At 38.8% G+C, this 144,179-nt stretch overlaps 2 protein-coding genes across 6 annotated transcripts; one reads left to right on the forward strand and one right to left on the reverse strand.

Annotated features, from left to right (window-relative positions):
- Positions 1 to 3,422: 3,422 nt before the first annotated feature.
- Positions 3,423 to 94,466, forward strand: LOC136754702 (probable E3 ubiquitin-protein ligase HERC1). 4 transcript variants are annotated; one of them, XM_066710769.1, is made up of 79 exons: positions 3,423 to 3,842; positions 11,642 to 12,583; positions 14,387 to 14,482; positions 15,334 to 15,516; positions 15,926 to 16,237; positions 19,264 to 19,360; positions 20,473 to 20,616; positions 21,725 to 21,852; positions 22,944 to 23,088; positions 23,684 to 23,855; positions 25,101 to 25,235; positions 25,582 to 25,747; positions 26,011 to 26,136; positions 27,208 to 27,417; positions 27,762 to 27,914; positions 32,595 to 32,727; positions 33,189 to 33,380; positions 33,718 to 33,924; positions 34,205 to 34,378; positions 35,215 to 35,329; positions 35,732 to 35,858; positions 36,271 to 36,460; positions 37,048 to 37,357; positions 39,777 to 39,867; positions 40,012 to 40,060; positions 40,438 to 40,673; positions 41,442 to 41,639; positions 42,080 to 42,200; positions 42,618 to 42,855; positions 43,243 to 43,409; positions 43,693 to 43,854; positions 44,132 to 44,229; positions 44,332 to 44,430; positions 44,850 to 45,017; positions 45,259 to 45,498; positions 45,771 to 45,854; positions 46,350 to 46,575; positions 46,861 to 47,158; positions 47,952 to 48,712; positions 49,183 to 49,399; positions 51,130 to 51,287; positions 54,688 to 54,771; positions 55,649 to 55,862; positions 57,094 to 57,221; positions 57,376 to 57,584; positions 58,028 to 58,296; positions 58,896 to 58,948; positions 59,084 to 59,281; positions 59,585 to 59,759; positions 61,303 to 61,540; positions 61,877 to 62,090; positions 62,537 to 62,799; positions 63,233 to 63,360; positions 63,555 to 63,679; positions 66,129 to 66,344; positions 66,767 to 66,894; positions 67,338 to 67,537; positions 69,619 to 69,727; positions 70,372 to 70,512; positions 70,990 to 71,091; positions 71,412 to 71,585; positions 72,554 to 72,838; positions 73,473 to 73,538; positions 73,817 to 73,942; positions 75,408 to 75,546; positions 76,576 to 76,757; positions 77,066 to 77,221; positions 77,605 to 77,727; positions 79,458 to 79,560; positions 80,526 to 80,695; positions 81,299 to 81,437; positions 81,886 to 82,055; positions 87,104 to 87,273; positions 88,335 to 88,500; positions 90,309 to 90,385; positions 90,869 to 91,121; positions 91,628 to 91,780; positions 93,080 to 93,385; positions 93,731 to 94,466. In XM_066710769.1, exons 2-79 carry the CDS (start codon positions 11,657 to 11,659, stop codon positions 93,914 to 93,916), a joined length of 14,391 nt encoding a protein of 4,796 aa, XP_066566866.1. In that variant the 5' UTR covers positions 3,423 to 3,842; positions 11,642 to 11,656; the 3' UTR covers positions 93,917 to 94,466. The 4 variants fall into 4 exon arrangements, with proteins under 4 accessions (XP_066566866.1, XP_066566869.1, XP_066566868.1 ...); XM_066710772.1 differs by having other exon boundaries at positions 36,271 to 36,445; XM_066710771.1 differs by having other exon boundaries at positions 3,423 to 3,639.
- A 29,925-nt stretch (positions 94,467 to 124,391) lies between these two features.
- LOC136754703 (long-chain-fatty-acid--CoA ligase ACSBG2) lies at positions 124,392 to 142,534 on the reverse strand. 2 transcript variants are annotated; one of them, XM_066710775.1, is made up of 16 exons: positions 142,426 to 142,534; positions 138,598 to 138,698; positions 137,811 to 137,862; positions 137,318 to 137,720; positions 136,155 to 136,435; positions 134,611 to 134,699; positions 134,152 to 134,272; positions 133,878 to 133,958; positions 130,038 to 130,187; positions 128,831 to 128,998; positions 128,292 to 128,473; positions 127,753 to 127,986; positions 127,033 to 127,250; positions 126,358 to 126,497; positions 125,657 to 125,900; positions 124,392 to 125,187 (listed from the first exon to the last, which is right to left on the reverse strand). In XM_066710775.1, the coding sequence occupies exons 2-16, from the start codon at positions 138,684 to 138,686 to the stop codon at positions 125,111 to 125,113; spliced, it is 2,529 nt and encodes an 842-aa protein (XP_066566872.1). In that variant the 5' UTR covers positions 138,687 to 138,698; positions 142,426 to 142,534; the 3' UTR covers positions 124,392 to 125,110. The 2 variants fall into 2 exon arrangements, with proteins under 2 accessions (XP_066566872.1, XP_066566871.1); XM_066710774.1 differs by having other exon boundaries at positions 137,318 to 137,862.
- Between the last annotated feature and the right edge of the window lie 1,645 nt (positions 142,535 to 144,179).

The raw sequence follows: 144,179 nt of genomic DNA on the forward strand, positions 1-144,179 counted from the left end.
GCGCCCCGTGTGTATATAGTTAGTTTGTACGACATTTTAAGTCAGCACAGTGGAGCTCTCCACTATCTACTGTTCAGTTGAGTTGGATGCTCCTGTGTTGCGCGGAGGCAGCATGAATGTTACTGCTGCCACGTGATATATATTGTTGTTAATTTGTACAACATTGTAGAGGTGGTGTGGCCTCGCTCCTAGCTGGGCTAGTGGAGCAAGCTGAAAATGCTCCCGTGTTATGTGGTGGTGCATGATCCGCTTCCTGCACCCTGCGATGTGTATAGATGTTATGACAGCACAGTGGAGCTGGCTGCTCTGTACCGTTCAGTGAACGTGATTTCTCCTGTGCCGTGTGGAGGCAGCATGAAGTTCCAGCTGCCACACTGTGTATACTGTTCGAGCTGTGGCTACTCAGTTGACTAGCCAGCTGTGTGTTATTCAGTGGATTTGTGGCCCTGCTCCTGCAGGATCAGGGGTTCACTGCCATGTTAATGTGTGGAGGGCGCACAAGTTGCTTGATTGACCTCACCATATTGTGCCAGTAGATATTTGGCCTCGCTCCTAGATGCACTAGTAGAGCAGCCAGCCTTGCTATTGTTAGCGGAGGGAGTAAGAGTGGACCTCTGTAGTTCCCGGTAGAGCGTGACTGTGGTCCTCGCTCCTGGACAGCCCAGGTTGGCCTCAAGGTGCCTCTGTGGCTCCTGTCTGGAGTTGTGTTGCTGAGGCACCCTAGCGGTCGCCTCTGGGCAGGCTCCCTATCAGCTCACTGCCTCCTCCCTTGTGACGGTTTTGTTATACAGTAACCCCTCCTCCTTGGGCAGTGCTTCCGACTTGAAAGATAACTAGGGTTTGCGAATGCAACCCCAGTTATGTGAAAAAGGAAGTACTGCCGAAGGGTTGCAAGGTTGCACGGCAGTCCTAACTCCTGGCAAAAGAGGACGAACCTGTGCTGATGTCACATTTTATGGAACAGGAAGTGGGAAGGGACCTGTTCTGAGTGACATGTGCAAGGGCCAATGGCAGTTTTGATAGAGTGACATTTTCGATTGGGTTCCTACGGAACTGCGCAGAAACCCCTCCCCCTTGGGCAGTGCTTCCTTTTTCAGATAACCGGGGTTGCATTCACAACCTATCGTTCTGTGCATTTATTTAATGACAGAAACTTAACGACAGGGCTCTGTGCTTAAATCCTCTGCTGCCTGGAGGATCACTCAGGTGCCACCTTCACATGGCGCTGTTTGGAGAGAGTGGTCGAGGTCTGTTAGAAGAAGCAGCAGATGCGTTTCCTCTTAGAGGGTTTGGCCTCTACAGCCCCTGAAACACCAAGCGAAACATGTGTCACTGTTTCTGTCCCCCTTCATTGCCTCCCCCAAGACTGTCTTGTTACCCTAGATTCAGGGTTGTTTAAAGCACCAGTGTTGCAGAAAACTACGGGAACAAGAATTTCTACACCTTTGAAATACGTTTTTCAAATGGCCCTGATGAAAAAAATATAACACACTGGACAGAAACAGCATGCTTCCCACTTCCCACTCAGCTCATCAGAATGTACCTGTCTTTAATTTGTCTGATAAATCCTGAAATAATGTGTTCTTGATGTTTTCAATGACAGCTAAATGCATAAATTATAAGCCACAATGGGAAAGAGTTCAGTTATGTTTGTGATAATGAATCATAGCTTTTTAAGTTCTTGTTGCATTATCCCATTGAGTGGCTGCCTTTTACCTGGAGACACTGAGGTAATGCCAGAACAATATTATTTTTTATTAACACTAGATCAATCGTTTCTGGGTTATTTATGTGGCCGTTTTGAAATCCACAATAGAGAGTTATTTCTCATAGTGGGTAAATGACAGTAGGCATGGGGGGGTGCTGTGCTTAAAAAACACATTAGGATATGTTAAATGTTACTACATTGTAACATTTTGATATTTTGTTTTGCACAGATATATACAATTTCAACTTAGTGTATGCTGCAGAGGAAGTCAACAACTCATGACATGACATGACATGATATTTTTAGCACTATTCTAATTATTATTTACTGGAAACGGCTACATGTTATTTAATGTACTTTTAACAAACAATTTAATGTGACCTAATTCATTTAATTAATTAATTACATACATTGTTGAATACATGTGTGCTGTATATACAATATTAGTTATATTTATTTATTCATGCTTTATTGTGTCAGATACAGTGCTCCAAAAGAGTCAAAGAGTCTGTAGCTATTATTAGATCCTAAACCACCTTGCCAAGAACTGTCTCTTTACATTGATTGAAGTAAATTTGACAGCAGTAAATTAAACTAAACAGTGGGAATAGGGTCCAAGGAACATGCTGTGTGTAAAGTGTTTGTAATGTGGGTCCCTTTGCTGATTTTGGTTAAGGGCAGTTAGTAAAGTGGGTTCTAAACTACACAGAACCAATCAACTAAACAAAAACTTTTCAAGTTTAACGCTGTCAAAATTTAATATTATATCACACAGACCTTACTTTGTAGTTTTAAGTGTTTGCCCTTCAAGTGTATTATTTCCCTGCATACCGATCAGCCATAACATTATGACCACTGATAGGTGAAGTGAATAACACTGATAATCTCGTTATCATGGCACCTGTAAGTGGGTGGGATATATTAGGCAGCAAGTGAACATTTTGTCCTCAAAGTTGATGTGTTAGAAGCAGGAAAAATGGGCAAGCGTAAGGATCTGAGCGACTTTGACAAGGGCCAAATTGTGATGGCTAGAAAATCTGTGGAGGGAGCTGAAGGTTCGAGTTGCCAAACATCAGCCTCGAAACCTTAATGACTTGGAGAGGATCTGCAAACAGGAGTGGGACAAAATCCTTCCTGAGATGTGTGCAAACCTGGTGGCCAACTACAAGAAATGTCTGACCTCTGTGATTGCCAACAAGGGTTTTGCCACCAAGTACTAAGTCGAAGGGGTCAAATACTTATTTCCCTCATTAACATGCAAATCAATGTATAACTTTTTTGAAATGTGTTTTTCTGGATTTTTTTGTTGTTATTCTGTCTCTCACTGTTAAAATACACCTACCATTAAAATTATAGACTGATCATTTCTTTGTCAGTGGGCAAACGTACAAAATCAGCAGGGGATCAAATACTTTTTCCCCTCACTGTACATATATATATATATATATATATATATATATATATATTAACCACTCTGCAGCAGGCATATGACAGCTTTGCACTATGTTCCCTCTTGAATGTGAGCAGGCTATGATGCATTGAGCACATAAACAGTAATAATCGTAATAATGATAATGATAATAATAATTGAGGAATAGTAAGAACTGGGATATTTATCCTATGACACCTAAAAAGGTTTAGGCTGAGGGGAAACAGCAGTCTAACTTTGCCACGTCTTCATTTATTGAGCTGATCATGGGTATTTGAAACAGTCGCTTCCTCCTGACACACACAGAGAACTGCACCTCCAGCACACCAGCAGTGCGCCTGTGCGTCTCCCGCTGTCAGTCGACTGCGCGGTGACGTCGTGTTGCAGTTCTGACGACACGCGTTTTGACGCACAGTGCGTGGTGGGTTGTGCTGTTTTTCATGGCAACAGTCGGCCGGCCAAGAGTTGTTCAGCTGTAACATCCTGGAAGTACAGATAGCAGGTTGTTTACCGGCGTGTCATTAACAATTACACAGCATTACTGGTTATTATCCGTAAGATATTATTAAATGGCTCCTTCCAGTACCTTCCGATAACATACATAGTAGAATTGCTTGATCTTGCGAAATCTGTTGTCCAGTTAAGAATCTGGCAGAGGGCACTTGAAGTACCAGGTTGGGGTGTGAATGACACAGATAAAGAGAGGTAGGATTATGATTCTTTCATATTTATGCATTACATAGTAGGCATTTTAATACCGATCACTGATGTAATTAATGGCAAAAGTGACACCACTATATAGATAGCCAAACGGTACCAAAAATATACAGTTTGATGAAGTGCTCGGTTCTAATTCAGTGCCGTACAGCAACTGACACCTAGCTACCATTAAACCATTTCATACACAACAGTTTACCATTACTTTTACTACTAGTCTTATTTTTTTGACGTTTGTATTTTTCTATTATAACGGGAATAAGGATTGTTCATAATCGTCTTAATTTCTTATTAATTAAAATCCGCAATGTATCAGATTAACCAGAGGTATAGTCAGAGCAGGGTGTATGATACAATCACAATATCAACCAATAAATATACTGTAACAAGTAGATTGTATGTCAAACATAGCCTGTTGAATCTATACAAATAGCAATACTGCTGATGTTAACTACTCTACTCCCCTTTTCAATTGTCCAAATAATTGTATATCTCTGTTGATAAACGGTCTAAAGTAAATGTATCTAATGAAGACGAAGAAGCTGATGATGACGATTAGAAATAAACAGATACTGGTCTGGTAATTAATTATTACAGAAGTGTTACTATTATTGTAAAAAGCAATAGAGTTTGCCATTTTTAATATCTAACGTTACCACCCTGTCCTACAACTGATTACTGTGCTGCTGTGTATGTCTGCTAGTGATATAAACCAAACCTGTTTGCAGTGGAAGAGTAGTCTTAGGAGGTAACTATCCGTGGCAGCAGCCTGCAACAATTTAGTGTCAAAACTTATGCTTCAGGTAGGGTTGCCACATCTGAAGAAATATAAAATAAATAACTACAGGGCATCCAAAGTTTAAACAACCTTGTTGCTATAATATGCTCTATGCCTTGTTTATCTTACCTATTATTGTGGATGTACTTTGTGATGCTGGTATATGGCCCTCTCTCAAAAACATTATTTACAATTCCACAATAAACAGTAAGACATATAATATAATGCTTTGCTTTCATTATTATACTTCAATGTAATAAACATATTTGAAAATGATTAGGATACACAATTATAATTATACATTATGTGGGAAGTTGTTACACAAAGTGATCCATGATGTTGAAACAGTGATTTTATATGTTTTACATTCAAAGATGTAAATTAGAAATGTGCGCTTTGTTTAATTTCTGTGAATGTTTCAACTCTAGACATTGTCAGCGTTTAAGCATGTAAACTCTGAATACATATGAACAATTGGTTTGTGTATTATCAAAATGTAATTTGTATTTTTTTTTCACAAGTTTACTTAAAAATAAATATGGCAAAAAAAAAAAAAATACACCAAGAAAAAATGCATTTAACTTTAAGCAAATTAAAAACTGACAGAATTATTATTATTGATAATATACCTGTCAGCTGGTAGCCTATTTTACAACCCAGGAGCTTCATTTTGTCAGAAGCTTAGCAGTACTTGGATGGGAGACCTTTAGGCAAAGACATTTTGCTGTTGGAAGAGGTATTGTTGGACCACACTGCCCAAAAAACAATGGCCCAATAAAATTAATGGGGACACTGTGCTCTTGGAGAATCATACCAGAACCTGATCATTGATGGTTTAAGGAGATGTATGAATAATTATTACAAAAAATGCATGTAGACTACAGTGGTCCTCCTTGTACTTTAAAAACACAAGGCTTGATGCATGGCACTAATAGACGAGCATTTTCACTTGATCAGTGATATTTTTGTTATCCCCTTTTTTCAATGTGGATTTCTGCAGCTTGCTACTGACATGTTAAGAAGTTGTTGTGGCGAGTCTAGACCCCAAGGTTCACTGCCAAACGCCTATAAAACTGCCTCACTTCCAATTGCGCAATTTAACAGCTTGTGGAATTCAAGGTTCTTTAAAGTTAACTGGCTGAATGGGATTTCCATTCACAAACAGCACTTTGTTCACCAGTTGCAACTCAGCAAATAGACAAAATATATAGGCTCTGTCAGTGACTAATTAAGTCAGTTCTCTCATTTCTTTTACTAGGCTACATCTCTGACCGTTTTTTTTATTATTAAACATACTCTTTTTATCTACTAATATTGAATAGAAACTGATTTGCAACTCCACCTTTCCAGCATAACTGATGCAAAATCACATCAGATATCCACACAAAATCCATGTAACAAAATCCAGGTCTGTACATCAACAATTTAATCAATCTGTAATTCACTCAAGGTCAGGCAAGTCTAGGGTTTACCTTACCTCCTGCTCCTGATAATATATCGGTAAAATACAAAAAGCTATGCCACTTAAGATGGTAGATTTATCAATCAATTACTTTGGTGAATATATTACACCACTTCCTTATTTGCTTGTTTTGTAAGTAGTGCTCAGTATCTTGTACTAAAGCTCTATTATGCATAGGATTGTCAATGAACACCATCTTAACCTTTTTTTAATGAAATAGCAACTAATATGTAATTGAGCACTTTTCCCCCTTTAGCCGAGATCCTCAGATACACATGTATTCCCAGTGATTTTAGAGACTGACATTCTGAACACCCTACATTTTTGTTCTCTTTTAAGAAGCCTTTTATTTGCAGAAATTTGGTAGAAGAAAATAACACAGTTTTCATGTCCTGACAATATAAATATTACTTAATTAATTTTTGTAAATTATTATTATATATTCATAAAGGTTCTTACTGTGGACTAACATATAGCCTATATTTTTGTAAAGAATAATTACTTATTTTTCAGATTTTTACCAGATTAAACATTTAAAATATCCTATCCTGTGGTGTGACTGTCCCCGAGTGTATGTAGTCTGGTGCATCTGTTGGTGCTTGAATTGGCATTACTGAAATAGGTATTTTAGAAAATTATTATAAAACCTATTTCAATATCAGAAGCAGCAATATTGGAATGAGATTTGGTAATAGATATTTTCAGGAATTATTATTTTTGTACCACCACCCTATTCATCTTAGCAAATGTGACTCAAGACAATTGTTTGAAGTTGTTCATTTTAACACGGACAAGCAGGATTCTATGCAGTCTTGCAGTGTAGTTTGAGAGTAGTCTAGCTTCACCCTGACTTTGGACCAAGTAACCTTTACCTCCATGTAATTGCAGCTGACAGTTTGGACAGAAAAGAGGCTGGTACTGAAGCTTTTGTTTGTGATAAGTTGAAGTAATCACACCTAGAACCAGCACATTCATTGTACTGTAATTGGAATTTGAATTGAGAAGTGTCCATACCCAACTGTTTGAAATGTAGAAATGGTATTGGTGTATTTCAGACATTTTACTCTTAGTCAATCTGAGGTTTGGACTGTGTGGTCCTGATTGTTTTTTTGGTTTCAAAGCCCTTACTGTAAAACTGTAGCCTTTGAGAAGATTAGTTATTTTTTATACAAAGGACACTGTATATAGCTCGAGTAATACATTCTGTGAGCCTGTGATTAGGTCTTGTTGGTTGTAGTGCTTTGGACTGCTTCATATATCCCTGGTGAAGACCATCTAACACTGGGTCATGTTTCACTAAAGAGAAATCCCACCCGTAAAACATGTTTTCTCAATGACTAATGTAAACTGTTATAAGGTACAATATGCAGAACTTACATTGAGATTCTATTTCAGGTTTGGATTTTGCCAGCTAAGAAAAAACCTTTAACTTATTGTCATTATAAGTTGAAATGTAGGCATTAATACAAGGACTTTTTAATGTTTTACATTGTCACATTCATAGTAAATAAACTGATATTGTCTGTCCAATTTTTATGTTGAAAATATTTAGGCTGTTATTTGTGGGAAATCTTATTTTCATGTATTATGGAGACTTCAGGGTGCTTTTTTTCTTTAAATCAAATCTAATTTATGGCAAAACAGAGGCATAATTGTAGTGTTTTTAGAACTGATAGAGTATCAGTAATGGTGGTCAAGTGTGTAATTACAGCTTTGAGCACTACGGGTTTGAAGCTTTAATATACACCCACCTCCCTTGCAATATTTGTTGGGGAAATATGAAGTGTCCATGGCAGGTGTTACAGTACAGCAGGAATAGGGCAACAGCTAGGAGACCATCTGGCTTACTCTATTCTGTCGATTTTCTCTCTGTGTTTTAACCTAATTCCAATTGTTTAGCTTCACATTCTACTATCTGTTAGATCGGGAATGAAATACAGTTTTACTGAAGATGTCCTAACTTTGACTTTTTGAATAAAATGGAAGTTGGAGTGTGTATGTTTGAGAAATGTAAATATGTACCTGATAATAGACTGTTATGTGCTCCCTGCAACACTGGACTCCATGTGAAAAAAGCTTATAGATGGATATATCTGGATCTCTCGCATATCAGCTAACTAGAGAGCTTGTAGTAGGGAACCAGCCGTAGGCATTAAAAATACAACAGATTTATTTTTGCCTTTAATTTACAGTAATTAAGCCTGTATTTTAATGCAAAGAACAAAGACACACCTATTTCAATATAGGCTATGTATAGGTTCTCCAAGTCTTGGATATGCACAGTGTCATGGTAAATTTGACTAAGTACCACAAATGTACACTGCACAGGAATCCAGGATGACTCATTACGCAACGATTTGTTATTTTTATTTCTTGGCAGATGCCCTTATCCAGGGCAACTTACAACAGAAGTGCAAAAATACAGAGAAGTACAAGGCAAATCAATCATTACAAATTCAACTTAGCCAAAACATAGCAATTCAAAATACATTTTACAAATTCCAATTTACACAAGTACAGTAAGAGACTTCCTACATCCTGGACGGTGAAAGCTAAGTGCTGTCAAGATGTAGGGTTACAGATGAGGGCTATGGGAAAGGGAGCAAGGAGGAAAACAACCAAGAACGCGAGGAGCATAATAATCTGAAGTGCTATATTGTTTGTTTATACATGAAATGTAAAGTACCCTTCAAGAAAGGTATGGACGCTGTACAAAGGGACATCAAAACAATACAAAATAAAAATGGATCATGGGATTACATGGTTTACTCCCACAACAAGTATACTCAAGCCTTTCACAGCACTTTAACTATATGAAAGGGATCTATATCCAACAGATTCAACGCATCTATCCTCAGATAGTAAGAATGTCTAACATTTTGTTGAATTATTAGTGCTTCCCAAAAGGATTTTTGAGATGGTGGCAAGTGATTTACCTGATGAGAAAGTCAGAATCCTGAAAATCATCCTTTGAAAAAGAATCCCTCCTGTTTCTCACCAGGGGAATCACTTTTAAGTGTCAGTCACCTTAGTATCATCCTATAACCTACTCCTCCCAGAAAACCCCTTCCATTGTTTTTGGCAGCACTAATCATTACGCTTTTATCAATTTATTTTTAACATTTTCTTTGTTCATTTTCATAAACATTCTGTAAAATAAGGCTAATTGAATGTAAACATAGTTTAAATGTACCATTTGCCATTGATACTGTTATTTACAATCTAAAACGATATTACAAACCAACAAAATATATGGACAATGCTGAGCTTTCAGTGTATTCTCAAAAAGATGGCCACAGTGAAAATGTTTATGAAACTCAGAGCTAGACAAAATCAACATATTGACCTATATGAATTGCAAAATACAGATCTACCACAGTTTAACTTTAGGAATCACATTCTACGGTTAATGAATCAAAACACAATTTGCGATTTGCCGATGGGTCAAATTTTGATTTGGTCAAGCCCTTAGTTGATCTTCCTTGAAAATTCATATGGAGTTTACTTGCCGTCATGCATGCTCCGAGATTAGCTGTACAGAGTTAATGCGGCCGATTATCACGTCACAGTTAAATCTGCTTGGCCAAACGACCTTATTTACCATGAACAATAGGTGTGCCGATTCCTGTGGGATTAGATACGATGACTTTTTTTTATTATTTAGTTCTTAGCAGACACCCTTATCCAGTGCAACTTACAAAATAAGTGCAATATAAAGTGCAAAAATACAGTGCAGTTCAAGGCATAAAACTTTTCACAAATTACAATTTACACAAGTGTATACAATAAAATTCTTGCCTGGTCCGTGAGTTTTGGTGGGCTGCCCTCTCTTGGCAGGTTTGTTGTGGTGCCATAGTCTTTCAGTTTTTTTAATAACGGCGTTATTGGTGCTCCATGGGATGTTCAAAGTTTCAGATATTTTTTTATAAACCAACCCTGATCTGTACTTCTCCCCAACTTTGTCCCTGACCTGTCTGGAGCGCTCCTTGGTCTTCATGGTGCCACTTGCTCAGTGGTGTTGCAGACTCTGGGGCCTTTCAGAACAGGTGTATATATACTGAGATCATGTGACAGATCATGTGACACTTAGATTGCACACAGATGGACTTTATTTAACTAATTATTTGACTTCTGAAGGTAATTTGTTGCACCAGATCTTTTTTAGGGGCTTCATAGCAAAGGGGAATACCTCCACTTTTCTGCACGCACCACTTTTCTGTTTTTTATTTTTTAGAATTTTTTAAAACTAAGTTTTTTTCATTTCACTTCACCAATTTGGACTATTTTGTGTATGTCCATAATGTTACTCTTTACATTTGCCGTGTTCACTGTGTTTCTGTGTGACCCCAACCAGATTTTCAACACATGCACTTGCATCATTTGAAGTGGTTGCAGTTTGAAACTCACATTTAAGGGAAAACACTAAAGTAATGCTTTACCTGTGATGAAATTAGTAGATTGGGAAACACAGAGATTAATCCTACAGTCTTGAAGATGTTGGATGATGCAATCTTGATGTCCTTTTGTAGTTGGTTCCAACACTAAAGGGGAAGAGAGTAGAATGAATGGATGTGGATAGAAGGAGAGTGAAAGGAAGCCAAGATAACAAGAATATAGCGAAGGAGGTAGGACAGTGATGGAAAGGGTGGTAGGAAGGGACAGGAATTGGTCGTGGCTGAAAAACAAACAAAAGACATATTTGAATTAATGGATGAACTGTTGAGGGCAGGTGTGCTGACACAAAGAGGCCAGTCTGACAAGATGTACTTGTACTTTAAGCAACTTTTTACTGAATTTTTTTACAGTTGTTCCTGTGAGCAATGACACAATTATTTAGTCAATGTTTGGTTATTAATGCTACATTTGATAAAACCTGCACTCTTTTTTTCCCCAAAAGGAACAATGCACTCGAAATAAGAAAATATTTTTAGTTTTATTTTAGCAGCTTTTTACAAAACTAAAATGTTTGCTTAAAATCTATAAACATATGGAAATTTCCTCTACACCAGTGGTTCTCAAACCTGTACTTAATTGAATGCTTAATTTAAGTAATTTGATTACATTTGAATTGTGTAACTGATAAAATGTTGGCTCCTTAATAATTTATTTAAACAAATGTATACTTAACTTAAAACCCCTACTGTTACAAATAATAAAAAGGCTCTGATTTAGGAAATGATTAGTTCAATTAAAGGTTCAATTAAGTAATTGAGAGCTGGTTGGAACAAAAACCAGCAGGGTAGGTGGTACTCCAGGACAGGTTTGAGAACCACTGCTGTATTACAATCTACAGGTTAACATTGCATAACATCTTCACTGCACAAAATTATGTAGAACCATGAAATTATCAACACTACAATAAACCTCATCATTATCATGCCTTGTTTACAGTACATATGAGCAGATGCTGTCTCCTGGTATAGTAACAAAGATGTGATACTGTGTTCATTAGTATTTCTAGGTTTTCAGCATTTTAATTATAACTTGTAATTAACGTTAGTATAAGTTAACCAACCCCATTACCCATGCTGTGTTGTTTTGTTTCAGGATTATGATTAGAAAATGGTTCCTTGTCAGACCCATGTGATGTGGAAGTGGCAGGAGCACCTGAACGGCTCCTGGGCAGCGGAGGACAGTGTACAGACGGCAACCCGCCAAGGTGCAGCAACCCTCTACAGTAAACTGCTCAACAATAAGGAGGTGGTGGGGCTGGCCCAGCCTGTCCAAGACCTGATCGGGCCCCGGCTCCCTGACTTCCAATATGATGTGAGCGCTGTGGAGGAGCGGGAGGAGTACTTGGCAGCTCTCCTCCACAGTCAGCACTGCCTGGCTCGACGCACCCTGGCCAGCACCCCCTATGCAGTGGCCCTACACCACAGGCTTGTGGTCCTGCAGCGCATCTACTATGCTCTTCACAGCAAGTACCATGACCGCTTCCGGACAGGCCCTCAGCTCCAGTCCACACCCAGCACGGACAGTGGGGTGTTGGAGCAGGCCTCGGATCCCCGGCTCCAGGGCTCACGGGTGAAGTCAGGCACTGATGTGCTGATTGAGATGGGCGTGAGGACAGGCCTGAGCTTACTGTTTGCCCTTCTGCAGCAAAACTGGCACCAAGCCCGACTGGATCCCAGTTTGGCGCTCTGCAACGACGTTCTGGCCACGGCCTCTTCGGTGCTATCATCGCTGCCCCCTCTCTCCCTGGCTAATGAGAATAAGATCCCGTTGGTGGGGCTTGACTGCCTCACACAGGTGACAGTGTTCCTGAAGAAGACGTCTGTCCCCAGCTCTGGGGCAGATGTTGCCGGAAGGAGGCTGGCCTTGGAGCTCCTGTTGGGGCTGGCTGTGCAGAGGGGCTCCCTCAGGTTCTTGCTGGAGTGGATTGAAGTGGCGCTGGCTGCTTCCACTGCAGCATGTACAGAATCCTCCAAGCAGCCTGAGATTGGAATGGACTTCATCCTCCAAACCCTGGTCCAAATGAGGCAGTATTCGGTACATTTTCTTATTATTTTTCAAGTTGTATTTGTAGTGCTAAGAATGTGGCCATTACTTGCATTTAAACCACTTGTAACCATATACAATTTATCTTGCACCTGCTGAGAGCAGCACCATGATGTGTTAAGACTTATGTAAATTACAGAGGCCTATACACATTTAGAAAATACAAAGTAAAATAAAGTCATTCTTTTCTCTTTGTACTAATCTATCACAGTATGTACACACACAGAAAACACAGTAGTGCACAGTGCACAGTAGAAGAAAGTTGCATCTCCCAATTCCACTTACAAAAATGGAGGCTCATACAAATCTACTACTGATACCATTTAGTTCAGTAAAAAAACATAAACATAGGTGTTGTTTCAATAAAATAATTAAATTTAAAATGTTTTGTTGCAGTAATTTCAGCCTTTCTATAAAATATAGAAATGGTACTAAACACAAGTGTAAACAAATAACTTTTCTGTGTTGAAAATGTAATAAACTAATTTGATAACAGCTAAGTGACGATAACAATCCAACTGAATTTAGATAGGGAAAAAGAGCAATCTGCAACATACACAAATTAACTGTAAAATAGATATCTGTTTTAAGCCGCAATTATCTGCTGCCTTGCTACAAAGAATTCTAGTGCCAATCCCTATAATTTACTAATTGACACTATTATTGTATTTCCCCTCCTAGATTATGCACTTGATTATGAAAATTAAAGCATTTAAAAGGTTTTCCAAGAGCATACCTATTTATCTATGGGTCCTATGGCCCTTTAAATGCACAAATCCATTAAATACAATATCTTCTGAGATATTGCAACATTTATTTTTTGTTCTTGGAAGATTCATACACAGTATGTATTTTCACACTCACCATCAATTGGTATTTCTGACATGGAGCCCCTCCACACTAACAAAGAGATTTAAGAACCTAATATGGAAAAGCACTATTCACTTTTACCCTTATTGCTTTATGATGCACTCTTAATCTTAAAATGGCAGGATGTTCTTCCTGTTATGAAAATGTAATTACATTTTTCTTCTTCAAAATTACATTATAAACAAATCACAAGAAAGGAATACTGGAACAACAAGGCTGTTTTCATTTGTTTATAATAAATCCTTCACATACCAGGGAATTATGTAGTTTTCACAAGTCTAATTAATAATAAGACTGTGGCTTGCTTTTCTGACAAAAAGGTTGAAACTCTAATTTAAAGTGTTGGTGGTCAAGTTTAGTATTTTGTTGCACCATAATAAGCTGAATGTGTGTGTTTTCCAATTAAGTTTAAGTAGCTTTTGATCTATTTATAAGCAGGCACTGTTAGGGATGACATTTCATAAATGTACAATTTACTGCATAGTCAGAAATATATGAATATATGTCCTCGGCCCATGTCTCCCACACTAAAGACCCGGGTGTAAGTGTCTTTGCTATTTAAATTAAATTGTACAGTAGACATCACGGGGAGATTAATCCAAACACAGTGCTTGTTGTATTGAAATGTAGATGTATTTTAATACATACATATATTATGGGCATTAGTGTGGAGTAGTGGTTAGGGCTCTGGACCCTAGAGCACAGAATTGTGGCTTCAATCCCTGGTGGGGGTACTGTTGTACTGTTGCATGTTTATACAATAGCAAAATAAATTGTGTTCACAAATATTTCTAGTTACAAAGTTGAGAAAATCATTAACAGTTTCTTATGTTGCAAGTTGCCCTGTATAAGGGCATCTGCCAAGAAATAAAAATAATAATAATAGCTATGACAGTGATGTTTTTTTGTTTGTTTGTCTGCCAGGGTTTTCGAGGTGATGCCATCAATGGTCAGGAGCTGAAGAGGAATGCTGATGGACTCTGCAGCCTGGCTCCTGTGGCTCTCTGTCTCTTTGAAGAGGTTTGTGCAGTCCTATTATGGTCTAGCACCATTCTGAGAGATTGACAACTGCCTTTGGAGCCTCTAAGGACCATGCAATGAAGTCCCAAGAAAAAACATAAAATTGAATGTATTTACATTCAAGAGAAACAATTAACAAAAAACAAGGATAATTAATAGAAAAAGAGAGATTTTTTAAGGAACAAAATATATAGCATATATGCCTGAAAAATAATGGAATAATAATATTTGCCTTTCACAATGAACAGTTGATTTATTTTATTAGAAATATTTTTGTATTTTATTTTGTAATGTTTTGACAACATCCCCTGCAGTTTACAACTTTGTGTTGCCACAAGGTCATATTGCTCTAGGTTCACTTTACTGTAATGTTACCACAATGCTGTTTGGGTAGCAGAGTTCACGCTGGAAATATAAGCCTGTTAGTGAGGCCCCTGCCATCTCAGTTGAAAGAAAATCATTCTGTGTCATCCATTGTTTACTTTCCTGTGAGACATTTAGCTTTATAATTCATTTGTAAGATTCCTGGAATTTTTTTATTTTTTATGGTGATGTCTTTAATTGATAACCTGATGTTATTTCAGTTTTTAAACTTAGTTATAACCTGATATAGAATAATATTTGTGAATAATTAACTATTTAATTGTACTATAAGATAAACATCTACTACATATATTTTTTTGTTAAAATTAATGGGAAGAGGATTCTTTATGAACAATGTGTAGCAGACCAAAGATTAAGAAAATTATCTTACATTAAATTATTTTTTGTTATAGGTGCACTTAACACAATGAATACAAAAATATGATTGATTTATGTAATTATTTGATAAGTATTTTTTTTTCTTTCAGATCTGTAACCTGGCCTCAAACTGCTTGTGTTCCTGCAGCACTAGCTCCGGCTCCACAGGGCTAGAGAGTGAAACGGTGATGGTCTATGTCTGGGGCAGTAATAGTAGTCACCAGCTAGCAGAAGGCACTCTAGAGAAGATCCTACAGCCTAAGCTGGCCCAGGGATTTTGCGATGCACAAATGGTACGAATGTTAAAAAAACTTCACACCTTTATCAGAGTTTTTCTACAGCAGGGCAGGCTAATCCTACTCTTCTTTTCTTTGTTTCTTAGGTCTTCATAACTAACTTTAACATTTACTTGACTTGCCCAGTCAATGACTAGGAGGCAAGTAACTGTGGTTAAAGACAGACTAAAATATATTTCAAATATATCCCATATATTGTAATTATACAAACATATATTTAAAATATTGGTTTATGTGTGTACTGTATTGGTTTTCATACATACTATATTGGTTTATGTGTGTACTATATAGGTTTGTGTATGTACTCTATTGGTTTGTCTATGCTTAGTCTACTAAAAATATATATTTTTAAATCTGGATCTTATTGAATAGTTCTATAAGGTGGCTGTCCTTTTTGTCTCTTCAGATTGAAGCAGGACAGTACTGTACCTTTTCAGTGTCTGCTGATGGCTCAGTCAAGGCTTGTGGGAAAGGCAGCTATGGGAGACTGGGGCTCGGGGATTCAAACAACCAGTCCATGCCAAAGAAACTGGTGCTGGAACCCCCCCGAAACATCAGGAAAGTTTCCTCTTCCAAGGGCTCGGACGGTCACACATTAGCAGTAACAGCAGAAGGAGAAGTTTACAGCTGGGGAGATGGGGACTATGGAAAGCTTGGCCATGGAAACAGTGCCACTCAGAAATATCCCAAAATTATCCAGGGACCATTACTTGGCAAGGTAAGAAAAAGCTTTGGAAAGTTGTAAATAATAAAAGGGAAACATCAACTTAAAGTGAGTGGCCTATGTGTAAAGAAACACTTTATTTACAGTCATTAGACTCAATTAAAGTCAGTCTCACTGGAATCGAATATGTTTTGTGGGCACAAAAGAGGTCAGAAGGCAATTTCTTTATGTAGGAATTCAAGTTGAATGATGGCAGCCTGTGTAATTACATTTGTTTTCTTTCCCCCAGCCATTGATTTCCCTTTAGTTTTAAAATAGTAATAGAACAAAGAACAGATAACCATACACTCAGAGTAGCCCATTATTATTTGTAATGAAAACACTCAAAATACTGTTGTATCTAATTGTCATTTAACAATCTCATAATCCTTATTAGTTACCTCATATGTATCACAATCATTATAATAAGAACTGTCAACTAAAGTGAACCTAAATAACAAACCCAATACATTAACACTTTATAATGAAGTATAATCTCTAATAATGGATTTATTTGTGGAAGTAAAGTACAAAATAAAGATTAGTACAAATAAGGACTTAAATAAATATAGACTGTATTTCTAGAACACCATGATGTTTTCCTTTTTCCCCCCTCATTCATGAAACTGTTGTGTGAATAATGTGCCAGTTTGGCAATGGCTTGTAAAATAAAAAAAAAAGACAAAAAAAAATAAAATAAAAAAATTCTTATGTTCTTACAGTGCATCCGGAAAGTATTCACAGCTCTTCACTTTTTCCACATTTTGTTATGTTACAGCCTTATTCCAAAATGGATTAAATTAATTATTTTCCTCTAAATTCTACAAACAATACCCCATAATGACAACGTGAAAGAAATTTGTTTGAAATCTTTGCAAATTAAAAATAAAAAACAAAAAAAAAGCACATGTACAGACGTATTCACAGCCTTTGCTCAATGCTTTGTTGAAGCACCTTTGGCACCAATTACAGCCTCAAGTCTTTTTGAGTATGATGCTACAAGCTTGGCACACCTATTTTTGGGCAGTTTCTCCCATTCTTCTTGCAGGACCTCTCAAGCTCCATCAGGTTGGATGGGGAGCGTCAGTGCACAGCCATTTTCAGATCTCTCCAGAGATGTTCAAATCGGGTTCAAGTGTGGTCTCTGGCTGGGCCACTCAAGGACATTCACAGAGTTGTCCTGTAGCCACTCCTTTGTTATCTTGGCTGTGTGCTTAGGGTCGTTGTCCTGTTGGAAGATGAACCGTCGCCCCAGTCTGAGGTCTAGAGCACTCTGGAGCAGGTTTTCATCAAGGATGTCTCTGTACATTGCTGCATTCATCTTTCCCTCGATCCTGACTAGTCTCCCAGTTCCTGCCGCTGAAAAACATCCCCACAGCATGATGCTGCCACCACCATGCTTCACTGTAGGGATGGTATTGTCCAGGTGATGAGTGGTGCCTGGTTTCCTCCAGACATGACGCTTGCCATTCAGGCCAAAGAGTTCAGTCTTTGTTTCATCAGACCAGAGAATTTTGTTTCTCATGGTCTGATAGTCCTTCAGGTTCCTTTTGAGAAACTCCAGGCAGGCGGTCATGTGCCTTTTACTGAGGAGTGGCTTCCGTCTGGCCACTCTACAATACAGGCCTGATTGGTGGAGTGCTGCAGAGATGGTTGTTCTTCTGGAAGGTTCTCCTCTCTCCACAGAGACACGCTGGGGCTCTGTCAGAGTGACCATCGGGTTCTTGGTCAGCTCCCTGATTAAGGCCCTTCTCCCCCAGTCGCTCAGTTTGGCTGGGCGGCCAGCTCTAGGAAGAGTCCTGGTGGTTCCAAACTTCTTCCATTTACGGATGATGGAGGCCACTGTGCTCATTGGGACCTTCAATGCTGCAGAATTTTTTCTGTACCCTTCCCCAGATCTGTGCCTGGATACAATCCTGTCTCGGCGGTCTACAGACAATTCCTTGGACTTCATGGCTTGGTTTGTGTTCTGACATGCACTGTTAACTGTGGGACCTTATATAGACAGGTGTGTGTCTTTCCAAATCATGTCCAATCAACTGAATTTACCACAGGTGGACACCAATCAAGTTGTAGAAACATCTCAAGGATGATCAGTGCAAACAGGATGCACCTGAGCTCAATTTTGAGTGTCATGGCAAAGGCTGTGAATACTTATGTGCTTTTTTTGTTTTTTATTTTTAATACATTTGCAAAGATTTCAAACAAACTTGTTTCACGTTGTCATTATGGTTTATTGTTTGTAGAATTCTGAGGAAAATAATTAATTTATTCCATTTTGGAATAAGACTGTAACATAACAAAATGTGGAAAAAGTGAAGAGCTGTGAATACTTTCCGGATGCACTGTATATCTCTATAACTATCTCCTTGTGTTCTAACAAATACATTTTCCACTGAGAAACCTATTGTTCTAACAGAGGAAGTTGTGAAAAAGTCTTGAAAATTCCATGAGAAACCTCTATTATTAGATCAGTCAAGACATATCAGACATATCAGACATATTAGATCAGCAGACATAATTGCTATACATTTTTTGACAGTTCTTTTGAAACAGTCTATTCAAATTAGAAAAGTGCATTGGATTCTACTAGTGTACCTTAATCAGTTGATGTGTTATCAGAAGGGGTAAATCTGCTATGTAATTTAAAATACTTGTTTTCTCTAGTAACATATTTTAAATTATTTAAGAACAGTATAATTAAATAGGTCTACTTTATTTTCATGTTCACATCGACATTATTAATGGGTACAAATGATAAACGGTTCATAACAATGAAACCCGAGGATCAGCCATAGACATAACAGACAGATTATTGCTTTTTCCAGTGATTTTTTTTTTTTCACCCATCTTCTCCACTGGGGTTTTCTCTTATGAAGTTGATCAATGGATTTTCCCACCTTACAAAAACAGAAACAGATTCAGATGGGAGATCTGACAGTGTTTTTTTCCTCCATTCAAATTCCTGTGTACAGATTGCTTCATGAGGTGTTTGTGGTACAGATTAAACAAATCAAAAAATGAATGTTTGAACTCTACAGGTAGTGGTGTGTGTGTCTGCTGGCTACAGACACAGTGCAGCAGTGACTAATGATGGAGAACTGTACACATGGGGAGAAGGGGATTTTGGAAGACTGGGTAAGAGTTCTAATTTATTATTTTCAATCATGTTTTTTTACATTCTATGTATATTATTTGCCATGTATATTTTTTTAGCAAATTCTTCTTCATTCATAATCAATAACCAGCTCATCCAATACATGGTCAAATAAAAATATATGTTGAGTGTTTGCTGAGAGAGAACTATAGAACCAAAATTCCAATTGACTGGACTCAGGTATATGTGTGTGTGTGTGTGTGTGTAAACTGTTGGGCTGCCACATAATATAAATCTATGTTCAATAGTTTATCCCCTATCTTACCTCCGTTAAATCAACTGAAATTGCTAGGCTGAATCCTATGGAATTACATTAGTCTGATATAAATAAGTATATGTTTGATCATCTTTTCTGTGTACCAGTTTAGGTAAGTTCATACAAATAGTATAATTTAGGGCAGGTAGGCCAATGGTGAGGAAGGTATCTATAGAAAATGCCCAAATCTGTACAGTTAAGTACATTACATTCTAGACCAAATCAACATTTTACAAATGGCAAATTACAAACATGTAGGCCTACCCTATTGTGGTTTATTTTATTTTAACATTCTACTTTCTGCTACTAGGCTAATAACAAAAAGTGTGATGGGTGTAAGTTTGTAATGTGCAATTTCCAAGTAAGATAAAGATTGACGAACCATTGGTCAAAGGTTAAAGGAAAGTTAGGATTTTAAATATTCTTACTGTAACTATTTTAAATATTAATTGAGTTGTATTCTTCATCAACAACAAAATACTAGCTATTCTCTACCTTCAGAATTACATTGCAGAAGAACATATCTGTGTGTATATAAACAACACCAAATGTTTTGTTAACTGTGTACTTTTCAATTTTATACCTTTGTTAACGCATTTATAAAGACTGCATGTGTCTAACAGTGTGTTCAGATGAGAAGTGTAAGTGAATGTGACTCTGTAACAGCAATATTGGGCAGCATGTTTTGTCTCTCTGCTCAATGACTTAATCATCTCTTACTTTTTAGTTCCCTGTATTACAGTATGATTCCATGGAGCTGTCTGAAATTGACAGAAGCAAAAGTATTGTTTATTTTTGTAATATGAAAATGTATCTTTTTTATTGTTTCTATAATAGGTCACAGTGATAGCCATAGTCGAAATGTACCAACTCTCGTGAAGGATATCAGTGGAGTTGGGCAGGCGGCCTGTGGCAGTTCTCATACAATTGCTGTGGCTCAAGATGGACGAGTAGTGTGGTCCTTTGGAGGGGGAGATAATGGTACATGCTTTTTGCAATTTAAAACATAAATGCAAGGTCTAAACAGTAGCTCTAAATGTCTACCAGGTTTGCACCTATTCTTCCTGGCAATTTTTCAAGTTATGTCAAGTTGGTTGGGGATAGCTGGTGGAAATCTTCAAATCTTGCCACAGCTCCTCCAGGCTTTGACTGGGCCACTCTAGGACTTTCACTTTTTTAAGCCATTCTAGTTTCACTTTGGCTGTGTGCTTGGGACATTGTACTACTCAAAGGTGAATCTCTGTCCCAGTTTTGCAGACTGAAGCAGGTTTTCTTCAAGGATTTGCCTGTATTTAGCTCCATCCTTGCTTCACAGTAGGGATGGTGTTCACTGGGTGATCTGCAGTGTTGGGTTTGCACCAGACATAACACTTTACACTTAGGCCAAATAGTACAATTTATGTTTAATCGGAACACAGAATCTTCTTGCAAATTCCAAGCAGGATTTTACATGGATTTATTTTTAGAAATGGCTTCCTGCTTGCCATTCTTCCATACAGACCTGATTTGTGGAGTACAAGACCTATTGTTGACACATGGGAAGTTTCTCCCATCTCAGCCATGTAATGCTATAGGTCGTAGGTCTTCCAGAGTCTCTGACCAATGCCCTTTTTAACCGGTTTCTCTGTTGGAGAGGATGGCCTACTCTAAACAGATTCTGAGTTTTATTGTATACCTTCCACTTTTTTATGATATGATTTTAAACAGTTCTCAACAGATATTCAGTGCCTTTATCCCAGAGTTGTTTTGAAAACTCCTTAGTCTTCATGGCAGTATCTTTGCTTTAAATTCACTATCCATTGTGGGACCCTGATTAAATACGTTTGTATTTAATCTGAAATCATGTGAATTACTTTAATAGCACACAGATAGACTTCATTGTGGCAATTAGCGGCATCTGAGCTTATTTAGCAGTATCATAACAAAGAGGATGAATACTTATCTTATGAAGACTTTTCAGGCTTTTATTTTTTATTTGTTTGATTATTTAATGTAGTTATTACTATGTTTTTCCTGTGTTAATTCTCAAAGTATATAGATATTGTATCTATATTTCAATGTTTGACAATACTTGTCTCTTCTTTTGCAGGTAAACTAGGTCATGGAGACACAAACCGTGTCTATAGGCCCAAAGTGATCGAAGCTCTACATGGTCTCATCATCAGAAAAGTGTGTGCTGGCAGTCAGTCTTCATTGGCTCTGACATCTGCTGGACAGGTATGCAAAAAGACTGAGTCTATGATGACTAAATTACAGGGGACTTTTATACACTGGAGTCATACCAAAGACTACAAAAATGGGATTTAACATGTGGGATTACACACAATATTGAAGTGCAGATTGTCAGAATTATAAGCAATTTACTTTTGGTTAAGATTTTTGGTTAAGTAAAAAAAAAAAAAAAGCTAGATACAAGTTGCAAATGGGTCATTTTATTATTTGTGATTCATGTGTAGGTCAAAGTTTTGATTTCATCTAGGCCAAAGAGTAACTGAAACTATATGGGAACTGCTAGAATCATACAGTTCTGTAAGCAGGTCTAAATTAAAGAAAAGTCTAAATATATACTGCAGCTGCTCACACAAATTAACCAGGCACATTATCCAAATATCTAATGCAAAGCACAATTCATAGTCCAAAAAAGTAGTATAACTAACATTTCCACCTTTCAGTCAGACCAATAATTCATACAGACACATCTTTATAAACATAATTGTATCATAAAACAGATTCTAATCAGCTGCAATAAATTCCCGATAAAGAAAATCATTGATATCAAACTCTTCTAGAATACCCTGTTGGATGTCAAATGATTTTGTAAATAATACTTATTTTTTCAGTGGGTATAATATTTATTTTTGAAATTAAGGATGAAGATTTATTTAACTTTTCATAGATGTAATGTAATTGATTATGGTTATAGATTTCAATAATAGAAATACAATTATGTAAATATATATTGTGAAGGTATTTGAAATTATTCAAATCTGTCACTTTCTCTGAATTTAATTGTATGAATTGAATGAGAGGCCAAAATTGTCCTAAATTTCCGTAATGGAGCGATACATATATATATTTTTTACATTAATAGTCAACATTTTGTTTTCTGCTTTTTGTTGAAATAAAATAAATCAATAAATAAAGAAGGTTAATAAAGAAAATATGAAGAATGTAATGGATATGCAATTAAATGAGTTTGTTATTTATTTTCTTCTAAAGTGTAACAGTTCTCTTTCATACTTTTGATCTAGCTGTACACCACAGTACATTAAATTTTGGTGGAAATTATGCCATTTCTTTATGTTCAGGTCTTTGCATGGGGTTGCGGCTCATGTCTTGGATGTGGTTCTTCAGAGACAACCTCCCTCAGGCCCCGGTTCATTGAGGACCTCAGTGTTACGAAGATTATTGATATTTCCTGTGGGGACAGTCACTGCCTTGCCTTGTCACATGGTAAGATGTCTTTCCATTTTATCATAATTTATTTTGATTAATATGTGAATGTGGTCATCAATACAGTAACATAAAATAGTTTTACAAAGGCTAGCATATTCCACTTTAAATGACTAAATTTAAATGCATTTAAAAATGGAAACAAAGCATATTCCAATTAATCGTTTTTCATTAATTTTAAAGTTTCCCTTGAAACTGAAGGTGCATTTTGTAAATTATAATTCAGATATAGCATCGCTGTCCTCCACTGATAAGAATGATTATTTTTCCATCTCAAATATTTAACTAACTTTAATGCATGTTTTTTTAATTATTATTATTATTCTCTGATAATATTGATTTCCATTTTGATATGGTATACAAGGATATGTGATTGATCTAATTATTGTGTTTGTTATTTACTTAATTAACAGTCATGTTATTTTAGGTTGCATTGTCCTAGACTTGTGCTAATCAAGGTTTGTGAAACCAGACATACAAGAACAGTTGAAGTTATAATTTAAAAGTATTTAGCTTTAATAGTGCACTTGTTTTGTGACAATACAGCAACTGTGATATTATATTAAGTAATGTAACACTTCCTTGTTTGTTCCAGAGAATGAAGTATATGCCTGGGGTAACAATGCTATGGGGCAGTGTGGGCAGGGGCACACCTCCACTCCAGTCACCAAACCTAAGAAAGTTGTCGGACTGGAAGGAGTATCCATTCAGCAGGTTACTGCAGGGACCTCCCATAGCCTGGCCTGGACTGCAGTACCTACAGACAGGTTGGACTTACATAAGAAAAGCTTTACATTTCTCATAATGACAGTGAACAACATAAAATATATTTTTAGTTTCTTTTCGAGGGCTAAAAGCAAAAATTTTACATTATTATTACTTTTTACAGTCTTGATTGTATTGGCCATTTATTCTTCATAATCATGTGCTTTTAATCATGAATTCTAAATAAGAATATAATCTATTCTAAAAGCTGAATACAGCTAAAAAAACACTTTAATGCACCGACTGCCTCAACACAAGGCGTATGTACACAGAAAGATCCATCTGTTTTAGTTATTTTTGTCATATATTTAATTTCGTTTTGTATTTCGGAGAAAATTACCATGGGCTTATCTTTATTTGCCAGATGCCCATCACTTGTTGAGAATACATTTTGATGTATGTCTTCGATAACATTCCCTGACATCCGATTGTTGTGGGATTAAATAGATTCTAAATCTATTTAAAATCTATCTAACCATTTATCACAAATTATAAAACCACTATGGTCGCCAGTGTACAGACTGACAGTTTTTCTTAAAACCCTATTTTGTTGCTACTAATAACAGACCCTAGCACCAAAATCTAGTGGGGATCACAAAGCAATAAAAGGGATTATTGTAACCTATGCTTCTGAAATTGCTCAGTAATCATGACTCCCAAGTTAATTTGTTAAAACTAACTTGTTTTGCACTATGTGTAGCCCATGTTGTTACTTAGTGTAAGGGCTATCTATCTTTTCTTGTCCACACTGTTAAAGACTTTTGTTTAATATTAAAATATTAGTCACAGTGGGTAAGGGCATCTGCTAATAAATAAATAATAATGTTAAAGTGATCACATTACACAGATAAGCTCCCTGCACCCCACCCAGAAGATAATCCAGTTAAGAGGTGGAGCAAGTATCGTGATTCTTTATAGGAAAAAGGCTCCCAATTATGCATTTCATTTTTAAATAGCTTTTAAGTGATGTTAAACCAGCACTTCCTAAATAAATATGTTTTCTTTATGTTTGATGTTTCAGACTATTTTCCTTTAACAACACTTAGCAATTAGTGTTTCCGGTGCATGCCATTATAGTTTGTTGTTCATCAATTTAAATTTAAACCAAGACATTAGGCTCGTTGCTTGTGGTTTTAGAAAGTGAAACTGAATTAAGTTGTCAGACATAATTTATTTTTATATCTATATATTTAAACATTGTTGCTAAATCGTTTGCCTGTATGTCTATGATTCATATTTTCTTTTAGGCAACTGGTAGCATGGCATAGACCTTTTTGTGTGGATCTTGAAGAAAGCACCTTCACTTATCTCCGCAATTTCTTAGAGCGCTACTGCGATGGTATCAGTTGTGATGTCCCACCCCCACCCTTCCAGACGAAGAGGTACCACAGTGGTTGTTTATATGGAAGTAATTTTGCACATGTCCCAGTCCCATATGTCTCATGTGTCACAGTGATGTATGGTGGAGTGAATATGTACAGTTGTAGGCAGAAGTATGAATACCTTTAATTTGAAACAGTTTTACTCTGTGATTTGTTTTGTCTGTTTTAGTTTAAAAAAAAAAAGTATTTTAAGCTTTTAAGTAATAGGCTTTGTATAGTTATTTTCTGTTATTGTAATCAAATTTCTGTTATTCTAATAAATGTAAGTAAAATACAATAATACATCAATAAAACAAATGAAAATGTTACTAAAAGTTGGTGCTGTGATGTCTGCTCCTGCTTTCAGGGAGCACCACCAGTTTGTGCTGTTATGTATGAAGCTTCTGTCCACTCACTTGTCCCTGGCCCATGCTGGAGGAACAGGGGCCACAGTGCTGGGTGCTCAGGGAAGGCCCCTGCGCAACCTGCTCTTCAGGCTTATTGACTCCAACGTACCCGATTCCATTCAGCAGGTATTGTGTGGTCACCAGATAGAAACATACATGGATATAATTAAAAACACATTTTTATTTTCTTGAAGAAATCAATTAATTCTTCATCATCTCTTCTAATTATTATTATTGTTGTTGTTTTGTAGAAAAGAGAAGATTAATGGAAGTTCTGTATGCAATGTAATAGTGTATGCTGTGTTTCTGTTTTTAGTCCTGATTCTAGCCAGTATGCATGGTTTTGTGTGTCCCTGAAATATACCTGTTTTCTGCTGTTTGCTTGACAGGCGGTGATGAGTACACTCTCCATTGGTGCATCACTGCTGCTGCCTCCACTCAGAGAGCGTACAGAGCTTTTACACTCACTTCTACCTCAGGGTCCAGAGAGCTGGGAAAGCCTTTCTAAGGGCCAGGTGAGAGTGTGTCTTAAACACATGTTATTTATCTGTTATATACAAAACTGTTAATGAGAATGTAAAAAGGGCTCGGTTATAACTGGTGGATTAAACTGTCAGACAGACTCTTACTTCAAAACAATCTTCTCAGAATGATATATGAATAGAACTGAGGTGTAATTCTGGGAAGAAAATGTATGTGGACTGTGTAACGGGTTGGGGGGCCCATCCCAAGAAAGGGCTGTATATAGGCGGGGTCTGGTCTTGAAACACACAGTAGGAAGGCAGGCAAAGGGTACAAAACAGGATTGCTGTTGTTTTATTGCTTCCCTAAATGGCAGGCACAGTGTCAAAAAGCAAAACAAAACCTAGCTCTGTCCGAGCACTACCTAAACGTAAACAATCCCTAACTATAAAACAAACTAACAATAACAGTAAATGCCCGGGTCGGTAGAGCCGAACACCGGCCAAACAGAAGCACGACAGGGGCAAGGCAGGTTCGTAGTCACAGTCTGTAATCAAAGTTTTTTACCAATGGGAGGTTGTCAGACAGTCTGGGGTTTAAGAGGGAGAATGGTCCAGGTCTAGAAAAAGGGTCATAAGCCAGTGAATCAGTCAACTGTGAACTTATCCCTTCTTTCTCCTGCTCGCCCTCGCCCTCGCCCTCGCCCTCGCCCTCGCCCTCGCCCTCGCCCTCGCCCTCGCCCTCGCCCTCGCCCTCGCCCTCGCCCTCCTGTGCACCTTGCTACCCCAGCCAAGCATGCACACACAGGTTCGCTTCCTGCTTCCTTTTATAGGGGAAGTGGTGGGTGGGACTATGGCCATCAGGAGCCCTGCTGGCTTCTGGGGTTTGGAGTCCTGGAGGAGATGTTTTGTAGTCTCCTCCATTGAAAGACCCGCCCTGACCACAGCCTTGCCTCTCACACTGCCACAACTGATGTATTAACTGCAAATGTGTGCTATATATGTTAAGTGATTAAACTTCATTATAGTATAGTAGACTGAGCACATGCATGCAGGTTTTGCTAATCTACACAGATGTTCAGATGTTTTTGGTTTGTTGTAAAAGCAAGGCTACGTGTCTTGCAGAGACTGCAGCTGGATATGGTGCTGAACAGCCTCCAGGAACAGTCCCATGTGGCTTCCTTGCTCGGGTACAGCTCCCCCAGGGAGCTGTCTGCAGGGTTGTCCCTCACATCTTCACCAGACCCCCCTTCAGGCAACTTGGAGACGCATGATCATTTCCATTTAGCTGAAGTCTTGCTGAAGACTCTGCTGCTGAATATTGGCTTCTACACTGTGAGATTGTTATTTGCTGTTACATTTGTTTGATGCTTAAATTGTATCATTTCAAACAAAAAGAAGATAAATAAGCATGCCTGGTTTCCTGTACAATTGTGTTTGTTTAATATTTTAATATTACTTTTGTGATTTATTTTCTTGATAGCTTCACTTATATTATTTTTGTGTCATTGTAATTTTTTATATTATCCAGTGTGCATTTAAATTATTTTAACTTAACTAGGGTTTTCTGAGTGGCTGTGCATGTGTTTATATAAAATCCAGAGATTTCCATGTAGTTTATTATTAAACTAAAGTGTAATAAAAAGAGGGATCAATGTATCTTGTGTGTCCTCTTGCAGGAGCGTGCTTTTGGTGAATTAGAGAAGAACAGTGACAAACAGCAGTGCAGCGACGCACAGAAGCAGACTGACCCACCATCGCACTTTCACCGCCTGCTGTCAGCCATGCATCGGCACCTCCTGACGCACTGCTGCATCAGTACCAATACCAAGGTAGGCTGTGCCCTGTGTTGTGGTTTTGTTTGATTCTTTTTCAAATTTAATTTTTCAAATTAAAATGTCAAATCAAAGTTTTTATTTGAAATAGATTTTAATAGTGTAACTGGATTTTTATCAGGTAATATGAAACAAACTAATCTCAAGTGTAGAAAACCTTTTAATTTAATTATATTCCCAAAAAGAGAACTGGAACATTTAATTGAATAGCATTATATGCACAAACTTCTGTTTCCATACCCTCTGAAAGCATATAGGGCTAGATATTCATAGGGTTTACGCACTGCGCACAGGGGTATAAATGCGCATTATTTGCCATTTTCAAAATGGCAGAAATTATGCGTCATACCTGCTATATTCGTAGCTGTGCACCATGTAAAAAACAGGTTTGAGACACGCAAAATAACGTTGAAACGGGTGCCGTTAACTCCGTGCACAGCACTATTTCAGGGGACAGCCACTGGACAGTGACATTCCAGTGCACAATCAACTATGGGGCTGTCTGGTTTCATATATGGTTATATATATATATATATATATATATATATATATATATATATATATGGTTGATTTTGTTTTTCAACATAATATTGTAAATAATAAAACAAATGAAAATGGCATGGACAAAAATGATTGGACCCTCAACCTAATATTTTGTTGCACAATCTTTAGAGGCAATCACTGCAATCGAACATTTTCTGTAGCTCTCAATGAGACTTCTGCACCTGTTAACAGGTAGTTTGGCACACTCTTCCTGAGCAAACTGCTCCAGCTGTCTCAGGTTTGATGGGTGCCTTTTCCAGACTGCAAGTTTCAGCTCTTTCCATAGATGTTCGATAGGATTCAGATCAGGACTCAAAGAAGGCCACTTCAGTCCAATGTTTTGTTCTTATCCATTCTTGGGTGTTTATAGCTGTGTGTTTTGGGTCATAATCCTGTTGAATAATGCCCTGCACAGATTCAAAGCACCCTGTGCCAGGCGCAAATTCCAATCTGGCTTTTTTGTGTTTTTCTTTCAAAAGTGGAGTCCTCCTGGGTCTTCTTCCATGGAGGCCACTTTCGCTCAAAAAGCGATGGATGGTGCGATCAGAAACTGATGTACCTTCACCTTGGAGTTCAGCTTGTATCTCTTTGGCAGTTATCCTTGGTTCTTTTTCTGCCATTCGCACTGTCCTTCTGTTCAATCTGGAGTCGATTTTCCTCTTGCAGCCGCCCAGGGAGGTTGGCTGCAGTTCCATGGACCTTGAACTTCTTAATAATATTTGCAACTGTTGTCACAGGAACATCAAGCTGCTTGCAGATGGTCTTGTAGCCTTTACCTTTACCATGCTTGTCTATTATTTTCTTTCTGATCTCCTCAGACAACAACTGCTTTCTCTGGTCCATGTTCAGTGTGGTGCACACAATGATGCCAAACAGCACAGTGACTACTTTCCTCCATTTAAATAGGCTGAATGACTGATTACATGATTGGAGATGTGTGATACTAATTAAAAAAACTAGTTTGGAATATCACTATAATCCAATTGTTTATTATCTTTTCTAAGGGGTAGCAACAAATGTGGCCAGGCCATTTTAGAATATATTGGTAGAATGAACAATAATTAATCTCTTTTCACAGCTTCTTTGCTTTATTCTATGACATACCAAAGGCATGCAAGTATACATGATGCAATAGTTTTTAATTTCATCAATTTTCACGAGGAATGGAGCATTATTTCAATGAGATTTAAGGGTTCCAACAAATTTGAGGATGTCTGTACATACATAGGAAACGTAGTTAGTAGCATGTCCATGGTCATTGCTAGTACTTGTGTAGTTTATATTGATTGCAGCTATGTCCCCTTCCCCTGAGCTATTAACTATGACTTCACATCTTGTCTACAATTATTAGCTCACAAATCTAGGATGTAGGACTTGTAATAACTGTATATTTTCTTATGCACTTACAGTGAGGGGAAAAAAGTATTTGATCCCCTCCTGATTTTGTAAATTTGCCCACTGACAAAGAAATGATCAGTCTATAATTTTAATGGTAGGTGTATTTTAACAGTGAGAGACAGAATAACAACAAAAAAATCCAGAAAAATGCATTTCAAAAAAGTTATGAATTGATTTGCATGTTAATGAGGGAAATAAGTATTTGATCCCCTATCAATCAGCAAGATTTCCGGCTCCCATGTGCCTTTTATACAGGTAACGAGCTGAGATTAGGAGCACTCTCTTAAAGGGAGTGCTCCTAATCTCAGCTCGTTACCTGTATAAAAGACACCTGTCCACAGAAGCAATCAATCAATCAGATTCCAAACTCTCCACCATGGCCAAGACCAAAGAGCTGTCCAAGGATGTCAGGGACAAGATTGTAGACCTACACAAGGCTGGAATGGGCTACAAGACCATCGCCAAGCAGCTTGGTGAGAAGGTGACAACAGTTGGTTCGACCAGCTGGGACCATGGTCACCAAGAAAACAATTGGTAACACACTACGCCGTGAAGGACTGAAATCCTGCAGCGCCCGCAAGGTCCCCCTGCTCAAGAAAGCACATGTACAGGCCTGTCTGAAGTTTGCCAATGAACATCTGAATGATACAGAGGAGAACTGGGTGAAAGTGTTGTGGTCAGATGAGACCAAAATCGAGCTCTTTGGCATCAACTCAACTCGCCGTGTTTGGAGGAGGAGGAATGACCCCAAGAACACCATCCCCACCGTCAAACATGGAGGTGGAAACATTATGCTTTGGGGGTGTTTTTCTGCTAAGGGGACAGGACAACTGCACCGCATCAAAGGGATGATGGACGGGGCCATGTACCGTCAAATCTTGGGTGAGAACCTCCTTCCCTCAGCCAGGGCATTGAAAATGGGTTGTAGATGGGTATTCCAGCATGACAATGACCCAAAACACACAGCCAAGGCAACAAAGGAGTGGCTCAAGAAGAAGCACATTAAGGTCCTGGACTGGCCTAGCCAGTCTCCAGACCTTAATCCCATAGAAAATCTGTGGAGGGAGCTGAAGGTTCGAGTTGCCAAACGTCAGCCTCGAAACCTTAATGACTTGGAGAGGATGTGCAAAGAGGAGTGGGACAAAATCCCTCCTGAGATGTGTGCAAACCTGGTGGCCAACTACAAGAAACGTCTGACCTCTGTGATTGCCAACAAGGGTTTTGCCACCAAGTACTAAGTCGAAGGTGTCAAATACTTATTCCCTCATTAACATGCAAATCAATTGATAACTTTTTTGAAATGCGTTTTTCTGGATTTGTTTGTTGTTATTCTGTGTCTCACTGTTAAAATACACCTACCATTAAAATTATAGACTGATCATTTCTTTGTCAGTGGCAAACGTACAAAATCAGCAGGGGATCAAATACTTTTTTCCCTCACTGTACATATGGAACTCAAAAAGTAAATGGTGGTTACACAGCACTAGGTGCTACACAGCTGTTTTGGACACACAGCAGCAGTAATGTACATACTATTATGTTTGATTCTGTGACAACCTACATACATACAGACAATTATGGATATTGAGTATTATTTATTACTACTACATCCCCAATATTGTGTTTGTACTGCAATACTACGTGTATGATCCTCGTTGTTTGCCCTGTCAGGACAATGGCATAGAGGTGTGCACTACTATATTACCGAGTAGGTCTGCATTCAGGATGTGTCCAGTCTCGAGTGCACTGCACAGTGTGGACTGATGTCAGACGTGATTTCAAATGATATATATGTGTGTGTGTGTGCACGTGCATGTGCGTGTGTGTGTGTTTACAAATAACAGATCGTGAAACATGGCACTTGCCTCTGTCCAGCACACTGCCTTCATTCATTTATCCAACTGCAGAGTCCTGTTCCTCTAATGCCGTGGCTAATTAACATATGGTAATGACTCGTTAATGGAAAACATGATATGCAAATATATTCTGGACATTAAACATGTGCATAGCGCAATCGAATTTGAATTGAGTGAAAACCTTAATTAGACTGAATATAAATTTTTTTGTGTGGTATTAGTGCAGCGCATTAATCCGATAACTGCACAAAACTGTGTTCAGACAGTGGGGATAATAGCGCACTGTGGTGTGGTGCAAGCAGGTTTATTAGGAAAACAATGCTATATTACATGGTCGTGCAAAGATTTGCGCCATGTTTGAATCTCTCTCCTTTTTTGGCCAAGTCGCATTTTTATTGAGCGGGACTCATTTTGCGCAGAAATTGCGTGAAGTTTGAATATATCGGGCCCATTGTTTTTCTTGTGGAGACTTCTCATAGATTCTGCTCCCTTTTTCAAACTGGATATAAATCCCTGTGATTAGATCAAATTGCTTTTATTACTGCCTTCCCATTTTATAAACCATACAGCGAGATATGTTTGATTCAGTACAGCGAGAAGAGACACCATGACATTCAGACCTGCAAAATTCCCACTACTTCTGCCTTTAACTGAATTAGATTTTTTTATAGTTTTATCCAGTCAACAGTAGTTGACAGTAGTGAAATAATAATTTTCTTAGTGCATAGTCAGGTGTAATTTTTTCTGTTGAACGGTAACAATTTACCAGCTGGTTCCCCCGCTTGCTTGAAAAGGCCTGAGGAGAACCCTGTATTTATCTCATTTTCTTTGTAAATCTTTCATAACAATACATTGACATTTTGTTACTCTTTTCTTTAAGGAGGATGGCAGTGTGAAGTTGCTCCATAAGCACCTTTGCCTACTGTTGCCTTATGCAGCAGACACGTTCAGGCGTTCCACCATTTTACTAGAAGAGACATCTCTTGACAAGAATGTTTTCAAGAAATTGCACAGTAAGATAAATTTGAATCTTCGATCTGAATAATATCCTGTATTTCCACCCTGAAACAACTGTAAATATATCCATCATTCTTCCTCACCTAGAGGAAATGTCATTTGTCAGGCAGATTATATCTCAAACAATGTGCTTTCATTAATTAAAGGAGGATATTTACCTTTGCTACTCTGCTTGAATAAAAATATTGCATAATAGCAGTGTTGAATTACTAGGGTACATGGCTATAGGCCATGATTTTACATTGCAGCTTTGTTAAAAAAGGATCAGTAAAAAGAGAAGCACAATGTTTTCTGTTATTTAGAGCAGTTATAATATAATTACAAATACTTACATTCTAGTCAGATATGGTACAATGATTTGTTCTAAAGACAGCTTGTATAAAGCCGGACTCTTCTAGTTGTATACCAATTGAGAATTAATATAGAAGTGTTGATGCATCCCTGTGTTTTTTTTCAGCTGTTCTGTACAACTCTGCAGCAGGCAGTCTTTTGTGCCAGGTGATCTACTCCCTCTTGCTGCTGCCTCTCCCTGTCGTGCGACCTTTGCTTTCCCATATGCTCTCTCTGCTGGAGCATGTCAATGAGCTCAATTGTTTCTTACCGGACACTGGGCTTCTAGAGGAACAGGAGCTGGAGGGAAATCCTCTCGGTAAGAGCACTACAGAGTCACTAGATTAGCCATGGAGCACCTACTGAAATGTAAAGCTTGCTCATCATAGTTATGTTTCTTTTGGGGTTGTCAGATTGATGTGAATTGCAAATCCACCCTCTAAAAGGAAACAATATATGTTTAAGGTAATAAGACACAAATGCTTGAGTATCGAAACTCGACACTAGCAGGGCCGAATTTGAAATGTATGATATGCACTGAGGTTGCAAATGCGGACTGACCAGTGTGCTGAATTTATTAGAGGCAGGAGGGGAAGGCATACCCTACATCTGCATCCAAAGTTTATAATTAGTGATGGAGAACTTGATAATTTCAGACCCATCAGCAAGTTCCAGTCCATCAGCTGAGGATGAGAACTGGGTATGGCTTCTGGACTTGGAAAGATCAGTGGCTCTAGCTATTGGCAGGTGTCTTGGAGGAATGTTACAGGGGCCGGCTCCATCCACCCAGGAGATGGCTGCTGAGTTCTGGTTGCAGAACCCTCTGCTCAGAAATGGCCTTGAGATGGACTTTGAAAGGCTAGGTATGGACCCTTTATTATTATTATTATTGTTGTTGTTGTTAATTGTGTTTCTAGCTTTATTTTTTAATTAAAACATTACAGATTTAAAACAAAATATTTGTCTTTACCCAATCATTCTGTACTACTGTTGTTGATGTGTGCCTGTGCTGGTAATAATTTTGAAATTTAAAACAGTTATTCTAAGCGAATGCCTGTTCAAAATGTGGAATCAATTATTGTGTAGTTATATTTTGATCAAATTGGTATTGCTTTGTGTGTTTTTTTCCTTTTTATTCTGTAGATTCAGTGATGGATTTGCTGACAGAGGCAGCAATGTCTGGCTGCAGTGATGCCAAACTTGGTGATCTGAAAGTGAGTGAGGAGAGTGCCCTGCTGATAGAGCTGGCCCTGGGCACACCAAGAGATCCAGCACATAATCTCTGGAGAAGAATGAAGGATTATGCCATCAGCAAAGGTACCTCAGACTGCAGAGAATTAATAGAAAGGTGTAAATAAGGTTCATATTCCATAGCTCTTTTAGATCTTAAGAGATCTACAGTACTACAGTAGAATACAATACACAATTCAGAGAGTTATGAAGAGAAACAAAATATTGTTTAAGTTACAGCAATTTAGCATTGAGGCGCAGAAGTTATTTGCTTGAAGAGCAAGGATGCAAATCTAAATATTTAACATTGATCTTATCTTCTGTATGTGGCAGTGCCAAGTAGAACTGCACAGTTGCATATAGGTTGCAAAGCAGAATAATGAATAGTTATCGCTCATAGACAGTTTTAAATCCACATAATTCATGACAAAATATCCTAAAACACACAAATGCATCCATTTTAAGAATGTGTATTTAATGTGATATTTTACAGAACACATTTAGGAATGTATACCATATTGATATGCCTTATTGGTATTGTTGCCTATTCAATGAAATTTAACAAGTTGGTACAATTTACCCTTAATAAATAAATCCACCTTACTGCCTAGAACCATCTTACCATATACGTAATCTTCAAGTTTTACAATAATTGAAAGTGTATCCATAACTTAATATTTAATAGAAGTTAGAAGCATTTGTCTGTAGTTACTTGGTTCATTCATGCTTTTTCCTGGATGGATGTTACATTAGCAATTTTCCAGTTAGTGGGTGAGTGAAGTGAGTTAATTGATGAAACTAAGAGCTATTTATTTCCAATATTTGCCAAATTATTTATGGACATTGTATCACTTAGAGAACATATGTGTGGCTTTAAAGAAAAATGCTTGTATTAATTGTCATTCATCTTGTTGTAATTTAAGACTGGGACAGCTACAGTTCAGAAGGAGACTCCCTGCTGGAAACAGCGTGTCGCTGCAGTTTTGCTGCTTTATTGAAACACACTGGCCTGCATGGGGAAGTATACTGGCACGACAGGTCAGTTTCTATAGAAGCCATTGCCTTACTATAAAATCATCACTATTCTCTGGTTATTATGTTGAGTCTCTTCCATTTAACAAGAACAGAATTTCAATTACATCTATTTTTCTGAAAATGTTGGAAATCTTAATTTTTGATAATAATTTGCAGATAAGTTAAACAGTTCATACATACTTAAACATTAATCACATGAGTTATTAATTAAAGTATGGTCAGTAGTACCAATCAGTATGTCTGATGTTTTTAAAAAAATGTATTTCTTTTGCACAGTAATATATATAAAACAAATTTTAATGTAAAAGGACTTTTTTTTTTTTAATCTTTTTGATTCCCTGAAATCAATACATTGCAATAAAAGTGCAGTGGAGATATTCAGGCTAATTATTTGTTTACCTGCAGATATGAACCTTGTGAAATGCTCATAGAAATCTATCAGATTGTGTACAAGGTTCGCAGCACTCTACTGTCATATAAAGACTCTGCAGGGAACACTGCAAATATTCAAACACCAACTCACACCAAACAGGTAAAATAGTGTTTTTAATTTGTCTTTAATATTAAAATCACAAATTGGATGATATGTACTAGATCTACGTTCTTTGTAGCATATCTGCAAATGCTCTTGATCACTGTCAGTTTTAAGGAACCAATAGATTTGACTACATTAAATAAAAACTTTTATTCAATGAAGCATTTTGCATTTTTAACTATTTTTATATGTTGCTTTTAATTGCTTTTTACATTTTGTTATATATAGTACAACTTTTTCTAATAATTGGTGTCCTTTTTTATAAGGAGTTTTAAAACTTGAATACCTTTCTTGTTTTTCTGACAACTAATATAACACATATTGAACTTTTTATGAATATATTTGACACATCGTATGCACCTTAAGCCCTTGTGTTTTATGGCTCTAACCATGTCTCATGTGTGTGCAGAGTTCTGTGGTATCTCAGCATCCCTGCGAGGCAGTGCTGGAGGCGAGCACTGGTGGCACCATGGAGAGGGCAGACAGGGCAGTGAAGTCCACTGATGTGCAACAGGGTAGTCAGGCAGCCACATCTGAACACAACCAGGAAGAAGGAACAGAAGAAGACATCTCAAGTATCAGCAGTATGTACTTGCCTGGTAAAAAAACACATCTTCTTTATAACTCTTGTTGGGCCCCTGGGACACAAATTTAAAAAGTTAGGCCTTTAAACTTTTCCACTTAAAAAAAACTACTTGTGAGAAGGACGTTTCTTCCCGAATAAGTACAACTCTTGTGTGAGTACCTGATTTTGTCAACTTGGTTTATAGTCCATAATGTTACAGTATTTTCAGTACAGTTTTCCACTGTTAATGTAATTGAGCTAATATTATTCTACCCTGATTAAGATACTTAATCTTGTCAAGTTGTACTAGATCTCTATGTTTATTTTTTCATAGGTTATTTACTTTCAGCTGTAATACTTCCAATGAGGAGAAAGTACAAGTTAGCATTTGTCATATATGGGGAAACATTACAAATTCTGTTTGCATACCAGACCCAACTAGTCTTTTGAACTTATTAATTCCCCTTTTAGAAGGATACTTTATTTGCAGATTGATATTTTTCCATCATGGGATATGCTTACATTGAATGAAGATGCTTTATAAATAAAATGTGTTTGTTCAAAAGTATTTTTTGGGGTATACTTGACCTGGTCACAGGCAATCTGGATTTTGTATTTCAGAGGTGCTGCAGTGCTTCTTGGCCACCCGTGAAGCCATGCATCTCCATGAAAATGAAACTGTGTACGAGTCATCAGGGACCAGCACTCGGCCTAGCAGCACTGAGAGCCCCAACACCCCTGAGAGAGAGGCCGCTTTTCCGCGCCATGACTGGGAGAAGAGGAAGAGGAGGAGCTCTGAGGAAGGCATGTCCTTTCATGCTGCCTGTCAAGCCATCATCTCCCGCTGTGCCTTTCTCATCTTGGGAGTCCGGGCTTCCTGGCAGGAGAGGGAGGAGCTGCTGGATTCACAGACGGGGCGCCTGGGTCACAGGTGCAGTATTTGTTGTTGCCAAGAGCCCGTGGTGGAGGCTGGGGAACACTTGGTTTTGTGGCTCCTTTGGCTTCTCAGGCACTTGCAAGTTCTGTTCTAAAATCCTCTGATTGATATGATACATGGATTGGCATTATTCTGGCCTTATAGTGGGAAAAATAGCAAATAGATGGCTTTGCTGTGGATTTGTGTTTAGCCTAATCTGTCCTGCAGCAGCATAACTTTCTTGGCAATGAGCTGAGTTCACTAACAGGTGATTCTAAATTGAGGAGAAAAGAAGAAAGAAGAAAAGTTTGTATTTCACAGTGCAGAAGTACAGTTTTCTTCAACATAGCTGATAGCTGTGCCCTAAAGATACTTTTCAACCTTGTACTTCTCCTGTTAAGATGCTTCTGTTGTTATATGGTGTAGTCTGTTCCTTAACCATTCAGTAAGCTATACTACACTGGACTATGGGTATGTGATAAATATGTACATGAGGGAAAAAAGTATTTGATCCCCTGCTGATTTTGTACGTTTGCCCACTAACAAAGAAATGATCAGTCTATAATTTTAATGGTAGGTGTATTTTAACAGTGAGAGACAGAATAACAACAAAAAAATCCAGAAAAACGCATTTCAAAAAAGTTATAAATTGATTTGCATGTTAATGAGGGAAATAAGTATTTGATCCCCTATCAATCAGCAAGATTTCTGGCTCCCAGGTGTCTTTTATACAGGTAACGAGCTGAGATTAGGAGCACTCTCTTAAAGGGAGTGCTCCTAATCTCATCTGGTTACCTGTATAAAAGACACCTGTCCACAGAAGCAATCAATCAATCAGATTCCAAACTCTCCACCATGGCCAAGACCAAAGAGCTGTCCAAGGATGTCTGGGACAAGATTGTAGACCTACACAAGGCTGGAATGGGCTACAAGACCATCGCCAAGCAGCTTGGTAAGAAGGTGACAACAGTTGGTGCGATTATTCGCAAATGGAAGAAACACAAAATAACTGTCAGTCTCCCTCAGTCTGGGGCTCCATGCAAGATCTCACCTCGTGGAGTTTCAATGATCATGAGAACGGTGAGGAATCAGCCCAGAACTACACGGGAGGATCTTGTTATTGATTTCAAGGCAGCTGGGACCATAGTCACCAAGAAAACAATTGGTAACACACTACGCCGTGGAGGACTGAAACCCTACAGCGCCAGCAAGGTCCCCCTGCTCAAGAAAGCACATGTACAGGCCCGTCTGAAGTTTGCCAATGAACATCTGAATGATTCAGAGGAGTGTTGTGGTCAGATGAGACCAAAATCGAGCTCTTTGGCATCAACTCAACTTGCCGTGTTTGGAGGAGGAGGAATGACCCCAAGAACACCATCCCCACCGTCAAACATGGAGGTGGAAACATTATGCTTTGGGAGTGTTTTTCTGCTAAGGGGAAAGGACAACTGCACCGCATCAAAGGGACGATGGACGGGGCCATGTACCGTCAACTCTTGGGTGAGAACCTCCTTCCCTCAGCCAGGGCATTGAAAATGGGTCGTGGATGGGTATTCCAGCATGACAATGACCCAAAACACACAGCGAAGGCAACAAAGGAGTGGCTCAAGAAGAAGCACATTAAGGTCCTGGAGTGGCCTAGCCAGTCTCCAGACCTTAATCCCATAGAAAATCTGTGGAGGGAGCTGAAGGTCCGAGTTGCCAAACGTCAGCCTCGAAACCTTAATGACTTGGAGAGGATCTGCAAAGAGGAGTGGTACACAATCCCTCCTGAGATGTGTGCAAACCTGGTGGCCAACTACAAGAAACGTCTGACCTCTGTGATTGCCAACAAGGGTTTTGCCACCAAGTACTAAGTCAAAGGGGTCAAATACTTATTTCCCTCATTAACATGCAAATCAATTTATAACTTTTTTGAAATGCGTTTTTCTGGATTGTTTTGTTGTTATTCTGTCTCTCACTGTTAAAATACACCTACCATTAAAATTATAGACTGATCATTTCTTTGTCAGTGGGCAAACGTACAAAATCAGCAGGGGATCAAATACTTTTTTCCCTCACTGTATAAGGCATGTTTATTATAGTAGACCATGGCAGAATATGGTTAAGTCTATTTAAACACAGTGAAGGCAAGTTTAAACCATAGGAAAACACTGTAAAAGTATGGTACAATCATAGTAAAAGTGTGTTAAAACTGCAAACATGTTATGGTATTCTTGCTTAAGGGAGTCCACCCTGACAGAACATGAACACCATTTCCTGTCATTTAATAATCAAGCTTTGTGGACAGGGCTTACATTTTGTCTGTCATAGAATCTTGAGCTAACGGGTGTAATCTAAACGTGTACACAAAGATGACCACCTAGATCTTGCAAAACTAAAAATTATTCGGTTCAGTCTGATTGTTTTTTCTTTTTTCTTTTGCTGTTTATAGGAAATCAGATTCTTCAGAAGGTCAGCCTTTACTTAATCCAAAAACAGCATTCAGCCTGTGTCTGGAGCCTGACACACTAGGGGAGAAAGATGTAAGTACATCAGTCTGAAGTGGAGTAATGTTAGAGAAAGGATTGTTGAAGTTGAGATGAGGACTGGAAACGTGAAGCTTGTCACATTCCTCTCTCATTTGGTTTCTGTATAGAGTTGTCATTCTTTTGACTTCTTATATTAAGGTTTCAGACCCATCAAGAGTGCAATCTGGATCTTCAAAAAACAAAAGGGGTAAGTTCTATGCAATATAAATACTTTTACATTATCTCAACAGTTTGCACTCTTGTTAATGCATGTTTATAGCTGGACTTAGACTAACTAAACTATTCACCTCAGGTTTACAACAAAATTGGTGATGTAGTTAGGCTGATCTTTTTATACATATGTCCCAAGCCAACAACAACAAAAAAACAGTACAATACTGTACCACAATACAATAGTGCAATATTATTTGTACAAAATAGAGATCAGCTTGTTTCTACCTGCATTTCCTAAAATCTCATGAAGTTTATGCAGTGATTAAACTGTATGCCTTAAACAAACATTGCAGTGCAATTTTTGGTAATTTCATATTTCATGCTATTCATATTTCATCTCCTCACATACAGGCCTTCCCCTCTGCTCCCTGGGCATAATGAAGGATGCCTGGGAGCGACTGCGGCAGTGCATCAGCCCCACTACAAACCTGTGTGGGGGGCCCAGCTCCTCAGTGCTCAACCAAGTGTTTCATTTCTTGTGTGGGAACTTGCTGAAGACATCCTCCCTGGTGGAGAAGGAAGCGGGTAGCCAGGCGGACCCCACAGCAATAACCCTGGCCATGGCTCAACAACAGCAGAGAGCAGAGGTACACAGTTATTCATTACCATGCACAGTGGTTACGTGCAGAGGAGCTCTTCAGTGTCTGAATGGTTTATTTTCTATATCTATGGGCTCGAATTGTAAAATTTCAGAAAGTCTTCTGACCCATGCATTGTTGCTACTTTTGTATCCAGACTATAATGTCAATTCCAATGCTTATTCAAAGCCCCTTTGTTATGACCCATGCAAGATTGGGGAGTTTGTGATTCTGGCAGTGCAACGATATACTGTAGCATACTTAATGATAAGGCAAATATGCTTCCTAATCCCTGTCTGATCCCTGTCTGGTCAACCTCCCACAGTGCCACAATATATATATATATATATATATATATATATATATATATATATATATATATATATATATATATATATATTTCGATTTGGATTGATGATGTGATATATATATCATCAGCCCACATTGATCCAAGGGGATGAAGGCCTTCCCAAGGTGTTTTCACTTGCTTCGATCTATAGCTTATTTTCTGTGACACATACAAAGTTTATTATTTCATCTTCCAATTTTTGTGGTCATCTTCTAGGTCTTTTTCGTCTCATTCAATAGCTTCCTTTGTCCATCTTTGATCTTTTCTTTTTGCAGTGTGTCCCCCAACATTTAATCATTGTCACTCAATTTCAGATGTCACATTTTGGTTTCTTCTCGTATCCATTCATTTATTTTTCTGTTTCTTGTTATTCCAAGCATTCATCTTTTCATGTCTTTGTGTCATCCAAGGTTTTCTTGTTCTTTCAGGTGCGCCTGGAAGCGCTGTGCCAGATCTCTTCATTCCTCTCTGAGATCGAGGATAAGAGATGCAGTTCCTCTGTACCCCCCCGGTTTCCTGGCATGCTGGAATCAGTACAGCTCCAGTTTCTATCAGGCTGCCTTGGCCTGGGAATCTCTGTGTCATCCAATGTGTCTGGCAGCAATAGCAAAATGCAACATTACACTGTAAGTTATGGCTTATGTACTGTTTAGGCCACAGCATATATGTGTTTATATATATATGTTTCAACCGAGCTCTCAATTACTTAATTACAAAAAGGTTTTTGTTGTTGGTTATGGAGGGCATATACATATACCACACACACATATATATATATATATATATATATATATATATATATATATATATATATATATATATATATATAGATACAAACGCACATACATATATATTATATATATATATATATATATGTGTGTGGTATATGTATATGCCCTCCATAACCAACAACAAAAACCTTTTTGTAATTAAGTAATTGAGAGCTCGGTTGAAACATAAACCAGCAGGGTAGGGTGTCCTCCTGGACCAGGGTTGGTAACCACTGGTGTAATCAGAGCATTTTAAATGATTGAGACTCATCATTCCTAATCCTATCCTTTTTCAGTCTGGAACACAGTCTGCCCAAATGAAAACCCAACAGGAGCTCCAGGCTGCAGCTCACACCCTCTACCAGCAGGTGGTGCGAGTGCTCAGACAGAGGGTTGTGGTAGAGAAAGAGCTCACAGGTTCGTATTCAGAGATCTAAATAGAGAAGAAATGTAACATCCAGTTAAGTCTTTCTGAATGTGTAAGAATCTTTACATTTACTGTAATGTAAGTATTTTAGTGATTTCAACAAATACAATGTTATTCAAATTCACTAGCTGTTGTTACAGATATGTTTCCCTTTAGGGAATTTACAGAAATGTATGCTATTAAATCAGACTTTTATATATATAGTAGTGGAATAGTTGTGAAAAATCAATTGTTTTAAAACACATTATGAAGTTGGTGCAGAGTTAAATTCATATTGCCTCTTGTCTCTTTCCAACTGTTTTGTTGAAGAATGTCAACAGTTTCTATTACTTTTATTATTTTTCTTGACAGTTATTTGAAGGAACATTATCAATGTATCCTTCCATTTTTTGTTCCTTATCCTTTAGGGTCTTATCACCTCCTGCTTGCCACACTCTTCATCTTGAATTTCCACTACCAGCCTGTTGATTTAGTTGTCATAATTAAAAGTGGCATTTTGGAAATCCTGGCAAAACTGACGGACAACTCCTGCGTCCTTCTCAGCCAGCGCTGGCTTGCTGCGTCCGTGTCTGGGCATATGTTGCTGAGTGGAGCGGTTAAACTGGCGAGTGCCAGGCTGCTCCAGATACTGGCCATTGCCACCAGGTACAAGTCCAGAGAAATGACTCTTCCAGATTCAAATGTGAACATCATACACACCAGCTCAATGTACTGAGTCATTTTTAAACCCACTGTACGTAAACATCTGAACCTGATGGGAAAAACAGCACATATAAGATGCATTATTAATTATATTCTGTTATGTCCCTGATATACATCGAAATTATGTATATATACAGGAGTAGTTGAAAGTATGCACACCCTTCATTAGAATCAGAGTTATTTTGTAATTTTTTAAGTTTAATAAATATTGTTAATTAAACCATACTTATATTACAATTAAATATTTGCAGTGTTTGTGTGGTGTGAAGTCAGTGGTGCCCATTTGAGGGAAATACGATTAATGTAAAGATCAACTTTGTGTATTGACAGTTCCTGTGAGGATGCCCTGCCCATGGAGGTGCTGCAGGCCCTGATGGATGTCATGTGTGACCATCTTCAAAGCCTACTGCACATGGTTCACCAGCAGGAGCTGCCTGAGAAGAATACAGGGGACAAGACCGACCTCAGCACTTCCGGGAAAAAAAATAAACAAGAAAGTGAGAAGTGTTATTAAAACCATGAGAAAACTAATAGGAAATATACCACTGCTTTCAACTCTTATCGTGTACATCTGCTCAAATATGTCTTGCCAGAAGCACACAAAACAAAAACTTTGGGCTTTCTAACAGTTTTTAAAGACCAAAATCCTGATCTCAAAGGAACTTATTTTTCTTTAAGGATGGCCTAAGACATAAACCACCAATCTCCTGATTATTTTACTTGTATGTTTACCTTCTTTCAATGAGTGTTTTGACCACTGTGTAATGTGATTTGGTTTAGAATCAGACATGGTAAAGAACAGTCGAATTGTGGAGTCACAGCTTGCTGATTTCTTGGTCTTCCTCCGTCGGATCGTGTCACTGAGAAGCACCAAAAGGATGCCAGCATTCAGCAGATGGATAAATCCGCTCATGGATATTGTGACTCAGAAATGCACCTCTGGTAAATTGTGTTCTTCATGCATATCCACACTTGCACTGAACTTTCAATGTCAAACTGTTACCTAAATATGTGTCTACTAACTTTCAGTGTAGGTTTGACGTGATGTTTTTTTTTTTTTTTATGACAGTACTCAACGGTTAAATGGTTACACATAATACATAGTTTATTTAGTTTATGTGCTATCATTTTTAGATTTGCCTATTACCATTACATTTCAAAATATTGTAACCACACTACTCTTGCATCAAGGTTTTATTGTCCCTTTTTACTTTTCTAGGTTCTCTTCTGATTAAGAACTTGCGAACTAAACTTCTTGCCTTTCACATTTTGGAAGCTTTACTACCTGCATATTCAGATCCAGTACACGTTAAACAGGTGAGACAATATTAGGGCACAATGTGTATGTTATATGTTTTTATATCTCTTTTCTGTATCTCTTTCTTTCCCTTTTTAAAAAATACTAATGTGTTCCTGCAGATTGTTGAAAAACTCTTTGGACTGTTATCTGCATGTATGTGGGAGGAGCAACTAGCTGCAAATAAAAACCAGGAGAAAACAGCTGAAAACCCCAAGCAGGTAAATCAGATTTCTGAGTTCAGATAACTCCACAACAAATGTAGATGGGCATTCCATTCATAAATTATTATTATTATTATTATTATTATTATTATTATTATTATTATTACACCTGGGTTCTTACTTTCAAGATTTGAAAAATATAGTCTTGGAATGCTGCAGTCTTCTGCTTATAATTCTAACCAAACTCTAAAATAATTGATTGAATCAATTATTTACTTTTCAGTCAGATAAGCTTAAACGAATCTTTATCCACAGATTCAGAGACAGATATAACACCTGATAGATTGGGACTGTACATGACAATGGTTGCTATTAAGTTCTATGCAATTACTTTTTTTCGGGCATGTGTAAGGAGAGAGGTTAATGGTGTATTAAATTATTTAAATTAAACATTTTGGATTTATTTATCTTTTTAGAATTCTGGATGTGAAGATGAATGCATTCCTATTGGAGATTTCTCCTTTGACCCAGACAAGCTGATTTGTTGTTCATTGGAAAGTGGGAATGTTCTCTCACACGGAGCTGGTGGTAAAGGTTATGGTTTAGCAACTACAGGGATAACATCAGGCTGCTTTATTTGGAAGGTATGGAGAAATGTATGAACTCTGAACATATGAGACTTGTTTATTAGGCGCTTTCACTGTTCATTTATCGCCTTAAATTGATTAAATAGACTCTTGCAGAGTCATTTTTAAACGTTTTGATCCAGAGCAATATTTGAACCCCTTTAACCTTATTAACCCACACTGAGAGCTTAGCTGACAATTTAAATAAAAAACTAAACAAATCTTGTCGTTCTTTCCTGTGTTGTGCTATGTCGATCAGTTTTATATCACCAAGGAGAACAAGGGAAATGAGGGCACATGTGTGGGAGTGTCACGTTGGCCCATCCGAGACTTCAACCACCGCACCACCACAGACATGTGGCTGTACCGTGCATACAGTGGCAGCCTCTACCACAGCGGTGAGCTGGGCAGAGCTCTGCCATCCTTCACCCAGGGGGATACCATCACCTGCATTCTGGACATGGAGGCCAGGACCATTTCCTTTGCCAAAAACAATAAGGTAGTACATTTTGCAGTGTTAAAAATGTTTTAAAAAGACGTTTTGTGTGAGTAGTTAAGCTGTACATATGTTAAAGTAACTATAATAAATATATCTCATTAAATGTTGTTTAGGTTGCTTCATATTGTATGTAACAAATAACTACAACTCTGAAAAAGCTATATAGTATTTAAAAAAATAAGGTCTAGATGTTAAAGTTTGAGCGTAACTCTTAATGCCAAATTGTTGTCAACATGAAATTACTGTTGATGTATTTATTATGTGTTTTACAGGAACCAAAGCTGGCATTTGAAGGTGTTGATGCCACAGAGTTATACCCTTGTGTGATGTTCTACAGTAGTAACCCCGGAGAGAAAGTATGTGATCAAGAGGAATATATTGCCTTTTTAAATCCCCGGCCTAAACAAGTCTCACTAGCCATGAACGTTCTTATTAGCCTTAGTGAACTATTCTGACACACCAACAATATAGATTCCTACTTTGAACCTTAAGTAATTTTTTTAAGATCCTGCATTGGTTCTTTTCTTGGATTTCTCAATTTTAGTGAAATGTAATGGTTCAATTTTTGTCAAGCTAATTTGAGTTATATGTATATAGAAACATACTTTTTATTTACATTTCTTCACATAACAAATTCTGAAGCCCCGTAAACTAATTGGTCATATTGAAGAGACATCTGCAGTTTACACCAATCAGTTTTGTTTGTTTTTAGGAGAAAAAAGCTGTGTTACAGAATTGCATCATTCAGGATGCAAATTACAGAGGTATAAAATTACTGGTAAACTGAACTGGGCAGATACAAAGGAAATACGTATGAATGCGGCCCATTGTCTCTGTCTGTGTGGTTGTAGGTGGCACTATGTGATCTGCAGATGCGAGGAATGCCTAATGACCTTCAACCAGGAGAGCCCCTCTGCAGCCCTCGCTCCACTGTGCTGCTGGAAGCGACTATTCAGCTCCTTCGCAAGCTCCACCGGCATGACTGCTGGATGTCCCACATCAATAAACACATGCAGACCAGACTAGAGCTCATCGGACCACTGATGAAAGAGGCCGGGAAGGCCGGCAGAGTACAGAGTGAGTCTGCCGACACAAGGAAGGTCAAGCACAGTTTTTCAGATGTCAATCCTCCATTCCCATTCCCATCATGTGTTTATCTTATTATTTTATTTTATATTCTTATCTTCTTATTGCAAGAAATTCAATGAAGCTAAAAGTGACCATTCTGGTCTGAATTTAGAAGCTCTTCTCTTTAGTTCCCATGGAGTGACTGAGAGTGATGCTAGTTCCAACAAAGAGGAACTAATGTTAGTAATGTGCTATGTGGTGGCAGTACAAAGTTTCCTTGCTGTCGTTCTGCAGCAGGACCATGCCTAAATAAGAAGGTTCTTGCAGATGAAAAGGTCCCAGAGGAGAGGACTGGAGTGAAGGATGGGGAGACAGTCCCTGGGCCCTCAACTCTGTCTGACCCCCAGCTAAGCGCTCTGTGCTGTGAAGTTTGGCCAGTCCTAGCAGTGATTGGTGGAGTGGATAGTGGACTAAGGGCTGGAGGACTGTGCCTGCATAAACCCAGTGGCCGGAGAGCTACTCTGCTGGGAGTGTTAAAAGAAGGGAGCACTTCTGCCAAGCTACAGTGGGAGGAGGCTGACCTGACTGTCAGGTAGTTAAAAGGAAGTGCAAACCCTAAGGGGTCTTTGTTTGTTTTGAGAATGTGCTGCAGCTTCAAGGTTCACCTAAAGGGGACTGTATATTCTGTATGTAAAATATAAGATACATTTAGCAGCTTAAATTGTTTATTACTTCTTTATATACCAGTGTCTGCTACATTTAACTAAGTAACTGTTTAGTTGTATTGTTATTAGATTTTTTTTTGTAAGATATTTTAAATGTGCCATATTGTCAATATGGTTAATACTACTACTACTTCTACTCATGTTACACCTACTAATAATAACAATCCAAATGTTTAAAATAGTCAATCCACTAGGCAGAATTGAGCTGCAAAATCAGTATTTGAAAGCTGTGATGGAAAAGTATATAAATAAAGATAAGATAATGACATTGATTAACGAATGTATGCAATGTAATCTGGATTTTTAATCATTTCAAGCTCCAGAACTCAATAAATCAAACTACATAATCTTAGTACTACATTCAAAATAAAGCAGTCAGTGTTAATTTTGACTTTTTTTTTATGACATACTGTTGCTCAATCCTTTTAATATTGGAACCCAGTGCCGAAATCTTTCCTTCTCATTCATTCTTTTGGCATGCTTTCTGTTTGACTCTAATTTCCATTAAACCATTTAACTATCCTTGCTTCCCTTTTCTGACCTTTTCATTTAGTTTTTTTCTTCTCGTTTTCTTTTCTTTCCTCCTTTTTTTTGTTCTCCACACATCTTATGCCCTCCCTCTCCATGTTGCATGTCACGGTTCTCCTTCCACTAACCAAGCTTCCTGAATTCTTGGTCACCCAGCGACACCCCATTGTCCTCTCTGGAGCCCTCTGAAGTGCCCCAGTTGGATGTCACCAGGTTCAGAGGCCTGAAACCTTCTGTCTTGCTAGACCTGATCTGTCTGACAGGAGTGCTGGAGGAGCAGGACACTCATGTGTGCAGAGCCCAGAGGAAGAGTCGCTCTGAGGGCAGCAAGCGCAGTGAGCTGGAGAGGATTCTGGATGAAGACATAGCCAGAGTCATGATGGGGGAGGATGGGTGTATTGGCACAATGCCAGTTCAGAGCATGGAAAACACTGCAGAAGCGGAATCTCCCAGGGAAAAGGATTCACCTCCAGAACCCAAGGAGATGCGAGCTGAACAGGAGATTGGCCCGGCTTCGCAGACAGCCACTCGGTCAGATCTCTTTTCCTCCGAACTTCGTGCTGTCAAGGTATCCTACCTCTTACTAGGTGCCTTGAAATCCCTTGCGGTCATTTTAAGCTGCAGCAAATTTGCAGACTTACTTCTGGTACCTAAGTTTGAGTCCAGTTGTCAGAATAGTTCAGATTTTGCTAAAAACCTGAGCAGTTTGGAAAACACAGAGCTAAGGTCAGTCCTCCAGTTTCTGGTGCGAAACATGGTGAAGTGGGCGGTGCAGCCATGTCCCATCAAGAGGGTTACATCCCTGGCAGACTTAGAGCGAGCCCAGATCATGCTCTTCAAAGGAGCTCTCAATCGACTTCAGGAGGATTCTGAAGCCAAAGACCACCAAAAGGGTACAGTATGCTAGATCATTCTCATTCTCATTTTCAGTTTCACTGATTCAATCGTATACCAATATACAGGCATGCAACATTTTACAAGAGACTGCAATGCTCCCTTAACAAATGTGTAACACAAAATATGTTTAAAATTTTTTCGAATTCTCATTAATTTCAAAAGTTGTTTAAACTTGTACATTTATAGCAATACTGCAAAGTTTTTCACTGAGTGTTATTAAAGGAATTGGATCTGGAATTTGAATTGAAAAACAAGAAATGAAGACACTTTTTCCTGTTAAAATTCTGTATCTGTCCATTTTGATCTACTTTAATAGCTGATATCATCAGTTTTGCAGATAGTGTGCATGTATTACGCACAGTTCTTCACCTGTTGCCTAGGCATTTGAGAACAGTCCACAATTATTATTTGATGTTCCAGAAGACATATTGAAATGCTTAAATAAGAGTTCTGTTTTTGTGCGCAGAATCTGGACCATCACGTGCTACATCCCAGACGATGTCCGCGTCCTCCAGCACTATGTCTTTGTTCAGCAATGCCTCAGAGGGCAACACTACATTCTGCCTGTCCAACGCAGCATCCACTTCATCCTCCAGCAATGACCTGGCTGCTTCCTTGCTCTCTGCATTGCAAGCTGATGGACTGGAGAACTTCAACCCCTTCCTCCCCATCAATCTACTGCAGTAAGTAACATATGTTCTGAGGATATGTCAGGAGGGAGGATGAAAATATTTAAACATATCTTCCAGTATTACTCATCTCTTACGTCTCTCAGAAAATAATCAATTTAAAACACTAGAATAATGGATTTTGCTTTGTCCATTGTTTATACATTTTCTCTTTGTTGTGTAGTAGTTTGTTCGATATACCCTACATTCACACGGTAAATGGGAATTGTAAGTATTAGGGATAATTATATTTAAGTAAGTAAGTAAATATAGAATAGAAAGATGTTTTCTCTTCATTTATTTTATTTGATTATAAAATGCTAATGTGTATCACTAAATGGATTTAAATGCAAATGAAAATTACTTCATGTTACGATTGTGAATTTGCAAATTAATATGTACGTCTGAAACCTTCCATACCTAAGCTAAATGCAAATAGGTTACCTATACCAAATGCATTTTAAATGCTCTTCCATACAACAGACATTCATTGATTAGTCTATACAAACATTAGTGCAGTTTATTTTTTATTAACATCAAAATAGCAGTGGCCTTTGGCTAGGTGAGATACAAGTAGTAAAGCATTAGTGGGCATTAGTGTGGCGTAGTGGTTAGGACTCTGGACACTGGAGCACAGAGTTGTGGGTTCAGAGGTGTGGGGGTACTGTTGTACCGTTGAGCAAGGTACTTTACCTTGATTGCTCCAGGAAATGCCCAACTGTATAAATGGGTAAATGTAAAACATAATGTGATATCTTGTAACAATTGTCACCCTGGATAAGGCTGTCTGCTAAGAAATTGAGTAATAATAATAAAGTTAATACAATAGCAAAATAAACTGTGTTCACAAATATTTCTAGTTACATAGTTGAGAAAATAATTAACAGTTTTGCTGAATGTATTGAAAGAGGTGTGATTTACAGGTATTTTCTTGTGTCACACAAAGGTGATACAACATTTGCAAATTATTAAGTATTTACAATGCACATGAAACGTTTCACAAATATGTTACAAATACAAATATATGTAGTTAAGAATATGCAGATATAAAGTGCATACAAATTAAGTTCGTATTTGGCATCCCAAGTCTGAAGTCTGAGAGGTTACAAAGATAGGTGCACAGGTTAGGATACTGAGGTTAAGCTCACAGGTTGAATGGCTGTTTGTTTTCATAGTGGGGAGATCCTGTCATTAATAACCTTTTTTTTTATTTGGATTGTTACCAAAAGTGTGTACTCAATCAATAATAATGAAAAAAAAACAGAAATCTGAATAAACTACAGAAGATATAACATTCGGCTTTTGGTTCTTATGAAAACCCTTGGTGGTGCTTTGACCCACTGCTTCGGATGTTTTTACTTCAGATCTGCATCAGTAATTGGATCAGCTGAAGCGCAGACATCAGGTAAGTGTCATAGCCTGTGCACTGAGTCAAAGCCTTTTCATCTGCAGCACAGCATTCCTAACTTCCAGCTCCCAGCCACTCCAAAGAAGAGCAGACATACATTTATAGGTCTGGAAAACTGGTTTTAAGGGTACAAAAAGTTTATCTTGTTGAAAGAACAATAATAATTGAGGTTTGGATTACTCTTCTTGTCCAAATTCTTTCCAAACTTTTTTTTCATAATATATTTTATTTGGGAAACAACCAGAGTGCTCGTGTTTCTGTCTGGACTTTACAAATGTAGCTCAGCTCTCTTTGGGAGTAGAGTTTAGTCCATCCTTTTGTGTTTTGGCTTTTTTAGGCGGATGGTTTTAACAAGGTTTCCCACGCTGGCTGGACTGCTCAATAACCCCATGTTGCACCCTGGCTTCAACGTAGCAAACTCTGCATCCTGTGAAGGCTTTACTGAACAGCGTCCCGGCTTCATAGGATCATGCAGCAGGGTCAATAATCCAGCTGGTAAGGTGGAGGTGTATTCAGAAGCAAATCCTCTCAGCCCTTTTAAATTAAAAGCTGAAAACATTGTAAAAGGTAGGACTTGCATAACAATATCAAAGCAGACTGGCTTGCAAGAGCATGAAGTGATTTTTGTTTTCTCAAGGAAATAACAGCTTGTGGTTTTAATTTTTTATTACAAATTCTTTAGAAGATCTATATACAATACAATGTATAGAGTGTTCCATATTGCATGATGTCTTGTCAGTTCACTGCCACCTTTTTATTTTCTGATTAAAAAAAGGCTAAGTTATTAAAAGTTATCAGGACAGAAAGTCTTAAGGAGTGTTTAAGAGAGTTAAAAACAAGTTGTATTTGGTTGATTAGGTTCTCAAGGAGATTCTGCCACAATGTTTTATTTTATTTTGTCTGTCCATGTTGAGTTCTATTTGCTTCTAACTGATAGTCTTACCTTTTATATATATATATATATATATATATATATATACAGTGAGGGGAAAAAAGTATTTGATCCCCTGCTGATTTTGTACGTTTGCCCGCTGACAAAGAAATGATCAGTCTATAATTTTAATGGTAGGTGTATTTTAACAGTGAGAGACAGAATAACAAAAAAAAATCCAGAAAAACGCATTTCAAAAAAGTTATCAATTGATTTGCATGTTAATGAGGGAAATAAGTATTTAACATACCAAAAATTGCACTGGAATGTTTGTTTAAGGCATACAGTTTAATCATTGCATAAACTTCATGAGATTTTAGGAAATGCAGGTAGAAACAAGCTGATCTCTATTTTGTACAAATAATATTGCACTATTGTATTGTGGTACAGTATTGTACTGTTTTTTTGTTGTTGTTGGCTTGGGACATATGTATAAAAAGATCAGCCTAACTACATCACCAATTTTGTTGTAAACCTGAGGTGAATAGTTTAGTTAGTCTAAGTCCAGCTATAAACATGCATTAACAAGAGTGCAAACTGTTGAGATAATGTAAAAGTATTTATATTGCATAGAACTTACCCCTTTTGTTTTTTGAAGATCCAGATTGCACTCTTGATGGGTCTGAAACCTTAATATAAGAAGTCAAAAGAATGACAACTCTATACAGAAACCAAATGAGAGAGGAATGTGACAAGCTTCACGTTTCCAGTCCTCATCTCAACTTCAACAATCCTTTCTCTAACATTACTCCACTTCAGACTGATGTACTTACATCTTTCTCCCCTAGTGTGTCAGGCTCCAGACACAGGCTGAATGCTGTTTTTGGATTAAGTAAAGGCTGACCTTCTGAAGAATCTGATTTCCTATAAACAGCAAAAGAAAAAAGAAAAAACAATCAGACTGAACCGAATAATTTTTAGTTTTGCAAGATCTAGGTGGTCATCTTTGTGTACACGTTTAGATTACACCCGTTAGCTCAAGATTCTATGACAGACAAAATGTAAGCCCTGTCCACAAAGCTTGATTATTAAATGACAGGAAATGATGTTCATGTTCTGTCAGGGTGGACTGCCTTAAGCAAGAATACCATAACATGTTTGCAGTTTTAACACACTTTTACTATGATTGTACCATACATTTACAGTGTTTTCCTATGGTTTAAACTTGCCTTCACTGTGTTTAAATAGACTTAACCATATTCTGCCATGGTCTACTATAATAAACATGCCTTATACAGTGAGGGAAAAAAGTATTTGATCCCCTGCTGATTTTGTACGTTTGCCCACTGACAAAGAAATGATCAGTCCATAATTTTAATGGTAGGTGTATTTTAACAGTGAGAGACAGAATAACAACAAAACAATCCAGAAAAATGCATTTCAAAAAAGTTATAAATTGATTTGCATGTTAATGAGGGAAATAAGTATTTGACCCCTTCAACTTAGTACTTGGTGGCAAAACCCTTGTTGGCAATCACAGAGGTCAGACGTTTCTTGTAGTTGGCCACCAGGTTTGCACACATCTCAGGAGGGATTTTGTACCACTCCTCTTTGCAGATCCTCTCCAAGTCATTAAGGTTTCGAGGCTGACGTTTGGCAACTCGAACCTTCAGCTCCCTCCACAGATTTTCTATGGGTTTAAGGTCTGGAGACTGGCTAGGCCACTCCAGGACCTTAATGTGCATCTTCTTGAGCCACTCCTTTGTTGCCTTGGCTGTGTGTTTTGGGTCATTGTCATGCTGGAATACCCATCCACGACCCATTTTCAATGCCCTGGCTGAGGGAAGGAGGTTCTCACCCAAGAGTTGACGGTACATGGCCCCGTCCATCGTCCCTTTGATGCGGTGCAGTTGTCCTGTCCCCTTAGCAGAAAAACACCCACAAAGCATAATGTTTCCACCTCCATGTTTGACGGTGGGGATGGTGTTCTTGGGGTCATTCCTCCTCCTCCAAACACGGCAAGTTGAGTTGATGCCAAAGAGCTCGATTTTGGTCTCATCTGACCACAACACTTTCACATAGTTCTCCTCTGAATCACTCAGATGTTCAGTGGCAAACTTCAGACGGGTCTGTACATGTGCTTTCTTGAGCAGGGGGACCTTGCTGGCGCTGCAGGATTTCAGTCCTTCACGGCGTAGTGTGTTACCAATTGTTTTCTTGGTGACTATTGTCCCAGCTGCCTTGAGATCATTAACAAGATCCTCCCGTGTAGTTCTGGGCTGATTCCTCACCGTTCTCATGATCATTGAAACTCCACGAGGTGAGATCTTGCATGGAGCCCCAGACCGAGGGAGACTGACAGTTATTTTGTATTTCTTCCATTTGCGAATTATCACACCAACTGTTGTCACCTTCTCACCAAGCTGCTTGGCGATGGTCTTGTAGCCCATTCCAGCATTGTGTAGGTCTACAATCTTGTCCCTGACATCCTTGGACAGCTCTTTGGTCTTGGCCATGGTGGAGAGTTTGGAATCTGATTGATTGATTGCTTCTGTGGACAGGTGTCTTTTATACAGGTAACAAGCTGAGATTAGAAGCACTCCCTTTAAGAGAGCTCGTTACCTGTATAAAAGACACCTGGGAGCCAGCAATCTTGCTGATTGATAGGGGATCAAATACTTATTTCCCTCATTAACATGCAAATCAATTTATAACTTTTTTGAAATGCGTTTTTCTGGATTGTTTTGTTGTTATTCTGTCTCTCACTGTTAAAATACACCTACCATTAAAATTATGGACTGATCATTTCTTTGTTAGTGGGCAAACGTACAAAATCAGCAGGGGATCAAATACTTTTTTCCCCTCACTGTATATATATAATATATATAATATGGTTATTTAAATGCTGTAGAATCTGCAAGGTGATGTAGTAAGTTATTGATTTAGTCACTCCCACAGCCATTGATATCTCTGTCTATATTTATCGTTGCATTTCATTTTATAGCATTCTGTTTGACATTACAGAACGCCCTCAGATATTTGTTCCTGTGAGATTACTAGAGATGGGGTTCACTATGAGACATATCTACAAAGCGATGGAGGCTGCAGGTACACTTCTGTACAATCTCATAAACTGTCCAATTATTTTTCTTCCTTTCCTCCCCCCTACTTAAATCCTCATGGATTAGATTCGAGCACAGATTATCAGACAGTAATGGGTATAATGTGATATTTAGGTGCAACTTGAAGACATTTGTAGAATCCAGTGCCGTGCCAAATATATTGCTATTAAAAATAGTACCATATTATATGAAAGTTGTATTTATTGTAAAAGGTACATGAAATGGAAATTGGGAGATTAAATTGACATCCCAAGGAAAACCGCAAATTGTTACACAATTCAATCCAATATCCCATTACTTTCATAAGCTAACTCTTACACTTCTGTGTTCTTCTGTACATTGTAATTCATTGTTATTGTAGTTACCTTATAATGAACTGCATGTGTGTTTTTAACACAGTTTATCTTATGGAAAACTAAATCTTATTGTATCATTGTTTTCTTATTGTTTTTCCATATTGTAGTTGTGCTTTTGTCATGCTTGCTGTCACCTGCTTAGCATCATCGTAAATATTCCTTTTTTGAGTTAATGTTGTGTATATCAAAACCACAATGTCTATATTCTCTTACCTGTCTTCATTGTAATTAGTTTATTTTTTAAGGGGAGAAAAGCAACATCAATACCCATGTTCTGAACACAATTGACGTTAATACTGTTAATCATGTCTATTCACAAACATTAATGTCTTTGGTTTGGAGTACTTCCTCATCTTATCATATAGAAAATAACTACAGCAAATATTCTGACTCAAAATAGGGTTTTTATGTTTGATGTGGTGAGGGAGAAATTGCTGCGAGTGGAGAGATGCTCTCTTTAGACACACTGCTAAACTGCTCCTTTGTTTTCAATCACCTCTATCCAAGGAGTGACGGGGGAAGCAGATGCTCGTACCATTGAGGTGCTGGCCAGCTGGATGCTAGAGCACCCCTTCTTGGAGGAGCAGCAGCTGATAGACGACCCCTGTAGCGAGATCCCAGCCGACACTGTGAACCTCTCCCCAGAGGGACCGGAGACGGTGCAGTGCCCAGAGTCCCCCATCCCCCTTTCACTCCAGGAGGACAGTGAGGCCAACGAAAGGTACTGTGTCATAAACACAAGAGGTGCATTTACACTGCCATTTCTGATCCAGATCAACTTTCAGCCACCACAGGGGTCCTCGCATGCACACTAGCACGCAAGCCCAAACTTCATTATGCATTTATTAAATGAGTCCTTTAAAACACGGCTATATCAAAAACTGTCGCTTTATCTTGTTGTGAATTATTCTAACATAAAACCAACGCACTTGGATATTTTTCGAATCCGAAGCATTTTAAATACATATACAGTGAGGGAAAAAAATATTTGATCCCCTGCTGATTTTGTACGTTTGCCCACTGACAAAGAAATGATCAGTCTATAATTTTAATGGTAAGTGTATTTTAACAGTGAGAGACAGAATAACAACAAAAAAATCCAGAAAAACGCATTTCAAAAAAGTTATAAATTGATTTTTATGTTAATGAGGGAAATAAGATCCCCTATCAATCAGCAAGATTTCTGGCTCCCAGGTGATAACTTTTTTGAAATGCGTTTTTCTGGATTTTTTTTTTGTTATTCTGTCTCTCACTGTTAAAATACACCTACCATTAAAATTATAGACTGATCATTTCTTTGTCAGTGGGCAAACGTACAAAATCAGCAGGGGATCAAATACTTTTTTCCCTCACTGTATATGTGAAATTAGTATTTTAGAATACAGAGCTTTATTGAAAACTGTTTTTATCTTGTTATGAATTGTTCTAAAAAGTAAAACCAACGCACTTGCATATTTTCACAACCAAAGAATTCAAAATAACAATACAATTATATATTTTTGTTAATATAAAATAACATGCCATTTAGTGTTAGTTTTAACAGTATTTTTTTATAATACGGGTAGTAGGGACATTTTCTCCTATCTGCTCCACTGGCTGTCTTTCTGCCCCTATCTCTAAAAAAATGCCGCCACAGTGCATACCGGAACTTGAGCCGGCCGAGCGCTTACACTGCCAGGATCGAATGCTACCAACTATTAATTGTCTATTACTGTATGCCAGTATCTCCACCATCTGCATCAGCCCCCCACTTTTTCCTTACCTGCCTGCAGCTGTTTCCTGCATTTCTGTATGATATAGAATTCCCCCTGACTAACATCTTACAATCTCTCCATATTTTTTTACATGTACCTCTTCTCCTCTTTTCTTAGTTAAATAATGCTGAATTTGTCTTGACCTTGTTGTAAGTCATACAGGAAATATCCTTAAAACTGCCTTCTTGTTTGTTTCAGTTTACTTGCAGGTCTGGATCTGGTGGAGCGAGAAAATTTCCTGGACGTCCATCTCACCAGAAACAGGCCACCCCCAGCACGCAGACAGCGCTCCAGCCTAGGACAGAGGACTTTCTTCAGGAGAGCCGGTATGAGATGAAGGAATTTATTGTCATCGAAACTATTGTTCTATTTCCAATTGAGGACACAAGGTCACTTACTATGATGCTTTCAAGTGTTTTTAAACAGAGTGAGTATGGAGTTTAGTTTAACATGCAGACAAATGTTTTATTTTTTTGCCAGATTCTCCTTCTCCCAATCTGCTTCCACCACTCTTTGGTCGAGAACAGGGGGCATCAGATTGGCCAGAGAGGGCAGAGACTCACCCCTTCCCTGCTGAGGAGGAGCCTGAGCTTGGCTTTATGGATGACACCCAACATGAGGAGCCATATGAAGAGCTCCTGACCCCTGAGTTCACCAACACAGAGAGGGACAACCTCTGGATGGTGGAGGTATTGGACCATTCATTTTAATTTTTCTAAATTGAATTAGCACTGGAATGTTCAATGTTTTTGGATTTATATTTCTTCTGTCTGTTGCAAATATTGCACTATTTAGTGTGTGTTTGAAAAATTAATAGGACAGGAGATGTGAGAGGTGGGTGTAGAATTAAAGAAAATAGAGATGGAGAGAGTAGAGATCACACTAGTGCGATGAACACTGCCCTGGAGAAGTTGGTGAGCTGTCCTTGCAATGATACCTAAAACCAAAGTTATTTTGTAACAGCCACTGTTGATGCATAATTCATTGTGAGCAATCCAATGGATACATTATTTATTGTGATTATTTGTTTAAAACTAACAAAATGAAATGGCGGGGGGGGGAAGGAAAATCCTGCTTAAACAATAGACACAAGGTATGTAGCATTTACTTATTTAAGCTATTTCTCCAACAGGGAAGAGAGGACCCTTCTGAATCCAATGAGATGGTGGAGTGCGAACTCTGTGACACTCTCACCTTACAGTTCAACAGCCACATGAAATGCCACCACCCAGGTTGTGGGCAGAGTGCTGGGCGCCGGGGCTACCGTAGTAATGGCACTTATGTAGATGGCTGGTTTGGAGGGGAGTGTGGCTCTGGCAGCCCATACTACCTTCTGTGCAGCACCTGTAGAGAGAAATACCTTACATCCAAACTGGGGGAAACCCACTCCAACTCCAGCAGGTTAGGAGCTGTATTTATGAATAAACTGAAGCCTGTTTACCAGTACAAATTATTATAATAATGTTTGCACCATTATTAACCATTATTATTACTTATTTAATCTCTGCAAACAGTTTGTGGGCACCAATAAAGCAACCTTAACATTAATATTACAAACAGTCTGTGAAAATGGACCATTACATTACATTATCGTCACTTGGCAGACACCCTTATCCAGGGCGACTTACATTTGTACCCATTTATACAGCTGGGTATTTTGCTGGAGCAATCAAAGTTATGAGTCCAGAGCCCTAAACAGTACTCCACAGAACAGATGTATTTGTTTGATGTTATTAATTTTTGATTAAACTCTTATTAAATTGACCAGTTAAGATAAGACTCAATTATCCAGCAATTTGTCTTATGTACTGAAAACATTAAATATAACGGATATCCTGGATAAATGTTATAGCCTAAATAACATATCATTTATGGCCATCAAGGCTAAAGAATACTAACGTTTTATCATTTAATTTCCAACAGTAATTTATATATTTTGTAAATAATTAGGTCACATTTTAGCTTAGATTGTATATTGAATGTGAAACTTGTATTTGCAGGGTAAAAACTCTGGCTTCAGATTTGATTGGAAGACCAGACAACAGTTCTGATGGTATGTGGTTAATCTCTTCCTTTGTGGTAGCATTGGTTGTGATTCCAATTAGAGTAGTAATTCAGTTCCAGTTCCTGTCATATTGTTAAATCTTCAATATAAGTAAGTAATTGATTGATTCATGTGCTTGAACAGATGAGTGGGAGCTTCTAGACCACGAAGACAGTGACTCTGACAGGTTAACAGGACTGGAAGATTTTGGGGTGCTTTCAGGACCTCTTGGGCTGGGGGAGAAGAAGCTCATTCCTGATCCGATCCCCTTCACAGAGCATGACCCCCTGGGTGCGTTGGTCACCAGCTCTATCAGCAATGAGCAAACAATGCTGTATAAAGGTAAACCAACCTTCTTCTGTCAGATTCATGAATGAACTGCAGATGAGGAAGAATGAAAACATCCTTCGTGATTTCAGTTTCAGACATAATTGTTTCACATGAAAATAAATACTTTTTCAAGCACATTCAAACACTATGTTGCCTTTGAGAAAAGGTGGGGAGGTGCTAAAAAGCACAGGTTCAGGTATTCATTTCCTCGACCCTCCAAGCTAGTCTGTTGACGGTTTGTCACAATAATCTCTTGATTGGTTGGCTATTTGTTAATTCCAGTTTTGTGATCAGGTATGTCCTTCCTTTCCAAAGGGGGCTGCAATGCAGAGGAGAAGGGTGCTTCTGCTCAACTGAGCCTTGGGGAACAAGCAGCCTCCCTGCGAGACCCTAAGGAGAGACTGCTGGCTCTGAAGCGCATAACCACTGCCACACAGATCCTGTTGGCCCACGGCATAGTCATTAAGGCCCTCTCACAAATCTCAGCCAGGTGAGCTTAAAATGCTATTTATAGCTTATTAAAAAATAATAAATAAATGTTATTGGTTATCTTTCCTTATGTTGGTTTCAGTATTCCATGCACCAGTTAATATTCCACTCAGGGTGTATAATGCTTTTATTTTAAATAATAATTGGTAATTCAGTTAGGAAGCCAGCTCAAGAAATATTCACAATGAAACAAATGCTGGGTTTTTGGTGGCATTTTGTTGCCACCAAGGTCTGTGTGAAAGGGTTTGTGCTGGTATTTCGACACCAGCAATTGTCTACCTCGCAACCTAGTCTAAATGCCAGCAATTTTCCGGCAACAGGTCTGTGTGAATGGAGCAGGAAAACAAATGACATGTCACGTCCTTGCGTTGTCGATGCAGTGAGTCAGCTAACAGACGTAACCAATCAGAATAGGGGCGAATTTTCGTTTTTTGACCACAACACAACAAGGTTAAGCCACCTTTGACCAAGAATGGTCCGGGTCGTTAAAAATGGCAGAGGTTGAAAATAATGTGGTCGCAGCAGTTCTGAGTGTTATTGATGAATCAACAGGTTGGTGATGTATATAATGTTAATTATTATCACACATATGTCAGAAGATATATAGCCTACCAGTAAATCATGTAAAATATAATATCTCTATACAGGCAAACATGTTAGACTGCATTACAGTGTACACTGACAGTAGTTTGTTTTGAGTTATTTGATTTTAAGGCAGTAATGTCTAACTTTAAAAAATTAAAAGTAAAATAAGTTGTTTTGAACAATGAATCAATTGCAGATCTGCACACCCAGACTTTTGGTATATATAGATATACACACAATGTAATATCATGCTTTTTTCCTCATTTATTTTAGTCGATTTAACTTTGCTGCAGTGTATGAAAAGACCCCACACAATGCCTCTCGTTACGTGACCATGAATCGAGAGCCGAGTCTCATACTGGGTTCACTGGTTCAAATTATCTGTGATCGCTGGGTCCAGTGACCACACCGCAAAAACACACAACCATACAGCCTGATGACCTGGTCATAGCTCAAACATGCACCCTAGATTGACATATCTTTTTTGCATTTTCTTCTTCACTGTATGTTCTTGGTAGTGAGTCCGAACCGAACTGGTGCCCAGGTTAGAACCAATAGCCCAGTAAACACAATGGATGGAAACTGTCAAAACAGGGAAATTATCTAACTTTTACAAACACGTCCACAGTATCAGTCCCTGTCTCATTGTGTCCCGAATCCAAATGATTCTGTAGTGTCTCGTTCCCAAGGCTACAGCGCTAATGCCTGCATTCTATGTTTTCTGTGTGAAAGGGTACATGCCTGCAATTTGCTGGCATTCAAAGCCAGTGTGCATGGGGGTACAACAGGAAAAAAGCAGGCAAACGTTGCCTTACTTTTGCTGGAATTTCAGTGTGAATGACTAGTGTTTCTCACAGCCACCTCAAAAGCTTCTGTTAGTGATATTTTTCCTCACCAAGTCTTTAATATAGTTCTCTTTGTCAAAGTTAATTCTTCATCATTGTCTGTCTTTTCCTCAGTGCTTCGCTTTATAGCCAATCTAGTGGCTTGGAGGCCCTGGGCCTTGCCGATATTCGTATCCTAGTGCGTTTGATGTGTTTGGCAGCGGCAGGAAGAGTCCATACAGCCATCGAGTGCCTGGGTCCTGCAGGAGAGAGAATGGGCTCAGCTTTTCTTACCTTCCTCAGCTCCGCCATTGGCTGCCTGGTTTCAAACAGCCCAACTTCCTACCGGGAGCTGGTAAACATCTGCACTCAGGTAGCAGCATTTGTGTTTCATTAAGCCAGTAGGTAACACTTGTAATTTGAAAGATATTGTATTAGGCTATATATTGTGCAAACTAGGGTAGTGCAAGTCTCTTTATAAACGTATATGAAAAAGTGAGATTATCTCCAGTTGATTATAATATTAATCTATCACAAGTAGCAGAGACTGGTGTGGCAAATCACTCCTTTAGCTTACTTACATTAGAAACAGTTCAATAAATATGTTTTCACATATATATAATAGATATAAAATCTATTTCCTTAAAGCTGTCTTTTAACTTGGTGTTTTTTTAGCTCACGTCTTGCTATTCTTGTCAATCTCAAATAGGACTTGATTGCTGCAGCTACTGGAATCAATATTGGAGCAATCAGTGACCCACAACAAAGATATCGTTTCAGTTCCACACTTAAAGGAACAGCAAGAGATCCCAAGGACACAACACCCCCTACTTTCCTGGTAACTCAGAGCTTAGTCTCTCTGCTGACAGAGAAGGGAATCCGTTACCGTCAAAGCCCAGAAAGAGCAGACCTAGAGCCTAAAGGTGAGAGAAGCTTAAACAGATGTATTTTGAAGTTTGTATTTCACTTACTTAATCTAATTGTTAATTCAGTTCTCAGTGATAAAGTATTTCTGAAAATAATTTGGGTCGATTAAAAACTAAAACATATTACTACCGCTTTGTTAAATTCTGTAAATAAATTATGATAACTCATTGATCCTTAATATGGTGATCAAGTTGACCTCTACACCAAAAAGTTACAATTTCAAACAATCAAAACTGCATCAGATTATTTCTATACTTGTATTCACTTCATGTGTGTATGTCTTGTGTTTGGAAAGAAATAACTGTGACAGTTCAACTGAAGCAGTCATTTATCAACAATCTTACTTAGTCCACCATTACATAATTAAAATGGCCCAGATGTATGTATTCATCAAAGTTTAGCATAAATTAATGACCTTTTAATTCCCTGTGGTGTTTTGCAGATTCTGGCAGCCCTCCTGCTTTAGGGACTCATCTGCCTCCATCAGCTGTCCGGGTGGGGCCTCTGGAGCTGGCCAATGTGCTGGCTGCCTGCTGTCTCTCTGCCAGACTAACCAACAAGCATCGGCAATGGGCAGCCCAGCAGCTGGTGCAGGCCCTGGCTGTCTCAGAGAGGGATAATCCCATCAGACCCCAGACCTATACGGACATGGCTGGTGACTTGCGCAAGTGCCCTGTGATCAAGCTGGAGGGACATTATAACAGGGTAATACATGAATAATGAAAAGTAATGTTAAAACATAAAACACAAACATCTATGATTAAACCTTCAATATTGAATATTGATTTTTTTCTGCATAATATCATCTAGAACTTTTTGTTTTAATCTAAAAAACATGGTTTTAAGTGTCTTTGTGTTGTTATAGTGTATAAGTAAGATACACCACTCTTCCAGATCAAGTATATCACATAAACAAGTTTTAAAAGTGAAAGTGAAAAATCATACTAGATAATGGCGGATGTCAAACTTCAGCATGTAAGCTCTCTCGAGTTGTTGTGGATGTATCTTGTCATAGAGGAAAAACTATGGACTCACCAGATTAGTCTTCTCCACTTCAGCTATTAACATGTCAACTGTGCTTTAACATCATGGTCTTACTTCTTGCTAGTAATTCTTAGTGTACATTGTTCTTATGCAGGTAACGAGTTGCAGCTGGTGCAGTGAGACAAGTTTGCTTGTCACCGGTGCTCAGGATGGAACAATTCGCCTATGGAATGTCACCCAGACTGCTGGGGAACTGCAGAGTACACGTATTTGTAGCACAAGGTATTAAATCAAAGGAGAGAATATACTGTAGTATATTTCCAATATGTTAAATGCAGTATAACAATACACGTATCTCAGTATATTGTCCCAGAGTAATGGGCCAAATACATGTATATACCTATTTAAATGATTCAACATCAATTATAATGTTTTGCTTTAGATTTGTGAGAGTTTGTGTGCTTGTCTCTTTGCAGCATTGAGGAGAAATCAAATACAGAGAGTGGGTTTGGTGTTGAGATATCGCCTGTCTGCTGCAGTGCTGGGGGAACGTTTCTTGCTGCTTTTCAAAGCAAGGTGGTTCAAATCTGGACAATACATGGTAAGAGAATACGCTCAGTCTATATATATATATATATATATATATATATATATATATATATATATATGTGGTAAGGCACTTGGTGGACTGTGGTTGTGTCGGGTAACCAAAGTATCATTCAAGTCCAAACATTTGTTGAAGCACTTGTTTTTAATAATTACACAAAATGAAAAGAAAAAAGAAACTCCTGTCTCTTCTAAGGTCTTCAAATGCTGTGAATTCTTGCCCCAGTAAGCAGTTTCTGTGCATAGTTTATATATACACTAACCTAAAGGATTATTAGGAACACCTGTTCAATTTCTCATTAATGCAATTATCTAACCAACCAATCACATGGCAGTTGCTTCAATGCATTTAGGGATGTGGTCCTGGTCAAGACAATCTCCTGAACTCCAAACTGAATGTCTGAATGGGAAAGAAAGGTGATTTAAGCAATTTTGAGCGTGGCATGGTTGTTGGTGCCAGACGGGCCGGTCTGAGTATTTCACAATCTGCTCAGTTACTGGGATTTTCACGCACAACCATTTCTAGGGTTTACAAAGAATGGTGTGAAAAGGGAAAAACATCCAGTATGCGGCAGTCCTGTGGGCGAAAATGCCTTGTTGATGCTAGAGGTCAGAGGAGAATGGGCCGACTGATTCAAGCTGATAGAAGAGCAACTTTGACTGAAATAAGCACTCGTTACAACCGAGGTATGCAGCAAAGCATTTGTGAAGCCACAACACGTACAACCTTGAGGCGGAAGGGCTACAACAGCAGAAGACCCCACCGGGTACCACTCATCTCCACTACAAATAGGAAAAAGAGGCTACAATTTGCACAAGCTCACCAAAATTGGACAGTTGAAGACTGGAAAAATGTTGCCTGGTCTGATGAGTCTCGATTTCTGTTGAGACATTCAGATGGTAGAGTCAGAATTTGGCGTAAACAGAATGAGAACATGGATCCATCATGCCTTGTTACCACTGTGCAGGCTGGTGGTGGTGGTGTAATGGTGTGGGGGATGTTTTCTTGGCACACTTTAGGCCCCTTAGTGCCAATTGGGCATCGTTTAAATGCCACGGCCTACCTGAGCATTGTTTCTGACCATGTCCATCCCTTTATGACCACCATGTACCCATCCTCTGATGGCTACTTCCTGCAGGATAATGCACCATGTCACAAAGGTCGAATCATTTCAAATCGGTTTCTTGAACATGACAATGAGTTCACTGTACTAAACTGGCCCCCACAGTCACCAGATCTCAACCCAATAGAGCATCTTTGGGATGTGGTGGAACGGGAGCTTCGTGCCCTGGATGTGCATCCCACAAATCTCCATCAACTGCAAGATGCTATCCTATCAATATGGGCCAACATTTCTAAAGAATGCTTTCAGCACCTTGTTGAATCAATGCCACATAGAATTAAGGCAGTTCTGAAGGCGAAAGGGGGTCAAACACAGTATTAGTATGGTGTTCCTAATAATCCTTTAGGTGAGTGTATATATAGTTTTCTCTTCGAAGCCGCTTCCAAAAACAGTTGCCTCTCCTTTGTTCTCTCTCTCTCACAATGCTACGTCTAGGCCTTTAAAACACTGTGATTGTGACCAATGATCAGCCCAACCTGGAATAGGTTTCTATCGACTGGGGCCCTCTAGAGGCAGCAGATAATACAGCCATCTAAGCATTGGTTATCTGGAGACTGACACCCCCCCCACTTTTACCACACATTTTACCACTTATACCACTTAATTCAAATTTTAAAAGTTAGAGGGTTCATATAATCATTTGAAATTTAAATGAAATACCTTTTCTTACTTGTCAGGATCCCCAAATAATTGTATGTGATTTGATAATTTTCCAATTTTGCATTCTGGGTAAATGAAAACATGTACTGAATAAGTAGAGGACGTGATCTTATGACCTCAGGTGCAGATGCAACCAATCTCATTACTGAGCCCTTTAGGAACACATGCTCAGTCAACAAGATAAGCTGCTACCACAGGACACTGCTGATGTGCACACATAAATAGATGCGCTGTGATTGAGTTTTCTGTTTAAATGTTTGCTAATTCCTGAACAGAATTAATTTGGAGAAATAGTACAGAAAAGTTCAGAAATCACTGAAGCCAAATGAATTAATTATTATTAGTAGTAGTATTATTATTATTATTTAAGCAGTTGTTGCAGCTATCCTGGAGTTCTTCAGATCACTTCCAGAGATGTTTTCAGTGCTTTCAGGAAGAGTAAGTGTCGATATACTCCAATACAAAAGGGAAATGTTTACATATAATTTCAGTACAGAAAGCACATTTGTGGAAAACGATTTAACCATATTTACTCATTTGTTGATTCTGAAATTTTGTGCAGCAAATGGATACTTACACTGTGTGTACAGTGACTGTTAATTAATTCTGATAAAGAAGTCTGGCAGGGCATTGTCTAAACGAGTGTATGTTTTAATGCAGGGACTCAGTGTCACATGGAAAGTCAGAGTTCGTGGGTGACAGCCCTCACCTGGGCGCAGACTCGCTCTCTCTATCCTAACCAGGCAGCTGCCAGCAGGGCGGACACGACAGAGAACCTGCTGGTGGGTCGGCTGGATGGCTCCCTCTGCTGGATAGGAGTCACAGAGGCTTTCCACATTGAAATCATCGAATTGACACGCTGTCAGAGAAAAGAATGTATGTCCTTTTCTCTTTTAATGCAAACATTAACTTGAGCTTCAGAACTGCTGTTGCCTTAAAGATACTCTCCAGATTAGCAGAGACCTAACGTAATCATTGTAAATGAATGACTAAATAAATGGTAAGGTACAAAATCAAAGAAAGAAAGAGTATGCAATGTTTTCTGAAATTAACCTGTCACCCTGAACTCTTAAAATAATGTATTTTCATGGCAGCACTTAACAACATTAACTGTTCCATTAATTTATAACGTACCTGTTTTACATATACACTGAATAGCACAAGTCTAAACGGAAACAGAATCAGACAATTGAGAGCAAGCATATCGTTTTAAACAAGTAATAAAAAGGTAAATATGATCCTTTCACTCTTTTTATCAAGGTAACCCTCACTCATACTCTGTGCTTGTTTTTGTACAGCTATTCAGTGCATTGCCTGGCACAGTTCGGATAAGCCTTTTGCCGTGGGCTACCCAGATGGAAAGATACTGATCTCTACAGCAGAACCCTATGACAAAGATCAGCCGCTTTTATTATCTGCTTTTCCTGTAAGAGATGCAGCCGCATTAACTGTACTTGACCTATATTAGACCACACTATTGCAGCTTATTAAATTTAGTTTAACTAAAGGCTATTGAAATCAATTATACATGTTCGTATCTACACATTTCTAATAATCTGCAAGTATAAATGAAGATTGTATCCAGGATATAAAATACAATAACAACCTGTCACAGATCTTTTACTATTGAAGTTTTTATTACAAAACACGGAGTGATATGATAGTAATTATTAATGTAGATAAGGGTGTCAGAACCATATCCTACTTAATATCCTTCTATCAGCAAAAGTGAAATTTTCCAGTTTTAATGTGTTATTATTATTTAACATTTTACAGGCTTATTACTAACTACAGCAATTCATTTTGGACAAATTCACTGCAAATCTTGATAATATTTTTGATATATATATTTTTTCCCTTTTTGTTCAGGAGGGTGTGTGTGATTTAAAATGGGACCCCACTGGGCATCTGCTACTTTCCATGGCCAGGACTGATGTGACGAAGATTTGGGGGCGTGTGGGCAGCACCTGGCTGACTCTTCATTCACTGTTTCACACGGCAACCGTCAACACTGCCGTGTGGTGCCCACTGCCTGGCACAGGGCCTGACCCCCAGCTGATGCTGGCTGTGTGAGTGAAGTGCAAGGCTGAGTACCAGGCACCATTTTACTGTTCAATTCCTGTGGTTTAAATGTTATAAATGCATTTCAAAGACACATCAGGACTTACATTTTGATATACTGTATGTATGTGTCAGTGGCGTAGCCAGAAATTTGGATTTGACTGGGCCCAGGTATAACAAGGATGGGCACAAGCTTTAAAGTCCCAAGTTGTGCTACATCATAATTTCAGTTACTAACACAATTGTATTGTCCATTACAATTGACAATAGTATGCACTTCCATATGAAAACAGTGAAACACCTATAGGCATGGATCTCAAAGTAAATGGGCAGCGAGACAGTACTGAGTTTAAAATATTATCCATAACTTAATTTGCACAATAACAGTTTTTAATGCTGAAACACACAAGGCCTAGAGGACAGGAGATGAGCGTTCTTTGAAACCATTAACCACTATGCAACGTTTACATCTGACAATTCTACCAGAACATAATGATCATAAACACCGGGTTGTCACAAACAATACGCATCATGCTGATAACACATAACTTCAAATACAGTAGTAGCCTTCCCATTAATGTATGTTAGTAAAAATATATATATAAAAAAATGTAACTGCTTGAAAAAAAAAAAAAAGTTTGGCTTATGTATTCAGGGTCTAATTCAAGCACTTCCAGTACATTAATATTTTTTCAGAAATTCTGTTTTGCACTCATGCCATCTGTATCAACTAATCCCACAGATCTTTCTTTTACTGCACCGTTGTGTGTGTATCTGATGCACACTGCAGCGATCTCTCTCTTTGACACATTTTTACATTCATCACCAAGAATTGCATAGTATGTATTTGGAGCTTTGTGATTCACATTTTATTTTACGAAACAATAATGCAGTAGCACGTTCTGAGTATCTGGCTCATAGTGTTGCATTCTTGGGGAGTTTTTCAAGACGAGTTTGTATTTCACTATCATATTTACATTAAATAAGTCCAAGAAATGTCCTTTATTTAGAGCTTCTCTGACACCCCTTATTGGAATGTATTGCTTTTTGCAAAACATCAGAATGTCAATCACAACTTTAATCACGATTCCTCTCAAGCCTTCCTGGAATCCGGATTTAACTGATTTCAAATGTTTCCCCGACCTCGAGGTGGGTGGCTTTGCCTGTAACCTTCGGATTTTTACAGTACAATGTAGTGTGCCTTGCTTGCTTCATGTTTTGAATGCCTCTGATTCAAATGCTTCCAATCTTTAAAACCATTTTTAGTGTGGTAATCGTAAAAAAATGGCTGCATATTTTACAGATAGGCCAAGTTGCATTTCTTGCTATACTGTATTCCATCCAGCGATACTTCTCATACCACCGGTGTGACAAAAAACTTAGGGATTTACCAGAAATTAAAGGGATTGCCTGCAATTTTTGCCTTGTAGGCGATTAATCTATTCCTTATAAATCCGAAGGCCAGTCAAATGTTTCCTTACCGAATTCAACACTGGCCTGTGGATCCAAAGCAGTGCTTATATTGGTTTCTTCCAATGCAGTTGGTGATTTATCAGTTTGTGTAATGTGCTGTTCTGATACTTCTCTTCTTGTCTTTTGATATAATTCAACAAATATTTTGTTTCACCATTTTCACAACTACATTTGTGCAGTTGTCATGGTCTGATGCACTACACACAAAAACATTTGCCACAGCCAATTAAAACCTGCTTGTGCATAAATTAACCAAAATTGAACAATTGAATTGAAAAGAACCAGCCCCCATGCTTTGGAATAAAGCCTGTGATTTGCCGAAACACATTATTGGTTCAAAATCTTGTATATATAACGTTTTTTTAACACACGGGAGAATTTTACACTCTCTGATTGGGTGGACCTGAGTAGCAAGTGGGTGACCCATGGCCCACTCAGGCCCACCCGTGGCTACGCCCCTGGTATGTGTGTATGTAAATTATTTTTAATACATTCTCCACGTACCCTGCAGTTTTATGTGTCTGCAATCTAGAACAAAATGTAATCTGTTCAATTATGTGGCTGATAATTTTTTAATGTGTTCACAGTATGTGTTTTTTGTGTTGTTTTTTCCCAGAGGGTGCCAAAATGGATTGTTATATGTTTGGACTGTGCCACAAGGGGGCAGTAGTGTATCACTGCCTAACTTTTTAAACGCGTCTCAGAATAGAGAGAAGATCGTTGAGGTAATGTGCATTTTTAAGTAAATTCATCTTAGTTTATGTGTATTTGTATGTATTGAAATGGTGATTTTTTTTTCATTCTTTTTTTTTTTTAATCTTTAAATCTTTTTATTTACAATTTTAATATTACTTGATTCTGCTGAAACAACACTGTTCGAGCAACCCCCCTCCCCAGTTTTTTTCTGAAGTTCACATTTTATAAATGTATTCCCTATAATAAACTACAGTCTACAATCAAATAATGATACTACTTGTATTATCTATGTGCTGCATGCACACATGAAACTAATATATTTGATTTAATTTAAAAAAAAATCTTATTTTCAATTTCCAGGCATTTCTTGTTTTGAATCACAAAACTAAACATGCACAAAATAATGCCTATGGGGAAATAGTACGGCTCAATATGCTATGTTGATCTCTGATGTTTATTTTATGAATGACTGTGAAATGGAGATACAGTGAACATGTGGCAGTTAATGTTCTTTGAATGGAATTTCATTATTTTTGACATTTGTGTAGTTAGATCACTTACTGTGGTTATTTGTAAAATAGTTTACCATTTATAATATTATCTTACCCTTTTTTGATCACTTTAGTATTTGATTACAAATGGCAATGCATAGTTTTTTCTTTCCCCAAACTAGTATCAGCAGCGTGGCAGTGCAAAGTGTGTCTTTAGACTGAATGGCCACATCACCGCTGTGAAGACAGTGTCCTTCAGTCCCAATGGGATGGCCTTATTGTCTGGAGGAATTGGAGGTCTCATTAACATTTGGTCTCTACGGGTAAGCAGCAAGTTCTTCATCTTATATTTTTGGAAAGCCAGATTATAATGGTATTTTGAGAACTATGGAATTGTCCCATGGCTTCCCAGAATTTAAGCATCTCCAACAAGCCCTAAATTGTGCACAACAAGCTACCAGACATAAATGGGCTATCGTCTGTTCCATTATTTGCATAGTGTTGCATGACAGTTGTAGTCCCAATGTATCAAGACTGCTCTGTTTAATTATATTGGTCTGGGTATGTCACCTCACTGGAAGAAGCTTGCAGATTATCCTGAATTTATTATAAACTTAAGGAAACTGTAAAAATGTGACATGCTAATGGGTTAAATAGGATATATTCAATAGGATTTTGTAATAATGTAATCCTGACATTAGTTGCCTAAGTGGGCTTCTCAATTTACAGAAACAGTAGCAAAATTCATGTTCTCCCCTTACATCTTGTGGATGCTGATGTTGTGTTGAATACTCCCTCAGGATGGCGCAGTGCTGCAGACTGTAGTGACAGGCCTGGGCTCTGTTGTGAGCACGGCCTGGATTCCAGATGTGGGGGTCGCAGCCTGCTCCGGAAGGTCAAAGGTATGGTATTAGTCACATCATTCAACTATATGGCTGTTCCAGTAATAGAGACATTTTTGTTGTACTATAATATAGCAGTGTGGAAAACTACACACACAGATTGAGTGAAATTATCCAGTTTTATTGTAAACTTCACCATTGTAAACTTTTGTTCTTATAGATCTTCTCATTTTCTTTAGACCAAAATTATTAAATAAGTTAATTGTGAGCACATGTTTTATTACTGGCTTTCACCATGCCATTCATATACACGGTTTTTGCTCAGGCTCTGACAGTGGTCAGACATTCTCAATAAAAAAACGGTGTCCTGTTCCCCAAAGGACGTGCTGCTTATCCGCTGCTCATCAGACTGGATGTCTCAGAATCACATCCTGGCAACCTGTCGCATGGCTCTAAGAGCGCAGGGAATCGTGGGACTGAACAAGACCCCCTGCATGGCCGTGTTTCTGGAGAGACTGCCTCTCCTCCTGCAGGAGCAGTACAGCTATGAGAAGGTAACTGGGATTAGAAGATTTTCATTTTCTGCATCACTTCTAATCTTCTCCATTTCTTCTCCAACTCTTCACATGGTTGATAATGGTGGAATTGGGGAGAATCCTTCCAATTTACAAAGCTCATTGCTTAATTACCCTGATACAGGTTTACCCTGGGACATTTGCCATAGGATTTTTACACTTTTAATATGTTTTTTCTATAGTCGTACCACAGTTTTACAGTATTTTTACTATCATATATTTTTATATAGCATGTTACAGAGAACAACAGGAAACCAGTAAAAATTATAATCCTATGGTACATTAACTAGGCTAAACTTGCATTGTGGTAATCACGTTGGTTTATATCTCGTGATTTATCTTCTAAAATAGTACTTAAAATGTGTACAACTCCACTGACCTCTCCACCTAACCTGATGCTCTTCATACTGTATGAACCCACCTGAGTGGGTTGTGCTTATGATTGTTGATATTTTTTGTTATGAGCAATTTAACATTGGGACTCCAACAAGCATCAACCAGGATTCAAACCCACAGCCATTGAGCTGTACATCTCAGGGGTTACATGACATTACAGCGAATCAAAGGCCAAGATGACATCACCACGCATCCTATTACAGCACATCTTTTCCACTGAGTGTTTCAATAAAGGACACTTCAGTTGATTAAATTATTATTAGGAGCAGTAGTAGTAGTAATATTCAATAATAAGAGATGAATTGACTGTGACGGGGATACTTTGTATAGGACAGGCGCTGTTATTGTTGGCACGGTGTTGGCACTCCCATGTCAAGTGCTGTTTATATCTGTGCTGTAGTATTCAGCTCAGTTATGGCACTTTGCTATAAATGTCATCCGCTGTTATTGTCTATGCTGTAATAGGGCGTGCTGTGATATTGTTGTGGTCTTTGTTTCGCTGTTATGTCGCTTATGTGTTAATTTTAGTTTTGTTCTTCTTTCTTGCCAAGAGTCATGTTACCTCTGGTGACCAGCTTGTCCACAGTGCCTTCCTCCAGAGCCTGGCCTCCTTGGCAGTGGGGCTTTCATTGAATCAGCTGCTTTGCAGAACACCATGTCCTCCTCATCATGCGAGCTGGGATCTGGACTCGGGCCCAGCAGAATGGGCCTGGCTCTCCACCTTCTCCACCACAGTGAAGAGTGCCGAAGCATTTGCCAAAGGAACCGCCTTCCCCGACTCCTTTACAGTTCCTGAATTCCGAAAGCCCGGCGATACAGAGATCACCCGACCCCTGGTGAGAATGACAAAAGAACTATCTGGTAAAAAGTAGAGTTCAAAATGTCATATGTCTGCTTTAAGTCACTTACAGTAACAAGGTTATGAAAGCATCGGATGAGATTAATATAGCCTTGTATCAATGAAACACAGCTTTTCCCTCCATTGTCAACATGTACACATAGTTACATGTAGAATTATACCAGGTAACCTTTTTTTTTTTTTTTTTTTTTTTTTTTTTTTGTTCCTGGGTAGTGTTATTTCCTAATTGCTTATGCCTCAAAAGTATAGAAAATGGCTATTATTCCCCACAAACTTTGCTTTTGTGACCAGGACAGTGATATTTTAAAATGTAGCTGTATTTGTCAAACACCTGTACATTTCATTCACACTCATTCTGTAAAATACTATGCTTGAAATTTATTAAATTAAATATGTAATCAGTACCTACAAATATTTATGACATTTGAAAACAGATTGTTTAAAAAAAAATCTATGTACTTTTTAAATTCCTATTTTCATGTATTTAATGATTGTAACTTAAAGCAGTATCAGTTCGTTTTTGTGTTTTCTTCAAATTGTCATTCAAAAATTTTGAATGCAGTTTTTGTATGAGAATTATTAAACATGTTACAAATTTTAATATTTTAAAGGATAATAGTAAATGGTCATTCATGATGGATGAACAGCTGATGTCATGGGCCACAACCAGACCTGAGGTATTGTTAATAATCTATTTTTCCTACTATGTATCTGCATAGTTATTCTATGAAACGTATGACCACTTTGTGAAGACCGCTGTAGATTGACCTACACTGAAATAGTAATTACAGGTTTTTACACAATTATGGAATCAACATAGCTAGTAGTAGATTTATATATATTCTATATTCTATTAGTAAGTAATCAAAACGTTTTTATATGTATTAATTAACATATCTAGTAATTAACAGGTGAATGTTAATTGTGCTGAATTGCTGTGATTGCTCTTTGGCAGGACTGGCAGCAGGGGGGGAAGAGTGAGGTATTCCTCTGGGGAGGGGGGCGTCATGGGCAGCTGGCAGATGCAGGAGCGAACCTCATGGTGCCAACCTTAGCCTCATCCCTCTCTCAGGCACAGCAGGTATAGTGTGAATTCAGCATCACAATCTACTTTCAAAATGAATATGTTTTGCTGAATTAAATGTCAATTTTTGTAACTGACTGATGTTCACTTATTTAGCCTTCATTTTTACAAACAATTATGAAATCTATTTATATGTAATTATTTCTGATGTACACAAGTAGTTCAAATGATTAATAGGGAAATTGTTATAGGATGTTTCAGGCAAAAGCCCTTCCAAATTCTTGTGCTATATAAACCCCTCCACAGAAAGTAAACATTTAAAAAAACACAAATAATATATATATATATACGTATTTTCTAATGTTAGTCTTTTGTGCTTGAGCAAAAGTCCAGAAGATTAACAGTTGTAATGTTCATGGTGATAGTTGTTCCCAGATGACTTTACTGCAAATATGTAGTAAATCCAGATCTCTAGAATCCCTGTAAGGTTCAGCTAAATTATAATACATTTTGTCTCTTTTTAAATTTGCTCAACATTTTTCTTTGAGGCTTAAGCTATGGATAACTTTCATATACTGATTATAAAATTGATGTATAAATATAAAATAAACTTAATGTAAAGTAAACATTTCTTTATCAATAATAAGGGAGTGTACTCTGTAACTTCTGCCTGATATATCCTTTACAGAAAATGCCATGCAACGAAACAACATTTTTAGATTCTGCTTATTGTAGAAATAAATACAAATAATTGCAGAATATTGGAGATTCTTAGCTGATGCCACACATTTACAAAAGATAATGGACTTCTTTAAGTGGGAGATTTGTTTTTCAGCAAATGCTTTAAAATAAACAAGTAAATAGTACAACTTTGTACTAAGATATTGTAAAACATTTAAAAACTTTTCTATGTCTAGGAGGTATTAACACATAGCCACATAGACACTCAGGATAAGTCCATAAGCTTGCCAGTAGGCTACAATGGCATTGCCTTGCTGTCTTTCTTTCCCTTTCACACCATAAATCTATCTCTGTGCTGAGTGTTACCCTCAATTAAAGAGAGTTATTCATATTATATTCATATCATATTTTTCATAGTGGGCCTCAGACAATCAGACAGATGACTGCTTGTACATCTATTAATGACCTAGAGATGTAATAATGGCTGCTCTGTCACATATTTATAACTGTAGGCTAGGCCTTGCTAACCCTTGTCCTTGACATCATTTATATAACATACAAGATTAAAAGACAACATTCTTAGTAAATCCTGAGTAAGAGATAACATTTACCAAATTCCACTCAAGACTTTTATGTATTTTTTTATTTCTAATACAGGTACCTACATCCTAGTTCTATAACATGTAGCCTAGTTTCATAATTTAAGTGTTAGTTTCTTAGGGTCAGTCATTGTGCTGCAGTGTGGAGGTTTGCCAATCATTGGCCAAGACTATGCAGACTTGTGTAACTCTGATGCCTGTGTGATGCAAACTGTATAGCTGTGATGCCTTGCCTCATGTAGGTTGTATGCGGACAGAATTGTACATTCCTGGTTCAAGCCAGTGGGACAGTGCTAGCCTTAGGAGAGGGCAGTTACGGAAGACTGGGTCAGGGAAACTCTGATGACCTCTATACGCCCACCGTCATCTCTGCTCTGCAGGGTAAGGATAGAAAGAGTCAAACTCATTATCATCTCCAGCTCCTAAATCCATGATATGCTCCTTTCCTAGTAATGGTTTATTTTTAAATTCTCCCAAAAACGTGAAACAAGGACTTATTTGTCAGATTTTTCTTTACAAGGAAACTGGACAAATAGTTTCATTTACACAATCATTGTCAGCTGTTTTAGTCAGATGCTACATATGGTCTTAATATCCGTTGCATGTTAATTTATATTTGTACCTTACAAGGGGATACAGAACAAATAAATACATTGATCTGTAACATATATTAAACTATATTTATCAATTATATAGTTTGTTTGTTAGATCCTGATTTAGCACAGAGAAAACTGTAAAAAATAAAATAAAATGCCACTCCAATGATTTCTAAACATTTCTCTAAATACTTTTTTGAAAACAAAATTAATCAGCGAATGTATGCAAGTAATTGTAGAAAGAGCATTACTCAATATTTGTATCCTCAATAGAATCCCCATCTTTTATTACCTTTCTGTGTTGTGTTTCGTAATCTCTTGACTAACCACTTGATCAGTTTTGATGGGAGAGTGAGTACTAAACTCACAATCTGTAAAAATGGAGCAGATGATGAAATGTATTTGACCTGTCACACAACTAACCCTGGTGACCTTAACAACTCCAGCTGCAAGTCATGAGTGATGTGACAGAACTGTGTCAAGAGTTTAATCTGCTACCTTATTCTCACCCTGTGAATGCAAATAGGAGCTTTCCTTTTTTATTGTACGTTTATAATTTATAAACAGTTTTACCAGTTGTTTTACATTAACCAAAAAGCGCTGTGGGTGAAGAAGGAAAGAAAAGGCAATTTAATTGGACGACCTATTTCATTAGTGTACAGAGGTACGCTGCTAGGTTTCTGCTCAGTTGCATATAATTAATCAGGATGTGGAGGTGTTTCAGATATAGCCTGTAGTATTGTAAGTGTTCCAGATATGTTATTTTGTGTGTGCTAATACTTTCTCTCAGTCTCATTCCTCTTGTTCCCTCCAGGCTATGTGGTGACTCAGTTGGTGACCTCATGTGGGTCTGATGGCCACTCCCTGGCACTGACAGAGAGTGGGGAGGTGTTCAGCTGGGGAGATGGCGACTATGGGAAGCTTGGGCATGGCAACAGTGAAAGGCAGAGGAGGCCAAAGCAGATTGAGGCCTTGCAAGGGGAGGAGGTGGTTCAGGTAGGTTCGTCATGTCAAATACTTACATTTGTTACAGAATACACATTTAATAAAACTTAGTACAGTTTAAGGAAGAACCTGTAGTATGTGGAGAAGTGTCAGCTTGGAGTGAAGTCATTCGTGGAGCACAACAGGGATTTGTTTCAGAGACCATAAGACCTATATGGATTGAAAGTCATATTCAGCTATAAAATCATTATTTTCTATAGCATTCATACTAAGGCCATCATGTTTCAACCCTTCGTAATCAAGGTCAAATGTAAATTATATTACTTTATTGATGAAGTTCTTGGTTTATGTCTCCAAAGCTTGCCTGTGGTTTCAAACATTCTGCTGTAGTCACTGCTGATGGGAAACTGTTCACCTTTGGGAGTGGAGACTATGGTCGGCTGGGTCAGAGGTCAACATCTAACAAAATGTTACCAGAGAGGGTAATGGCCTTGGAAGGCTACATCATTGGACAGGTACAGTTTCTGAATACAACAATATTTCTGTGTAAGTCTCTGCCTCAGGTCTATTGCAAATGTTCACATTTTGAGTCCTTGCTCTGTAGTGTACTGGAAAACAAGTCTCAGCAAGTAGTAATCTAGAGGGTATATTTCACAGCAGTAGACATGCTAAGCCTTATTTCTTAAAGGAATTGCAGAGCTGGAGGGAGTGTGGATATTCCAGACAAAACTGATTTGTCAAACATACTCTAAAGTATCAGCTGATGCTCTCACAGACATCAGGCTAAATACCCCACAGATTCAAATAGCAAATATGTCAATTACCATATGTATTTTGTATATTTTTACTTAGTTTACTGTTTTCAAATCTGTTTTCTAATCTAGTCTCCTTTTTCAAGGTGTCCTGTGGTTTGAATCACACTCTGGTAGTGTCTTCAGATGGCATGACAGTATGGGCATTTGGTGATGGAGATTATGGGAAGCTTGGAACAGGCCCCTGTACTGTGAAGTGTTATCCTCAGGTAATTAACATCAGTTTAATTTTAAACAAATCTTAAGATAAAAAAGCTAGTTTTTTATCCCATCAAACAGAATATATACCGATCAGCCATAACATCATGACCACTGACAGGTGAAGTGAATAACACTTATAATCTCGTTATCATGGCACCTGTCAGTGGGTGGGATATATTAGGCAGCAAGTGAACATTTTGTCCTAAAAGTTGATGTGTTAGAAGCAGGAAGCAGGACTTTGACAAGGGCCAAATTATGATGGCTATACGACTGGGTCAGAGCATCTCCAAAACTGCAGCTCTTGTGGGGTGTTCCCAGTCTGCAGTGGTCAGAACCTATCAAAAGTGGTCCAAGGAAGGAAAAGCGGTGAACCAGCGACAGGGTCATGGGCGGCCAAGTCTCATTGATGCATGTGGGGAGCGAAGGCTGGCCCGTGTGGTCCGATCCAATAGACGAGCTACTGTAGCTCAAATTGCTGAAAAAGTTCATGCTGGTTCTGATAGAAAGGTGTCAGAACACACAGTGCATCGCAGTTTGTTGCGTATGGGGCTGTGTAGCCGCAGACCAGTCAGGGTGCCCATGCTGACCCCTGTCCACTGCCGAAAGCACCTACAATGGGCACGTGAGCATCAAAACTGGACCACGGAGCAATGGAAGAAGGTGGCCTGGTCTGATGAATCACGAGTTCAAGGTGTTGACTTGGCCTCCAGATTCCCCAGATCTCAATCCAATCGAGCATCTGTGGGATGTGCTGGACAAACAAGTCCGATCCATGGAGGCCCCACCTTGCAACTTACAGGACTTAAAGGATCTGCTGCTAACATCTTGGTAACAGATACCACGGCATACCTTCGGGGGGCTAGTGGAGTCCATGCCTCGACGGTCAGGGCTGTTTTGGCGGCAAAAGTGGGACCTACACAATATTAGGCAGGTGGTCATAATGTTATGGCTGATCGGTGTATTTCTCTTATTTAAAATAAATAGACTTTAACACTGTATTTTATGTATGTTGTATTAAGAGTGTTCTCTCACTCATTGGCATTTTCACTCAGATGTGCAATACGGATGATGCCACCTGGCTAAATAAACTGTGCATTGCCATTATTCTTTTAATCTTTGAAAGGCATTGCTTGGCAGTTGCTTTGTTTTTTTCCCTTGGACTAGAACAATGCAAAACTGAAAGACATAAAAAACAAAACAAAAAAAATGACTATTTCAGTTCCACTGTATAATACGATGTAAGTAGCTTATAGTTAATTAAATTAAAATCATAATCCATATCCTTAGCCTGATTAACAATTAACACAGTTGACAAAACAATTAACTCAATTAAAGCTTTTGTAATGGTAATTCCTGCATATCCTATAGATGTTGAAATGTAAGCCTAAAGATAAGATTATTGAGAGATATTGAAAACAAATGTGTAACAAATCAATCCAGCAATCATAAAACAACTGAAAGTTTTAGATTAAAAAATAGCAAACAAAAAATATTTAGAAAAAAATGTGTGAAAATTCCTGGGGAGGATCCTGGGACTAATTTCAATGGGACTTTTTAATGAACAAAATTACTTTGTCAGTCATCAATGTGAAGTTTTTCAAAGCCTGGGTTAAGAGCTTATTGACAACTGCAAATTATAGCTTTTTTCCCAATCACAATGTCTGATTATAGTGGTTAGGTTTATGTTTCACAATGCAAGTAGTATTTTTCTGAACCTAAGTGTGTTTGGTGTCTTCAGAAAGTGGAACATTTGTGCAATAAAGGAATAAAGAAAGTGGCCTGTGGGACTCAGTTTTCTGTTGGCCTTGCAAAGGATGGACATGTATACATATTTGGACAAGGTAATTTTAGTTCTAATTTCACTTTATTCATTAAGCTGATTCAACCTGAATTAAAGTTTAATTTCTAAGAAAACGTAGACCTCTTTCCAAACGATGGCATTGCCTGAAATAATAGACATTTTTCAATTGGCTGTGTTTTTAGGAATATTATCATGCTGAAAACCAGAGGCACTTTATAGTTATTTTTAGATAGTTTTCTTTTGTATACACCAAGGTTTTAGGTATAATTGTGTATTATCTCATGTTATCATGACCTTACCCATACAATATCACAGCATATCCTACAGTGCATGCCATTTACACCACAACACTGTGTATTTACTCTTTATTATTGAATAATACTACTACTACTACTACTACTAATAATAATAATAATAATAATAATAATAATAATAATAATACATTCCTGTCAAGCTTGTCATATTACATGCAGGTTGTTCATTTTATTTGCTTTTGACCCAACGTATTAAGACTGTCTTACTGTATAGCAGAGGGATATAGCAAGGAAACTCACTATCAACCCACATGACAAATACATAAATAATTAAATACATACATACATAAATAGCATACAGTCACTAATCACCCACCGCATTGACCCTAAATTTACAATAACAACGTTCAAATAATTTACTTTCCAAGACGCAAACAAAGTCCTCTCATTTTGTTTTATTCTTTACAAATGGTTATTTTAAGATACAATTTGTAGTAAATGACCTCAGCCAACCCATGGACCCACACTTAAATTAAAAGAACTGCACAATCACATACAATCTAGCTACATCCAAATTGCTGGTTCTTTGATGTATTGATACATGTCCTGTGTGCTCCACACTTTTATGCTGAACATCTAAATATAGCACAGTGTAATAGGTTTATGAATATGGCCCTATTTATGAGTGCAAACATTCACTTTCAGATTACTATCCATGACAAATCGATTTTTCTCTCTGTTTTCCTTTCAGAGCGCTTAATTGGTCTCCCAGACTCAATGCTAAAGAACCACAACCGTCCCCAGATTGTGCCAGCCCTGGAGGGAGTATTTGTGGAAGGCATTACTGTTGGCTCAGAACATATACTGGCCCTCTCCTCTACAGGGGATGTATATGCCTGGGGCTGTAACTCTGAAGGGCAGGTAATTGGGGACAAATATTACTATGAAAATGTTTTAAATGTCCTTTTTTCAAAGCTGACTAAATATGATTAAGATGTTAATTGATTAATCAATTAAAGCAGTTATCTGTCTTTTGTGCCATTAAGCACTAGAAATTGTGGATTATTTTAACTGACCTAACATTTTGGTTGGTTTAAGTCTCTTTCTTAATAATTACTTTCCCATAACTAGGTCCATGTGAATATAAATTTGGTTGTCACAAGTACAAATAGTAATATAATGTAGGGCTAATTCATTGGGATCCCCCACATCATCACTACCTTTTGAGATTACATTTCAAAGAATGACTAGCATTTGTGCCCAGAGAATCCCCAGATGAAATTTTCCTGCAGAATCTGAGATGGTTGAGTAACGAAATGGAATATGAATAGTTCTGTAAAAAACTTTATGAAAAGCAAATGCAGAGTTACTACTGAAATGTTAAATGTTATATTAACAAGTAAAGAAGATTGTTACATTATAAAATAAATGTGGAATGGTATAGTTTTATAGAACCAAAGCTACTTTTAAGTAGTACATGACATCTTATTAGGCAGTAGTGAAATTCCTGAAATGCCATTTCAGCTTGGTCTGGGCCATTCAAACCCAGTGAAAGAACCCACATTGGTGACTGCCCTGCAGGGGAAAAATATCCGGCAGATCTCAGCTGGAAGGTGTCACAGTGCTGCTTGGACAAGCCCCTCCCCAGCTGCCAGGGCCCCAGGTATAACCGATTATCTTCCATTGTGTGCGTGTGATGCAGCTATTCATAGCTACATATTTCCAAGCTGTGAGCTCATTTATAACACAGCTACAGTTGCTAGATGTGTCAGATTTATTCTCTTATTCTTAATAAATGGGCCTAGACAGATGTGAAGTTAATATAATACTAAGAGCACCGTTATTCAGATTCATTTGTAAAACTTGCACAAGAGCCTACAGGTGCTAAACCAGAATTCTTATGCAATAGCATCCCACCTTCCTAATGCAAAATTGTATTAGTGGTAGTAGTACATTTTATATCTATAGCAACACTTAGATGTATTATATATTTTCAGTATTGTTTTAATTAATGTTTCCTCAAGGATCTCAGCATTATGAGTGTATTTTGTGGTTTATAGTTTGATTATAGTCACAGTAACTGAAGCACCTTGCATGTGCTTTTCTTCCAGGTGTTTCAGCATCTCTGCAGCTGGGTCTCCCTCAGTCAGTGCCTCCTCAATACAACACACTGAAGGACTGTAGTCCTGATGTTCTCAACACCAGGCTCAGGGTCTTGTACCACTTCTCAGACTTAATGTACAAGTCCTGGAGACTGCTTAACCTCAACCCAAGAAACCAGGTAACAGTGGTGTCTAGGAGAGAGTTAGTGTGTAGATAGCCTTGTGTTAGTGAAGCATCTATGTTGCAGTAGTATCATAATGAAAGGTTTTTCTGATCAAAAAGCCACATAAATATTACAGCAAATACCTTATTTTCCTTAAGGAGTTCTGACCTGTGGCAGCCATCCTTAGCCCTGAACATTGTGGTTACTTTGGTGTAAAGAGCTATTCAGACGCACAAAATCAATGTACAGCTCTTTACATGATGCATGCAACAAATCGAGCCCATGAAATCGAAATCAAGCGTAAATATATTCATAGTTTAGCAGTGCCTACAAAATGCATTTTCTATATTGCTGCAGACACTTTCATTGTCTTCAGTGTGGTCTGGTGGTGGTACAGGGTTCTAATAATAATAACTGGATATCATAATGGTAAATCTAACAAAATAATAATAGAAAACATGTCTTGAAATAAATACTTCAAACTTTGTTAGGCTAAAGGTTGTTTATTATCTATATAATATATAACAGTGAAAGTGTAATTTAATAAAAGTAGGCATTCACTTATAAACTGCATTATACCATCATTCATATTTTATGTTAAACTATATTACAATGGACATAAATATCCCAGGCTTGATTTGTGATAAATCAGTGCTAGATGTGGCAACGTTTATATTAAATTGAAGTTATTTTATGTTTAAAATTATCTAACATTATTATTCCAAGTAAAGATCTGTTAGGTCAAGCTTGCCTACTACTATTTAAAACATATATTGCTCTCCTGCCCATCCACTACATTTGAATCTGTGTTCTTGTAATTGACAAATAGCCAACTATTATTATTTATGTGTATCCCCACATTTTCCTATTTATTTATGTTTAAACATATCTGTCACACACATACTTTCATTTCTCCTTGCAGACTGTGAAGTCTGTCCCTATAGTATTAGCAATTTCCTTCCGTGAGTTATTATACAATTCACTATCTTTGTGTTGTCTTAAACAAGAAACTAAAAGATGCCTGTACTTCCTAACCTCCCCAGTTTACTTTTCCTAAAAAAAAATCACCCATAGTTTATTTTGCAAATGATTGAGCATCTCACCTGACACATCTCAAGACACACACCAAGTATTTAGGCCTGCAACAAGTATTTCGACTAGTAAAATACGTTGACTTCTATTTTAGCCGTCGAATAGTGATTTAGCTACGTTGCCTCTATCTTAACCGTTTTTATTAATACCCTTGATCTTGGCCCTTTCGCCTAATATCCTTGCCCTGTATTGCTAGCTCTGTGAGAGAACAACGGTTTAATTCCCAACAGCAGTAGATGGCAGTAATGCATCACTTGGTTTGTCATCCACCTGTATGCGTCTCACTGGAAAATGTCGTGAATCAAAACTGCGGTGAAAGCATCGAAACTGTGGGAGTATTTCTAAGAGAAACAATGATAGCTGTACTGTGCTTTGTGGAGTGTGTGAATCAGAATTAGCTGTCCAATAGAGCACATCCGACAAGCTTGAGCACTTGAAACTGAACGCATGGTAAGTTTTTGCAACATTGCTAGTAATAGCTAGCTAGCTAGAAATTGTGCTGACGAAAGAGTTGCATGTACTGTGCTTGCCTGAATTTGACATACCTAAACATGCACGTAATCCTACACCTGTCTTCAGTCGTGGTGCACGTAGACGCAATTTGACACATGTAAAGAATAACTTAAAAGTAACTTTTGAATACAAGCACACCAGAATTTCCCACTTAAAGTCAATTGGCTTTCTCAACTGCTTGTGCACCGACAATTGCAGCATTGACCAAATTAATTGATTTAAGCTGGGAAACTCAGGTTTACGTTAAAGTCATTTTAAAGTTATGCTGTAGCCATGTGGGATATTGTGCATACGTGCACCGCGATGGAAGACACGTGGATTATGTGCATGTTACAGGCATGTCAAATTCTACGTAACATTTTAGATAAAAACTTTTGAATCGTGGACTCGGCGCTATGGAGGACAACAGGACTGAGCATTTAACCACTTCAGTACCATGATGTACACACGCACGTCACATGAAAACCCTCAATGCCATGTAGTCTCATGTCATTCCCAAAGCCTGTGATGATCCTGTAGAATGTGAATTGAAAGCCGGGGACAGCGATCATGCCATGTTTTTATCCAATCGCATGTTGTTTAGAGCCTCCATTTACCTGTGCACGTATACAAGTCTTCTGTCTATTGCGGCAATCCATTCACCTTTTACAGTTATATAAATACTGTTTTATATTATCATTGCTAGTTTTATTATTATTTGTACTTGTTTAGTTTTTAGCAAGAGCTATACAGTGCTGTGGCGAGATGCATTGAGAAAACAGTGCTGAATGGAAGGCAATGAGGTGGCGTTTGTGGCAACCAGATCCATCACAATGCTGCGCAGAGCCCTGTAGCGCATTTCTAGCCCATCCTTCCAAGTTTATTGTATTGAACATTTCACGACATTGCACAGAACTAGCCGCTGATGGCACAGGTTTTGATAGAGATTTAGTTTTAATTGATAATTACAATACATTGTTTAATATATCGTTTCAGTGTATTATCTTAATTTGCGTTTCAGTGTTTAATATTTTTGTTTTCATTTTAGTGTATTGTTGTTATTACAAAAGTTCGTTATTTATTATAAAGTATAATATAAAAATGCCTTTGCATTGTTTTCTTTGTTCAACCATAAGAAAAAAACCTTGTACTTATCTCTTTACTGAACACGAATATGTAGTACACAGGAGCATAAAGGGGTAATAAACAGAATTTGATAATTTATTTTGTATTTCATTTTTCATATATTTACATTTTAAAGCAATTTCAGGCATCAAATCATTATTTTCAAAATGTGGTACCTGGGAAGGGTTGTTGTATTTTCATCTGGAGTTGAAGTGGTTAAGAGTAATGTAAAATGTATTGTCCTCCTCAGGGCAAGCCCCTGATATGAGTTTTATTTCGCTAATCAGAGCCCTGTATTTACAGAGTTCGGTGAACTCGAGAATAAGATGCCATGTTGTCACCAGGACCCCATCGGAATATATTGATAATTTATTGTTGTGATTATTCAAATAATCGATCGTTTTATGTATAGAATAATCAATTATCATAATAATCGATAGCTGCAGCCCTACTGTGTACTAAAAAGCGGCACAGCACATGTTCCTGGTATGAATAGACCTTTAAGAATGTCAAAAACAATCAGAGTCCTAAAAGGCCAAGCCACCCAACCCAGTAGATGATAAGAGATTATTTGATTATACAGTGAGGGAAAAAAGTATTTGATCCCCTGCTGATTTTGTAAGTTTGCCCACTGACAAAGAAATGATCAGTCTATAATTTTAATGGTAGGTGTATTTTAACAGTGAGAGACAGAATAACAACAAAAAAATAAAAAAAAAAACGCATTTCAAAAAAGTTATAAATTGATTTGCATGTTAATGAGGGAAATAAGTATTTGATCCCCTATCAATCAGCAAGATTTCTGGCTCCCAGGTGTCTTTTATACAGGTAACGAGCTGAGATTAGGAGCACTCTCTTAAAGGGAGTGCTCCTAATCTCAGCTCCTTACCTGTATGAAAGACACCTGTCCACAGAAGCAATCAATCAATCAGATTCCAAACGCTCCACCATGGCCAAGACCAAAGAGCTGTCCAAGGATGTCAGGGACAAGATTGTAGACCTACACAAGGCTGGAATGGGCTACAAGACCATCGCCAAGCAGCTTGGTGAGAAGGTGACAACAGTTGGTGCGATTATTCGCAAATGGAAGAAACACAAAATAACTGTCAGTCTCCCTCGGTCTGGGGCTCCATGCAAGATCTCACCTCGTGGAGTTTCAATAATCATGAGAACGGTGAGGAATCAGCCCAGAACTACACGGGAGGATCTTGTTAATGATCTCAAGGCAGCTGGGAGCATAGTCACCAATAAAACAATTGGTAACACACTACGCCGTGAAGGACTGAAATCCTGCAGCGCCCGCAAGGTCCCCCTGCTCAAGAAAGCACATGTACAGGCCCGTCTGAAGTTTGCCAATGAACATCTGAATGATTCAGAGGAGAACTGGGTGAAAGTGTTGTGGTCAGATGAGACCAAAATCGAGCTCTTTGGCATCAACACAACTCGCCGTGTTTGGAGGAGGAGGAATGACCCCAAGAACACCATCCCCACCGTCAAACATGGAGGTGGAAACATTATGCTTTGTGGGTGTTTTTCTGCTAAGGGGACAGGACAACTGCACCGCATCAAAGGGATGATGGACGGGGCCATGTACCGTCAAATCTTGGGTGAGAACCTCCTTCCCTCAGCCAGGGCATTGAAAATGGGTCGTGGATGGGTATTCCAGCATGACAATGACCCAAAACACACAGCCAAGGCAACAAAGGAGTGGCTCAAGAAGAATCACAGTAAGGTCCTGGAGTGGCCTAGCCAGTCTCCAGACCTTAATCCCATAGAAAATCTGTGGAGGGAGCTGAAGGTTCGAGTTGCCAAACGTCAGCCTCGATACCTTAATGACTTGGAGAGGATCTGCAAGGGGAGTGGGACAAAATCCCTCCTGAGATGTCTGCAAACCTGGTGGCCAACTACAGGAAACGTCTGACCTCTGTGATTGCCAAAAAGGGTTTTGCCACCAATTACTAAGTCGAAGGGGTCAAATACTTATTTCCCTCATTAACATGCAAATCAATTTATAACTTTTTTGAAATGCGTTTTTCTGGATTTTTTTGTTGTTATTCTGTGTCTCACTGTTAAAATACACCTACCATTAAAATTATAGACTGATCATTTCTTTGTCAGTGGGCAAACGTACAAAATCAGCAGGGGATCAAATATTTTTTCCCTCACTGTATCTGCTTCTAAGAGCTTCTCCTGCATAATCATCAATGCCTTAGCAGCAGACTGTGGAAGATCAATTTGGTGGAATTGGCAATAACTAAATCCATTATATTATTTGATTAGATAGATATTGTGACTTCTATTATATATATTTTTAATTATTATTATTAAATGATGAACTCACAATTTTCCTGTAGATCTCAGCCTCACACTACAGCTCAGGAACCTCAGCAATTGTCCAAGGACAACTAAGAGGCCTCCTGGCCCCCAAGGTGAACACTCTTCCCCTGGTCCGGTCAATTGGAAGGACAATGACACAGGGCAAGACTTACGGACCTCAGATTACTGTGAAGAGAATTTCAACCAGGTATTTATGCAAAGGCATTGTGTAAATTACCCACACTCATTTACTGAAATACACATAAAGAAACAAGATATATGAAACATAGGAACATTTAATTTTGGTGTAGCTTTATTGTAATTGTTCTAATCAGAGTCCATATCCATCTATGGCAGCGGTCACCAGCTCTGGTCCTAGAGAGCCATAATCCAGCAGGTTATATAGGGGTATGTTTTCACACTATAACCAGGTCGACAGGTCATCGGGTTATGTATTTTTGAGATGTTGTCTCTGGACCAAGCGGCCATTGGTCAAAGGTTGCTTAACTCAGTTCGGTTGTGGTCAGAACATTAAAACACAACCTTGATTACCCTTAAATCAGCAAATTGAAAAATCTGAAAATTCATTCTGATTGGTTTATCAATTGATTATCAGTAATTTAGATATTAAAGCACAAGCCTCTGAATACATTTTCAGTTGCCAAGAGCCAGAGTTCCCTTAATTGAAAAAGGGATTGCCTGCATTGATCAGTAACTAACACATTTTCCCAGGATAACCTATGAAGCCAAAATGATCTGGGTTAGTACTCCAGTCACTACTAATCATATCCCAGAGCATTTGTATGCTGGTTGCAGTCTTATTATTCATTTCGACAAGCTCATCCAATGACATTTCACTGAGTTTAATGTCACGCAACTTAAGTTAATGTGTTTAAAGAGGCCAAAGTTACCTTCAGGTGAGATGATTATGAGCTTAAATTTGTGTTTTTTGTTTGGTCATCTTAACATGTTACTTGTCTATCATAAAAGAGTCATACAGTTTATAATAAATGAAATCCACTATGTAATTGTATGGACATAATATGACATTAAATTGGATGTGAATATTGTGTAGTTCCTTTTCTTCTTTGGCTATCATGGACATCAAGTCCATGTGAACCTCAGGAAGGACTAACCGCTACAGAATGTAAAAAGACAAGATCTAAAGGAACAGCATTCCAGAAGATCGAGTGGTTGATTTAGTTTCATTCATTCACATGACACAACAATGTGACGTTTCTGTGTGTCACCTGCTATCTTTTTCCGAAGGGGGCGCTCCAGCAAGCCCATCTTTGTTCAGATTGCCCGGCAAGTGGTGAATCTCAACCCCTCTGAGCTGCGGCTGCCCTCGAGGGCCTGGAAGGTGAAGCTGGTCGGTGAGGGGGCGGACGATGCTGGGGGAGTGTTTGATGACACCATCACTGAAATGTGCCAGGTGAGGCCTTACAGTTATTCAAGGCAAATGTACTATGGGAAACCATAGTAGAGTGTACATAAACACAGTGAAGGTATGTTAAAGCCATAGAAAGCAACCGTAAAACTATGTTACAGTAATAATATAACCATTAAAAGTGCAACATTTGTAACCCATTTTAATCTATCGTAACCATATGGTCACACACATATTCCATATTTGTGTTACAGTGTATGTATGTATGTGACCTGATGTCTGATATTTATGACAAAACTAAGTATAATGGGCCTGATATTCAAACTTGCTGCGAGTGAGTGCCGCGCAAGTGAAATGCGACTTGGCCAAAAAAGCAGAGATATTCAAACATGCTTGCTGATCTTTGCACAGCATTGGAATATAGCATTGTATAGCCTGTTTGCGCCTCCACAATGTGCTATTAACCCCACTGTTTGAACATAGTTTTGCGCAGTTATTGGATGAATGCACCACTCTAATATCGCGCAAAAACTGGTATATTCAGTCTAATTAAGGCTTTCACGCAATTCAAATTCGATTGCGCTATGCGCATGTTTAATGTCAGCGTGGAATACATTTGCATCTCATGTCTGCAATTATCAAGTCATTACCATATGTTAATAAGCCACGGCATTAAAGGAACAGGATTCTGCAGGTGGATGAGGTGAATGCCATGTGTCACGTTCTTTTGTACACACACACACACATATCTTATTAGAAATCAAATCTGGCATCAGTCCACACTGTACAGTGCACTCGAGTCTGGACACATCCTGAATACAGACCTCCTCTGTAATATAGTAGTGCACACCTCTATGCCATTGTCCTGATAGGGCAAACAACGAGGCTCATATGCGTAGTATTGCAGTACAGACACAATATTGTGGACGTAGTAATAATAAATAATACCCAATACCCATAATTGTCTATATCAGGGGTAGTCAATAGGTGGACCGCGTGCCAAATCCAGACCTCCAGATGCTTTTGAATGGACTAATTTCAGGTCTCCAATTTTCAAAATCTTCTGGGAGAGGACCCCCAGACCCCACACCCTGAGTTATTCAATCCTTTTTGCCCACATTTTGCAACATTAATTTTCTGCATTAGACAGTGGGACAAAGGGGAATAGTAAAGACTTGAATCTAATAAGACACGAAATGCTTGAAAGTTTCTATTATGTTTATCTATATGCCTACAATAATCCTTAACAAATGAAAAGAGAAGTGGTCTGAAAGCATTTTAATAGTTATATTTACATTTATTTAACAATTTTATTTTTGTACTTTGTCAAATAAATGTACTAAATATAAGCAACAGGGGATATTACTAATTCACAGAATTGGGTGTGTGTGTTTGTTGGAAAGGGGCATTTGGAAGTGTGATTTTTTTCAGGAATCTCGCATAATTTCAGCCACTCCCCCCATTTTGTGCCTTGTATGCAATTTAATGGTGAATGGTGCAGAATGGATCGCGCCACGCAAACCCCTCTGCATGGTGCGCAAACCTTATGAATATCTAGCCCAATAACTATAAACCTAGTTATGCAAAAATAGAACAGCATGTTTTTAGCATTGCACATTTACAGTACCCATTTGCATGACATTATGAAAGTGGGTATTTCTAGGAAAAGGAATCCCTCACCATGGAATTAGAAAGATAGAAAGCCTGTAGTTCCTTATTTAACTCAGTTTAAATGTCCTGTGTAAGACAACAATGTTTTCTTGTGTTTTTTTTTTGGCTAAACATTTTGTAATTCAATGAAAGTGAATTGACAGATCAAATCAAGGACATTGTGTTTCTTTGTTTCTCTTCAGGAATTAGAGTCTGGTGCAGTGGACCTGCTCATTCAAACACCTAATAGTTCTGCTGATGTTGGGAGTAATACCGACAGGTACATATCCAGATATAGATATACTATTTATTTTGCTGAAAACTCTTTTTTGGTCTATAGAAAGACTTATTCTTAAACAATTCAGTTTAAAAAGCAAAATGTTAGGCAATATGTTTTGAATGATAAAATAGCATTCCAGTATCAACTAGTAAACAAATTTGTTACCATGTTGTTGATTGCTCTTTAACACTAATTCTGTAACAGTTAGACTAACTTTAAGGGCTTTGAATAAGCTTTTAATTGTCTCATTGTTAAATACCAACTGAGAAATTCAGATTGTTTTCTCTCTTATAGACAGTTTAGTAGGATTCATCAAGAATATAAAGAATGATATGCTATTTTAATGAGATCTACTCTTCATCCAGAACTGTTTTGTGCATTGTATTGCATTCTTAAAGATATCCTAATTAGAGATCATTGAATTGACATAATTGAGTTGTAACTGCTTCAGTTTTACCATCAGTAATTCAATTGGTGCTTCAGGTTCTTGTTGAACCCTTCGGCCGTGTCAGAGGATCACATGGTCCAGTTTCGCTTCCTTGGGATCCTGATGGCTGTGGCTATCCGTACCAAGAAGCCCCTAGACCTCCATCTGGCGCCTTGGGTGTGGAAGCAGCTCTGTTCAATCCCACTGAACAGCCAGGACCTGGAGGAGGTGGACCTGCTCACATCCCGTAACCTGCAGGGAATACTGAACCTGGAGAACAGTGGCATCACCGAGGACAACTTCCCTGTGGTAAGGAGTCTTCAACTGCTGACAGCCAAAGCTGGCAATCCTTAGTGAAGAGTCGTAGGTTCAATACCAGGTGGGGGACACTGCTGTTGTAGCCTTGAGCAAGGTATTATGTCTAGATTGCTCCACTGAAAACCCAGCTCTATTAATGGGTAAGTGTATGTAAAATCATGTGATATATTGTATGAATTGTAAGTCACTCTGGTTAAGGGTGTTTGCTAAGAAATATAATAATACTAAACGTAATTAGTGAGGAAATAATGGAAGTTTACCATGTTTAGTGCCAATCTGATTTTGCGGCTAACACAGAAAATCCAAAGAACACATACAGAAAATCTTTCCAAGTTTAATAGCAGGAGTGTTACTTTTACTTTTATGTGTGAAACAAAGCCTTGACCAAACAAGTCAAAGTAGTATAATTGTGGGTTTCAACTGAGAAAGTATAGTACTGACACCAAAATGTTGTTTTTTAAGCAGTGTCGTAACAGAAATATATGTCCTTCTTCCAGATGATTCCTCTGGACTCTTTTGCTGCAAACAGTGCTGATGGGAAGATGGTCCCAGTAGTTCCAGGAGGGTGCCACATCCCTTTGACTTTTGCAAACAGAAAAGACTATGTGGAGAGAGCCATGGAGTACAGGCTTCATGAAATGGATCAGCAGGTAACTAGGAGTTGAAACATGTTTTACTTTTCTATTTCCAATTGTAGGTATAAATGCACAGTATTTCCAAGTGAATACTAATAAAGACTAAACTAGGACTATTGTACTACATTTGTCCTTTACCAATTTGTATTCTTTTCCTAAGCATTTTCTTAAGCTAGGCACATAGTACACACATTTTTGCCAGATTTTAGCCCAATTTGGCTGTGTAGTGTGAGAGTCCACGATGCCATCTGGGCTGCTATGATTATATATCAAATGTTTAATATTTGCCAATGAGAGCTGAGCTGATTGAAGAAGAGGAAAAAAAAACTGGAAGATTAAACATGACAGGAGTATTTGATTGATTGTCATAAGTGTTTATTCAAATCTTTCAAATAACAATGGTTGTTTTGAGGCAGGTTATTTAAAAACACTATAATACTAGCGTGTTCGATCGATTTTTAACAAATTATTAAAGCTGTTATATAGCTAAATGGTTAGAGTATGCCTTAACTTAGATATATGCAATACAAAAAAGTTCTCTTTGTCTTATATTACATTTTGTATTGAGATCTGAAACCATTCACTGTGAAGAATATGCAAAAATGTAGGAAATCGGGAAGGGGCAAATACTTTTTCAGGGCATTGTATAATGTGATGATCATACTGTGGGATGGATATAGCCTGTGACTGTTGCTCACCTCCAGCTCTTACACCAGAGTATACAAGCTATTGCCCTTGCTTCCCCCGCCATGTCTTCACCCACATCCTCTTTTCGTTACGCTTTTATTATTTGTCCGCACAAATGGATGCACAAACAAGGACGGCAAGCTTGTAGTGCCCAGGTCCATGTTTGTTTACTTTTTCTCTGGATGGATCACTCATTTCCGTGAGATTTGGGGAGTTTCAAGGCTGTGTTGGAGATCCCCACAACAAAGGATTTCAGATTAGTCAGATCCCCACAACAAAGGATTTCAGATTAGTCATTAGTGTGTGACCCCCTGTTCTTTAACGATCATGTAGTGTGCACTCCTTCATGACACAAGAGACATAAATTCGGTCGTTAAGTGTGAGTTGCCGACCATTCTCAAAATCAGTTTGGATTGTATAAATCGTGTAGTGTGAGCCTAGCTTCAGGTAGACATTTTACATGTCAAGCATAGAAATTGAATTTCTGAATACAACATCAGCAATCTTAGTTCCTCTCCAGACCAGCAGCTGTGACCCTCCAGTGGCCCTGATTCAGGGAACTTTATGCATCTATTTACTTGGCTGTCCATAGTGTATATATCTCACTTGTATCTTTGCTGTGCTCAGGTCCTGGCTGTGAGAGAAGGCATGTCCTCCATCATTCCTGTGCCTCTACTGTCTCTGCTCACGGCCAAGCAGCTGGAGCAGATGGTGTGTGGGATGCCCGAGGTCCCCGTGGAAACACTGAAGAAAGTGGTGCGCTACCGGGACATTAATGAAACACATCAGCTGATTGGTTGGCTGTGGCAGACTCTGGAGGAATTCACCAATGAGGAACGGGTTCTGTTCCTGCGCTTTGTTTCAGGGCGATCAAGGCTGCCTTCAAACACAGCTGACATCACCCAGAAATTTCAGATCATTAAAGTGGACAGGGTGAGTGAGAGCAACAGGCTTACATTAACCACAGAACTTTTTGTAGTTTCTTTCTTGATCTGTACAATTTCTCCCAAGATGAAGGTTATTGGTAACTGGAAATAATTGACAGTTTTGCATGCCCTCACAAGTCTTATTCTAAACTTACCCTTGCAGTCTTTTCTCAATTAAATCAGAGAACTGGTAAATACATAATGTATTAGGATTTTTTTTTCATTTAAAGAACTCCAAAAAGCTATTAAGCAATTCCAGCAGGATCTGATCTAAATACTAAAAAGGCAATTGAACAAATTAATGTGTACGGTATTCTGCATGATTCTTACCTGCTTTTCTTCCCCGCTGTAGCCCGTCAATGGTCTTCCCACGGCACAGACTTGCTTCTTTCAGCTGAGACTGCCGCCCTACACCAGCCAGGCCATCATGGCAGAAAGATTGCGCTACTCCATCCACAACTGCCCTTCCATTGACATGGATAACTACATGCTCTCTCGCAATACAGACACGGCAGAGGGCTCAGACACAGAGTACTGAACAAGAAAACATGCATCACTTGAAAGCACAATAGTTGGTTGTTGTTTTTTTCCTTCGTAATGCTGCATTAAAGAGCTCTCAGTGCAAGTGGTACAAAACTACTGCATGTGAATCTAAAATCGCTCATATTAAGGGGATGAGCGTTATTGTACACAGACTTCCTATCCCAGAAATCCAATTTCGGAGTTCAGTTTTAGATCCATGCAATTCTTCATTTACATTGTACCAGTCTTAAGACACCATTAATGTAAAGAAACAGAACAGAAATGTATGCATGCTGGGCTTCTCCAACTATTTGCAGAGAAAGTTCTAAAAAGTAATTATCACTTCATAGCAATTCAATGGGTACAATTAAGCTATGTGGAGAAATAAGTGATTGGTTAAAATGCTTGAGAAAACCTTTGGTATTACTAAATCTGGGTTAGCAGGGCATTCAAACCTGAAAACAATGCTTCATGATAATTCCTGACCGGGGTTTTATTTTCACATTTGTAGGATTTCATCTCTGCATTAAGCCAGTCACAACATCAATAAAACAATTGAAATTTAATATTTTTGATTATACTGAAGGTGTGCATTTCATTTTAGCTTTTAAAACTCAGAATATCCAGATTGAATGTAAATTCACTAGAGCCATTCACATTTGCACTTAACACAATTTTTATTTGCCAAAAAAATGGTACTATTGCATCTTATGGATTTTAGTCATTCACGTATGAATCTACACAACTTTTTCTGTGATAAGAGGAAGAAAATCAAACATGGAACTCATTTTAAACTTGCACTGTTTTTAAGAATGTCTTTAAAGAGTATTGCCATTCTCATGTCTTCTGTTTTAAGCAGCATTTCCCCCTTCTACTACTGGTGCAGTTTGTAGCCATACAGATTGCACACCTATTCATTATTATTGCTAGCTTTGGATTGTACATCCATTTATTTGAAACAAAGTATAAAATATGTCCTCATATTATACAGCTTACAAAGGATTCCTGACATGTGTCCTATGAAGCATTCTTTAGAGAACAGAGGTATTAATTTTGAGCTGCAGTGTTTTGGGTTCAAAATACTTAAATCTATGAAAGGTGCTTAAATGAGGAATCCCAGCACCATCAGGACTTGACTGTACTGTTAGTTCACTGAACCATTGTTGTGTTATATGATGGCATGGGTGTTGATAGTGTGTGCACTTTACATTTCTGTATTGATGAATGTCCAATGGTATCGAACACATGCTTTTGAAAACATAAAAAGTATATTTAAGAATGTCATGGGCACTTAATTCTATAAACACTAAATAAATATCTTTCAACAACAGGAAATGTGAAAATTTGTAAAGCAGACACTGCAGAAAGAAAACACTTTAATCGCAAAATACAATGAATATACCTTTAATGTTAAAATGTTATAAATGTATTACAAAAGGTGTTATAATACTACTATTCATGTTAGGTAGTCATGCACTATCGTGAAGTCAGGAATATACACTATATGGCCAAAACTATGTGGACACCTGCTCGTCGAACATCTCATTCCAAAATTATGGGCATTAATATGGAGTTGGTCCCCCATTTGCTGCTATCACAGCCTCCACTCTTCTGGGAAGGCTTTCCTTCAACCACAAGAGCATTAAGGCCACGATACACTATTAAATTTCCATGTAATCCGAACATATTCGATTTCGTTGGATTTCATGAAATCTAAATGCATTTCATGGGGTGAAATCAGATGAAATCGTGACGCAATCGCATGCTATATAAAGGGCATTTGGGAGCGAGACCACGTGGGCAAATTAGGAGTTGTGAAAGAGAAAAGGAAGAAAGAAGATCTAGAGTGTCTGTATATGCATATTTAGTTATGCCAGACAGCCTGCCTACAGCAGTTATGTGTGCGGCTTCTGCCATGCTGTACTTTGTGGCAAAAAGAAGACTGCTTCACTCACGACGACACAACAGAACCGTCTGGACCAGGGAGTGGGTCTTAAATCAAGACAGGTACGGAGCTTATAATAACCTGATGATGGAGCTTCAGTTGGAGGATCAAGACAGCTACTGTAGATTTCTGTGTATGGACACCAGCACCTTTGAAGAGCTATTGACACTTGTCAGTCCATTGATAGCTCGCAAGGACACTCATCTCAGGGCTTCAATTCCTGTCAGAGAAAGACTGGCAATAACTTTGCTTTTTCTGGCAACAGGTAAGAGGACACTTTTATTTATTTATTTTTCGAGAAACTACCAGCAGTTTTTAAATCATTACACTATGTAACACAATTTTTGTTCCTGGGTAGTAAGTGTTATTTCCTAATTGCTTATGCTTCAAAAGTATAGAAAATGGCTATTATTCCCCACAAACTTTGCTTTTGTGACGAGGACAGTGATATTTTGAAATTTACCTATTTCCTATGAGAAAATGGGTGAATTTGTGTCTTTTCGTTCACATAAAGTTAGAAAAAAACACATGAATTCAAATTAACTGTACATCACTTTCATGAATCAGTCCCCAAATGTAGTCTCCCATCATGTTCTCGTTATACTGTCCTTGGTAGCAGCGTTCAGAGTCAAGTTTATCCTGGTGGAAGCGCTCGCCTTGCTCCTCCGAGTACGCTCCCATGTTCTCCTTGAATTTATCAAGGTGAGCATCAAGGATATGAACTTTGAGGGACATCCTACAGTCCATTGTGCCTTAGTTCTTCACCAGAGTCTCAACCAGCTCCACATAGTTTTCGACCCAAGAAGCCCCGAACCACTGCGACAAAGCTGTTCCAAGCCGCTTTCTCCTTACTAGTGAACTTCTTGGGGAATTCACTGCACTCCAGGATCTTTATCTGTGGTCCAATGAAGACACCGGCTTTGACTTTTGCTTCAGACAGCTTAGGGAAGAAGTCTTGAAGGTACTTGAAGGCTGCCGACTCCTTATCTAGAGCTCTGACAAATTGTTTCATAAGGCCCAAATTGATGTGCAGTGGTGGCATCAGCACCTTCCATGGATCCACCAGTGGCTCCGACTTGACGTTGTTCCTCTCCACGGAGAACTCGGTCCGCTGTGGCCAGTCCCGCCTGTGGTAGTGCGCCTTGGTGTCCCTGCTGTCCCAAAGTCAAAGATAGCAGGGAAACTTGGTAAAACCACCTTGGAGACCCATCAGGAATGCCACCATTTTGTAGTCTCCTATGAACTCCCAGCCGGACTCATCATACTTCAAGGCATCCAGCAAGGTCTTGATGTTCTTGTAATCCTCTTTGAGGTGCACCGAGTGAGCCAGGGGAAGAGACGGGTATTTGTTACCATTATGGAGCAGCATGGCTTTGAGGCTCCTGGATGAGCTGTCAATAAAGAGGCAGAAGCAAAGCCCATGACAGGTGAAGAAGCTGGAAAAAGGTTGGTGACGCTTCCTCTGATCTGCGACTTGCACACTTTCATCCAACAAGTTCCACTGTTTGAGCGTAGATGTCAAAAACTCGGCATTGGACTCGGTGAGACCAAGATCTCTAATCAAGTCGATGAGGTCTTTTTGGTTGGGGTAGTATGAGTTTCTCTCCTCAGCTCCACCTCTGAAATTGTCATCTGGATCTACAACATCTTCCTCGCTCTCTGACTTGCTGCTCTCTTCTAAAGACGGCTGCTATCTCTCCGGAGGAGTGGGTATGGGGAGCTCATGGCAGTGTGCACCAGGGCGATGGATGAAGGAAGGTCCAGATACGTGATAGCAGGTGCATTCTTGCCAGTCTGATGTTTGGAAGGGTCCACATGCAGAAGTAGCAGTTGCTTGAGTGGTCAGTGGGTTCCCGCCAAATTCTTGGGATAGCGAACTTCATGGCTCTCTTTTCCCCTCTGTACCATCCTACAAAAATACACCTATGACTAATGTGTAAGAGACTCTCGATATATTTTTTCAATTACATTGAAAATTTGAAAAAATTTTATAACATAAAATTTAGAGCAACAATTGTCCATCTTACCTTCCAGAGTTTTTTTTGCAGTGCTCACAGGTGAAATGAGGTGCCCAGGGTTTGTCTTGATCCCCGACAGGCAGGCCGAAATATGCCTTGTAGGCCTCACACATCTTAGCAGATGCTTCTACTGAGTACTTTTACGCTCTTGTCTTGATAAATTGGCCGCAGACATAGCAAAATGCGTCTGCCGGATGCTTGCAGCCTCTTTATGCCATCTCAGAAGAATGCAGACATGTATCCACTTAGGCAGCTGGAACTAAACTGAACTGGAGGCCCCTGTATTTATACTACTATTTATATTACTGGAAAGTTCTAGAAAGTTCTAGAAGTTACTCCAAGTTTACTCAGCACTGAATCTATCTCGAATGTTCTGGAAAATAGGTAAATTTCAAAATATCACTGTCCTGGTCACAAAAGCAAAGTTTGTGGGGAATAATAGCAATTTTCTATACTTTTGAGGCATAAGCAATTAGGAAATAACACTTACTACCCAGGAACAAAAATAATAAATAAATTGTTACACAGTATTATTAATCACTATTTATTAAGAAATTCATTTTTACATCAATAAAATGACTGTATTACTATGCTGTATTACTGTATTCCTGCATTGTACTGTATATAAGAAATATATCGGTTTAGAAAATGTTTACATTATCAATTTATGCTTCATTTTCTTGCAAATATAATTACATGAAGCCTGTCCGATCACAAAGTGTCTGGGGATTATAAGGCTGTTGCCATATATTGTTCCTCAGCACTACACAACACTGACAGCGGAATTGTGCATCCCTCAAACCATTCACCCCAGAAACATCTCCAAATAGTGCTGGTTAACAGTCCACAATTTGCTCTGCCAGATTTGGTGTCATTTATGTTTACATATAGCGTGCTCTCCAGATTTATGCATACCCCTGATTCAATGTAACAAAATGGTTTTAGCAAAGAAAAGTCTACAATGTTTTAGTTTTGTAAAAACACATGCACACATGAAACAATGTAAGACTATCAGTTAGACATCGCAAAAGTCCATGTTTTGAACAAACATGCAGACAGGGATGGGCAGTATTTATGATACATGTATTTAAAATACGTATTTCAAATACAAAATAGGATTTTGTAATTTGTATTTGATAGGGTTGATGGAAATGGCTTCATATTTTGTATCAAAATACTTTAGTGTTTTGTATTTTGTAGTTTAAAAATACTGTATAATACTTTGTGAGAAGTCTACATGATGACATCATAAAAATGCTGCCTCTGATTGGTGCCTACTTGCCCAGACTTGTTGAGATCAGAACAGAAAATTGATCCATACCCGAAGAAGAAGGTCAAGGTGAGAAATATGTAGGTTGCCAGCTTTCCATCGATTTTTAGCATAAATTGCTACAAATTTTAACAGTTCATGTTAAGTTTTGGTGTTCGTTTTAGTAGCCAAGGCTAAATCATTTACCAATTTACGTAATGTTCTAGCTAAGTATTTGACCCGAGTAACAGCCCTCACAGTTAAGGTTAGCTTACTATTTCAGCCTATGTTAAGTTTTCGTTGGTTGTGCATGAAAAAGTGGTTCCCAAACTGTGGGGCGCATGATTGCATAATCTTATTTCTTTTGCATCTACCTATCTCTATAAAATGACTTTTTCCACACTTACACACATTAAAAACAAAGTGTACTGTCCCGAATAATAAGCGTGTAAATCAGTTCTCGGTTATTGGACTCTTCCATATCCTGTCAATGAGATTCAGTCCAATGAGAATAGTGGATTGTCAGATAGCAGCGTCTGTTAAAGCCACTAATTGGTAGTTTCAGACCAAAATACACAGCATGTGAGGTGATAATTACAGTAAAATAAATACATAAGAATAACTTGCAGCTCCAAAATGTCATCGAGTTGTGGGAAATGAGCTCGCCAGGAATCTGCTACAATATTTTGGAAATGCATTAACATAGAAATATATTAGGGATGAGACCAAATAGTTGAAAATATATATAAAATGGGTAAAATCATATGAAATGGAAAGAGGGCGTTAATGTATCTTCAGGCTCACCCGTCTCATTAATTTGAGTGAGCAGCACTAGATGGAGTAAGAATAGGTTCATGCAGAGAGATTCCAATGTAAATGGCCAAATAAAATAGTGAAAAGTGAAATGCAAACAAGTATTAAAGTGTATTCATCTTTGTTAAGCATTAGGGCTTTCAAAAAAAAAAAAAATGTTAATATGAACATGACCGTGTGAGACATGGGGGGAGTGAGCTGTGACTCAAATGTTTTTGGGGGGGCGCCACCCAGAAAGTTTGGGAACTGCTGATCTATGCCATCATCTCAGCTGGCACATACTTGTAAAAGTACTCATATGGGTTCAGGGGAGGAGTTTTGATGGGATGATGGGATCTCAGTGTTGACTTTTGCAAAGACTCTGAGACTCTGGAGCCACTGCAGAGCCGGAGCCAGCAAACCTGGAGCATTGCCTACCCTACTGCACAGGACATCATAATTAGTGTTACATTAACTGAGATGTTTACTACAAAATGGAACCTCGCAACAAGTTACAAGAATCGGGGCAGGATGCGCTAGGAAGGCATAAAAAGTATATCCGAGATTTTTATAAATACAGGCTCGTTCAGTTCCATCCCCACCCTCTCCCCCCACACACAAATAAAATGCAAGGTGTGTAATGAACTGTAAAAAATAAAAATAAAAAATAAATAAATACAAACCTTTTGAAATTGCCCTTTAAAAATCAGGTTGTGGACACATAGTTGGATGCATTTTGATCAAACCAGTTCAAGAAAATGGAATAACAAAGATGGAAAACAAGAACCACAAAATATATATATTTTACTATTTTATTAGAGATTTGATTCTCCATTTTTCTATTTATTGCCCCAAACAGGCACTCTACTTCTGCTGCAGGAAGCCCCACAGCACAGGCCCCATGCACACATCTAGTGCCTGGATCTGGGAGGTGCAGCCCGCTGAATGGTAGCCATCAGGGTGTTAGGCAGTGCAGAGGCCATCACCAGGAAGCCTTCGCCCCCTCTGTCACTCTTGAGGATCACGATTGACAGCAAAGAAGGGGATTGAAGTGCAGGTAGTGGGAATATGTCAGAAAACTGACTGAGGGTCAGGAATCCGGTGCGTGGTACAATAGGGCTAGGCAAGAGGCGTAGTGGAGTCACAGTCGGCAGGTCAGGCGATCGAACGAACAAGACAACCAAGGAAATCCAGAAGGCGTCATCAAAAGAGAAAGCATGGGTCGAATACACTTGGACTTGGAAAAAGGCAGGAGGCTGCTGTCTGCCTGCACAGTGAGGTCCAGATCTTCATCTCCTCCTCCTCTGTGAAGCCCTCCGGCTGAGCCTCCAGCAGCACAGCCTTGGGGACAGAGGAGAGAGACCAGCAGATGGGCCTGGCCTTGAAGGATAGGAGCATGAGCAGGAGGTTGCTGTCTGCCTCCACAGTGAGGTCCAGATCTTCATCTCCTCCTCCTCCATGAAGCCCTCCGGCTGAGCCTCCAGCTGCACAGCCTCGAGGATGGAGGTGGGATGGCAGCAGCTGGGCCTGGCCTTGAAGGAGAGGAGGAAGCTGCTGTCTGCCTGCACAGTGAGGTCCAGATCTTCATCTCCTCCTCCTCCATGAAGCCCTCCGGCTGAGCCTCCAGCTGCACAGCCTCGAGGACGGAGGTGGCAGGGCAGCAGCTGGGCCTGGCCTTGAAGGATAGGAGCATGAGCAGGAGGTTGCTGTCTGCCTCCACAGTGAGGTCCAGATCTTCATCTCCTCCTCCTCCATGAAGCCCTCCGGCTGAGCCTCCAGCTGCACAGCCTCGGGGACGCAGCTGGGCCTGGCCTTGAAGGAGAGGACCATGCCCAGTTAACGGTGTCAGTATGGGCGCATTTTGTGGCTCCATCTTCTCCTGGACTTGTACTTGAGTGGAATAGCCAGGGGAGCCACAGTCAACATTTCCACATCTACAGGAAATTTAAAATCAATCTCCATGGGTTCTTCCTCCATTTCATCGATCTCCATGGGTACTTCTATAGCCATCTGGGCCTGTTTTTTTTGGAATTGGCCAAAAAAGTCTTTAACTTTCTGTATTACAAAAACTCTACACATCTTGGCACTCTCTTTAGGTTCTCTGTATGGTCTGGTTAACAATGAGAAGGCGTGTCTCTCTCTATATTGACTGGTTGACCATTAGAATACATGTGAAGCATTCTAAAGCTGTTGTCATGGATACCACGTGTCACAATGCGCCATGTTACAGTAAGGCAGTGATGTCACTAATTTTGCTCTGGCCAATCATAATGCAGGATTTGGACCTTCCCTATCTTCATCTATATGGCATATTAAAACTAAACTGATTTTAACTGGTTGGGCAATATTCATCATTTTCAATGTTCCCTTTTTTATTGTGATTTTTTTCTTAAACATCCACATTTTCAGTTGATGCTGATATGGGAATGAATCAGCTTAAGTTCCAAGTCATGCTCAATCGTTAGAGAGGAGAGACTATTCACAATAACCCACTGTATTACAACAACAGGGTACTTGTCAACAGGGTACAGGTTATTGTCATTAACAATGTTGTGCTGCAACGCCATTAAAGAGCAGGTTGTCAACCCATCCACCACTGCTTGGCAAGCTCTGTTGCTACTTTCTGATTATGTTCCTGGCTACATTTAAAATCAAAACATATTGATCATTTAATAATTGTTGACAAAGTGCTAAAATGTTTGTTTTCAACCTCCAAATAGGTGTCCTGTGATTGATAAATAAATAATTGAATGCTAAATGATTGTACCCTAATTGAAGTAGCTGTTTAGTAGGATCATGATTTTGCATACCATTGCATGAATGATTGCCTGAAACATAATTTATTATATTTATGATTAACAATAAAATGATTCATTACTTAGAAACTAGTTGCTATGAATAAAGGTGCCATCAGGTGTCTTCTTATGAATGACTTGTTTGTCATTGAGTCAGTGTTGCTGATGAAAAGTAGGCCCTTCATTACCAAACACCAAGTAACTAAATTAGGATACAATTATGAGTCATTAGCAAAGTGTTAGTTAAACATTAAACTGTTGGTTACTTTAAAACTAACCTTTATCTGGGTGATCACTGGGATATGTGAATATTTGATCTGTTAACTGGTTGCATATGTCAGATTTATCACACGACTCGTTAGGCAGAGGAAAGCTGTTGCTATCAAACATTGTCTGCTTAATCAGCTGAGTCAGTTTACTGGTGAAGGGATCGATCAAATAGGCCGATAGAAGGAAGGTTTGCAAAGTGATTTCATGCTCCCTTGTAAAAGTATTTTTAGTATTTTTAAAATACAAAAATACAGTAGTTTATTTTGATACATGGTGTTGATGCTGTATTTTGTAGTTTATTTGATACACTTAAAATTAAGGTATTTGGTATCTTATTTTTTATCTTTGCCCATCCCTGCTTATTGGTATATGTTTTATTGACAGTAATTTAAGATTTCTTGTGTATGTTTTCAGGTTAATGTCGGGATCATGACCGAGCGTGAAGGCATTTTTAAAAAGGAGAGAGGAAAAACCCTGCCTCTTTGTGTTTCTCCTGAAGTTTCAAAAACAGACCTATTACATGCTGCAGAAGCAATGCTTAAGACATTTAATCCCAATTTACCAAATGGTCCGTACCTTCTTTTGCATTATGATGGAGCTATTGTGGATAAGGTGCCAGGTCATGAAATAACGTTCACATTACAAGCATTTAAAAATGCTATAGGCAAAGCAATTCAGAGACTTTCGTTTTTCATTGGTACTGATGAAGATTACAGTAGAGTGCGTAAGTATGAAACAGATGTGACTTCCATGTTATATACTTTCAGTTATTTCCCAGTTATGATGAATATCTGTCCTAAGTTAACAGATATAAAATAAGTGCTATGGTTTGAATACATAACCACTGAGTCCGGATTGATGTATACCATCAAAAATACCGTTGATTTTTAAAATGAAAGACCAATTAAAATAAAACACTTGATTGGATAGCCAAGCACACTGAATCAGAAATAGACTAACTCTAAGAGTATGTAATCTGCAGTTTCCTGACAGTCTAGATATCAGTCTTTACAGCAGTGCATAGTGATTTGTATTCAAATTATTCTATTTATTGGTATATTTTAATATATATACACAGTACAAAGCAAGGGGCTGTGTCAGAATGCAAATTGTAAATGTAGGAAATTTAGGTAAAATCTTAAAATGAGTGCAAGAAGTAGGCCTACATATATTGCTGTGTAGCCTTTTTCAGGAATCAAGGATAACAAAAGTAATATAATTAACCTCTTTTGAGATTACAGCATAGGTTGAATCCATATTGATTCTGTATATAATATTTTCTAATATGTGCATTATGCAGAATTACTTATTTACACTGAAGTATTAAACAGAACTGTTTACTTTTGTAGAAAATGAGGACAGTGAAGTAGTAGTAATAGTGAAGAAGTAGTGCTTCAAATCAGACATCACACAGAAGAGGAATCCTTGAATGATACACTGGTATATTTTTCTTTAAACTTTTGCAGCCATAAATTAACAACATTGGCATTGCTAAAATGTTTTATTATAAAACTCTATGAACTGTTTATTTTAAGTTTAGCAGAATATAATTATAAGAGACAAAATTAGTTGCCATGCAACAGCAATGTTACAAAAATATGTAAATTACAAATGCCCAGCACTAAAAGTAAAATACAATTTAAAAATTAAGATTCATCAGAATGTGTTTCTTTCTGTTTTCGACTCAATACTTAATTTAATTAATTTTATCGATTCACTGTTTTCAAGCCTATTTATCACAGCTCACCCAAAAAACAGTGATGTCCGGAATGAGAATGATAATGAAGAGGTGATTTTATTTTATGTACAGCTTGTGTAATAAAAATACAAACTAAAAAGTTTCTGATCACATTTTGTTTTAAACATTTTCTCAGAGACAATTTAGACAAACCATGTATGTCGTGTCATACAAGACTTGTCTAACTTGCCTTTGAGAACATGTTTAAAATACAACATAATAAATTAGACCTTGTAAGCAGGTCAAATGTATGATGAACTTTTGACTGATGTAGTATTCAGGACATAACTGTGTAGTGTCCTTCATGTTGTGATTTGTAATATAATTGTGTTTTCCCAAGAACATATTTTAAGACTTGCAAATATTTCTCATGGAAGGTATGAGTTAATTGGATACAGAGAGACAGTATTTCCTTGTGGCTGTTTGTAGTATTTTGCTTTTTATCTTGTACATATACACTCACCTAAAGGATTATTAGGAACACCTGTTCAATTTCTCATTAATGCAATTATCTAACCAACCAATCACATGACAGTTGCTTCAATGCATTTAGGGGTGTGGTCCTGGTCAAGACAATCTCCTGAACTCCAAACTGAATGTCTCAATGGGAAAGAAAGGTGATTTAAGCAATTTTGAGCGTGGCATGGTTGTTGGTGCCAGACGGGCCGGTCTGAGTATTTCACAACCTGCTCAGTTACTGGGATTTTCACGCACAACCATTTCTAGGGTTTACAAAGAATGGTGTGAAAAGGGAAAAACATCCAGTATGCGGCAGTCCTGTGGGCGAAAATGCCTTGTTGATGCTAGAGGTCAGAGGAGAATGGGCCGACTGATTCAAGCTGATAGAAGAGCAACTTTGACTGAAATAACCACTCGTTACAACCTTGAGGCGGATGGGCTACAACAGCAGAAGACCCCACCGGGTACCACTCATCTCCACTACAAATAGGAAAAAGAGGCTACAATTTGCACAAGCTCACCAAAATTGGACAGTTGAAGACTGGAAAAATGTTGCCTGGTCTGATGAGTCTCGATTTCTGTTAAGACATTCAGATGGTAGAGTCAGAATTTGGCGTAAACAGAATGAGAACATGGATCCATCATGCCTTGTTACCACTGTGCAGGCTGGTGGTGGTGGTGTAATGGTGTGGTGGGATGTTTTCTTGGCACACTTTAGGCCCCTTAGTGCCAATTGGGCATCGTTTAAATGCCACGGCCTACCTGAGCATTGTTTCTGACCATGTCCATCCCTTTATGACCACCATGTACCCATCCTCTGATGGCTACTTCCAGCAGGATAATGCACCATGTCACAAAGGTCGAATCATTTCAAATTGGTTTCTTGAACATGACAATGAGTTCACTGTACTAAACTGGCCCCCATAGTCACCAGATCTCAACCCAATAGAGCCTCTTTGGGATGTGGTGGAACGGGAGCTTCGTGCCCTGGATGTGCATCCCACAAATCTCCATCAACTGCAAGATGCTATCCTATCAATATGGGCCAACATTTCTAAAGAATGCTTTCAGCACCTTGTTGAATCAATGCCACGTAGAATTAAGGCAGTTCTGAAGGCAAAAGGGGGTCAAACACAGTATTAGTATGGTGTTCCTAATAATCCTTTAGGTGAGTGTATATCTTATGTGAATATTTAGTTATAAGTGAATTTAATTAATTAAATTAGTTTCATAATTGCTTATATTGTGTTTGAATTTTGTTCTATAGAGCTCCTTGATTGGTCCTCTTGCAGGACAAAGTGATTATGTTGAAAGAACAGCAACCGTGGATGCACCCAAAAGGGGTTCCTCTGTCAACAGGGCACAGTGCTACAGGTATCAACATGAATCCTAGATATCTAGTTATAACACAAAACTTTTCCTGTGATTAATAATCAATTGTGCTATGTTGATCATTGGCATTGTTTATCAGTCTTACTTTATCAATACTATATTTTGCATCATCCAGAAACTACACAGAGGTGTATGCGTCCATAGTAATTGAAGACAATGTTAGCTCAACAGAACATGAATCTGAAAACATTGTGGAGTGGTAAGAGTTACATTTGTTATTTCCAATCTCAGTAATGCTTATACATGAATATTTAAATTAACAGGAACATTTTTAAAATTAAGACAAATTCTACTTCTAATACATTTCATTTTCAAGCATTAGAACAAAACTTTAATATAGTTGCATTATGGGATTTTGTATGTGGTTTAGTTAATAAATTAGTTAATAAATTGTGATTGACTTTGTTTACTTTTTGTAATTGTTTTAACAACTTGTTAATACTACTGTCTGTATGCCTTTCATTACTGAAGCAGTTCCACTGAGCAGTTTGTCACTTCTGGATGAAATCTTGTCAGATTTAGCCATGCAAATACAATCCAACAAAGTCTCAAGGTTCGACATAAACTGATGAGACATCTGGGATGGAGCGGTGCGTGGTTTTAAACACAGTTCTTACAACCCTACACACACCATGCTTGTGAAGGTTACAGACGACTCTGGAAATACTGAGGATGGAGTTGATGCTGGAGGGCCAAAGAGGGAGTCTCTACAGCTTTTGACTCAACATTTGAGAAGTAAAAGCATTTTTGACTGATATATAGTGTCTGCTAAGACACACATTCATTTTAGGCTACGATTTTAATTATTGTTAAATAATACTTTAAGGCCCTGTCTGGAAATAACTGAAAGTATATAACATGGAAGTCACATCTGTTTCATACTTACGCACTCTACTGTAATCTTCCTCAGTACCAATGAAAAACGAAAGTCTCTGAAATGCTTTGCCTATAGCATTTTTAAATGCTTGTAATGTGAACGTTATTTCATGACCTGGCACCTTATCCACAATAGCTCTATCATAATGCAAAAGAAGGTACGGACCATTTGGTAAATTGGGATTAAATGTCTTAAGCATTGCTTCTGCAGCATGTAATAGGTCTGTTTTTGAAACTTCAGGAGAAACACAAAGAGGCAGGGTTTTTCCTCTCTCCTTTTTAAAAATGCCTTCACGCTCAGTCATGATCCCGACATTAACCTGAAAACATACACAAGAAATCTTAAATTACTGTCAATAAAACATATACCAATAAGCAGGGATGGGCAAAGATAAAAAATAAGATACCAAATACCTTAATTTTAAGTGTATCAAATAAACTACAAAATACAGCATCAACACCATGTATCAAAATAAACTACTGTATTTTTGTATTTTAAAAATACTAAAAATACTTTTACAAGGGAGCATGAAATCACTTTGCAAACCTTCCTTCTATCGGCCTATTTGATCGATCCCTTCACCAGTAAACTGACTCAGCTGATTAAGCAGACAATGTTTGATAGCAACAGCTTTCCTCTGCCTAACGAGTCGTGTGATAAATCTGACATATGCAACCAGTTAACAGATCAAATATTCACATATCCCAGTGATCACCCAGATAAAGGTTAGTTTTAAAGTAACCAACAGTTTAATGTTTAACTAACACTTTGCTAATGACTCATAATTGTATCCTAATTTAGTTACTTGGTGTTTGGTAATGAAGGGCCTACTTTTCATCAGCAACACTGACTCAATGACAAACAAGTCATTCATAAGAAGACACCTGATGGCACCTTTATTCATAGCAACTAGTTTCTAAGTAATGAATCATTTTATTGTTAATCATAAATATAATAAATTATGTTTCAGGCAATCATTCATGCAATGGTATGCAAAATCATGATCCTACTAAACAGCTACTTCAATTAGGGTACAATCATTTAGCATTCAATTATTTATTTATCAATCACAGGACACCTATTTGGAGGTTGAAAACAAACATTTTAGCACTTTGTCAACAATTATTAAATGATCAATATGTTTTGATTTTAAATGTAGCCAGGAACATAATCAGAAAGTAGCAACAGAGCTTGCCAAGCAGTGGTGGATGGGTTGACAACCTGCTCTTTAATGGCGTTGCAGCACAACATTGTTAATGACAATAAGGCACACGTGTGTGCATTTAACAAGTTACACCATATCGTGGTATTATAATGTAATATTGTACAACACTGAAATGCTTTTATTTATTTAGGGTTAGAGTCCCCATTAAACTTTCTGCTGGTTTAACTGAATTGGGCGTAGATTTATATGGGCTCAGTTTGACATTTTGGCACTGGCTAGGGTTCAGGCTGGTATTTGGGTCTAAAATGAGGCCCGTACCCTGTTGTTGTAATACAGTGGGTTATTGTGAATAGTCTCTCCTCTCTAACGATTGAGCATGACTTGGAACTTAAGCTGATTCATTCCCATATCAGCATCAACTGAAAATGTGGATGTTTAAGAAAAAAATCACAATAAAAAAGGGAACATTGAAAATGATGAATATTGCCCAACCAGTTAAAATCAGTTTAGTTTTAATATGCCATATAGATGAAGATAGGGAAGGTCCAAATCCTGCATTATGATTGGCCAGAGCAAAATTAGTGACATCACTGCCTTACTGTAACATGGCGCATTGTGACACGTGGTATCCATGACAACAGCTTTAGAATGCTTCACATGTATTCTAATGGTCAACCAGTCAATATAGAGAGAGACACGCCTTCTCATTGTTAACCAGACCATACAGAGAACCTAAAGAGAGTGCCAAGATGTGTAGAGTTTTTGTAATACAGAAAGTTAAAGACTTTTTTGGCCAATTCCAAAAAAAACAGGCCCAGATGGCTATAGAAGTACCCATGGAGATCGATGAAATGGAGGAAGAACCCATGGAGATTGATTTTAAATTTCCTGTAGATGTGGAAATGTTGACTGTGGCTCCCCTGGCTATTCCACTCAAGTACAAGTCCAGGAGAAGATGGAGCCACAAAATGCGCCCATACTGACACCGTTAACTGGGCATGGTCCTCTCCTTCAAGGCCAGGCCCAGCTGCGTCCCCGAGGCTGTGCAGCTGGAGGCTCAGCCGGAGGGCTTCATGGAGGAGGAGGAGATGAAGATCTGGACCTCACTGTGGAGGCAGACAGCAACCTCCTGCTCATGCTCCTATCCTTCAAGGCCAGGCCCAGCTGCTGCCCTGCCACCTCCGTCCTCGAGGCTGTGCAGCTGGAGGCTCAGCCGGAGGGCTTCATGGAGGAGGAGGAGATGAAGATCTGGACCTCACTGTGCAGGCAGACAGCAGCTTCCTCCTCTCCTTCAAGGCCAGGCCCAGCTGCTGCCATCCCACCTCCATCCTCGAGGCTGTGCAGCTGGAGGCTCAGCCGGAGGGCTTCATGGAGGAGGAGGAGATGAAGATCTGGACCTCACTGTGGAGGCAGACAGCAACCTCCTGCCTTTTTCCAAGTCCAAGTGTATTCGACCCATGCTTTCTCTTTTGATGACGCCTTCTGGATTTCCTTGGTTGTCTTGTTCGTTCGATCGCCTGACCTGCCGACTGTGACTCCACTACGCCTCTTGCCTAGCCCTATTGTACCACGCACCGGATTCCTGACCCTCAGTCAGTTTTCTGACATATTCCCACTACCTGCACTTCAATCCCCTTCTTTGCTGTCAATCGTGATCCTCAAGAGTGACAGAGGGGGCGAAGGCTTCCTGGTGATGGCCTCTGCACTGCCTAACACCCTGATGGCTACCATTCAGCGGGCTGCACCTCCCAGATCCAGGCACTAGATGTGTGCATGGGGCCTGTGCTGTGGGGTTTCTGCAGCAGAAGTAGAGTGCCTGTTTGGGGCAATAAATAGAAAAATGGAGAATCAAATCTCTAATAAAATAGTAAAATATATATATTTTGTGGTTCTTGTTTTCCATCTTTGTTATTCCATTTTCTTGAACTGGTTTGATTACAAATGCATCCAACTATGTGTCCACAACCTGATTTTTAAAGGGCAATTTCAAAAGGTTTGTATTTATTTATTTTTTATTTTTATTTTTTACAGTTCATTACACACCTTGCATTTTATTTGTGTGTGGGGGGAGAGGGTGGGGATGGAACTGAACGAGCCTGTATTTACAAAAATCTCGGATATACTTTTTATGCCTTCCTAGCGCATCCTGCCCCGTTTCTTGTAACTTGTTGCGAGGTTCCATTTTGTAGTAAACATCTCAGTTAATGTAACACTAATTATGATGTCCTGTGCAGTAGGGTAGGCAATGCTCCAGGTTTGCTGGCTCCGGCTCTGCAGTGGCTCCAGAGTCTCAGAGTCTTTGCAAAAGTCAACACTGAGATCCCATCATCCCATCAAAACTCCTCCCCTGAACCCATATGAGTACTTTTACAAGTATGTGCCAGCTGAGATGATGGCATAGATCAGCAGTTCCCAAACTTTCTGGGTGGCGCCCCCGCAAAAACATTTGAGTCACAGCTCACTCCCCCCATGTCTCACACGGTCATGTTCATATTAACATTTTTTTTTTTTTTTGAAAGCCCTAATGCTTAACAAGGATGAATACACTTTAATACTTGTTTGCATTTCACTTTTCACTATTTTATTTGGCCATTTACATTGGAATCTCTCTGCATGAACCTATTCTTACTCCATCTAGTGCTGCTCACTCAAATTAATGAGACGGGTGAGCCTGAAGATACATTAACGCCCTCTTTCCATTTCATATGATTTTACCCATTTTATATATATATATATATATATATATATATATATATATTTTCAACTATTCGGCCTCATCCCTAATATATTTCTATGTTAATGCATTTCCAAAATATTGTAGCAGATTCCTGGCGAGCTCATTTCCCACAACTCGGTGACATTTTGGAGCTGCAAGTTATTCTTGAGTATTTATTTTACTGTAATTATCACCTCACATGCTGTGTATTTTGGTCTGAAACTACCAATTAGTGGCTTTAACAGACGCTGCTATCTGACAATCCACTATTCTCATTGGACTGAATCTCATTGACAGGATATGGAAGAGTCCAATAACCGAGAACTGATTTACACTCTTATTATTATTATTATTATTATTATTATTATTATTATTATTATTATTATTATTATTAATGTGTGTAAGTGTGGAAAAAGTCATTTTATAGAGATAGGTAGATGCAAAAGAAATAAGATTATGCAATCATGCGCCCCACATAAATACTGCCCATGCCTGCCAATAACTTGTCATCAAAACCATGTATTTTACAAAATTTAAACACAGACAACAAATGTATTTAAATCCAACTCACAATCTCTACAAATGTTTTATAATGCATGCCATTAACAAAAAAAACAAGAAAAAAAAGTATAAAATGTGTACAGAGAATGAGAAGAAATATTGGATAAAATTCAACATGCTAATACTATGCTATATTGAAAACTTAATGTAGATATTTTAATAATAATACCACCAGTTATTACACACTGGTGATGACTGGACTGCACTGGGAGAGACAGGGCAGCTCAGTGCTCAGCATAACATAAGCGATTTCATACTGCTCCTTATCTTAAGTGTCTACAGTCTACTATTTTTGGATTAAGCAACCAACATGTTAAATACTACATAAACTTTCTATGTAGAATTCTAATATTTGTAATGCAAGCGGAACAAACAATTGTATTGCCATCACTGATGCCCTAAAGTCACGATTAAAACCAAACACCTTATTGATACACATTAATCCCATTTATTTCCATTATTTATTTACAGCAAACGTTTAATGAGCATGCACCTCACAATAACAAAAAATGACTTCCAAATAGTATGCCATGCATACCTGAACTGTAGATTTCACACCGTTTTTATGTTTCTTTTCGGTTGACCATTTACATTTGTCATTTTGCTTCAGATCTCTGAAACGGAGAAACTCCGACAGAGAAGTCTTTAATGGAGCTGTATAATAGGACAGTATTAATTAATCTATTAATAACCCAGATCTATAGGCATAAACGATTTCCAAATTATTTGTAAATTAGGTGTCACAAAGCAGTTAGATATATTAAATTAGGTATAGCAAAGCAGTTGGATATATTAAGAATTAAAAAAGTATCTCTAAATTAGTAACTGTACCTGCTGTACTACAACCTTTGCCCCCTCTCTCACTGAGGGACTGATGGATGACGACTCGCAACGACTTTCGTCTGACAAGAAGTCAAGGGATTTGCCACAGTTGGGGCAAAACAATGGCCTTCCATCCAGCCGACCTCCAAAAAAGGACAAAACATGACCTGCGTTGAGAAATGTGACTTAATGTATTATGCAATGTCTTTGTTTCCAAATGTAAGGATGATGGCACAATAATAATACATTAATTATGAATGCAACTTAAATAATGAATACACGTGCCCTACTAATCAAGTATCCTTACACTACTGTTCGAAATCAGATCATTATATCTAGAGCCGTAATATATAAATGCTATTGTAGCACTAGGTTGGTATGTGCATTACAGCATGTGACACTTAACATGTTTCAATAATACAGATTTAAGAAGATGTGGTTCAAACAAACACTCCTTACCATTTTCCAACGGTTTATTTTGCCAGTCTTTTGCTTCTTCCTGCTCCGTGGGATTTTCTTTGTGTGTGTGTGTTCTCAGAACATTTTTGCGTCCTCAAAATAGTTTTTGCATAATCAAAATAGTTTTTGCGTTCTCAAAATATTTTTTGTGTTTTCGAAAATATTGTTTGTGTGTTTTACACTTCAGGGCCACCATACACTTTCATTTTCTTGAATATTACTATTGCAATATTAATAATTGTATTTTCTCTTACATTCATTTTACCCAGCATGTATGTTTTATAAATGCAAGAATAAATTAGTAATTAGTAATTTAAATTAGTAAATTAGTTGTAAAAGCAAGACCTTGGTGAAACATCTGTGCTGATAAGCAGGGAGTCAGGTTGTCTCCTGGCTGAGGCCTGCGTTTACTCCCTACCCTCTATGTTCTTTTCAAGGCCAGGTTGTCTTAGGACAAAATTTATAAAATTATAAAGGGGGGGGGGTGGGGGTAGATTGCAAAATAGAGATACAGAGCCAGGAAAAGTAAACTGGAAGGTGTTTATGATATGGAACGATGAATGCAAATTACGAAATGAGAATCCAAAGCTAGCTAGTTTAAAACATTCTTTAGAAAAATAAAATACAATCTAGTCTAAGCCAAATGCCCCAAACACATTAAAAATAAGTCTTCAGTATTAGTGAAAGCCCTCAAGATACTGTGGGGAATTTGGAAAAGGAGAAAAGAACAGCTGTTAAGATGCAGAACGAGGTTAAAAAAATACATTAAAAAATAGTTGATGAGGGTTTGAGAGTCATAAAGGCTTGAGAGGCTGGAAAAGGAAAGTTGGTTTCATAAAAAAAAAGAAAAGATGTGCTGCCACTTTCTGCACACGAGTTAGAAGCACTGCCCAAGGGGGAGGGGTTTTTAGCGCGCATCACTGGAATGTATCAAAGACATTTGTCTATCAAAGCTGCCATTGGCCCTTGTGCCCATCACTCAAACAGGACCCTTCCACTTCCTGTTTGTATAAAAGGTGATGTCTGTACAAAGACTTCCTCTTTTTGCCCTTCGCTTTGTTTCATCAAGACAGGTGAGAGCTTCTGTGTTTGAAAATAAAAACAAGAAATTGCGTTTTTCAGCTGGCTGGTAGTACAAATACTATAGTTGTGTGTTGTTGTGCTATTTTAATTTTATTTAAATTAGCCACGCTGTTTTGTTCCGTCCGCGCCATGGAAGTCCATCGGCACCTCGGTTCATCTCAGCTTTCACACGACTACTAGTTGTTTATTATTATTATTATTATTATTATTATTATTATTATTATTATTATTATTATTATTATTATTATTCAGGCTAGTTTGCTGTGTTGGCTTGCGCCTGCACTACAGCCCGTGTCTGCGGTTATAGAAGGTCTCGCTCTTCCAGTTTACTGGATTGAGCTCTGCTGCACTCACTCATCTGTGTAGTGGTTCTGGTGGTTTTTCTACCGTGAGCCCTCCGGATTCCGAACAGCACGGTGCCCAGTGTCCCTGGTACCCCCCTCCAGGTGGTGCGACCAGGCATGTTCGGCCTGCACAGCACTTGCAGTGTGCAGTGCTTTGTTCGGCGCACTTCGGCGGTGCTTGGTGCTTCTGTGACTGCTGGGGCTTCTGTTCCACTGCTGACCATGAAAATTAGGGGACAGAGAGGGAGGCCCATGTAGAGGTGTCCCCGGGCCCCCTCCCTCTCCTCTTCCTCACCATTGGTTTCATCTCCACCGAGACACCGACGCAGGGGCCCCAGCTCTGCGAACAGAGGGCGAGATGCTGTCATCCTGGCTCTCAACACCAGGATGGACCACATCTGCGCCATACTTGCTGTGCAGGTGGCCCAAGTGCCCCCCCTCCTCCTCCTTCTCCTCCTCCTCCTCCACCTGCCATTGCACTGGCAGTGTCTATGGAGTCTGAGGGGAGCCTGTCTGTCCACTCTGCGGAGGAGAGAGATCATCTACCTCAGCCCTCATGGGGGGTCTGATTTGGAGGTGGATCTGAGGGAGGATGTGGCTTCCCCCCTCTTCCCTCAACAAGTGAGGATCTTGTCCTTGCTTCAGCGGGCGACGTGCCCCCTCCAGGCAGCACGAGGGATTCTTTTCCCCATACTTCCTTGTGCCCAAGAAAGATGGTGGTTTCCGCCTCATCTTGGATCTGCGCCCGCAGGCACACAGGAAGTTTCTCTGCTTCGCCTTAGAAGGCCGAGCGTTCAAGTTTGATGTTCTCCCATTCGGCCTGTCTCCAGCTCCTCGCACTTTCTCCAATTGCATTGACACAGTGTTTACCCCCTTGCCTTGCCAGGCTGGTCTGTTCGAACTCCAGGGAGCAAGTTCAGAGCCACATGAGCCTGGTCCTCGACCGCCTCTCCGAGTTGGGCCTTCGGGTCAACAGAGTGAAGAGCTGTCTTGTGCCAACTCAGCACTCTATTCCATTGCCATGCTGTCCACGCTGGTGCCAGACAGAGTTGCCTCCATAAACGCGTGTCTCTCCCTTTTCTGGTTAAGAGCCCGCATCAGGGTGTCCCTTTGCCAGAGGCTGCTGGGCCTTCTAGCCCCAAACTATCCCCCTCAAACTCCTTCATCTAAGGTCTCTGCAGTGGTGGTTCGGGTCCTATGGGATGCAACCTCGCTGTGACAGAGCACATCGAGTGACAGTCACTCAAGAGTGCTGGAAGGCGCTCCATTGGTGGCGGAGCTCTTCGAATTTAACCCTCGGTGTGCCCTTGGGGCCAATCTTTTACTGAGTGGTTTTGACAACAGACGCCTCCAAGCAGGGTTGGGGAGCTGTCTGCAATGGACAGGGAGTCCAGGGCAGTTGGACGGCGACCGTCAGGGCCCTCCATATCAACACCCTGGAATTACGAGCTGTGCTCCTCGGTCTCCGTCACTTCATGCTGGCCCTTCGGGGCAGTCGTGTTTTAGTGCGGACAGACAACACGGTGGTGGTTGCCTACATCAACAGGCAGGGAGGTCTCTGGTCACACACACTATATCAGCTAGTGTGTCGTCTGCTCCATCAGAGCAGCCCACCTCCCGGGCTTCTCCAACGCGGTGGCAGACCTCCTCTCCCGGTGTCAGAATGACGCCTCCACCCACTGGTGATTCAGCAGCTTTAGAGCCACTATGACAGGGCAGAGGTGGACCTCTTTGCTTCAACGGAGTCCACACATTGTCCCCTATGGTTCTCCGTTCAGGATCAGTCAGGGACCCTGGGGATCAATGTGCTTGCCCACACGTGGCCGTGTCTCCTCTATGCATTCCCACCATTCCCTCTTCTCCCAGTGGTTCTGGAGAAGATCAGACAGGAACGAGTGACAGTTCTGCTGGTAGCGCTTCGCTGGCCCCACAGACTGTGGTTTGTGGACCTGGTTTCCCTCTTGGTCAGAGAGCCTTGGCAGCTTCCCCTGTGGGTGGAGTTGCTGTCTCAGGTGCAGGGCACACTGTGGCATCCCAACCCATGCCTGCTCCAGCTCTGGGCCTGGTCCCTGAGTGGGATCGCCTGATGGCTTGAGGTCTGTCAGACGCAGCAGTGGCTACTATTCAGTTGGCGAGAGCTCCCTCTACGAGGTCGCAGTACTCCTACCACTGGCAGACTTTTCAAACTTGGTGTCAGGAGAAGCCTCGTGACCCAGTTAATTGCCATATAGGTGTCATTCTGCAATTCCTGCAGGAGCTGTTGGACCAGTGCAAGTCCCCGTCCATGCTCAAGGTTTATTTGGCCGCCATCTCCTCATGTCATGTCAGGATTGATGGCGAGCCTCCGGGCTCTCATTTTTTGGCAGCTAAGTTTCTGAGGCCTACCCGCGCTCCTTCTCTGTCCACGTGATGCCTTGATGTAGTGCTGGACATGCTTTCCAAGGCCCTGTTTGAGCCCTTGTAGTCAGTTGACCTAAGATTAACAACACTGAAGATGGCGTTTCTGTTGGAATCACTTTAACAAAATGCGTGAGCAAGTTACACGCCCTGTCCGTTCACCCTGCATGTGTCCGTTTTGCGGGAGATGGTTCCAGGGTTATGCTTTGGCCTAATCCTGTGTTCCTCCTGAAAGTGCTGCCTCCTTTCCACATCAACAGGCCTATTGAGTTGATGGCTTTCCATCCACCTCCCTTCTCTTCAGAGGAGGAGAGTAGGCTACACGTGTTGTGCCCGCTGTGGGCTCTCAGGTGCTATTTGGAGCACAATAAGGACATTCGGCACTCAGACCAATTGTTTGTCCTACAGAGCACGGATGCTGGGCCAGGCGCTTTCAAAGCAGCGCCTCTCGCACTGGATTGTGGAAACCATTACCACGGCTTACGAGTCAGCTGGAGTCCCAGTGCCTGAACACCTGGTGGCCCGCTCAATTCAAGGTGTAGCCACGTCGTGGGCCCTTTTTCAAGGTGTCCCACTGGCAGACATCTGCAAGTTGGGTCTCGCCGCACACCTTTGTTCGGTTCTACAGGCTGGACGTGATGGGCCCGGTTCCTTCTATTGGGAATCCAGTGTTGGCTTCAGTTGAAGCTCAGTAGCCTATCAGGCACTGGCTCCTGGCCTTTTCTATCCCTGTCTGCCCCTGTTGAGCGTGATTGGGAAAAGCAACGCAGAACTGTTATCTCTTCCTACCGGACTGTGACTTATATACAGTGAGGAAAAAAGTATTTGATCCCCTGCTGATTTTGTACGTTTGCCCACTGACAAAGAAATGATCAGTCTATAATTTTAATGGTAGGTGTATTTTAACAGTGAGAGACAGAATAACAACAAAACAATCCAGAAAAACGCATTTCAAAAAAGTTATAAATTGATTTGCGTGTTAATGAGAGAAATAAGTATTTGATCCCCTATCAATCAGCAAGATTTCTGGCTCCCAGGTGTCTTTTATACAGGTAACGAGCTGAGATTAGGAGCACTCTCTTAAAGGGACTGCTCCTAATCTCAGATCGTTACCTGTATAAAAGACACCTGTCCACAGAAGCAATCAATCAATCAGATTCCAAACTCTCCACCATGGCCAAGACCAAAGAGCTGTCCAAGGATGTCAGGGACAAGATTGTAGACCTACACAAGGCTGGAATGGGCTACAAGACCATCGCCAAGCAGCTTGGTGAGAAGGTGACAACAGTTGGTGCGATTATTCGCAAATGGAAGAAACACAAAATAACTGCCAGTCTCCCTCGGTCTGGGGCTCCATGCAAGATCTCGCCTCGTGGAGTTTCAATGATCATGAGAACGGTGAGGAATCAGCCCAGAACTACACGGGAGGATCTTGTTAATGATCTCAAGGCAGCTGGGACCATAGTCACCAAGAACAATTGGTAACACACTACGCTGTGAAGGACTGAAATCCTGCAGCGCCCGCAAGATCCCCCTGCTCAAGAAAGCACATGTACAGGCCCGTCTGAAGTTTGCCAATGAACATCTGAATGATTCAGAGGAGAACTGGGTGAAAGTGTTATGGTCAGATGAGACCAAAATCGAGCTCAACATATTCTATGTATTTTGTTTTGTCTCCATCCCTTTTGTATGCACTATACAACATTTTCTTTCTGTTTATATTTTTTTGCATACTTCTATTAAACCATTTTGGCCAATGTTTTATGGTCCTCAATTTGCTAAGTTTTGGTACAAATAGCTCCTGAGCCTCAAGTAGTTGTAGCATTAAGGGGGGGTGTATTTTGATAGAGCATTCTAGCTCTGAGCTGAAGCTCTGATCTGAAAAAGACCTCTCCCCCAAAGTTATCAGATTTCTTGAGCTCATTGGCACATGAACTGTTCTATATCAAAGTGGCAGTCTTGGGAGGATGGCACCTAGAATGGGCCAAATGGCTTGGAATCCCTGCTGTGAAAATGCCTGTGGAATATGGCGTGTAGGTCATAAAACTCTTTGAAGTGGACGAGAGCCAAAATCCCGACACAGAGCTATGAACCCAGGCCAACCGGCATTTCCAAAAGATGGCATGGATTGACATCAGTGATAAATCGAGCCTCCTCCAATAGGACACTGGGGGCTGAAACCGACATCCAATCTCACAAACTCAAGAACCAATCGTCTATTGATCTGACAGGTATAAAGGGTAGCGCACGGCATCTATCTCTCTCTCTCTCACCTGAATCAGTAACCCGCTGCCACAGTTCAACCTGTAGCTCTGTTGCCAGAACCGAAACCGAAAACCAACCAAGTCTTTGCTGGCAACAAAAGAGTTAAACTGGTAGAAGGAGATTGAGCCATACAAAGAATTCTTTAAAGAACTTTATTCAGTTAAAGAACTTTAGAAACTGCGCCTGCCCGCCTGTACCCACCTGTTCAGTGGAGTTTTACAGCTGGACAAGTCGACTGCAATACGGAAGTGTTCAGTCATTTAAATAGCTATTGAGTCTTAAGAAACTTGACCCTTGGGAACGAACAGGGCCCTGCTTTCCTCAAAGACTTTGTCTTCAAGTAACTACGGTAGAAAACCCTGCTTGCAAAGAAGATTTTGTGCACAACCTTGGAGCCTTCAAACCAGTGGAAAATCTGTTTGGAAAAGACTCTTCTTTCACGAAACCCCAACTTCCAGGTGCATCGACTGAAGTGGAAGTTACTGGACAAAGTTCAGATAAGTTAACAGTTTGGAGTTTATCATTCATGACATATTGAGAAATCAATTAGAAATGTTATTCTATGAGTCATAAACTTCAGAAGTTGTAATATCATTTAGTATTTTCTTAAATATAAATGAGTGCTGCATTAAACTGTTTTGTTTGACAATTTTAGAAATAAAATCTGTCAACGCCGAGCAATATCTTCTCATTCCTGTTTAACTGTTTAGTCTGAAATTGACACAAGTTAATAGACACTAGATTAAAGGTGGCCCTGCCTATTCTTAATCATTGAACAGTAATCAATTAGGGAGAATTGTGGTAACAAGAAATGATAGGATCTTTCTCGGCACCCAAACGTAAATGAGACTGATATATATAACGAGAAGTTATTTGACTTAAATACTAACCTGCATTAGTTATTTAATGTCCGACTAACAATACTAATGAGAGACTCACCTTCATCTTACTAACCGGTATTGTAGTCAATGTGTTTGTAATTTTGTGTAACATTTTGTGTGTTATCATATGCGATTCCATGGTCTTTGATTTGGTGATCTTGAGTGAATTTTTATTAGTTTTTCCCTTTTTGTATAACTAGTGTAGTGCTACATTTTATCTTTGAGAATTTGAGAATTTATATCTTTGGAATTGGTGTCTGCATCCAATTATTGCAGAAATTGGGTTCACAAGATTCTAGGATTCTTGATAAGGTGATACTTAAATTCACCTCTTTAACTGAAATTTATAAGTGTACCTTACGCTACTGTGATCACAGTTTGCCATTGGTTCTCTAACTAGTGTCCCTCTGGCTCTGTCTTGGTCATTTGAAAAGATCAAGTCAATGCATGCACTCTCTCTGGTTGGTTCCCTGACAAATTTAGTTAGAAAGCAGTCATTTACCATCTCAACTATTTCTATTTCTGCATTTGTATTCCCAACCGGGCATTCCCAGTCTAAGTTTGGGAAATTGAAATCCCCCATTATAACAGCCACATCCTTGCTACATGCAGTCCTAATTACACTGTACAATGCAACATCTAGCTGAATATCTGAGTTGGGTGGTCTGTAACACACTCCTACCACTAATCCTCCAGATCTCAGTTCAAAAGTTTGACCCACAAAGATTCTGTTTTGTAACTACGATCTAATTTTAGTTCTTTTGCCTCAATGTCATTTTTCACATATAATGCTACCCCACCCCCTCTTCGTCTTTGCCTTCCGTCACTCCTAAAACATCATAGTCACACACCAGCACTGTGACTTCTAGGTCTAACATCTTGTTCCTTATACTCCTGGCATTGAGGTACCAACATTTCAGGACTTTCCTATTAGCAGTTTCCCTTGGTTTTCTTTTCTTAGAGGAACATCTCTCATTGTCAGAGCTCCCTGCCCCCTGGTCCCTAGTTTAAAATATTCTCAATTACTCTGCACATACGCTCTCCCATGCATTAGCCCCCCTTCTGTTTAGATGTAGACCGTCCAGTTTGTACAGGTCCCATCTATCCCAGAAGAAAGACCAATGCTCCATAAATCTAAAACCTTCTTCCCTACACCAAGATTTCAACCACGTGTTAAACTTTCTAATCTCTGCCTGTCTCCCTGGCCTGGCACGTGGTACCGGAAGTATTTCAGAGAAAACTACCGTGGAGGTTCTGCTCTTTAGTTTTGTTCCTAACTCTTTAAATTTGTCTTGCAGAACCTCTGCCCTACCATCTCCTGTGTCATTGGTTCCAATGTGGACCATGACCAGTGGATTCCCCCCGGCTTTGGCCAGTAGCCCGTCTACTAGTTTAGGGAGATCTGCAACCTGAGCACCAGGCAGGCAAGATGCCATGCGGGTCTCCTTATCACTAGAACACACTGTGTGATCTACGCCTCAGGTTTGAATCTCCTACTATAACTACCTCACACTTCTGGGGGGGAGTGGGCACCATGGTGCTCTGGTGCTCAACTGCCCCCCCATCACCCTCTGAGCTGTCACTGTCCAACTCTGTGTCCAGCAGTTGGAACCTGTTGGGCATTTCTAACTCTTGGGGTGTCTCTAGGGGTTGTGCGTGCCCTTTTCTGCGGTTACGACCTACTGTAACCCAGCAGTTCTCTACACTGTCCTGCTCTAAGTTCTCAACTATCCTAAGTTTTGGCGTGCACACCATCTCTCTCATGGGCTGATATACCCATTTAGGGTATACCATTTCTATATCATGCATGGTTAAAATATGTTTTTGTTTCCAATATAGGGACCTCCAGCCTTTTTCTTTGTACAAATCTGTAGATATATTATTGGTTTTATAACATTTAGCTTAGTTTAATAATTTAAGTGTTTGTTTCTTAGGGTCAGTTTTTGGAGGTTTGCCAATAATTGGCCAAGACTATGCAGACTTGTGTAACTGTGATGCCTGTGTGATGCAAACTGTATAGCTGTGATGCCTTGCCTCATGTAGGTTGTGTGCGGACAGAATTGTACATTCCTGGTTCAAGCCAGTGGGACAGTGCTAGCCTTAGGAGAGGGCAGTTACGGAAGACTGGGTCAGGGAAACTCTAATGACCTCTATATGCCCACCATCATCTCTGTTCTGCAGGGTAAGGATAGAAAGAGTCAAACTCATCATATTGTTCCTAATCCCATTATATGCTCCTTTCCTATTATCATTCAGTTTTATTTTTACATCCCCCCAAAAAACATAAAGGCAGCACAGAGGATACTGTAAAATTTTAATAGATTTAAGATAGTGGGTAGACTTTCTTGCCACTCCAATGATTTCTATACATGTATCTAGTTTTTATAAAACAAAATTAACCAGCAAATAACAATGTATCAAATTAAATTTGCCAACAATTTTGTATGTAATTATAAAAAGAACATTTATCAATATTTGTATCCCCAACAGAATTCCCATCCTTTATTACCTTTCTAACTGTGTTGTGTTTCGTAAGCTCGACTAACCACTTAATCAGTTTTGATGGGAGAGTGAGTACTAAACTCAAAATCTGTAAAAAATGGAGCAGATGATGAAATGTATTTGACCTGTCACACAACTAACCCTGGTGACCTTAACAACTCCAGCTGCAAGTCATGAGTGATGTGACAGAACTGTGTCAAGAGTTTAATCTGCTACCTTATTCTCACCCTGTGAATGCAAATAGGAGCTTTCCTTTTTTATTGTACGTTTATAATTTATAAACAGTTTTACCAGTTGTTTTACATTAACTGAAAAGCGCTGTGGGTGAAGAAGGAAAGAAAAAAAGTGTTTCAGATATAGCCTGTAGTATTATAAGTGTTCCAGAAATCATGTTATTTTGTGTGTGCTCCACACTTTCTCTCAGTCTCATTCCTCGTGTTCCCTCCAGGCTATGTGGTGACTCATGTGGGTCTGATGGCCACTCCCTGGCACTGACAGAGACCAAAGCAGATGGAGGCCTTGCAAGGGGAGGAGGTGGTTCAGGTAGGTTGGAACCAAGTTAGTCATATCAATTACTTAGTTGTCACAGAATATACACAACTGAAAAACCGTACAGTTTAAGGAAGAACCTGTAGTATGTGGAGAAGCATCAGATTGGGGTGAGATCATTAGTGGAACATAACCGGGATCTGTCGAGACCATGCATCATATGCAGCTTTAAAAACATTGTTCTAGAACATTCATACTTGGGCCATGTTTCAATCCTTTGTGAACAAGGTAAAATGTAAATTATACTAATTTTATACTATCTTGGTTTATGTCTCCAAAGCTTGCCTCATCGTCACATGCAAGCCTTTGATATCGCTTAACTCTGGGCTTAATTTGTGCCAGAACCTACCGGATCTCAGGTTTACAGTGTCTGTCTAGTGGTACGTATTTACGCTGATCCTGTCGCAATACCCTGGAGCTTGCTAAACCTGTTAGTTACAATTCTTACACAATAGCATCCTGCTTTCCTAATGCGAAATTAGTAGTGCATTTTATATCTAATAGCAAGACTTACATTTAGTATATGCTTTTAGTATTGATTTAATTAAGGTTTCCTCAAGGATATGAGCATTACGAGTGTATATTGTGGTTTATAGTCCAATTGCTGAAGTCACATTTGTGTAACTGAAGCACCTTACATTGGCTTTATTTCTAGGGGTTTCAGCATTTCTGCAGCTGGGTCTCCCTCAGTCAGTACCTCCTCAATACAACAACCTAAAGGACTGTAGGCCTGATGTTCTCAACACCAGGCACAGGGTCTTATACTACTTTTCAGACTTAATATACAAGTGTTGGAGACTGTTACCTGGTTTCTTGGGTTGAGGTTAAACAATGGTGTCTAGGAGAGAGTTAGTGTGGTGTATAGATAGCCTCATGTTAGTGCAGCATCTGTAGTATGATAATGAAAGGTTTCGGATTGAAAAGCCACATCAATATTACAGCAAATATCTAGTTTTCTGGTTCTGACCTGTGCCAACCATCCTTAATGAACTTCACAAGTTTCCTTGGGTATAAAGGGCTATTCCACACTGAAGTCTTCACATGCATGCTACACATTTTGCCTTTGAAATAGAGCTAAAGCCTACATCTGTACAGTGGTGTGTTCATAGTTTTGAAGTAACTCAAAATGCATTTGGACACTGAATTATATATACAATCTTTCAACAGGGACTGTGCCAATTGTTAAAGCAGAAAAACACTGCCATTGCAAAATGCAGTTAATATACCTTTAATGGTGAAGGGACATAAAATGCATTACAGAAGGTGTTACAATACTCTGCATTAGATAGTGGCTCATGCACTGCAGATTGAATATGAACCTACATTTTTTTGTAATCATGAACATTCATTGTGAATTCTCTAAACACCCAGCTAGCATTCAGATTAGTTATGAAAATAGGTCATTAGTGCATATTTGCAAGGTTTCTTTAAGGCGGATACAATCTCATGTCATAAGTCAATGTACATTCACCACTAGTTGCAATTCCTTCCAAAGTTACTGAGCATCCACATATAAATCAATGACATCTTTACTTCAGTGGATAAAGTCACCATTATGTAAATAAAACTAAACTATTGTCCACATCTCAGATTAATGGAAGACCAAACCCATTCAATAAAGCAACAGTGCATTTTAAATAGTGATACAATTTTCAAATGGTGCAAGACTTCAGTATAAAAGGCATGAAAGGCTTTTGGAATTGTGTACTTTGGCAATCAATTGCCCATTGACAAAAAGGGGTAAACCTCAACCACTGATCTTATGTACATTGGCAATTTATGTATAGAGAATTTAGTAAAAAGTCTTGCAAGTGTGAAGTATAAGATTTAAGAAATGCACAATCCAAAAGTACAGAAATCCAGTTCAAAAGCTTTCTAGCTTCTCAAAAAGATTCCCCAAGATGCCTCTTCAGACTTCCCCTGGGTTCCCATCACTCAGTGTAAAATTCCTCAATTTTCTCCTTATACATTTTGTGCACTACAGGCCTTTTAAGCTTCATTGTGGGACCTGAGGAGAAAAGACAAGACAAAATTGGACTAGAATGCAAGCATACAAAAGCAGGAAAAAAAAAGAATCTTGTTTAACAAATCACATTTCTTAGCAGATGCTTTTATCCACACAAAAGGGAAAACCTACCAAGCCGTATAACATTAATAACAATCCACCACTATATTGATAAATGTAACCAGGAAACCAACAGTACAGTATTCTATTTTGGTATGCAAAAGGTGCTAGTGTACACCTAAGGTTACAGCAGTTAAAGCCTAGTGTAATCCCACACCAAGTATGGGGACAAAAGGTATTGTACTATAGAATTGTGGGGACAATCTCTACTTTATACTTTATGAAAGTTAATCCCCAACCCCTCTCAGACATTTATAAGTGTGCAAGGCATTGCAAGACCATATGGTAACCCTAAATACAGAATGTGTAGTACGCTTGCTTAGGCCACACACACACACACAGTTCAACTCACCAAGCTCTCCACCTGAAATGGAGAAATCTCTATCCAATATGGCCCACTTTTGAATCTTCTGTGCATTGGAAGTGGCCCTGGCATTGACACGGTCTATTCCCTTCTGAATGGCAGCGTGGATTGTGGGATCATTCTTCATAGTGATCTCCGATGGTCGTTTAACAGTAAAGCCCAACTGCTTGAAGAACTCCACAGCTTCAGGAGTCAGTTCATCTAGGGGCTCCCCAGCATCATCAACATTACACTTGGGAGTGAAGTAAATCTTATTAGTACAAGTTAGGAATTAGGGAGTTGTTTTTCAGGAATTGATAGGAACTTGTATTTCAGTCCTCTAGCCCTAAGAGTCTGATATTGCCTCTTAAAGTCAATTGAGCACAAAAAAAAAAATCCCATTGCAGTACATTATCTCCATTCATATCAAGAAATCGAGCAATGCACATGGCTCTCATTAGGTTCTCTCCCATAGGATGTTATTTTTCAATTTTTAAAAATAGTCAGCATATTGTGCCAATTACGTTATTATAAATCTTTTCATTGAGCTGGGGATTGAGAGGCTTTAATACAGCAACACTACAGTCATGGACCCTAGCATATCCACTATTAAAAGGCATTTCCATGACCACCTGTACAAGGATATTAGAATTTAAGATGCCCAAATACACCACACACACACACACAATTCCATAAACCATGGTATTTGCCTTTATTGTTAGCAGGATGGAGAGGAACTTGCGCTTGTCCCCAACCAGCATAGCATTGCTGATCACCAGCAGTTCCTCCTTCACTGCATCTTCTAGGGGGACTGGAGGGACATTCTCTCCTCCAGCTGTGATGATCAGTTCTGTAGATCAATGGGACAAGGACACCAGCTGAATGCCAAAGTAGTCTTTAGAAAACTGTAGACATACAAGCCAGTCTCAACATTGCATGCCTTGTTAGAATAGAACACTACCCAGCTCATAACTATACTGATTTGTAGCTCTGCATGGGTAACAGTTTTCAGACCTGCCTAGTCATTTGCCATCCTATTTGATAAACAATTAAACACTATAGTTCGGTTTTGATGCAACGAGAATGGTAAATTTGATTTAATCTTAATTTGCCAAACTAGTAAGAATGCCAAGGCATATTTTCTTTTAATTCCAAGCTGATCACTTGGATCATTTTCAGGTTCCCTCTAAAGTGTTATTTACTATTTAGAGTAATAAAAATGAAATATTTACCACATTGTTTGCAATTAATAATGCACTGAACTTAGGAGGTTGTATGAATGCAACTAAAGCTATTGGTAGGATACCCCACTTCCTTAAAAAGGGTAATTTCTGAAAAGGACACAATGGGATTAAAAAAAAAAAAAAAGAAGAATTTCACAGTACCTTTGATCCTCCCAGTAATGTAAAGGAATCCATCCTTGTCCAGTTTGCCCAGATCCCCAGAGTGTAGCCAACCATCCTGGTCCAGAGCCTCTTCAGTCTTCTCCACCATGTTGAGGTAGCCCATGAACACATGACGTCCCCAGAAACAAACTTCGCCATTCCCATCTTCATCAGCTTTATCTAGGTTGGTTTTGCAGCCAGGAATCACTATACCACAGCTTTGCAAAAGACAACCAAGGAAAGTACTTCAAAACAAAACATTTCCTACCCTCATTTAAGAGAACTTCATAAATATTAACATATCCATTTACAGATCTCAATCTCTAAGAAATCTGTTCATTAATGGCTTTGGCTGCATGTTATCACTTCGGATCAAGCTTGATTTGCAAATCAAAATGTAGTAGGTGCACACAAACTTAAGGAAAGTACAAGATTTACCCCCTCCCCCCTTAAAATTAATACTCACTAACACTTGCTTCAGTTTCAATGTTCTGCATTTAAAAGCAAGGCTTCAGTCAATATGAAGTTCAGATGCACACCCAATTTTTAATTCAAAAACAGTTTCATCACTACATGCATCTCGATGCGAAATGCAGTCTTCCAAAAATCCAATTCCAGGAACCTGGACAAGAACATGCCATGTACACAGAATGGTCTTAATTCCACAGAGAACCTACTCTAAGCTGTATAAGTTAACATATCAACCCCAAGTTTGCAGACCTTGTTAAACGGTAGCTGCTGTGGCAGGAGATAGTGTGTGGGCCAGTGCTCTCACTCATGCCGTACAGTTCAAACAGTGGGATGTTGAGGCTCATGAAGTACTCCAGAGTGTCTTTAGTGATGGGAGCTGCTCCAGTGAAGCAATGCTTACAACGGTCCAGGCCCAGTGCTGCCCTCACCTTCTTAAACACTAGGTTGTTGGCCAACATAAAACCCCAGGGGACAGAAGGATTTCTAGATTTAAAAAAAAAAAAAAAAAAAAAAAAAATGCAGGAAATTAGGTAATTAAAAGCATTTCAGAAACTAATCCTTATAGAAGCAGAAAATTGTTAAAGCATTGGGTCACTACACCATAATGGTAACTGCATAAAAAGCAGACAATTCACACCAACTATACATTTTAAACATACAAGGAAGTGTGGGTGAACAATGTCTTGCTGTATCGGACAGTACAGCAAAACCACAATGAGAACTTCTGGTACTCCAGTTGCAATTTGTAAAAATTACAGACAAGTAGCTAGAGGTTCTAGTTCCCTTACTTATTCATGGCGTTGTAGCTGGCCTGTAGTCCAATGTACTTTGCCCAATCTGCCACCTTCCGCCTGACAATGGAAGACTTGGCCCCCATGGCCTTCATCTTCTCCTGCATCTTTTCCCACACCCTTGGCACCCCCAAGAAACTTGTGGGACGCACTTCACGCAGGGTATTTACCAGAGAACCCTGAAAACACCCCCCAAAAAAACATTAGGCACCACCCACTAGAGGCATACGTTGAGAACATTAAACTTGTCCCCCACAATATGCCCAGCTCCATAGAACTCAGAACTAGCGCTAGAACTAAATTAGTGCTTCCCACTAAACTGGAGTTTTGCCACCTTAATTCAAATTTCACTTAACCTATTGTGCAAACAAAATTACCCCCTACTTGGTCTGATCACATTTAATAACAAAAACATGACATGGGTGGTAGCCAACTACCATCGAATGGTTAGTCCACACCATCTTGGAAAATGTAAATCAAAACCGATTGAAAATTCAACATTTTTTGCAATTAACATAGAAGGAGAATAACCGTACCTTCAATGCATCTGGTTCTGCAAAATATGCAGTTCCTGCAAACCTTATAGTGATCCATAGGTCATTAACCTGAGCAGCAACATGACTGAGGGGCAGGTAGCTGACCAAAGTTTCACACCCAAACTTCAGATTAGCCACCTTTCCAGCTGCATCTGCTGTCCACGTTAACTAGAGGATATAACAAGCCTTAAACAGTTTGCATTAATATTGGATAAATACTTTAACAAAAACATGGGGACCTACATGTAAAAGTCACCCCCCCAACCCATCAAACAATTTGAAAATACTACATGCCCATTACCACACAGAACACTTGCTAAACCAGTTCCCAAATATCAGTTACAGAGGGCTTAAATATGAACTGATGCAAAACCCGACTACAAATTTTCCAAGCACCTTCCAAAACTTAGGTGCCGAAAATGTGTAAAGATCTAAATAAGGTGGATACATTAAGAAAATTGCTTCAGAAGGGTTCACAAACTTATTGATATGAAATGACAGTTTACTTGGGAGGATTCATAAATGGGTGAATTTTTTTCCCCAAAAGTTCAATCTTTTAAATTGAAGCTCTTCCTCTCCAGTCCCCATGTAGTGTAAAGATTGGATTTAAACAATTAGATTGGATGATATAGCTCAGGTCATCACTAAAGAGATGCTACCAACACAGTACAGGTGTTCAGGATGCACAAGTATGAATACTGGATTTAAAAGACTAGATAAGGCTTTAAAATTCCTCACTGATCACTGGCTATCCATGCGTTTTTCAATGCAATTTCATTAATCACTTTTCGCTTTACATTTTTAATCTGTCTAGCTGTGCTCACAATTCTGTTAATCTAATACCATCATGGTTCCTGGGTATTGCCTTTTTTCTGGATCCCCAAATGAAGTGCATTTCATATTCAACCCTTTACATTTAAATGGAATGACAGTGCCCAAAGAAAACCCTGGAACAGGTTTAGGAACAGCAACAAGTGTAACTCCTATAAACTCTCACCGCACCACATCACAACCAAATGCAGGCAGCTCTCAGCCTCGTACGGATTTAGAATGGCCTAAAGCAGAATCTAAGAGATGGCAATGCGAACTGCAAGCACATTTTGTGGACCAGTATTAACAGATTTATTACACATTTACATTAGGCGAATCAGCACTGCATAAGTGAAGATCACTGCAGTCAAACATAGTGCACTCCAGTAGAACTCACGTTGTCGTGGCTTAGCATGACACCTTTGGGCTGGCCTGTGGTCCCAGATGTGTAGATGAGCATGCAGCACTGATTGGCTTTCTGAGAGTTAATGATGTCATCAAGCTCCTGATCAGGGACATCCACCCCAACTTTCATGAACTCTTGCCACTGCAGAAAATCACCATGCACATCAATACAGTTCTGGACAGCAGGTTTTACAACCAAATAGTTAATGGTTTGCTATATGCAGGTTCTTACAGCTTTTCAAAAGTCAAATTCAAGCACTTTAAGCATTTAAGGTGCATGATCAAAGCTCTTCCAGCACCTCACAGCATTGGTCAACTCAACCTCATGTAAAATGCACTTTTCTGCACTGAAAATAGCACAAATTATAAATTTCACCACAGTAGATTAGTGGTTATTGTGCTACAACACCCAACATGTTTCAGGAGAGCCTTCATGTAGACTAGGCATTGGGTTAGGTTACCTGGCTTAGACCAATATTATTTCTTAGCAGACACCCTTGTCCAGGGAAACTTACAAAATATAAATAAATCATGCATTGTCAAAGATAACTTCAGACCCTAAAGATTTAATTGAAACCTGGTTTTAAACATGCAAACAATGTGCAATACTTTAGTGTACGTCCATATACATTCAACATGCACATGTAAAATAGTGCATATGATTTTATTCAATATGCTCATATATATATATATTAGGGCCATCCCCAAAAGTTTGAAAATTCAGTCTCCAGACCTTCAAAGGTTTTTACAAACCTTAGAATGTTGTTTGTCAATTTGTATCCACAATGGACAAAACAATGTCATGTGACAATTTGAATACTGTAGCGTGCCAATGCACCAGATTAAGAGTTAATAGGGCAAAGGCGTTGTGGTGGGGAGGAGCATAGGGAGAGGGGATAAAAGGGGACAGGAGGCAAAAGAACAAGCAAGCATGTTCAGTCCCAGAGACCTGTGTGCACTGCAGAAGATTTAAAAAAAAAAAAAAAAAATTGCCAAGGAGTAAACCCATTGTGGGTGCAAACATTACAATACTAAACCACACTTCAAAAGTTTAGGAACACCAACTGGCCTTGTGTGAAAGTAATCATCCCTCTGAACTTAACAGCTTGCACCACCTTTAGCAGCAACAACTGCAACCAAATGCTTCCTAGAATTGGAGATCAGCCTTTCACATCGCTGGAGGATGTTTGGCCCACATTGCAGAATTGCTGCAGTTCAGGTGACATTGGAGGGTTTGAGCATGAACTGCTCATTTAAGGTCCTGCCACAGCATCTCAATGGGGATCAAGTCAGGACTTTGACTAGGCCACTTCAAAACCCTAATTTGTTCAAGTCATTTTGAGGTAGACTTTCACTTGCATTTTGGATCATTGTCCTGCTGCATAACTCAATTATGCGTCAGATCATGGATTGATTACAAGACAATCCTGAAGGAGAATGTCTGGTCAAGAGCAGAATTCATGGTTCCTTCTATGATGTCAAAGCATCCCCACACCACCACCATGTTGGACTGTTGGCATGAGGTTCTTATTGCGAAATGCTGGGTTGGCTTTATGCCACATAACGGGACCAGCGTCTTCCAAAAAGCTCCACTTTTGACTTGTCCGTTTCTTAGTTAGCAGTGGTTTGCACCTTGCAATTCTCCCATGAACGCCATTTTTACTCTTACTCTTTACTCTTATGGTCAAATCATGAATGCTGACCTTACCCATGGCTAGAGGCCTGCAGTTCTTCAGATGTTGTCATGGGCGTTTCCGGGACTTCCTGCACGGGTCATCACTGCGTCCTTGGAGTTTTGGTAGGCCGGCCACTCCTGGGAAGACCCACAACTTGGAACAGTGATCTCCATTTGGAGAGAACGGCTCTCACTGTGGTTTGCTGCAGTCCCAGAGCCTTGGAAATGGCTTTGTAACCCTTTCCAGACAGATTCAGCAACAACTTTTGTTCTCATCTCTTCTGGAATTTCTTTAGATTGCAGCATAGTGTGCTGCTTGTGGAGACCTTGTAGCCTACTTCACACTGATGGTAAGGTTCTATACAATTCATGTTTAGATACATCCAGGCTTGATTACAGTCAGCCCTGTCGAGTCTGCTCTACTTGAATCCAATTATCATTTAAATTTGGTTAAATGGGTTGATTGAATAACCAAGAGGGCAATTACTTTTTCACACAGGATCAGTTGGTGTTGGATACATTTTGAATAACTTTTCCTTAAATAAAAACTGAAATTTTGTTTTTACTTGGGTTCTCTTCATCTTATTATATTTTGTATGGAGATCTGAAACCATTCAGTGGGACATATGCAAAAATTGTTACAGTGCTGTGAATGTTTGCCCCTTCCTGATTTCCTCAAAGTGCAAGTAATAAAAAGCACCTGGATCGCCACTTTCATGTCAACAGGTATTGGACCAGATTACATTTAAACAATGCATTTTGAAAATATACAAATCACAGATAAAAGTTTCTGAAAGGGCACCATCCTACCAGCATGCCTGTGGCACCACTGCATTATTCTGCTTAATGGTTTCTTCATTTGCTATCTTCACAGCTAAGATTTGTGCAATATGGAAATGTAAAACAAGCGTTAACATTTTTGCCATTTCCAATTTTTAGTTTAATGCACAGAAGACCCCCACAAAGCTTAAATGAATTTACAGCTGAAAATATCACTGAGGAAAAAGCATTTTCCAGGATCATTTAACCAACATAATTTTATATTATGCACTATTCATTAGGTTTAGTCAGTCAATTACATAGAACTGAAAGCAGCAGACTGGAGAGGATCTCCCATTTAGTACGCAGCTAGTAACCAAGTTAGTTGCAATAGAGCGATTTGGTATAATAATTTTGACCAACTCTGAACTGTAGAAGGGAGTCTTTTTAATGTTAAACCCCATGTTAAGCTACTGTTGCGGCATCTTTACTACTTTCAGTAGGATTTAATTCAAATCTCTACACTAGTAGCTAAATGTGACGAATTCTGCAAGTTAGCACCAACGAAACTTCAAACCTTTGTTTGGTAATGCGTTCCAAATCTTTGAAGATAAAAAGTGTACCCTTTGGGACAGTCCTAATATACATGCATGTATATAAAATGATTAGGTTACTCAATTTAATATAGCTAATATTTCTACACCAGAGCCATATGCAAGGCCAACCTATAATAAATCATGAACACTTAAACACTAGCCCTGCGAGTGCCACACAATGTTAAGGTGCTCACACGTTGGGCTACATAAAACACCCTAAGAAGTGTGCGACTCCCTCTTCATAGTTTGTATTCCACTTTTAGGCTACAGTATGTTACACTTTTCAAAAATGTCATTAACCTACATTGCCCTGGAGATGAAATGCATGGCTGGCCAGTCACATGCACAGTGCACATACACACGACACTGATAGGCAGAAATTAATATGCACAGAGTAATTGTCAGCATACCATCAAATACAGGCCTCAAGTGGCCATTCAGGTCTAGGAATTATGGGAAATTCCCTGCAGTTTACCTTTTGCATGACTCGACAGCACAGACTCTCCCAGAGTGGCTGGCTCTCTCAGACTATATCCCGTAAATTTAAAATCAGATTGACAATGACAATTGCAAATTTAGGTAAATTACATTAACAAAATTCAAGCACTTTCACAACCTTGAAAATACCACCTTAAAATGCAAGTATTTAAGCACCCATATGAACCCTGTATATGGCAGTACAGTCTATTAAATCAATGGGATTCAGTATATAGAACTTTTTTTTCAATTTCAAAAACTAGCCTAGTGTCACCTACAATCTTTAACTTCTAAAAATCAAAAGGTTTAAAAATTTAAATCCTACCGTATAGAGATTTGGCAGCATTTCTTGCAGTTCATCCTTGTACTGAACAATGGCTTTCAGGTGCGGTAACTGGTCTTTAATCTAAAAATCAGGGAGTATCATAAAATTAATGAACAATGTACCTTTTGCTTTACAAATTCTTTGCGGGGGGGGGGGGTGCGGGCAGCATAAAAGGCAGATGAAAGTGAAAAGCATTTACAAAACTTTCTAGTAAAAAGTGTAGACCATATTAGCTATGTAAAAGGCATGGCTACCGACAGTAATGACCACCCACCTTGAGGATTTTTACCAGTTGTTTGTGATTCTCCACAAGTAATACATTGGCTTCACAGTGATTGGCCACATACTCACAGGCCTCTGGAGAGTTGGTTGTATAAATTCCAGCAGCTAGACCCCTGCAAGCACAACAGTAACATACTAATCATAGATTATACAAGTACTTGCGTATATAACTGTACAACCTTAGCTTAAGTAGCTTAGTAGAAATGAATCCGAAGATCCTCAACTTCGATCTCTGGTAGGTCTACAGCTAAACTTTACTCAAAGCAGCACATGATTTAAAACAGCTACCCTTAAGATCATTTAGTCATGCTGACCAGTATTTAAAGATGTGCACACATCAGCTAGAAGGGATGAGGGGAGGGGAAGAGGCTTACACAACCCATCTTCCCATATGTTGGTAAAGGATTACCTTAAAATAAAATGGTGTACAGAAATAAAGTCATGCCATTACCCAGCCAAAATAGATCCAACATCCGCAATGAACCACTCTGCCGAGTTGAATCCTAGAATCCCAACACCATGATAACGCTTCAATCCCAACTATTAAAACAAAAGTCAAAAGGGTAGAATACAAACAAGCCAGTTAACAAAAGTTAATGGTAGGTTTACAAATTTAAACAAAATACAGCCAAGGTACTGGCTACCACAACATTCAATAGGTTATTCAATTTAAAATATTAACCATGTTGTATACACCTACACAAGTAGGAAAATCACATTGGACTACTACTTGGTCATCCAATATACTGCAATTTCAAGATTGACCCTACAAAGCTATTTAATTTTAGTCTACAGTACCACATTAAAATAGTGCGATCGAGGTTTTGTTTTAGTCTAGTTTAAAAAAAAAAAAAAAGCTAGGCTAATGGATTTAGGTGAACAAGTTACTCTGCACATAAATCTAATTGCGTCAAAAAGGCATTAAACTTAGCATCGTTTAACTTAAGAGTTATTTTCACAACAGTACAAGTTCAAAAGAAATGCTCCACACGTCTTCAGCAGCACATCTTACTCTGCATTGCATTTTGCATCAGTTTTAATAGTACAGTTACCATGTAACCACAGTTCATCACATTGCTGCCACCTATGCTTCTGTAGTCTAAAGAAAAGTTTCTCCCATTATAGATTTATACTTCCCCCACACCCCCCCCATACCAAAATGCTGCCATGAAAAAGATTTTCATGATGTAGTGATAGCATAGCAAATTTTCATATCCTACAGAACCTCACCAAAATGTAAACATTTCTTAATTTGTGAAATATCGCAAAGACCAAATGGCCCTTAACCCAGTAAAGCAAATTACAAAGTGTTCCCAGGTTTCTGGTTAACAGACCTCCAAACAACCGAGTCACATACTTGACCGTGTTGGGAAACTGGAGTGTGTAACTGGAACCTCAGGTGTAGACACACCTAGGCATTTGCTTTTGTATTCACATGCTATAAAAAAAAACTAACCACCTGATGTGTTGGATTCCTACACAATTCCCATTCAAATAACAGGTTGACCAATTACTTTTCCAAAGCATTTCCAGCATGAATGTGCCAGAACACATTGTTTGTGGTGGATTAACTTTTGTTCCAACAAAAGATCGGCTAAAGGTGGAGAATTTTTTTTTTCCAATGCTATTGCCAAGATTACAATACACATTTAACTTTGTGCAAGAAACCTACAAGCTTGCATAACCAATAAGGAAATGCCATTTAAAAAAAAAAAAAATTAAAAATCTGGGTATTGACTTTTGGTTGATGCAAAGGATTTTTAAAAATGCATTGTATTGCTCAGTAAAATAGACTATTGTCCCATTTATCGGTGGAAAAATGGTTGCCCTCTAAAACCTTTGCAACCCACTCTTCAAGTTACCAGACACCAGTGGAAATTAAAATTGCATTACAACAACACTCCCGTAAACATTTTAGGATAATTATGTGGCAATTAAAGAACAGCCCTAAGCATTGGAGGCAGTTTATTACAAAAGGCATTCAAATATACTGACCTTAAGAAAGCTTTTGGCTGCCATTCTACACTGCTGGTAGTATGCTTTGTAAGTCAGGGTCTCCCACTGACCATCCATCTTGAAACCTAGGGCAGGAAGGTCTCCATATTTCTTCACGGTTTGCTGGAACATCTGATGGACAGTCATGGGGTCTTCAGACCCTGGCCCAGACTCGCTCATCCTCAGCTTCACTGCCCCATCGCCATCTGTACACCAAAACTTCTCTGCTGGGGCCAGAAATGGCACAGACCGGGTAACTTCTACATCTAAGAATTCAGCCTCTGTGGGAGAGACACGACAAGGGCAGCATGCCATGAGCGATTACTACTGCTGCCACCGTCTGCTTCGGAATCTGTTAAGGTTACGGATAAAGCACAAAAGATGCTGCTCTTGGGCTAAAGAGCAGTTTCTACCATTCTCCTGTAGGCAGCTGAATCTGTCCTCATTACACAGACTAAAACAGAACTGGAAAATTACTTCTAAAAAGGTGGAGCAAAAGATGATCAGGTTACCAGGCACAGAGAGGAAGGAATGTACTTAACCCTCTAGCGTATCATTAGACAACAAAGTCTAGTATAATTATTAAAACCAGTTACCAGAAAACTACCTGCATCAGGACAGATCATTTGCATTACATGGCCATAAAAGGCTAAAATATACATTACTTAAAATCAATTCACATTCCCTCACAGATTTTAAATTCATGAGCTTAAACTTTAGCATTCAATCAGGAAAAAAAAGCAGGATTTGGAATATAAGGTTTGAACTAAATGACTAATGGTCTTGTTCAAAATGAATTTCAAGAATGATTAGCACCCAATGACAGATTTAAACCAGGAAAGACCAAGTTTAGATTACAAAGTACAGAAACCCGAGTGCTTGCTTCCTACTTTGAAGAAACTGCTTTCAAACCTATACAATGGAGGGGGGTACATTTTTTTTTTTGTAATAAAGTATTTGAAATGCAAGTCAATCATTTTGTTCAGATATGCACTTAATACACATGCCAGTGTATACAGAATTGCACAATCCCCTATAGCAAAAAATCAGTTATCACTGGAATACATCTCTGCCAAGCAGTTCAGTTTATACACCTTAAACAGAGATTACGCATGAAGAAACTCAGCATTTTCTGACCCAACAGATTACAAAAGCTGCTTTACCTCTGCCCACTGCCGGTCCAACTGGTCCTGAAGATTTTAGGGTCTTTAGCAGAGGTGGGGCTTTAAACTGTAACGTAGCCTGATGTCTGGTTGACAGAAATTCATATTTAGGCTTCTGAACCTTTCTGGGCTCTCTTGCAGATGGGTGTCCATGTACCATGTTATTCTCCTTGTCGGTTACAAAACCAAATGTAGTTTTGGGCGTTGAGGACGGTCTGGGTACTCGTCTCTTCGGAGTCTCCAGAGGTGGAAGAGGGTTCATTTCAACCACCCGAGCCCGAATTCCCCGATTTTCCCACTTCTCAGTCCCCGATTCATCTGCTAAAGTTGAGGAAGTCTGTTCAGCTTCTTCAACAGATGCCGAGTCAGCCAATCTCTTTTTTCCAGCTTTTCTCTCATCCCCCTGATGGATAAGGGAGTTTCCTCCATTGATCATAATACATGAGTAGTTCCCATTTGGTTTTGTCTTGCCATCAAAGGATCCAGTACTCACCACTGAAGGGCTCACAGGCATCTCTTTCAAAAAAGGAGATATATCTACAAAACTTGACAATAAGGGGGGGGGGGTAAATCAAGTCATCAGCAAGATCCAAACACCAAATAAAAGCACAGAAGAACCACAGTGTATGAACACCAAGAAATGCAATTATAGTAGGCGAACTTAACTGTTCTTGCAGCATTGTATATATACACACACACACACACACACACACACACACACACTTTAAAATCACTGCTGAAGACTGAAGTCAAATCAAATGTGTCCAGGCCATTTTAAAATACATCACTGGACAGTTTGAAAACTCCTGATTTTCCAGCATATCATATAGGCCAAGCTGTTCCCATTTTTCAGGAACTACCTGTAGTGTAAGCATTATTGGTATGCATATTAATTTACAAAGTACCTTTTTGAATTATTTTAGTAACTCTAAAAGAAAATATTTGGCTTGAAGGGTTATCTATGGCTTAGATCTATAATTACTACCAAAAATCATTTACTTATTGGTTTCACCAGAACTTCAGTAAAATTATTTTTCAAAGAGGCAATTTTCACTTTAAAATGTTTCGGATAAGCTGACCAAAGAGCAAAAACCATTTAACTTCACTAAAGCTGAATATAGGATAATAGATTAACAATCATGAGGAGTGCTTGAATGAGGATAAAGCAGTTTAAGTTCTATTAAGTTAAGGGAGCATCACAAACCAGAGCTGATCTACATCTCTTGGACACAGGAAAGGTAAAAAGGGGGGTGGGGGATGGTAAATGAAGTAATCCTTACCTGTCAGATCGACTCTCCAGGAAATCCTGCTGCATTCCACTAGGAGAGGCAGTATCCTCAGCTGGGTATCCAACACCATTGACTGACATCTTGAAGAACCACTAAAGATCAAATTCATGACTGTTGTTAAAGAAACTATCAACCAATAGATTTAAAACCAGGGCTTAAAAGAACTCTTGCCCCCCCAAAGAGCAACAAACATACACCTCTGAATATTATCTATCCTTAAAATACAATACAAAACTAATGCTCAAGTAAGTTTCCTTCTGTAAAAAGTTTCAAAATAACATTTCCAGTAAAAAGCGTTACCTTGCAAATTCTGTAACCGAACAATTCAAAGATCAAATTACTATAAAGTTATCCAAGAGATTAAGTGGCATGTAATCCAATACACGTGGTACAAGTAACTTTAAGCATTTTACCCCTGAATAGGAAAAAGAAAAAAACCTTAAGCAGTAACTGGCATTTGCTCGAGTGAATCAGTGGGATTTTAGCAGCAAGTTAATGAAAAAACAAAGGAGTGCTCTACCTAATTTGACTGTAGCTATCCAATGCCCAGAAAACTAATCTGAATGATTAAGATTACTGTAAAAGGAGATAGTCTCCCAATTAAACAACTGCTGCTGTAAAAAAAGTGAAACTTTATATGCATCACATTCATAGGTCTGGAGACTTTTCAGAAAGTATTTCAAAACTCAATGGCCAGAGTTTGCCCTGTACAACCGTCATCTGGCTAAACTCAAGGACTGTTGAAATTCTGAAATCAAAGCCAGCTCTCAATATACCCATTTAAAATCTCTATAGGGGTTTCCCCCCCACCTTTTCAAGCTTTTCTAGGAAGCCAAAAAAAAGGTCACATTCAGTTCATTTTAAATTAGCTACAAAAATCAATGATTAAACTTAACACTTATGCATTAAGGTAAAGTATTCAGCCCTCCAAGGCAGTACTTGGTGGACATACCAAGCAATTACTGCTGTAAGTTTGGACAGGTTTCTCCCGGCTTTGCAGTGCAATTATCCACTAGGAAGTGTAATTTCCCCCCCATTCTTCACCATAAAAATCACTCCAGTTCCGACACGGTCATGGATTGCCAATGCAAAATCTTCAAGTCTCGCCATACATTTTTCAATCCAAGTTTGATCTTTAGACTAGGCCACCGAAGGACATTCACTTTAAACAATTCCAGTGTAGCTCTGGCCTTGTACTTCAGGTTATGGTCTTGGACAAGGGACTTCCCCCCCCCTAAAATCAGAGTATGGATTAATTCTGCACCATCCTTTTGTCTCAGTCCTTACAAGCATCCCAGCCTCTGCAGATTAAAATTTCCATAACATGCTGCTGCCACCACCATGATCTTTGGGATGATGTGGACTCGGTGATGTGCCATATTGGGCTTTTGTCATGTGTAATGCTTTGGCTTTATAAACGTTAGAATTTATAAAGGTTATTCATCCATTTTTCATCTTGTGTGACCACTAAACCTTCTGCCACAGGTCTTACACTTTCACAGTAATGCCTCCTTTCTCCTACATAGAGTGGGATATTGGTGATGCATCAGTGAACAATGAAGCCAATAATGACCTCAAAGATTAGCAAAGTGGCATCCCTTGCCTAATTTCCTTCTTGCCCAAGTGCTCAGATTGGAAGAGCAGCCTAATCATGGTAATGACTGGTTGGTCTGAAGCAGATACCACTTCTGAATGATGGTCTTCACTGTATTCAGTGACAAATGTTTTGGAACCTTTTCCCCAATTTGTGCTTCTCTACCACTTTTTCCACAACTTGTTTAGAAACCTCCTTGGTCTTCATGGATGAGATGTTGCATCATGATTGTAATTTTGAATTTTAAGCCACAACACATTTTCTGAACATTTCCTTGATCCTGAACTGCAGTTAAACCACTGAGGGAGAGAACACTAATTTTGTAACCTTTCAAAATATGTTTATCTGAACTGATTTAGGATTACCATATAGCAAACACTCAAACTGTATTTGAAAATTGAAGTTATTTACATCATATTAGCATTTGTTAGATGGATTAGTTTGGCATAGATATACCTTTAGAATTTTAAAACTTCGTTCCCTCTGCTGCCATCTCAGATGGACGGTTTAACTTGGTTACAATAAAGAGGTGTGGGCCCCGAGGCAAAAGTATTGAAATCTAAAAATGCTCTCATTTCACCATCATGCCATCTTGCCAGTTCATACTAACATTTCAAAAGGGCAGGGTAACCACAAATTGAATTTCCACATTTGGAATCAATACCAGGTTAATCTGGTTAGCCATACATAGCGGAGAAGTCAGTCATTTTTTTAATTATACTAACAAAACTTAAAATCAGAATTACAGGTTTCATACCATTAAATGTATATACCCCCAGTACATAAAAATGAGTGGTCATTGTGCGTTCATCATGTTAAGCTACAGAGAAGTTATAGTTTGTTATTGAATCCAATTTTACCATAACACATTTTATAACTCAAATCCCAAATATGCATATTAAATCCAGCCCAATACACAAGTGTGAAGCACACCAGTTTCAGAAAAATAGAAACCCTTAAATTTTAGGAACATGTAGCTTGCAGCACACTGTGGAAATTACTGCATTTATAAACTAGTCCACTCATGCCATGTAATGGTACAAGTCTGATCGTAACGGTGGATTCCTTTTCACGGTTACAAAAAGGACCCGTCATTTTATCCAGAAGTAGATGCTGGCCTTTAATAGAAGGTTAATTTGCTCTTTTGCCCGGTAGGGACTGAATTGGGGGTTTGAAACCGGACAGAACATTGACAGAACACCCACTAAAGGGATTGTGCCCATTGAATTTTGGAACTGTATGGTTCTTACTGGCATCCATAAACACACCAAAAATGCTTATTTGAAAATCTACAACATTCATGAATTTGCTCCAACTCATTTTGAGCAAAACTAAGGCAAAGTTCAAAATTACAAATCCACATTTGTGACAAAAAAAAAAAAAAAAAACACAGCTGGACTTTTGCACAGAATTGAGCAACCCTTGCTCTTTGCAACATGCTTTGCACAACAAACCATACAAAAAGTTGAAAATGTTTTCCCATCAAACAAGAGCCAAGATTCAAAAATAGGCTTTATAGGTTTTAAACGCAAATGAGAGGAAGGAAAAGAGTCTATTCATAGGATTATCACACTGTGTAGTGTACAGATACAATGCATATTATAAGGATATATACATTTTTTTTTTTTAAATCACCACACGGTTTTCAAGTTTAACTTGTGCAAGCATGTACATTTTCTTTCTAAAGTTACAAGCTAGAGGAGAAACCATCGTGTCCAGTTTATAAGAAACACCAACGTTAGCTAAATTAACACCAAATTGATGTACACATGCATAATGGCTTATTTTTTTATCGTCCCCATATTTGGATTAAGCAATATTAGTCTACATTTGAGCAGACCAAAGGTGTAATTTAACCAACTTAGAGACAATTGATTAACCTGGGAGCAAACAATGAACGGTACAAGCTGTAGTGTCGTTTCAGGTAATATACTTCTAAACGGTTCATCCGGTACATCAATCTTTTAGGATAATTGGTGCATACTCTTCAGCACTACTTCAACCAATTCAAGTTCACACGCACCACAATAAATAGCGAGGAGTACAAAGTACACATTTTACAACGTACACTAAATTGTGTTATATAGACACTATTAAATAAGTCATGTCAGTTAGGTTAGGTTATATATACAGCATTTGGAAAGTGATGGGACTCAAAGCATTACCGTTATGAAAAGTGTACAATATCATGCTAAAGGTTACTTTAATAAGTAAATAACCATTACCTTAAACAGCTCACCCACACAGCCAGCTGGTAATGGACAATGGGACAGCAGTTGAGAGTGCCCGCAGAGCCGTGTTTTAAACGCCTGGCCGCGGCTCTGTTGGAACACGTGTGGCTGGCGGAGGTGATGCGCGCTTCTCTACACCTGGCGCTGCTGCTGCTGCTGCTCGTCAGAGAGCAACCAATTATGCGCTTCAAATGCACCCATCTTAAGTGGGATCTGGATTCTTGCAAAACGATTTAAATACTTTACAGGCACGATACACTCATTCATTTGTGTGCCTCATGTTTTCAGTATATTATATTTTGTATTGTTCATAGAAATACATGTTATTCAGTAATAATGTAAAAAATCACGTTTGATTGCCTAATGTTATCGTTTTGGATGGAATCTTCTAAGGCATCTTGTTTAGTTATCCAAAATAGATACATGCATATCATGTATATTATTGTATAATTCATATATTACCCTTTATATATTTAGACTTTATATATATTGATGGTATTTTTCCTAAGAATTCTGATGTAATTCAAAATATACTCAGTGGTCAAAATAGTTAAGCAGATTGCAGATTGTTTCACTTGACCTTAAGATGCAGATATAGAAGAGTAGTATGTACAGAATAGATCATAACCTGTCTGATTATTTCAACAATACTGCAAAACTATCTAGATCACTACGTTACACCAGACAGGATTTGCAATTTTGCCTGGCCTCGATAGCAATTTTTGAAAGCAATAAATGTTGGTAGATGTAATATATAAAGACAGAAAGGCTGTTGATTGTATTTATGTATATAATTATGTAGTCACCTTCCCCAGTTCTGAATTAATTTAATTGAAAAATCTTGAATTTCCATGTCATCAATTGATTATTATTATCATTTGAAAACAATTAAACTTATGTAATTGAGAAAATGATTTTAAGTAAATGGTATACACAACATGAGACACTAAGGTTCTCAGGGTCAGGTTTGGGAATCAGCAGGTTATGGTTAGGGAGGGCATCACAATTTCAAAACCCATTTCTCATCTTTCTGATGCAAGTAACTGAGACTGATCGCTCATGTTACCACATAGGAATTCAGGTAGTTCCTATGCATTTTTTCCTTCACATACTTCCTACTGGAACTGAAACATTCAGACTCATTTAATCTGACCATAGATTTTCTCCATTGTTATGTCTCCATTGTACACTCACTGTACATTCCTTTTCTACTCTGTTTCGGGATCCCTATTTAAAACAACAGTTCCTGATGTTTATCAATTTTGCTGCATAGTTTCACTTAGTTCTGAAATCAGTTTAAATTGCTGACTGAGAAGAAAAAGTACAATCTGTTACACAGCTTGATGTTTCATTCAGCACAGTAAGAGGTAAACATTTACGTATTATAATTGCAAATGGATATGGATAACATAAGCTAATTATTTAAGTATATACATGATATACTGCAAATATACTGCATTAGGAATTCTGTTTAGATTATTTTGAAAAATAATAATATACTAAAAAAAAATAGAGTCCAAATGGAGTCTACTAGAAATCTTGCGTCATTTAAGATTGGATTTTGTGAAGTGCAACATGACCTCTAATACCAACTGTGACATTTTGTGCAGTCATGAAGGTCAAGGGTGATCTGTAAGTAATAATTTTCTTTTCACAACATACAAGATTGGTAATCACATTTATATTACACATGATTTTTGAATGCATAAACAACAATATTTTTTAATCCCCCAACCAAATATTTAGCT

This window comes from Amia ocellicauda, chromosome 8, assembly GCF_036373705.1.
Source record: "Amia ocellicauda isolate fAmiCal2 chromosome 8, fAmiCal2.hap1, whole genome shotgun sequence".
NCBI classification, from domain to species: Eukaryota; Metazoa; Chordata; class Actinopteri; order Amiiformes; family Amiidae; genus Amia; species Amia ocellicauda.

Excerpts from the sequence above, each read along its gene's own strand:
- LOC136754703 (XM_066710774.1), bottom strand. The coding sequence starts at position 138,686 with ATGTCAGTCAATGGTGTTGGATACCCAGCTGAGGATACTGCCTCTCCT. Across the intron at positions 127,987-128,291 it reads AGCTACAACGCCATGAATAA|AAATCCTTCTGTCCCCTGGG; the intron begins GTAAGGGAACTA and ends TTTTAAATCTAG. Across the intron at positions 127,251-127,752 it reads AGCAGCTACCGTTTAACAAG|CTGTGGTATAGTGATTCCTG; the intron begins GTCTGCAAACTT and ends TCTTTTGCAAAG.
- LOC136754702 (XM_066710769.1), top strand. The coding sequence starts at position 11,657 with ATGGTTCCTTGTCAGACCCATGTGATGTGGAAGTGGCAGGAGCACCTG. Across the intron at positions 19,361-20,472 it reads AGGGGATTTTGGAAGACTGG|GTCACAGTGATAGCCATAGT; the intron begins GTAAGAGTTCTA and ends TTTCTATAATAG. Across the intron at positions 81,438-81,885 it reads CCCAGCTGCCAGGGCCCCAG|GTGTTTCAGCATCTCTGCAG; the intron begins GTATAACCGATT and ends CTTTTCTTCCAG.